At 43.1% G+C, this 144,179-nt stretch overlaps 2 protein-coding genes across 2 annotated transcripts; one reads left to right on the top strand and one right to left on the bottom strand.

Moving 5' to 3' along the window:
• The first annotated feature begins 27,921 nt into the window (after positions 1-27,921).
• ADCYAP1R1 (ADCYAP receptor type I) lies at positions 27,922-76,011 on the top strand. The gene is made up of 17 exons (XM_088150517.1): positions 27,922-27,954; positions 28,617-28,722; positions 35,632-35,739; positions 42,776-42,811; positions 43,960-43,998; positions 46,866-46,993; positions 47,477-47,574; positions 49,433-49,565; positions 51,041-51,194; positions 51,734-51,794; positions 52,223-52,292; positions 53,655-53,746; positions 61,649-61,690; positions 63,511-63,591; positions 71,008-71,137; positions 71,810-71,851; positions 75,682-76,011. The coding sequence occupies exons 1-17, from the start codon at positions 27,922-27,924 to the stop codon at positions 75,889-75,891; spliced, it is 1,563 nt and encodes a 520-aa protein (XP_088006643.1). The 3' UTR covers positions 75,892-76,011.
• A 7,607-nt stretch (positions 76,012-83,618) lies between these two features.
• Positions 83,619-122,098, bottom strand: LOC103048809 (vasoactive intestinal polypeptide receptor-like). The gene is made up of 14 exons (XM_088150516.1): positions 122,045-122,098; positions 121,272-121,352; positions 94,431-94,530; positions 93,642-93,749; positions 93,009-93,118; positions 91,955-92,052; positions 90,741-90,873; positions 90,221-90,374; positions 89,322-89,382; positions 87,334-87,406; positions 86,393-86,484; positions 85,054-85,183; positions 84,265-84,306; positions 83,619-83,798 (listed from the first exon to the last, which is right to left on the bottom strand). Exons 1-14 carry the CDS (start codon positions 122,096-122,098, stop codon positions 83,619-83,621), a joined length of 1,416 nt encoding a protein of 471 aa, XP_088006642.1.
• Between the last annotated feature and the right edge of the window lie 22,081 nt (positions 122,099-144,179).

Raw genomic sequence — 144,179 nt, 5'->3', positions numbered from 1 at the left:
TTTTTTTCAGCTCCAAAACAAGCTATCCAGCCACGCCACGGGAAACAACCAGTCAAGGTCAGGAGAAAAATGAAAGTAATTTTTCTCTCTGCATAAACACGTCAAAAGCTGAATAATGGATTAAGAATTAAAAGCTTGGTGGTTCTAAACCACCGATGTGTGGTTAGGGAAGTTCGAAATGAGCACTCTGTATGAATTGTCATAAAGTTAAAGAAATGGAGTGGTAATGGACGTCGCTCAGATTTCCCTCGCTGGATTTCTGATGTGTTGCATTCCAACACCCAGACGCATCGCAACTTCACCTCCCACCAGGAGAAATTTGGAGATCATGAGAGTGGTAGTCCAACAAATTGGAGAGCACCGATTTGGAGAAAGCGGGTTTGCTGAGGGCTGGGAATCCAGAGCCAAAACATTCCCAGCTGTTGTTCTTGGCCATCTACTTATTTTAATTGTGTTATTCACCCTACTTAAAACCCTCGCCCATCCCAGCAGAGTTATGAAAGAGCCTTCACAAAGAAAGAGCTCACCACTCAATTGGTTTCACTGCCAAATCCCCCCCAAATATTAGGCCCACTGGGTAAATTTGGATTTATTTATTCTATTAATATAGTCGCCCATCTCACCATAGCAACTCTGGGTGGCTTACAGCGTTTCAAAACAATTATTATGTGCCATCAAGTCCGTGGCAACACTTAGCAACCGCATAGATAGATTTTCTCCATGATGATCTGTCCCTAACTTGGTCCTTCAGATCTTCCACTCATTCACTGCTGTAACTGAGTCCATCCACCTCGCTGCTGGTCATCCTTTTCTTCTCTTTCCTTCCACCTTTCCCAGCATTTGTGAGGGAGTGAAATTGGGGTTGCTCTCTGTGCTTGGGAAAAGAAGCGGCAGCCAGGCAGAAACACTGCTCACCCCATTTCCCTAACTCAAACTTTACTCACAGGCATCCAAGGTCCAGCTGCCTGTGAGAACTGAGCCACACCCTGGCATTTTCAAGGACCTGCCCACGTCCAGAGGCAGCCTCACCCCACCCAGGCTCTTAGCTTAGAAAAGCAAATGCCAAGGCAGAGTGGGGCGGTGGGTGTAGAGGTGGAAAGGAGATAGGAAAATGGTGAGGAAGCAGGAGGTGACGTCTGGAGATTGGCTGCTATTACAAGCAGGCAAGAGGACGATCAGTCAACTGCCAGGACCTCAAGTTTTGGGGAGCAGCATATCTTGGTGGGATTCCTGCCTGGGGCTTTGATGGGAGCTTGGTAGCAACTAGAAGAAGAAGAACCACACTGAAGCAACACCTTGTCTCAACTAGAGTAAGAATGTTTGGGAAAAGGCAAAGGTTGTCTGCTACTTTATAGACTTTGAGACTTTTGTTTGAACTGAGTATTAAAGGACCGAGTAGTAAAGATATATTGATATGGCAACATCACCTTGCAAGTCCTAGATCGGTGGAGAGCAATAGTCCATTGTTGGGGAAGGGATGTGCTGCAATAAAGCATTGTGCACAGAGTTGCTACGCTGTGGTGGGCCCAGTCCTTGGAAAGTAAAGAACCCTTACAGCATTAAGGACTTCTCCAGAGAGTTAAGTCTTCACATTGAATGATTACGGGCCATCAAGTTGGGGATGGCTCTTAGCAACCACATAGACAGACCTTCTCTAGAATGATCTGTCCCAACCTGATCGTTCAGGTTTTCCAATGGTGCCCCCATCGCCACCATCCCCCTTGCTACTGATCATTCTTTTCTTATCTTTCCTTCCACCTTTTCCAGCGTTGTGGACCTCTCAAGAGAGCTGGGCGTTTGCATTGATTGACTGATTATCTGCCATCAATTTGGTGTCAGGTCTTAGTGACCACATAGATCTATCTTCTCTCCAGAAGGTCTGTCCTCATCCTAGTCCTTCAGGTCTTCCAACAATGCCCCCATCGCCGCTGTAACTGAGTCCATCCACCTTGCTGTGGGTCATCCTTTTCTCCTCTTTCCTTCCACCTTTCCCAGCATCAGAGCCTTCTCCAGAGAGCTGGGTCTTCGCAACATGTGTCCAAAGTAGGGTCATTTGAGCCTGGTCCTTTGGGCCTCGAGTGAGAATTCTGGGTTGATTTGTTCATGATCCATTGGTTTGTTTTCTTGGGCATTAAAAACAATACAGAAACATAATATAAAGCATAATCAACAGCTGAGGAGGCCTATCAATTTGGACAATTAATAAAGGCATCACAGACTCTGACTCCCATGTCTGGGAACACATCCACGTCTTAAAAGCCTTCTGAAAAGCTGGCAGAGTTGAGGCCAATTTAATCTCAGGAGGACGATGTTCCATCGGGCAGAGGCAGCCACAGAGAATAGATAATGATGTATGAATAAATGTAACAATAAATACTTATGGTGATATTTATTGATATAATTATATTAATCTAAAGCAGTGTTGTCCAAACTTGGCCACTTTAAGATGAGTGGACTTCATCTTAAAGCTGGGCCAGCTGGGGAATTCTGAGAGTTGAAGTCCACTCATCTTAAAGTGGCCAAGTTTGGACAACACTGATCTAAAGCATATAATTCTGTCTGTCTGTCTGTCTGTCTGTCTGTCTCTGTCTGTCTGTCTATCTATCTATCTATCTATCTATCTATCTATCTATCTATCTATCTATCTATCTATCTATCTATTATGTATTATATATATAGTGGGGCTACTTAACCACTCATGTATTTTTTAAATTAAATATTTGAGATCATAATACTGCTAGGCATGAGAACTGATTTTCTTCAATTCTCCCACCATCTTTGTGGGAACGCAGATGTGGTTTAGCCTTGACTAAAGAACGTGAACACCTTGAGCCTTGTGCCATCCTGTAATCGCATATCATGGTAGTTATGATTGTAACGTTTCTATCTGGCAAATTCACAGCCTCCTTTTCCCCAAGTCTTTTCCTACAGCAACACCATGAGGAGGTTGTCCTGAAAGAGAACAATTAGACCAGAATCAGCGAGTGAATGTCTGCAGCTGAGGGTGGACCCCTGTTCGAATCCAGCACCAACAAGGGGAATAGAAAGTGTGCCAATTCTATCTACAAGTAGTCCTCGACTTATGAACATTAGTTTAATGACCTTCAAAGTTACGACAGCACTGAAAAAAGTTACTTCTGACTGGTCCTTGCACTTACGACCATTGTAGCATCCCCGCAGTCATGTGATCAAAATTCAGCCCTTGGCAACTGGCATGTATTTACAATGGTTGCGGCATCCCAGGGTCACACGATCACCATTTACAACCTCCCCAGGGGGCTTCTGACAAGCAAAGTCAATGGGGGAAGCTGGATTCAGTTAACAAACATGGCAAGTCCTTGCTTAACAACCACAACTGGGACTAGCATTTAGGTCATTAAGTGATGCGGTAGTTAAGCAAATCATCACGTGACTGCACCTGATTTTTTGACCTTTTTGTGGTGGTTGTTAAGTGAATCACCACAGTCATTCAGTGAATCATGCGGTTCCACATTGATTTTGCTTGCCGGAAGCCGGCTGGGAAAAGCACAAATGGCGATCACATGACCTTGGGATGCTGTAACTGTTGTAAATATATGCCGGTTGCCAAACACCTGAATTTTGATCACATGACTGCAGGGTTGCTGTGACAGTCGTAAATGCGAGGACCAGTCGTAAGTCACTTTTTTCAGCACTGTTGTAACTTCGAATGGTTGTTAAACAAATGGTTGTTAAGTGAGGAATTCCTGTAAATCTTGTTTTTCCTGAATGAGCTAGCCTGGTGCTTAGAAAGCAGGACCGCCCCCCTTCTGACCTTTATCCTAGAGTCTGATGTGAAACTATGGAAATTTGGATTAAAAAATGCACTCACGGGAGTCTGCTTCCATCAGCTCAGTCAATCAGAAAGCCTGCTGAAGTATAGGCAATTAGTCTTCCCAAACACAAGAAGGTTTGTAAAGAAGCCTGTGATTCAGCTTATCTGCAGCTTCCATTGCCGAGCTGAGATTTTAGAGCGCTGCGTTCAAACCCTGTAATTAATTAAAACCACACCGTTCAGTGACTGCAAAAAAGCTTTGAATGTAATTCTGTTTTTTCCAGAGAGAATCCTGTACTTCCAGCTTCGCCCCGTGGCTTATTTGTTACGGTTTGCGGTTAGCGCAACGTTCGCGTTTAGAAGGACAGCTAAAAAACGAAATAAGTAAAGCAAGATTTTTGCAGGGGCACCCAGCTCAAAAGGAGATGTTTCAGAACGCAAGCTCTTTCACGAAAACGGAGCGTACGAAACCACGTTTCATCTGCCCCGTTCTGCCTGATCGATCGTGCAGCAATGCAACATCGTTCCTTCTCCGACTGAGACTATTACCGAAATTCGAGTCAACCAGCTTTTGCATTTTGACAAGACAGAATGCCAAATTTGATTTACTCCGATTCTGAAATGCATTGGTGTGTTTTCCAATCACCAATCCCGCTTGTGGTTGACCAGGCGTGTCTGCAGGGTATGGCCCAAAAAGTGAAGAGGCTGGCTGCGATCAGCGCTCTGCCTGTGTTTTGCGTGTCTGTGCGATTCCCCTAAAAGGCAGAACTTTTTCCGGTTTCGCACCACCGGAGCCGCCATTTTGACTTTTTGGACCACACCCTGCAGCCACCGCTGCGGCTGATCATCAGCAATGCAGTTCTTGTCTCAAAAAGGGCAGCAGAAAAAAATGAACGCAACGGGGAAAGGGTTTGAGTAAAAACCAAGAGTGGTTTGGCACTTTCAGAAGCTCACCAATTTAGGTTTAGAGGAGTTTTGTGCATCGAGCCCATTTTCATCAAGTCGGTAGGGCGAATCCGGTAGAATGAGTGGGATCCATAAAGGAGAAGGTAAAGCTAAATTTGTTCGGCCTGTAAGGAGCCAGACTGCTTACCGCTGGGAGATTTAGATGCAAATATATGAATAGATGTCTTTATGCATCATATTTATATAGCTGCCCATCTCACAAGATTTGTGACTCTGGGCGGCGTACGATAAAAAAGGAATCATAAAAAGTAACAATTCAACATCCAACAATTAAGACAGAAAGTTACTAATAATGGGGTAGCAGAGAGAGTTATTGTTATGGGCCCATCTCATTAATTCCCTAATATTAGGGAATGGTGCAGATGCATAACAGAGAATGCTTGTTTTTGGACTTCCACCTATTGTATCTCCCAGAAGATGGAGTTTTCTAAACTACGTCCTTAGTTAGACCGTATTGGGTAGGGAAATTCTACCTGCACTTGGAGGGTGCACTAGAGATGATAAACAGGACTTTATACTGGGTTTGGAAACATCAAAAAAGTCAAGATGGGGGTCACAGCCTCACCATGGAAGCTCCTCGCATTTTGCATGTCTGTCTGTCTCCCACAATTGTTGCTTATTTATTTTTATCATTTCCCCATTTTTCATTGTAAGCCCTCCGGAGTTGTTCTAGAAGGGGGGGGGGTGTCGCTAAACATCATGAATAAATAAAACCGGTCACAACCACCATCTTGACTTTGTTGACCTTTTCCCCCTCAGTGCTGCTCTAAAAACACCCGTCTTCCTTTTTGAAAACCAGGAAAACCGATCTGAGACATAGTGACTCCTTTAAGTTTGGCTACGATTTCAGGTTGCCTGTTATTTATTTACAGTATATAATAAATAATAATAATTCATCGTCATCATCATTTAGTAAATGTATATGCCACCTGACTCCCAGCAACTCTGAGTGGTTCTTAATTGGGTCTTTACTGTTTTTAAGGTTGGTTGGTTGGATTGCGTCAGCCTTGCGAGGTAGTCCAGACAGGAAGCATGGCCAGAGGAGCTGATTCTATTTTATTGGAAGGTTCCATTAACGGAACCTTGCAAGTCTGAAAGTCCATCTCCCCCTTCCTTGCCTTTACGGCCCAAGAGACTAGGGAGGGTCCCTTCTGAGACGCTTTCCACACTCCCATTCCTGCTCAGGGCTCAGCTGCCTCTTATCCAACTGTTCTCCTGGCTGTAGCTCTTCCCCATCTCCCAAGGTCATTCCCACATACCATTACATATATGTACTTCTCCCTTCTCTACTTCTCCTCACAACCACCCGTAAAGGAACTTGGGCTAAGAGAGAGTGACCAGTTCCCAGCTACCCAATGAGCTTCTGTGGCTGAAGGTGGACTAAGTGCTTCTTGTCTGGACTACCTCACAAGGCTGATATCAATCTTGCATGTCTAAAGTCCATTTCTTCCCAGTCCCCTTTCCAGCCCAAGAAACTAGGGAAAGTCCCTTCTGAGACGCTTTCCACACTTCCATTCCTTCTGTGGGCTCAGCTGCCTCTTATCCAAATGTCCCCCTGGCTGCGGCTCTTCCCCCTATCTCCCAAGGTCATTCCCACACACCATTACAGCTTGGGACAGCTTTCATTGACCAACAGCCATGGGATCTTCATGCTTGATCCAGACCTTGGGGAAATAAATCAGCCAAGGAACAAAATCTTTGCTTATTTGTCTGGATGACACAAACCTCCCACTTTGCGGCTTTGCCCTGCCCATGGCAAAGACAGAGCTGGAAATAAACTCCAATAAAATCAGCCATGCCCCCGTCAGCAAAAGAGGAGCCCATGGCTGAAAGAACAGCAGCTTTAAGGTTTTTAAAAAGTTGGGCTATGCCATTGCACGGCCCCCATGCTGTTGGAGGAACATCAGTTTTTCAAAATATGCATGGCAGGATCCTGCAAACGCCTGGCCTGATCCCAAAGATGGGGCTGAAATAGGGGCGAGATAAATAAATCAACCGTGAACCCACAGGGTGCGCGGTTAAAAAAAGAAGGAATAAATTAAGCGTGTTGCGGAAATGGCTTTCTTTTGAAAGAGCTTTCCGCGTTCCTTCTCTGGCTGCAAGAGATCAATGTAGGGGAGCCGGCGTGACTTATATTTATTTTATTTATGTATTCAATTTATATAGCCACCCATCTCAGACTAGTGACTCTGGGCGGCTAACAGCAATAAAAACAGTCAACACTTAAAACAGTAGAAAAAAGTAATTAATTAATTAATTAATTAATTAATTAATTAAATATTGATGAGGAAATGAAATCTCGGTATTATTCATCTTGAAGAATGGAGGAAAAATGGTTCAGAAAGTTTTGAGGACACTGTCCACCTAGCCGTCTTCCTCTCTGTGGCTCACCCCTCCTTTTTTTTACCCTCCCCACCCCATTCTTTATCTCAGGGTTTCCCAACCTTGGCAGCTTTAAGAGAAGTGGACTTCAACTCCCAGAATTCTCCAGCCAGCATATGCTGGCTGGAGAATTCTGGGAGTTGAAGTCCACATGTTTCATTCATTCCAGCGCTCTCAGTGGGCTGAATCCTGCCCTGTCATTTATGACATTAAATGAAGAAGGGACATCTCACCAATCGGTTATTCTTTCTTCAAGGGTCCCTGAGGATCCATCAACAGGCTGTGGTGATCAGGGACTGGGGATTGCTCTGGTCACTCTTCTGCAGGGAGGGGGCAAGTTGCAAAAATAGTAGGACCCTCCAGGATGTCCCGTTGATTGCTACTTGGAGGGAGAGAAGGTTTTCTGGTCTGTTTTATGGCCTGGGCTACCCTTTTCCATCCTTAAAATGGTCCTTGCCTTCAAGGGGTGATAGATGGTGGTCGAAGGCAGGCTGTGGGGTCACAAAGTTGGAGATCAGGGCGGCAGAGGGCCAAAGGGTGCAGACAGCCTATCTCTCTTAGGAAGGAGCATTTGTCCTGTAGCTCAATCTAGACCTCTGGATTCCTCGCCTCCTTCCTTCTTTCTGATTCATCTCTCTTCCCTTCCCTTCCTTCCCTTCCCTTCCTCATGCAAAACAAATGTAAAATCCACAGAGTCAGGCCATGCTTCAGATTCCAGATTTGAGTTGGTAAATAATGCCGGGGAGAATGTTAAAAGGCAAACAGCACAAAAACAAGCAAACCAATAAACTTACCTCTGAAGCCTATCTGGTTCCAGACTCGCCAGATTGATGTCAGCCTTACTAGGTAGACCAGACAGGAAACACGCCCAGATGAGCTAATTCTACTTTATTGTAAAGCTACATTAACAGAATTTTGCAAGTCTGAAAGTACAAGTCTCCCCCCATCTCCTTTACAGCCCCATAACTTAGGGAGGTTCTCTTCTGAGCCTCTTGCCCCACCCACTGTCTAGCTGTGGGCTCAGCTGCCTCTTATCTGACCGTTCCCTTGGCTGTGTCTCTTCCCCCTATCTCCCAAGGTCTTTCCCACATACTATTACATCCCCAAAGCAATAAAAGTCATAATTGGGGAGGGGTGCTGGCTGACACCATTTTTTTCCCTGTCCCTTATTGGAGAAAAATAGAGGCCTCTTGGGGAGGGGGTCAAGAAAGTCAAGATGGCAGCCATAACCAGATGACTAAAGGCCTCCTTTCTGAGTCCTGCGAGTGGCAACGTGAGAATTCTCGTGGGCAGTTCTGGGTCTGCTCCTGTGGGTGTGTTTGTGGGTGTGTGAAAACACTGCCAGTGTGGTAGTGCCCTTAGTTTCATAGACTAGCGTGTTGTGGGGTATTTTTTGTAGACAAAGTTACTCTTCTCACACGAGCTGAACCTTTTATCCTCATTCCTTCTATTACCCCTTTTGATTTCACTGTTCCAGAACCTGCTGCTTACATATTTTCTGTTTTTCCTTTCCTAGAGATCTGAAGACCTTGAAGCAGAAACCTCCGGCTATTTTGCATTCCACCGTTAAACCCTTTGAGCCTTTGATTTGATTGATCGCCAAGATGGCCTTCTGTTGGAAGGGATGGGTCTTCGCAGCAATCCTGCTTCCCGTGGTGAGCCATTCTGACAAGGTTGCGTTCGTTCTAGAATATATTCCTCCCATTGGCATTCTGCACAGGTAGATTATGGCACACGGTTGGCATTCTGCACAGTTGGTGATGTTTCTGAGGGCGACTGCAACGTCTCCCCCCCCCCCAAGTCACAGATCAAAGAAAGATGACCCTTTGAAGCAAAGAGCATTCAGTTGCACTGTTGAAAAGCATCCTTAGCTGAGTGAAAAGCCATTCAATATAGAATCATAGAAACACACAGAAGGGTCCCCACGTCGATGTTCAACCATGTCATCGTCTTCCAAGGTTGTCTTCATGTTACCTGCAGCCCGTGAGACAGGGTTAGGTCATCTTTAGCTGTACACTGTTAGCCTTTTCCCATTCTTCTAGCACCATCCGAGGACCACCTCTAAATCTATTAGGCCTTGTCTCCACACGCACACACACACGTGCACACACACACTCACACACACCCATTCTCTTGGAAGGAAACCAGGGCACTGGAAATGACTGTGTAGGATTATATGCACATGGATGTTTATTACGTTTTATTATTGTTGTTTGTTTAAAATCTGTACTAGTCAGTATGTCTATCTATCTTTTCCCTTTTGCAATCTGGTGATAATAGGTAGTTGTTTTTTATTTGCATGAATGGGTTGATTCTTTCTCCTAACACTGGCGGTGCAACAACTTTTTCTTCTTCTTTTTTCGCTACCTATTTTTTTAATATGTAAAGATGATTTTTTCCCCCCTTCCTACCAGTTGGGTTACTTATCCTAACTCTGATGTTGCTATGGTTTAAACATCTGTAAATATAAAAACTTACAGAGATTAGATAGATAGATAGATAGATAGATAGATAGATAGATAGATAGATAGATAGAAAAATAGATAAATGAATGGATGGATGGACGGACGGATAATGGATGGATGGATGGATGGATGGATGGATGGATGGATGGATAGATAGAAAAATAGAAAAATAGATAGATAAATGGATGGATGGACGGATGGATGGATAATAGATTGATAATAATAGGATAATAAAAGGATAATAGATTGATCCTAGAAGGGCCAGGTTATTCACAGCCTCAATTAAATGCTGTGGATCTGCCATCCAAATGAGCAATTTTCTGCCTGCTTAATTTCACCAATGTTTCCCCAGCCTACCAAGAAGGTCTCCATCTTCTCAACTTCCTCAACAAAATGCTCCGGCTCTTGTAAAGGAAAATCTCTTGGATGTCTTCCAAGGACGCTGTTGTCTCCGTTTAAAATAACATGAATGCTATTGACATTTAACAGAATTCAGTTACTTGAAACAGATTTCTTGGCTGGGCTGTGTTGCCTTCCCGTCCACCTAAATTATTCTTACAAAAAAAGGAAGGGCTGTTGAATCTACTAAGCCATTTGCCTGCAGGGAAGCCCCATTCAGAACCGCCGTCCATAAGAACGTAAGGAGGCGTTTGCTGAATCTCCTAAAGGCCGAACGGTGTGATAAATGTCATCTCCAACCTTTGCATGATTTTATAGCCCCCCAAAGAATCTCTTTTACAAATAAACTGTAGGAAGGGATGAACACACCAGTGATTCCTAAGCTACAGGCCACCTCTCACTGTTCTTTCCCTCCTAGCAGGGTCCAAAACAAAAGGGAAGGAGGTCAAAAAAGTCAAGATGGCAGCTGATGTTGTTTGGTAGTTGGGCTGTCTGGTGCAGAAGAGTGAAATCTTTCCCTGTTTCATTGGTGTCTGGATGGTCCTTTGTCCCCATCCCTTGGTGCATAATTTTGAGCGAAGTGAGGCTGTCTCTGCAGGAAATTGGGTTCAGGGACTCATTTAGGTAGACTGATAAAATCATACCACTCCATTGTTTCATCTTTGCTACATCTTTTTTTAAGGTTTTAATTTATTTTATTGAATATATTTTTGGTAACGAAACCATCTTTAATCTTAAAAAAGCCTTTAAAAACAAAAAATGCAAACTAAGAAGGAGAAGGAAAAACATCTATCTTATATTTTGGACTTTTCATTAGTCACTAGCCTACCAATGAATTCACTGCTGCAATATAAACAAGGCAAGTTATTATTATAAGATATCATAGAATCTCAGCCATAGTAACACATATTGCTGCAATCTTTCTTTTGGTAGAAAATATGGCCTTTTCCAAAACAGATAGATCACACATTTCTGGCAACCATTCCTTGACATCTGGAATAATTTCACTTTTTGATTTCTTAGTCATTCTCCCCCCCCCCCCCGCCCTCCATGCTCAGTAGAACCACAATTCCTGGTGAACAGTCAAATACCAAAGCTTTGGTATATAATTCAACACTACATTAAGCCTTTGCTACATCGTGGTTGGCTGAACATACCGCCCCAGCTGCTGACTGGGCAATTCAGTTGGGTGGTCAGATTATTGAGAAGATGGAGAATGAAACACAGGACCTCTTTGCTGAAGACCTCCAACAAATCTTGAGTTGCACACCAAGACGTTGGCTGGGGTATGGGTGGTGGGGTGAACTCAACTGAGTTTTAGGGCCGACGTCAACACAGGGGTTCTGGTCTCGCAAATAATTCAGTCTGGTGGATTACCACTTCTTTGTAGCTTGTCGAAGTTGACAGGCACAGGTAATGAATGGTTCCTTCTTGTCTGTGTTTAGGGTGATAACTAGGTTTTCAGAGAAGGTGCCAGCAAAGCCTTTGGCGGTAATAACAGGGTGGAAGAGTACATTGGGCGGGCCAGGGAGGTAAATATAGGCCTGGGAGAATCCAGCACGAAGTAGGGCAACAGCTCAGCCTATCATCAAGTTCGGTCCCCAACTTTTCCACCCCCAGCAGTAGGGGATGAGCAAATCTGTCAATTTCAGATTTGTTCCAGGCCTCATTTTATGACGCTGGAGTTCAAGTGTTTCTTCATGAGCTTGCAAAGCATAAGTGACCTCCTTCCCCATCAGAAATCCATGGGAAAATCCATGTGTGTTTTTATGCCCATTTCTTCTAATGTGTTCATTTCCATTAACTTGCAGCAAGGGAGTTTTTGCGGTTAGAGCAGAGTTTCCCAAACTTTTAGAGGTGTGAGGTTCAACTCCCAGAATTCCCCTGCCGGTGTAAATGAGAATACTGGGAGTTGAAGTCCATGCATTTGGAAGTTGCCGGGTTGGATAAAGAATACCAGAGTGTTTTTTTGTGTGTGCTTTCCCTATACCTGTGCATTTTCCCTGAAGGAACAGATGAATCTTTTGTATAGATTTTTTTGAATTGCCACTACGTTGTAACCTTTCAAGAGTGAATTTGAAAGCAGCGATGCATTCTACAGGTAGTTCTTGCTTAACAACGGTAATTGGGATGGGCAACTCTGTCGCTAAGCAATGCAGTCATAAAGTGTGACACCATGTGACCACACCAACTTACGATGGCAGTTGCGACAGTCCCAGTAGCCGTCGTTTGGTGAATCCCGTGTGGTCGCAGCATTCCACAGTCATGAGATCACCATTTGTGACTTCCTGCTGGTTTGAATTTGCTTGTTGGAAGCCAGCAGTGAAGGTCACGAATGCTGATCACATGACTGCAGGATGCTGCAACCATCGTAAGTGTGAGCCGGTCAGATCACAATCACCTGACTGTGGGGATGCTGTGACAGCCACAACTATGAGGAACAGTTGTAAGTCACCTCGTTCAGCACCATCGTACCTTCAAATGGTCACTGAACAAGTGGTTGTTCAACAAAGACTACCCGTAGTTCAAACAGAGATTTGGGATATGGGAACTGGATAAGCATCTGTAAAAATTTGGATCAAACTTCTTTTCCTGCCTTACTCAAGACAGCAAACCCTGAACAGTGGTTAGTTTCATGCAACACCCTGAGCCCTTAGCCCCAGTTAACAAACACCACTGCTGTGTTCATATCTCATGCTATCTCTACAACAGTAATATTTTGGCTTCACAGAATGATGTGCTTCACACAAAAGACAATGGCTGGCTTTCCTCCAGTCCGTTGAACCACCATTTATGTTAGCGTAGACTAGCACAATCCTTATTTTTAAATTTGTTTTGTAAACCCTCAAGAGACTCCAAAAGTCACATAACTAAATGTTGGTGAAAGAAACGCACCAGGAAGCAGAAACATGATTTCTTTGTGTTTTCTTTTTATGGAAAACACACCAACAAACACTGTATCAGAATATCTGAGTCTATAGGCCTCAGTTTCCCCTTCAAGAAGTGCACGAGGTCCTGGCTGGCCATCTCCTACCTTGATGTAGTTGTTTAGTTGTTCTGTTTATCTTCCACGGCACACCTCATGTGGCATCCTTTTTCTAACCCTAGTGTGTGAAAGAAATAAGGGTCACACCCTGTTCTGCCTTTTCTGGTGATTAAAAGATAAAAACGAGGGGAAAAAAGAAACAATCCCTATAATGCAATTTCTTGGTCTTGTAGCATAGAGGTGTGCGATTAAAGGTTTCGGCCCTTCCTGCTTTTGAGAGATCGACCAATCTTATAAGAGACAAACAAAATAAAGCTTCATGTTAAACAAAGAAATCAGAATATACTGTACACGGTCTTTACTTGAAAAGCAGTTTACAAAATGCATGCAGTGTTCTAGGTAAGCCACAAGATGGTGCTGGTCTGCTACAATTAACTCAGAAGAGTGTCTCCTTCTAGATCTGTTTCTCAGCCTTGACTACTTTAAAATGTGTGGACTTCAACTCCCAGAATGCTCCAGCCAGCATGGCTGGTGGGGGCATTCTGGGAGTTGAAGTCCAGATATCTTAAAGTGACCAAGGTTGGGAAACACTGTTCTAGATTATATTTCTTAAGCTCTGCTTAAGATGGGTTACGATGATGTGTTGGAAACAGTATTGTAATGATGTCTGGTGGGTGTCAAGCAGGAGTGTCCCCAAGGCATGGTCAAAAAGATGGCAACCACAACAATATGACCCAAGCTCTGTTTTTTATGTGTGGTGCATGTGCAACGCACATAAAAAGCAGACAAAGCTTGGATCACACCATTGCGGCCACCATCTTGACTTTTTTGACCACACCTGGTGGAACTGCGGGTGTCAAGTGTTCCTTCTTTGTCCAGTCCCTAACAAAATAGCTTACAAAAGCATAATGATAAGTAAAGGTCACGTCTCCTTTGAACTGAGCTCAGCTCATAGTGACTGTCTGGTCACCTGTTATGCATGAAAGCTGCTGATCATTTTTCAGCTTAGCTTTGCCCACAGCTCCGGGATTTCTGGTGGTCTCCCGTCCAAGTATTAATCAAGTCAGACCTTGCTGAACTTTTTACAGACAGCCACGGTTGGCTAGTTGCTGCCCCATAGAAATTATAATACCAAACCCGAAATGTTAAATCCTAGAATAAGAAACAATGAGCCAGAACTGCATTTCAAATTCCTATGTTTCAGCCCAAAGTCTTATACCCAAGAAGAGGATTTCAGCAGCTGTACAAAAATCTCTGCAGTTTTCTGAAAGCTGAGTGGACCGGTCCTCCTCTTTATTAGTGGTTTTTTTTTTAAAATTAAATACTTTAATCTTCTTTTTCTACTCCCTGTATGGAAAGGAGGTGCATTGCTGTTCGGTTCATAATTATGGAGCGTAATCATCTTCCCTCTAAAACATCTTCTCCCTAACACCAAAAACAACCCTCCAAGAATTAAAGACCAGAAAAGAATCACTGGATTTTTTTTTTTATAATAACTTAAGTTTTGAGAAAAATACAATAAAAACTAACAAGAACTAATATTAAGAAAAGGAAGAAAAAAAGAAAAGTTGAAAAGAGAGAAAGTAATAAAGATTAAAAATACAAAAGGGAAAAAGAAAGAACAAAAAGGAAGGAAGAATTGACTTCCGGCTCTTCTCACAACAGATATAAGCCACAATATACATCCAACTCTTACTCTAAGCTTAAAAAACAACTTCCATTATTTCTACTAATCCATATTATTTCTAATCTTCCAATCCGTGCAACAAAACTTCATTTTTTTCAATAACTTGCAAAAAGTTCAAAAAAGGTTTCCAGATAGCGTTAAAATTACATGATGTCTTATTACGAATCCGTGCTGTCAATTTCGCCATCTCTACTAACTCCATCAACTTCACCAACCGTCCTTCCACCGCAGGTAATATCTTGTCTTTCCACCTCTGTGCGTATAAAAGTCTTGCTGCTGTTATCATATAGAAAAATTAAGTTCTGTGAGTTTTTTCCAACTGTCTGTCCCTCAAACCTAAAAAAAAAGAGTCATTGGATTGAGTGATCCAAAAAGACCTCCTTTGGGCCACGTGGTCTTGATCAGCGATTTTAAGACCACACAGTAAAGATGGCGTCAGCCTTGTGAGGTAGTCTAGACCAGAAGCACACCCAGAGGCATTAGCTCTAATTTTATTGTAAAGTTACATTAATAGAGTCTTGCAAGACATCTCTCCCCTCATCTCTTTCACAGTCCAAGAAACTAGGGAGGGTCCCTTCTGAGAGGCTTTCCACACTCCCATTCCTGCTGAGGGCTCAGCTGCCTCTTATCTAACTCTTGCCTAGCCTGCGGCTCTCCCTCCTGTCTCCCAAGGTCATTCTCACACACCTTTATGGATGGCATGTCAGTGTAGTGGAAGGCTGAAGTGGGCTTCCTCATCTTTGCTTGAGGCTGGGCATTTTGGCAAGGGAGGTAGGAATTAAAAAAAGAAAAAAGAGGCCCAGGGGCAGATGATGGGGAGGAAACCCCATGGAGAAAATGCGCAGCCAGAGACCACTCCCCACTCCCGATGCCGTTTCAGATGCAACTATTAATCGAGAGGAGCAGGAAGAGAGGTTCTCCACGGCTGTCTTAAGCGTGGTGCTGCAACTCTGCTGCAGAGTCAGCAGGCTGGCAAACTGTACTGTCAGCTAGCAAAGACAATGTGACTAGAGGAGGAGGATACACAAATAGGATTATTTAGAAAATGTGGGTGGGCAACAGTTCTGCCCCTCTCCTCTCACTTATCTGCTCATTTCCTACCCATCTACCAGTTAACTGGCTGGATAAGCATCTGTTACCTGTTCCCCATTTGTCAGCTATCTTTGGAATGAGCTCTTGGAACACCCACGTTTCCAAGTTCTTCTCTCCCTCCTGGCCTGAAATGACTCCCAAGCTGCATCCTTGTGATACTTGGCGAATTAAAACGAGACGTCAGTAGCAAATGGATTCACGCCAGCCACTCTTGCGAGGCAAAGGGTTAATCAAAGTCAGATAAAACAGGGGATGGGCTTGGAATTAAGAGCTGCATTAGATTAGGGCCATATCAATGCTTCCTTGTTCTTTCTACATCTGTTTTCGGTTCACCGCAAAGGAGCTTTGCGTTCCAAGGAGGTTTGCAAGCTCCCTACTGAAATGATGCTCAAATAGTTCCTACAGATGTTGAAGCAATGGACGAGCTGCTTCAACTTTTCTCTTCTGCTTGCAGACCACAGAAGTGGAGGGTTTCACTTGGCGTTAGCACCAACAGGGTTCATTTAATTTTGGGGGAATGTTTGCAGGTAGTCCTCACTTACTGACTACCTTGTTTAGCGACTGTTCAAAGTTACAACGGTGTAAACAACCCAGCTTTACGACCAATCCTTACATTTATGAGTGTCACAGCATCCTGTGGTCATGTGATCACCATTCAGGCACTTTGTAACCAGCACGCATTTAGGACTATCGCAGCATCCCACAGTCGCTTGATCACCATTTGTGTGCTTCCCAACCAGCTTGCAACAAGCAGAGTTAATGGAGAATGTGGAAGTAAAATCACAAGTTATGGTCATGTGATATTTCCCTTAATGATCATGGTAACTCATTTAATGACTGAATGGGAAGTGACATCCTGTCATGATCACTTGATTTTCCACTTAGTAACCCTGGCACCTAGCAATGGAGTTGCCAGTCCCACTTGCAGCCACTAAGTGAGGACTACTTGTATTTACTCACTGCCAACAAGAGCGATCTGTATTGGCCAAAGGCAAAAGTAAACATATTTGAAATGAACTTGATTTCTCGCATAGGCATTTATGGGATAGTCAAGGGGAGCAAAGGATGAAACATTTGTTGTGAATCACTCCCTCTTGATTTATATACCATATATACAGGCAGTCCCCAGTTTAAGAACAAGTTCCGTTCCCAAGGTCTGTCCTTGAATTTGTACATAAGTTGGAACAGTATTATTGTATAACACTGTATGAGTAGTATCGGGTAATGAACCCAAACCATTATGTATTAAACGCAAATTATTGTATATTTAACTCAAATTTTGTTACAATAGACTCTGTTCTTAACTATGGATCATCTGTAACCTGGGCATTCTTAACCCGGGGACTACCTGTGCTCACAAATAAGTTGAGAATTTTAGGTGCCAAAATACACCCCAGAAATTGGGTTGGGCTTATCCGCCAGTATATACAGTAATACTTTTTAAAAGTATTCATATATCCTGTATATGCTTGTGGCTAAGTCCATCTGCAGATAAGATGACCCTTGAATTTTTAATCAAAATGCCACAAACAACGGATAATCCATGGACTACCCAGGGATAAACCAATTGTGAAAATTAAAACATACAAAAATTTTGAAGGTCATCTTATCTGCAGGTGGCACACTTTTCATGGTATTTTGATTTAAAAATTGAGGGTTGGCTTATCCACGGATGGGCTTATATGTGAGTATATATAGTAGTTGTGTCTAACAGCAGAATTTATTGTTAACATTTTAAAAGTTGCCCATCTCACAACACTGAGGCCAGCATCCAGAGGGTTAACTTCCCAAAACAATAGAATAATTTACCAAGTAAACATATCAGTACGATAATATAACCCATGCTGGGGTCTAAAAATCATTCAATTTCCAATTAATAAAGACAAAAACTACGTATATAACCCTACGTATATAAACCAACCAATAGAGCTGGCTTAATCCACCAGCCCAGATGCCTAAGGGAACAGAATGCAAGTACAAAAGAGTTGGGTTTGTGCTATGATATCTCAATGCGCATTTCATCATTTCTGCATCGTTGCTGTTATACTAATTATGAGTTCTAGTGACTCTGAGGGCATATTTGCACAGTTGATCTTGTGCTGTCAGTAAGCATAATCGACTAGGTTAGTAGCTGTCTAAGGTAAGCATGTTGTAGTGGAGATTCTGGGAAATACTATCGTCATGCATCTGGAAGAGGCAAGCATAAAGAAATCTTTGTTATGTCAAAGTTAGGTCACCTCTTTGTCAAGTGTTCCTTGACAAAGAGGTGACCACAGACAAAATCCACGTCACATGCCAAGCCTTGAGTTCTCTGCCCCAACAAGATAGTTTGTTGAACAAAGCTGGGGTCTGCTAGGTTTCAAGAACAACCTCCACCAGGCAACCATATCAGCCCAGGCTGACCTCCTCTTATATTGTCTGCTCTGGTGGCCACCTGAGTTTCTTGGAGCTCTTGATCACCCCAAGTTCTCCATCTCAGTGGAAGTTCTTCCCAGGGCACCATGGGTAGAGATAGTGACCCTAAGTAGGGCATATTTCATATCAGAATGATCAGCAGTGGTGGTCGTGATGATGAAGTGAGAAGTCACTATCGCAGTCCCATGCAGCTTTGGGTACTGCTCCTCCATGGTCTGAGTAAAGCTGATGGTGATGAGTGATGGAGGACTCTCAAATGGCTTGAAGTCATAGTGCACATCTATGGGAAGTATTTGAAGTTTGTACACTTAAACATGCTGCTCGCTGTTGAGATTAACCATGAAAATACAACAATTAGATTTTAAAGGCAGCTTTTGCTAAGGGGTGTCTGCAAGGTTTGTAGGTATCAAAAAAGTCAAGAGGGCAACAGTGACTGTACGATCGAAACTGCCCCATTTTTACGTGGAGTGTAGATGTCCCCCTTTGCCTGAAACATTAGTGCAGGTTTAGAAAAGTGGATTTTTTTTTCCAACAGTTTGGTCACGATGTTTAGTGGGGGATCAGACATTTAAATGCTTCCCTTCTTTTAGAGAAAGATTATTCTTTGCCCCTTCAAAATTAGAGTCATCTCCCTGACGTGCTTCTAAAGAATTTTGAGTCAGTTTGACTTTTATCCTTCAAAGCTTTAGGGGGAAGAAAAACATCAGTGTGAGATCCTCATTCAGGTGTTCTGATCTGCTTCTTTCATGCTGATCCACGATGCCAGACAAAGATCCAAGGTGTTGTCAACAGACCAGATTTCAGGGAATCTCATGGTTAGGGAAGTCTGCACAAACCTGTTAGGCCATTTAGGTGTATGAAATGTCTCAGAGAAACGGCAGCTCTTCCATTGAGTACCTCTGAGGGCTCACCTGAGGATGTTGGGAGAGAAGTGCCTGGTTCTTTTTGGATTTTCCTTTGAGGAACAAATTGAATTCAACTCCAGAGCACAGTTGTCGGCCATCTCATTTTAGATGCTGAGGAATCAAAAAAATGTCAACTCGTTCCATGCATTGAAGAACTAAGATCTGCTCTCTTCAACCAGGAGGGGAATTGTGATAGCCCCAGAATGGTTGAATGGGCTGTGTTATTTCAGCATCTTACTGCACAATCATATACTTGTTTGCAAATAGAAAGCTAGCTCATGGACTGGACTAGAACATAATTTCCTAATACAGCGATTTTCTGTTTCAAAGGAGGGTTGCTTTATATAGGTAGCTTTTAAAATTAGAACAAGCCATCTGCAACTATTAACCCAACTTGCGGTAAAGAAATCTTTCAGAAGAGTTATTTTTCCTTTCCTTTATTTATTTCATTGGATCTGGAGGACTCTAGGACTATCCTTCAGTGCTATCAGATTTTCTGCTCCTTTATAACAAGCTGGCAAGGAGAGTCTGCCTTGTTCTTAATACAACAGAACGTATATTATCCAGAAACATGACAGCAACTGCCAAGGTTAAATAAAGAGGCAAGGTTTTGGCTGGAAGCTGTTGAGAATTTGAGCCCTGCAGAACTGCAAGGTGATGCTGGTCTGTAGCTGAGAACTTGTACAGAAAGTGGTGGATTGACAAAAACCAGTGGGCATTTTCAAGTAAGGCTTCAAGGTCAGAGTTCATCCGAGCTCCCGACTGCATATAATTTGGAAGCTTTGGACTAGTGACCGCAGAAGATTTGTTGGGGAGTTGCGACTCTGGGTTGCATGCTGACCTGCACCCTTTCTTCCTTTTCTCCATCATCTTCTGGACTACCTTCATTCCTAGCGAGCAGTACCAATAGAAGCGAAGATGTGTAGCTCAGCGTTGAACTGTGGAGTCCCTGGAGTTCTCTGAGCTCGGCTGTTTTCTTGCAAACGTTTCATTACCCAGCTAGGTAACATCTTCAGTGCACCAGCCGGGTAATGAAACGTTTGCAAGAAAACAGCCGAGCTCAGAGAACTCCAGGGACTCCATAGTGAGCAGTAGTTTGCCTTTCTCTCTCAGTTGCACAAATCACAGCTTTTGCACACCACAGTTTGCTTCCTTGCACAGAATCTGAAAAGTTGAAGTCCGCAAATGCAGAGTTGCCCACATTGGTAAAGTCGGAGTAGACTGAAGGTGCTTTTCAGCCCTCCAAGGTAGGCCAGATCGAGAAATGCATATTGCAGGGAATATAGGAAATGCTTTGTTGAAAGGTATGTTATCAGCACCTTGAAAGCCTGCCCAAGTTTTTCTCAGTCCCAAATTACACTAAAGAAAATCAAGGTGGTGTTATTTTGACTCCTTCCTTCCTTCCTTCCTTCCTTCCTTCCTTCCTTCCTTCCTTCCTTCCTTCCTTCCTTCCTTCCTTCCTTCCTTCCTTCCTTCCTTCCTTCCTTCCTTCCTTCCTTCCTCTCAATTCATGCAAAATTGGAATGACAATCTTGTCTTGTGTCCGATGACAGCGATTTGGCCTGGAGTTAAATTCCTGAACAAAAAGTCCGGAAATGATTGTGGAGCCTTAAAAATGTTATGCCAAGTTTTCAGTCAGCCCTTTGAGGTAGGCCAGATCAGGAAAGAGACATCACAAGGATTCCAGGAATGCCTCCTTCTTGGAGTAGGGCATGATAACAGAAACTTGAAATCCTGCCAGAGTTTCTCTCTACCTCTTCTTATACCAACCAGAATCAAGGTGGGGTCGCTCTGAGTTTCTTTCTCACACCTTCCATTTTCCCAGGACTGAGTTGCAGTTTCTCCTCCCTTAGTGGTTCCTGCATTTCTTTGTCAAGCTTACCTCCACATTCCTCCACACAGTTTTCCTGATTTCCCCCCGATACTATTATCCGTATCTTCCACCTACCAGGCCAACTGCTCCTCCCTTTCCTCTCAGTCCCAAAGCACCATCTTTTTATGAAGTTTAATTCATTGGGCTGGCATTTGTCTTCTCCAGTCTTACAGGCTGCAAAGTAAATCTTTCCAGAGCAAGTTTGATCTGAATTTGCTCCCATTCCTTTGGGGAAGGAATACAGATCAATTATTGGGAGTTTATTGAGAAGGAAAGTATGCGGTCAACTTTGTTTTGGGCAGCAGCCTTTAATTACCCTGATAAAAGGATTTCAGCTTTGCCATATCATTTTGGCAAGTTAGTTCTTTTCCTCCTGGTTCTTGCTCTGAATGTTTTGAATGTTGTTTTTAAGAGCCCACACCAATCCTCTCCAAATCCATTTTTAGTCCACCCACTCCAGTAACTAATTTTGATTTTAAAAACTATCACTTTTAAGTGACCTCTGGGGAAAGAATTAGGAGGAGCTCTTTGCAGGACATCATTCCAGAGCCAAAAATGAAGGCTTTTTGAAGCCAAGAGCAGGAGAGTTTTAATTTAATTACCCAACCAGTTAAAGCTTTCTTCTTGGGTGGGTTTTGGCAGTGACCAGAGCACATTTTTACAATTGTTTTCCTTTTTGAAATTCATTTGGAGCTTCCAGAGAAAGCATCTTAAAGAGGAAAGCCCATCTCCATAATTGTAGAAATGTTCTGGAAATGAGATGAAGCAGATTTAGGTCCAGTGAAAACAGTCTTGATTTTTTTTGGATAATGTAACTCTTACGGCTGGAAGATTTTCATCAGTGGAATGCAAAGGGCTGTGATTTTCCTTCCCTTAGTCCTGTTTAGAGAAAATAACAAGGAGGAAGATGCTGAAAGAGAACATGTTAAGAATCACACTCCTTCCACCTTTGCTGATGGAAACTTCCCAAATCAGATTCCATTTCTGGGTGCTTAAAATATACTTTGTATGGCTTATCAGCAATTCTAAGAAGTGTGTCTGATAGGCCATTCTTCTAAAACCTGTATTGCAGCTGGGAGGTGAAGGCTAAAAGGTACCAAACACAGAAGTATCACCCGGGGGAAACCTAGCTAGGCAAGAATATGAGTAAGCAAGATCCCAGAAGAGTTTGGAATTATAAACTAAATATAAGACATCCGAGTGGTAGGGTTTCAAAGAAAGGCCCATACAATCTAAGCTTGCTTGCATTATCGGTTTTCCAATCTCAGGAAGCAGTAGTCCCACTTGATTTTTGCTTTGCTGCGACCATATCTTGAATATGGTGTCCAGTTGACACACCGCACTTTCAGAAGGATTCAGACAACCTGAAATAGATTCAGAGAAGAGCAATGAACAGGATTAGAAGTTAAGTCCTGTGGAGATAAACTGAAGGAGCTGGTGTAATGATATATGGGAAAGACCTTGGGAGACTGGACAAAGAGTTGCTGCCAAAGGAATGGTCAGATAAGAGGCAGCATAGCCCGTAGCTGGATAGTGGGCAGGGCAAGCAGCTCAGAAGGGACCCTGCCTAGTTTCTCGGGCTGTAAAGAGGACAGGAGGAGGGGAGAACTGTACTTTCAGACTTGCAAGATTCTGTAAATGTAGCTTTACAATAAAGTAGAATTAGTTCATCTGGTCATGTTTCCTGTCTGATCTACCTAGTAAGGCTGACATCAATCATGCAAGTCTGAAAGTACAATTCTTCCACCGTCCCCTTTATAGCCCAAGAAACTAGGGAGGGTCCCTTTTGAGCCTTTCTGCACCCACTATCCAACTGCAGGCTATGTAGTCTCTTATCTGATTGTTCCCTTGGCAGTGTCTCTTTGCCTGGCCTCCCAAGGTCATTCCCACATGCCATTACAGTTGGGTATGTTTATCTTTGAGTAAAGGGATATAATGCCTGAAAGGATCTAGCACGGAAGGAAGTCAAAGCCTTTTTCTATGTCAGTATTTCTCAATCTTGGCACCTTGAAGATGTGTGGACTTCAACTCCCAGAATTCCCCAGGCAGCATAAACTTAGGTTCTTATTAAAAGTGGATTGGATTAATTCATGAAGAACAGGCCTTTTGAGGGCCAATAGCCTTGAAGACTCTGTTATCTCTGGTTGGGGTGACCATGCCTCCAAAGACCAGATGCAGGGAAGCAATGATGGAGAAGATTACACCTCCATCTTTGTTGTTTCTTATTTCCTTTCCAAGTTGGCTTCTCCATCGAGCTCTCATCCTCTGTCCCACGTGCTAAAATGATATTTATTTATTTATTAAACCAATTTATACAGCTGCCCATCTCACCCCAGGCGACTCTGGGTGGCGTACAACAAATGTTCCTAAACGGATGACATTTGAACAGGAACCTAATCCCTTTTGGGATTTTTTTTTTTTTAAACCAATGGCATGAAGTGTGTGAAAATTATAATCATTTGTTCCCCAGTCAAGATGACAAACACAACCCTAATCAACCAGTCTTTGTGGCAGGAAAATAACCCAGTCGGTTGCTATTGTTCCGAATGCAGGTGGCACCTATTAGTTACGCCAAACCTTCTAATCAAACTCATTTTAGAAGCAGCTCCAGGTTTTAGTAGTTACAGATGAGCGGGGAAATAGTATTTTCTAGGTAGATCATCTGACGGCTTCAGCGGAATTCCATAGAAATCTTAAATGGTAGATCATTGTTGCTCTCATCTCACAGGACGGGTGGAAACTTACTGGAAAAGAATTAAAACTTGCCCCAAACTTGGTGACTTCGCCGACAGAGTGAGATTTGAACCCTGAGATTTCAGATTTGTTGTCCATATTCTTACTCTTGTTTTGTTGTGATGATACAAGAACGTCTCCACTAAAAAAAGATGTTTATTTATGGCTTTTAAAATTTTGTTATATAGTTTATGGTGAGATTAAGAAAGAATAAAAATAAACAGTGGTATATACATATACGTACACATGCATATCCCCCCCCCACCCACATACACAAATATAATGGTGATTAAATGAACTCAAACTGAAATAAAACTAAGAAAGAAAAAGGGGAAAATTAGACAGTATGAATATAAAATTAGCTTAATCCTTTAACATATTCCTGAATCTTGACAAGATAGAAATCTGCTTCTCCATCCTCTGATTTTTACAGGACAGACATTTCAAAAATGGATGAAGAACACCTATCTTGAATCCACTATTTAATGTCTGTTGATTTCTTTTCACCTCCATAGAACAATTCTTTTGGCCAAAAAACCAGAGTTCTTCATAAGATGTTTGGAATGTAACGTGGCATATGTTCGCATTTTTAACTCCTGTATTTTCTCCCAGGGCTGTATTACTTAGTGATAACTTAAAACCAAAAGAGAACCAGAACAGAACCAAATCACAGGAGTCAGAAAGCCCTCAAAGGTTGTAGAGGTCCAACACAAAACATCTGATATCCCTCTTCTTGAAAAAAACATTTTGGGGAGGGTCCAGGCATCGTGGAACAAAACTTTCAGATGAATGAACTTCATCCCTACATCATAAGAAGTATCTCTTCAATCTGGGTAGTTTTAATGTTCGTAGGATCGGTATTCCACCCTTGGACTTCACTAGCTCTTGGAGACACGAATGCTGAGGGTTCAAACAACCCAGCCTGATTCCTTGCACTCACTGGCCACTCAGTGATTTCCACTGAACCCTGAATTAGAGTTTTGCCCAGCTGGCTGATGCAACTGGAATGAATCCTGAGACCCTTAAACATAAGAAAGTACTGTTCCATTGCTTATGGAAACCCTTAGCTGAACTCTCTGCTACCTGTCTAGTTGCAAACATTGAACATTCCAACAGAAGAGAATCTCTGTAGCTCAGGACTGAACTGTGAAGTCCTCGAGGCTCTCTGATCTTGGTGGTTTTGTTGCAGACGTTTCATGACCCAACTAGGTAACATCATCAGCACACTTACCTAGTTGGGTAATGAAATGTCTGCAAGCAAACCACCAAGCTCAGAGAGCACCAAGGACTCCACAACTGAACATGTGGCCTGGCTGAGCTACAAGTCCTCAAAGGATCCATGTTGCTACAGTGCAGCCTATCACACTTTCTACAGTCAGCGTTCTTCTTGTATCCTGCTTGTGAACTCCCAAGACTACTTGGAAAAAAGCCCTCGCTGTTCCATCCTTCCCAATCCAGTGAACTCTTCACTTTACCTCTGTTCCGTGTTGTTCTTTGCTTTCTCTTTCTTCAGTTTTCCAGTGCAGCTTCCTCTTCTTCTTATCTCTTCTCCATCCTTCCTCCTCTTCGCATTTCTGCTTAAAAGAGGAATGGGTGCATGAGGGACGTGGTTCAGCATTTCTCTGGGTGAGAATTCTTGGAGAATGATTTATGAAGACTGGCATCCATTTTCTTTGTCAGGGACCTTATTTTGCAAAGCAAATATTTTAATGCGTTGTTACTGCTTCAGTGTTGTTGTTTGACCTTTTTCTTTAGCAGCATGTGCTTTCCAACCAGTGTGTATATGCAAATACATGCATGGGCGTGCTTGTAGCGTCATCTTTTCCAGTAAATGTTTAATATGTATTTTATACCCTTTAAATAATTACAGACATTTGCTCAGTCCTACTTTGCTTAAATTCTTACTCCCCATCCGTTTCCCTTCAAGAACTTCAGTTCTGATAAATGGTAAAGGCTCACTGGCAGAGAACATGCTTTGTATTCAGAAGTTTCCACTCTGAGCATTTCTACCTGGACAAATTCCCATCTGAATTTCTGGAGAACCAGTGCCAATTTAACGTTAACAGCACTGGGTTAGCCCAACCAACAGCCCAAGTTAGTGGAAGATATCTTCAGGTCCACCATTGTTTCAGGTACATGCCTAAATAATGTTGGTGAAAAATCTAGGAAGCTTATTTATCATATAGGTGACTTTTTTCATCTATGCCACAAGTCCTGTTTTGAGTCCTGGGTCCCATTCTGGATGCCAGTCTTTAAAAAGGATTCAGAGAAACTGGAATGGGTTCATAGAAGGACAACAAAGAAGCTAAGTCCTGTGAAGACAGGTTGAAGGAGATGTTCAACCTAGAGAAGACTGAGTGGGCTATGATGGGACTTTTCCAGTACCTGAAAGGATGTCATGTAGAACATGGCCAAAGCCTCTTTCCTCTCATTCCAGAAGAGAGAATGGGTTTAAGCTAGAGAAGATAGAGCAGATGGGTTGTTAGAAGAACCTTCCCAACAGGATGACCAGTTCTATAGTGGAAGCAGGGGTGAAGATAGGTCTCCGTTGGATGTCTTCAGACAGGGAGGATGCTTTAATCTGGATTCCTGTCCTGAGCAGGGATTGTCCTCCATGGTCTTGAAGACCCGCTTCTAATCCTGGGAGTGTAACCCAGTATTCCCTGGGTGTGTCACTCAGCAGCTGTTCAGGAGCAGCAGTTAAAATGTTTTCCCGTCACTGGCCACCTGCATGATTAGTGACTGAACCTAGACCTGCCAAGCTAGCTCCCAGCTGAGCAAGGTACCTTCTCCAGATGTTTGGAAATGTATGTATCTTCCAGTAGCTTTGTCAGAGAACTCTTGTGGCCTCCTTGGGTTTGTTGCTAGGTAATCTACGAAACGGAGTTTGTCTCCCCTAGCGCATAGAAAAGCATGTGTCATGAAAGTCTGTTACCTTGCTTATTTGTCTTCACAACCGCAGCATGAGAACTTTCCCTCTAGCCACCAGTTTTATCGGCTTCCCTGGCCCGCTTTGGTCTTTTCAGATCGAGACCGTCTGTTCTGGAGCACGCCGCTACTCCAAATGCTACGGAGCTCGGAGAACATCAGCTTGCCAAGTCCTTTTCCCCTTCTGATTAATTCAGCTTCAGTTGTTATGGATTCCTGTAATCAGTCCCTTGCATTTCTCATGCCCACAGCAAGCGAGTTGCTAATCCAAAATTTCCCAGGCTCCCGAGAGAGATTTGGAGAGTTTGATTTCAAGCATTGGCTTGATCTTCATCTTCATCTCCCTTGACGTTCATTGTCCTGCATTAGCTATCATCCTGTACCAGCTCTTGCCTAGCACTCTCGGGGGAATGGAAACGGATTCTCAGTTCAGTGCAAAAAGCAGTAAACACCCTGAAGGCAATTAAAGTAAAATCCGAACACTGTTGCCTAAAGAACCCCTCACAAAATCACTTTATGCCACAGGATGGTTGCGCGTTGGAAGTGGAAGCCGTGTGCCGCTCTGCAGGAAGAGTGATTGAGGAAGAGTTTAAAAGCGAGCAAGGAGGGAGCTTGTCATGTCTGTATGTACTTAGTAGTTTTCCTGCAGATGTGCATTCAAGCCGGGGGTGCGATGCAAAAGTGATATAGCAGCAAGACTCTTTGTGAAATCATATTATGGTTGCTATACTCAAAGGACGAACTGTTGGAGGGAACTTGGAAATGCAAGGAAAGAAATTCAGTTTTTCCTCGATGAGGCACTGGCCCTTATGTTCCCAAGAGAAGAAAGCGCTCTTCTGCTGGGTGGGGGGGCTGGGGGGTGCTGCTTCTCGTTTCAAAGCCTTGCTTTTGATGCCACTGAATCTGTTCTTCTCTCTCACCAGGCCTCCAAGTCATGAATGTAAGGTAGATATTGCCAGCAGGACCTGTTTCTTTATCTTCGTCAAGGGAGCTAAAAAAAATCCATTGCATCTATCTCTGTGTCTTCCATAAATTTCCATTCTTTCCAAATAATAATAATAATAATAATAATAATAATAATAATAATAATAATAATAATAATAACAACAACAACAACCCCAAGCCTTTCCCTTTTCATTGTTTCAGAACTTTTCAGAGATTTTATAGCAGTGCTAAAGATGCTGGAGATCATCCTATCATGCACTTTAAGGGAATTTAGCATCATGTTGCTAAATTCTCAATAGACATCCACATTGGGGACAAAGAAGTGGGGGCAAAGCAAGGAGGCTCACAGAGTATGGTCGAAAAAGTCAAGATGGAGGCCACAACGGTGCGTTTTTATGACACACATAAAAAACAGTTGGAGCTTTGATTGCTCCATCATGGCTATCTTCCTTCCTTCCTTCCTTCCTTCCTTCCTTCCTTCCTTCCTTCCTTCCTTCCTTCCTTCCTTCCTTCCTTCCTTCCTTCCTTCCTTCCTTCCTTCCTTCTCTCTTTCTTCTTCTTCTTCTTCTTCTTCTTCTTCTTCTTCTTCTTCTTCTTCTTCTTCTTCTTCTTCTTCTTCTCCTCCTCCTCCTCCTCCTCCTCCTCCTCCTCCTCCTCCTCCTCTTCCTCTGCCTCCCTCCCTCCCTCCCTCCCTCCCTTCTCTCTCTCTCTCTCTCTCTTTCTTTCTTCTTGAGAATGCAACACCGGGCAGCGAATAAAATTTAAAATCAATACAAACCACCCAAGATTTTTTTTTAAAAAAAACCCTAAGTGCAAAAATAGACCTAGTCTGGCAACCAAGGAAATCAGCAACTGAGCCATCTTTTTGTGACCATACCCTGCAGCTCCCGTGGGACAAAGGATGACACGGGTGTGATGACATCATTGCGCCAATGCTGCATTTATCTACCTGCTTCCCGCGCTGTCTCAAGGAGATTAGAACAGCATTTGCATAAGGATTTTGCTGCCTGGGATTGCCATCACGAGCCCCCTTTGTGTTTTCTGCAGGCTACGCCAATGCACTCCGATTGTTTCATCAGGAAGGAGCAAGAAGCTTGTTTAGAAAGCATCCAGAAACTGACCAGCAGTATGACCTTCAACAGATCATCCCCAGGTATGTGTTGGAACTCAACACAAATGCAATTCCTCTCCTCCCAGATCTCAAAATCAGGTAAGGAAAATACTATGGGGAGGTACTGTAATTGCAACAATGTAGATCAGTGTTTCTCAGCTTTGGCAAGTTTCAGATGGGTGGACTTCAACTCCCAGAATTCCCCAGCCAGCACCCATCTTAAACTTGCCAAGGTTGAGAAACACTGGTGTAGATTATGCACCCACTTTTTAGTAACATGCACAGTTAGGATTAAAGCTGACAATAGCAAGTCTTAGTAAGAAAGTTTTCCCTAGTTTGATATCTTCCATGGGTGTTGAGGCAACAATTCAGACTTCTCAGCCAGGGATGTCTAACTGAAGATCTGAAGAAGGTCTCACACAATGGAACCGTGAGTCTCTCTTGAAGGATTTAGAAGGGAGGAGCAATTAAGCAGGGCTGGATAGCTTAGCTGAAATGGATAGGACTGGATAAAATAAAATATTGATTGTGCTTGGTGGACTCTGTCTTATGGCCAAATAGATTGCAAGTCAGAGATGGGTTGAAAGATGAGAAGATCGAAGGGCCCGGGACTCTTGTTTTTTCACTGTTTAGTAATGGCATCTTCCTTGCTTAAAACCTGAAAATGGACTAAATTTCCAAACTCAGTAGCTAATATGGAAATATTTAGGCTGGTAACAGGGAATGACTAGAGTAGTTATTAGGTAGACAATGTCCATGTTCTATTACAGTGTCCAGGGCTGTAGGAAGTTCTGAATTGGACAAACTTTCTGAATTAAATCATCTCTTTTGATTAAACTGAATCAAGCTGGATAAAGCTTCAGAGTAGTTCAGAAATGCCTTTTTTCTGAACCAGTTAGGAAAAAAAATCATCCACTCAGGCCGAATTGATGACCTGAATCCACAGATCAAATCGGGGCTGATCCGCTAGCCTCCATCCTCGGCTTGAATAATTCTGGCCTTTTGTGATTAACTAGCAACTGAAGACTTCCTGAACATCCTTAAAATCCGGAGTTTGGTAGAAATGAAAGGATGATTTATGGATTTGAAGATGATAATGTGAGGCTGAAGTATAATATCTGAGGGAGGAATTACAATAAGGTTGTAATTATCTGTTGAAAAGAAGGTCAGAAGTCACTTATATATTCTTTAACTTTAGTTTTTCTTTTTCCCCCCTTTTTTGTTTTTTCTCGTTTCTTTCTTTTTGACTGGTCTTTTATCCTAGGGGGAAAAAAAGCTCTTCATAAATAGAAATAATTTTTTAAAAACCCCACCACTTATAATAGGCATAAAAGTAGCTTTAGCTCTACACGGTGTCTACCCGGTCTACCTTAGAGGGCTGACGCGGACATCACAGCCCACGTTCAGCAAAGCGGTGCCAACTGTTCGCTTCACGCAAGGTCAGGCGAAATGAGATCCAGCTGGAAGGCTTGGGGTGGGCAGGCCCTTGGTGAAGCATGGCGAGGAATGCGCCGAACGAGCGTTCCCTCCTGAGCATGGCACAGCTGTCAGGAGCATTTTCCAAAATGCACATCTGTGAAATTGTCTCTCCTACACAGCTTGGCAAAACCCGTCCTCATTTCCACCCACCTGCACCATCCTCCCCCCGGTTCCCATCTTGACTGCTTTTCTTACTCATTCCCCCGTTCTAACGGCCACAAAGCTCATTTGGCCGAATTGGCATCAAGAGGATTCCCGCCGCTGTGTTTCTGCACATCGCCACACTTTGAAAGCAAACGGGCGATGGGGAAAGGAAGCGGGAAAATGGCCTTTGGAGTCGTTGATATGGGCTGTGAAGAGGGGCGTTTTCTCTCATGCCCCCTTCGGGTCAGAATTGGGAAAATGCAGAATGATCTCTCTTTTTTAAAAAAAAAAGCCCTTTATTTAATTAAACCAAAAAGGGGGGAAACAATAGAAAAGCAGAGCAAAACGGCAGCAGGAAGGCAGAAGCGGGCTTACACTGAAATAGGGTCACTGTGTGTTGGAGCTGTTATGTAAAAGTGTGTTCGTAGTTACAGGTACACATTGAGAATGAACTTATGCAACTCACTGCCACAAGATGTAGAGATGGCTGCTGCTTCCTCCTCCCTCCTCCTCCTCCTTTCTCTTCCTCCTCCTCCTTTTTTCCCTCCCTGGCATTGAATCGATGCAACACCAAATTACATCCCACGGGCTGCATTTGCCCTTTATAAAAAACGGCGCGCTCGACCCATTTTTTTCCTAGCCCAGAGTGCTTTATTTATGTATTCCTACATGCTCACATACATCCATACCAAATTCCTGTTCTGCAATGCAGCAGCGGCAGTGCAAGGCACAGCTATGGGGAAGCTCAACCGAGCAACTGTTGTAACTCACAAAGAGAATAGTAAATGTTCCAAGAAGGGAGGAGAACAGGCTGCAGGGCCAGAGCGTGAGCTGCTCTGCTCTTATTTTCCTGATTTAAGCAGCAATGATTTGCAATTAAAGTTATCTTCCAGATATCCGTCATATCCTCCTCAGCTTCTCAGCCCCCAACGTCCCTCCACCACCTTCTCAGCCCCCAACGTCCCTCCACCACCTTCTCAGCCCCCAACGTCCCTCCACCACCTTCTCAGCCCCCAACGTCCCTCCACCATCTTCTTACCCCCAACGTCCCTCCACCATCTTCTCACCCCCCAACGTCCCTCCATCACTTCTGCAATCTCCATCTTTGCTACCTCTGTTATCCATCATGCTGAGACCAACCCATTAACCCCCTATTAAGGGGGATACATAATAGAAATCTTAGTTCTACAGATAGTAATGGGTTTCCACAATGTTGCCATTTCCTTTTTTAAGATCTCCACCACAAAACTCTTTCTTCAATGTCTTAAAAGTGCTTCAATAGATTTCTGCAATCTTTTCCAAACAAGGGGGAAAGTGCTCCAGCATGACCATGTATACATTTTATGGGACCTCCGAATTCAGACAGACCAACATCCAGAAGACAATATGCCAGACATTGCAGTAGTTGAAGAAAAGCAAGTCACTTATAGATATTGCAATGCCAAATGACAGTAAGAGTCGAATAGCTCAAGAGGAACTGGCAAAAAATTGTGAAAGATCAGGATTTAACCACCGAAATGGAGAGATTATGGAATAAAACAGCAAAATCCCCCCCCCCCCAGTTATTAAAGTGTCAGGAGTTTTAATAGAATTGTCAAAACAGCTGGGGAAAAAAAATGAATTATTCAACCTCACAGCATTCAGTTTGCAAAAAAACAGCTTTGCTTGGAACTCCATACATATTACAGGGGTATTTGGACAATTCTTAGGCGTTTGGCTAAAACTCGCATTAATCCTAAAGGCCCAGCATTTGCTGAATATTCTTCAGACGAGAATGCCTAATAATAACGCTTAAAGGTGTACAGTTGGGGGAAAAACACACACACACAACAGATATTCCCATGTTTTCCTGAGAAAAGAGTGTTACCGTGAGAAGCTGTGAAGGTGGGTCCTTCCTGTTGCTGCCCCCCATCTTTGGAAGAGGGTCCTCCCCCCACCCCCTCCCCAAGGATCAACTTAGCCCCAAACTTTTGGTGTTTGGAAAAACCCGGAAGACTTGCTTGCTCAAGGAAACCTTTGGGTCTGATTGCAAGCCACAGCCCCAACTGCAGAAAGGGATCGTTAACTGTTTTGGCTCAGCTTGACATGATTTGATGAATATATTGCTAGTTAGTTATATTTTGTCCCATGGATATACATTAAGATTGCTAAGAATCTCTAGCATAGTGTTTCTCAACCTTGGCAACTTTAAGATAGGTGGACTTCAACTCCCAGAATTCTCCAGCCAGCATGGCTGGCTGGGGAATTCTGGGAGTTGAAGTCCACCCATCTTAAAGTCGCAGAGGTTGAGAAACACTGAACTACAGAGAAGCATTTTCTTCTCCCTTTTCCCTTAAAAAAAAAAGGGGGGGGAATTAAAATGCTGGATTGCTTTGTTTTGTAACTTGATTGCACTCATTTTGTAATTATTCCCCTTGGCTAAACTGATACTTTCAAATGTGGACTCACAACAAAACAACTGTCAGCTGGTAAACTCTGAGATCTTATACACCAAAATAAGATTGGCTTGAAGGAAACCATGCAGTGGGTCTTCTGTAGGTCTTCAGGAGCTTCTGGGGTCTTCTTTTGTCTTCATTTACGGCAGTGTTGTCCAACCTTGGGCACTTTAAGATGAGTGGACTTGGCTGGGAAATTCTGGGTGGCTGGGGAATTCTGGGAGTTGAAGTCCACTCATCTTAAAGTGCCCAAGTTTGGACAACACTGATTTACGGCATAATCAGATCAGGTTTTTGAAAAACCCTTGTTGGGGATCCCCTTTTATCCCATTTTCAGTTGTGCCTGTCAGCCAGCAGCCATGTGCAAGGGGTGTGTGTGTGTGTGTGTGTCAAAACTGTCACAATGTCTGTTGCCACATCGCAATCCAAACCCCACCACTTTTGTGTGTGCACCAGCACTGTAGGCATGCCCAAAGAGGGCGAGCTTCTATCACAATGCCTTGGCTGCCATTTTGACTGTTTTGATACACACCCACCTCCTAGCAGATGCCACCCTCTTCCAGGCATCTATTCCTAGAGGATAATGAAGCAATGCTTACCTATATGGTGCCCACACACTAATATTGCAAAGGGGGCATCAATTGCCACGAAGGAGAAAGTGTTAGCTGTTTCCAGCTGGGACTGTGTGAATTCAAACTGGATGTATCAGATGGCAATCCAGAGGAAGGGGCAAGAACAGAGGTGGTAGGCGTACCATTTATTATTTTTTAGGCCATTTATTTTTTCCACTCCTTTTCCTAGCCTGAATGGGAGCTGAAATGCCTCTTTAAACATGTCAGATTTGTTGACTTCGTGAAGGGAATACAAAAGTCAGACAGATCTCCTCCAGCTTCTTGACGTGCATGGAAAGCATTGAACATTAAAGAAAACGAAAGAAAAATGTGCTTTTATTCCTACCTTTCATCTCCAGTTCTGCAAAGTGCTTGGTTTCTTCCACCAGCTTCACTTGCCACGAGAAATTGTTCAGCCCCAGGAGGGCTGTTTTCCACCCCAAAAGAGAAGCAAAAAGCTGGGGGATGGGGGGGGCATGTGTGGGTTTGAGACTTTGAAGCTTTCAATGCAAGTTCCTAAGTTTTCATTCTCTCGCCTTTCGACAAAGGATGGGAAGTGACATCTCCACAGATCTTGATGTGGTTGTTGGTTTCCATCTCTCAACCTCTCTCCACCTTAGTAAGGACATCTAAACTCACGTGGTTCCTTTCCACATGAGATGATCTTGAAGCTCCATAATGTTTGCCGGCTCAGCTGATGATCTAGGGCGACCCACATCAAGGGTGGTTGATCTCAATGGTTCCTGCCCCCAAGAGTTGATTTACCCTTGATCTTGAAAGTGAGGACACACGAGGGTCCTCTCTTGAGACCAAACATTGGTCCATCTCTACGACTCCTTCTGTAGGATACCCTTGTTATTTTCCTGGGTTAAAGATGGCATTTACTGGCATGGGATGATAGGACTGGAAGTCCTACACCAGGTTCCCACCTGGGGAAGACTGAACAAGGGAGCCAATTCCTCATTTCAAAACCATCCACTTTGTTGGAGTGAACAGCCTGTTTAGGAAATGTCAGCTGTTCTCCATTCAGACATTTTATGATTACTGCAATGCAGGGGTGCAGAAATTACATAATCATGTTTTGGCCATCAGAGCATCTCCCAAAGTTGCTATGGAAATTATAATTTTGGATGTGGCAGGAAGGGGAAGGGATGAACACACAGGGAATCCTCGCAAGACTTTCATTTGATTAATTTCAATCGAACCCCATTTAGTTTTTCTCCTGCCCTTGTCTAGTTTTGAAGAGTGTGGATCCTTGGCTCCCCCAAACCATTGTGTATTGCTTATTCACACTGCTCTAAAGCCTTAGAATTAGGGGTGTCTCTAAAACTTTTGTTTTTTAATCGATCAAGGGTCACATTTGTTCTTTGTGTAGCTCGCTAGCGCTGCAGTGTGAAAAGAAGAGTGAGCCGGCACCCAGACTGAATTTTGTTTAACTTAACATGCCACAACAGCGCATTGTTGCGAAGCTAAGTAGGGATCAATCTGGTTTGTGCTGTTTGGGAAACAGACAGGAAATTCCAGAATGTAGACTAAGTTGGGAAATGTGAAGAATACTTGTCAGAAAACCACAACAAACCAACCACATCTGTACGGTTGCTAGGAAAAAATACAGATGTGTTCATGAAATCATTTGGTAGCATTAGACTGAAGCTTTTTTATAGACAATAACTTTATTAAATGTGAAAAGAAACACTGTAAAAATGGACCAGAACTAATATTAAAGAGAAATTAAGAGAAAGAAAAAAAGGAAATATAAGAAAAAAGAGAGAGTAAAGATCTAAAGGGCAGAAAGCAAGAAAAAAAGAAAAGAAAAGGAAGACTTGACTTCTGACCCTCCTTGCAACAGATGTAAGTCACAAAATACATAAACTCTTGCTCTAAATTCAGAAATCGCTTCCATTATTTCTATTAACCCATATTCATTAGACCAGGGTTCCTCAACCTTGGCAACTTTAAGACGGGTAGACTTCAACTCCCAGAATTCCCCAGCTGGCTGGGGGATTCTGGGAGTTGAAGTCCACCCGTCTTAAAGTTGCCAAGGTTGAGGAACCCTGCATTAGACTGAAGCTTTGTATAATTCCCTTCCTCCTTCTGTTACGTTAAAAGTTGCGATTTGGTATCACGTTTCTGGAGTGACCTAAAACTTTCTGAAAACACGTGTTTTGGAAACTCCATCCTGTAGACTTACATGCACCCACCCCTCCCACCATAAATGAGACGTGGGAGGGTATGGCTAGATCTTCATTCTGACATTCATTTGACCGTCTTTCCTCCTACAGGTTGTGCCGGGATGTGGGATAACATTACGTGTTGGAAACCAGCTTTTGTGGGGGAAGTCGTCTTTGTCAAATGTCCAGCTCTCTTCACGGTGGTGAACTTAGATTACGGTAACGTTGTTGAACTCCTGAGTCCACTTATTCTGAACTGTAGGCCAAAAAAACCTTGGAATTACAGCAGGCCAAGACACGTAGATCAAAGGATATGCAGCACTGAACCGAGAAAAGAAAAAGAGAGAGAGAGGGAGAGAAAGAGAGGGGATAATTTTTTGCTCCCTAGCTGTTGAAATGTAATTTTATTTATTTTAAAATTAAATATTGTAACAACAACCCTGGTTGCACACAAAACAGTAATATGCATATGCCTATAAAATAAATAAATAAATAAATAAATACAACAGAACCCCCCAGCCATAAAATAAAAGTCAACAAAAACTCAACTCCATATTTATATAATTAGGAATAATGATATAATTAGGAATAATAGGTATTCCTAATGCATGGTCTTCTCTGTCTGGATGGGAGGAGACAGAGAAAATCTTAAGGAATAAGGAGAAAAGAATATTGTGGCCAGAACATTTCTGTTCCTCATTGTTCTAGCAGTTTTAAAATAGGTGGGTGGTATGAAACTTCACAAGTGGGAGCAGATGGGGTGTGCTGTTGGTGTGAATATTGGGGGTGGTTTCTCTCATAAGTCGTGCGTGCCCTGTAGCTTTAGCCCCAAATACCAACAAACCTTTTATTTCTTTCCTTGAATTTTCCCATTATTGTCAATATGGTCCAAAATCATGGAGACATCAAATTACAGGTAATCCTCAATTTACGACCACAATTGGGACCATAACTTCCATCATTAAGTGATGTGGATGTTAAGTTAGTTGCGCCCGACTTTATGACATTTTTTGCCATGGTCATTAAGAGAATCACATAGTCGTTATTTGAATCCAGCTTCCCCCATTGACTTTGCTTGTTGGAAGCCCCCTGGGAAGGTCACAAATGGCAATCACATGACCCTGGGTCACTGCCACTGTCATAAATACATGCCAGTTGCCAAGTGCCTGAATTTTGATCCTGTGACTGCAAGGACGCTGCAACGGACATATGTCACTTTTTTCAATGTCATTGTAACTTCAAATGATCGTTAAACAAATGGTCATAAGTTGAGGACTACCTCTGTTCTGTTCGGTTCTGTTCTGTTCTGTCCTGTTCTGTTCTTGCATGGACATAGACATCTAATAGACATCTGCCTAACAATGCAGGGTTTTTAGTGGCATCCCAAATGAAGTTCATATAGCCTTTCATTAAAAAAAGGGAGGGGGGAATCCGTGTCTTGGAGATTACAAATGAGAGCACCACACTTCAGCCAGTACCCCTGAGATTTTGGCATTGTTGCACAAAACTACATTGGATGAAATTTCACAAGCTAAGGTCCCCTGATAAAATGTTGGCCATTTTTTTTCAAATATACACATTCTTAATTTTTGCATCCTTGGAAGATTCCTGACCCTGAATGATCAAAATGGCTTTAGCACAGCATATCAGAAACCATCCAGTGGCTTTTCCTGCTGAGAGACATTGGGGATCATCCCTTTTATTTTTCTGCAAACCTACTGACTCTGATTGACCATGAAAAAGCGACGCAGGAGCAGAGCTGGTCAATACTTGGACAGGAGGCCATCAAGCGATCCCAGGGTTGTAGGCCAGAAGGCAATAGTAAATCCATTTTTTGCACTGTTGCCAAGAAAACTCCGTGGATGTACACCTTCCCTTTTTCACTGATTCAGCTATGGTTCTTCCCATATCAGCCATGACTAGCCAGACACTTGGCTATTCTACTTCCCACTAAAAATACAACTTTGAAAGCGGAGCTAGATCCCAAGCAATCCATCCTTACTTACCCAAGAGAAATTGGAAGGGGGGAATGCCCATCTCGAAGAAGGTAAAGTCAGAAACTAGTCCCTTGCCTCTGCCACCCACTAGTGCGTACATCACAGAATTAACTTCACAGGCACAAGGTTACAGAAAATATTTGAACTACATGATCTAGAGCATCGGTTGGCAACATAGTGCCAAGGGGCACATGCAATATTTCAGGAGGCAACCATGGACTCTTAAAATTAAATGTATATTGGACTTTCTAAAAAGAAAGACAGATCATCAAGAAGACTAGGCTACGTTTCATCTCCCTCTTATCAAAAGTTTTATTCATTGCAGATATTCTGCATTGGAGTTGGGGTGAACTGGATGAGTATTGAGGTTGTCTCTGGAATGATTAATCCACATGGTGGAGCATTCTTTGCTTACCTACTGTCTCAACTGATGATGACCTCATGTTGCTGTGCCTCACCATGTTCCTATGTTATCAATCCACTTTATCAACTAGGTTTTAAGTCAGAGCCAAGTTGACCTTGTCAAGGAGAAAGTCAGAAGCAGTGACCTCTTCAGAAGAACCACTCATAAAAGCTGAGCCCCAGGAGAAGACATCCTTTCCACAGCAATGCCTGGCTGGCAAAGCAGGGCTGATTCAAAAGATTAGAATCACCAATATCAGTTCCTTCTTGATAACCAGCAGTGGGGATGCAGTTTCCATAGCAACAGCTGGGAAAGGATGAGAAGAGACACCAGCCTGAAAGCTGGTGGCTTCTCTAACACCAGAAAAGGAAAAAATAAAGGAGAGGTTCCACTCACCCTCAGTGAGAACAAACTTGAAGGTCACCTAAGGAGAGGTTGGGGTCATCAAAATTCCATACGCAGAATGAAATAATGTTACCTTGGTCTTTTTGGGGCAGGAGACAATGACTTATGGCTGAAGAGAAAAAACTTATGACAAAAAGATTAACTCTGTGGCTGGTTGTAAGTGACCCAAACTGTGTAAGGACACCCAGATCATCAGATGTACAATATAGAGGATAGCTCACTTCTCCAAACTTGCCTTTAGGTGGTTGTCTAAGACCACTGGATGAAGAGTGGATGAAGAGTAGATTGAAAAGAAAATAAAGGTCTTGAACTTCTCCATTGGAGATATTCAGCATGTCAACTCTCCCATGATAATCTGTTTCCTTCCTCTTCTCTCAAAGATCTGTTGACTTCTTTCCAACAAAGCCATCTTGGTTGCCGCTGTGTGTAGCCTGGGATGATTTTTTAAACTGATTTATTTTTTTAACAATTTCTGTCCCACCTTCCTGCTCATGGCACACCCCAAGGTTCCCCAAGATTGCTGTGAGTTTCTTTCTTGTAGGTGGGACCCACACTCAGAGAATGAATTTTCTGTCTATACCATTCTATCTTAGATACTGATGTGATATCACCTAGAAATTCTGGGAATTATAATACCCACTCATCTGCAGGTCAAGGAAGACTGTTCCAGAAAACAGAGCAAGTTCCTGTTTGGACCTCACTGTTGCTCAGTCCAGTTGAGATCGAGGCCAGAACATTTGCCATTTGAGATGTACATCGAAGGAGAGCAGTTCAGGCTAGGCATGATGGCTTTCATCTGGTCCACCATTGGTGAACATCTTTCTTTGAAGAGAGCTTCATCACTTGCAAGGAATCACAGAGCTTTTTCCAGACGTCCCCTGACATCTACGGCATGGACATCCTGTGGGCTGTATGTAGCTCCCAAGATCCCAAGAATAATTTTTTAACAGTACATTTTTTCTTGTATTAATATACAGAGAAATTATTTTCATGGCCAACTATTCCCATTTCCATCCTTTAACGAAAAAAGGCAACCTTCCTGAAATTATGCCACTGAAATTTGGACATTTTGCTGAATTTTGGCAACGTGCTCAGATGATTGGGGAGTTGATAGAGATTTGGGGTGGCCTCTGGGAGGCTAACTCAACCCATTTCTATCTTGAACCTCCCTCCCCCATTGAAAAACTGAAAGAAAAAAAGGACTGAAAAATTAATCCCATTCCTTCACATCACCAGAAGGCCTTTTGCAGCTTAATTCAGGGGAGTAAATTGCAATGCCAATCCAGAGGAAAATGTCCAGTCCTGCTTCAAAATAAGGATGGATCAGAAATATGGAGACTTCCCACTTTTTGCCCCATAGATACTTTCAATTGCTCAAATATAACAACTTTGCAAACTTCCTGAAATTTTGCCGGACTGAGAACTCTTGCGCAACATCAGGCAAGAAGAACAACCTTTGGCGAGAACTTGGTGAAACCTCTCAAGATTTTGTTGGCCTCCTTTCCAAGATTTTGGCTATTTGGTGGTTTTATTTATGGGATCCTGGGCATTGCGTATCCAAAGTGCTTGGAATCTGGGAAAGGCCGCTGATCTATGGATTAAGCCAGGGAAGATGGGGCAGTAAAAATTAAACTTACTTAACTAATTTACTTAATTAAAATTAAGTAAAAAAGTAAAGGCCCCATAGAGGCCTTCTGCCTTCAGCCTCAGATTTTTCATCCTCTTGGTCTCTCCTTCTTCTTTTTAGTAATGTTTTTAATTAAGGTTTTATTTATTTATATATTTTATGTTTTTAATGTTTGTTGTGAATCGCCCAGAGTTCCCCCATTGGGGGGAGATGGGCGGTTGAAAAATTTAATTAATAAATAATAAATAAACAGGGTTTGCAGAAGAAGCTGAATGACAATCTGAATCCATTTCCAAGAGAAGATAGTGGAATTGGGAAATCGGAGTACCTTTTGGGACATGAGAGTTCCAGACAAATCTCAGCTACATTTGGGCTGTTTGCTCTGCAGAGAGATGGTCAAAAATTTGGAAGAATCTAGATGGCCATCTAGCGGCTAAATGAAACATTACAAACCAGTGTACTTACTGCTGTTTAGAACCGTATTCAACTGACGATTTCCTGGACATCTTTGATGGTGCAATTCAACTCAGCCTAAAGAGAGAGAACATCTTCTCCTTGGTTTCCTATCTCATGGAGAGCCCAAACCATGTGTAGAAACAGAGCCAGGTTTCTTGTTTGCTCAGCCACGATTGTACGGTGGATCAGTGTGTACATTTTCAGTCCACATAAGACTGAGACAGAGGAGGGGTTATAGCTTAATCATTCAAAAGTCTAATTCTCCATTCCAGGTCTAATCTTAGCATTCCTAGTTAAAATCTTAGAATGGATGGAGGCATTGAGGCCATCGGTATGCACGTTTAATGAATATTATTATGATGGTTGGCCCCACAGTCAGCCAGATGTTTAGACTGGATTTGGCATTTTTGTCTACCTATCAAGTCCTTCCCAAGGACCTGGGATAGGCAGATGGGGTTGTTTGATGGGGTTAAAGGTATTGTTGCAGGATGTAAGCTGTTCTTTGCAATTGAATGATGGTGATTTTTGTCAACACCGATGGTTGTTCCAGTGGTGCTCCAGATGTTTTGGGATGGCATCCAAGGCACCTATTACTACTGGTATTATCTTTGCTTTATTTTGCCAGTGTCATTCTATTTCTATTTGCAGCTCTTTGTATTTTGTGATTTTCTCCAGTTCTTTCTATTTTGCTGTCTCCAGATACTGCAATGTCCACTATCCAGACTTTTTTGTCTTTCTTATCAACAATTGTTAAGTCTGGAGTGTTACATGGCAGGTGCTTGTCTGTTTGAATTCTAAAGTCCCAGAGCACTTTAGCTTCTTAATTTTCTATTACTTTGTCTGTTTTATGGTCCTACCCATTCTGGCTTGCAGGCAAATGTTGTTGTCGTTGCTGCTGCTGCTGTTATTATCCAGTCCAACCCCAGCTCAGTCCACGAATCCTAATTGAAAAGAAAAGGGAATTAAGAAACAAAAGAAAACATGTACAAAGCAGCCCGAAACCAAACATAATGTTTTCCAAGCGAGATTCTCACGGAGTCCTCATTAGCATGCTCTATAGAGATAAAAGATGGGAAGAATTCTAAGAATTCCAGCAACTGAACTAGTTCCTCTTTAGAATCAAGGCATTCCCATTTATGTTAGGATGAACTCTCTGATTTTCTTTCTAGCTGCCTTCCTATGATCCTGCAAAGAGGCAGGCCTCTTTGCTGATATTGGGGGAGTTGGAGCTAGCTGTTTCCGTGAGTGTCTCTAGAACCTTCACCAAGCTGGATCAGATGGTCACCCTAAGCTTGTTTGTCATGGCTTTGCTTGTTCCACGAGCCTGCTTGAGTCCTCATGCATTGTCCTTCATGGCTCTTCCTTCAATTCCTGTGGAAGTGACCTTTTCGCTGGTCCATGCCCAACACAAGAGGACTTCCCCAATGCATTGATCTAGGTCAGTGTTGTCCAAACTTGGCCACTTTAAGATGAGTGGACTTCAACTCCCAGAATTCTCCAGCCAGCATGGAGTTGAAGTCCACTCATCTTAAAGTGGCCAAGTTTGGACAACACTGATCTAGGTCCTTCAATTTCACTCTTCTGCTCTTGCAAACTAGCTTGGTGCTAACTAAGTCCAAGAGGGGAAGGGGGTCCGGAAACAAATGAACCAGGAACGAGATGGCAAATGGTTCATCTGACCCCTTTCAGGATGGCCGTCCCCCTGATACAGAGAGGCAGGTAACCGCCTCAGCTCCTTTCGACCTTCCTGTAGGTAGAAGCTAGTCGGTGGGAAAAACCTTCCATCGGCAGGGAGACTTCAGGATCTGGCAAGGGATTTCAACTGAATGCATTCACGCAACGTGACGCCATTATGCAGAGGAGGCAAATTACATCATCTGCGTGGAGGTGCCACGATGCACGTGATCTCATCTGTCCACCAACCCAGGCATTTTCTTTACTCCCTTTTCCAAAAGTACCAGTGGCAAAAGCTTGCATTTTAAGGGAAGTGGCAAGGTTCAGATCGGGGGCCTGTAATTTCGTTCCATTTTAAATGGGTGTAAACTCCACATTCCACTCCTGTTGCTGTGTGTAGGCTCTCTATTTTGTCCAGTGTGTGTGTGTGTGGGGGGGGTTCCTTTATCCACCCTGTCCCACCAGAAAATATACATTCATGAAAGAAAGAAGCACATGAAATGCATGTACAGTAGATCTGCTTGTTTGCAAGAAAGCCCCTGAAGACCACAGAAAGGGGAGCTAGGACCAGTGTGAAAATTTCATGCAGGGCAGGAAGAGGGAAGGCAGTAGTGTACAATGAAAGAATGCATGTTTTTGTTTTAAGGGAGGATCCCGTTCTTTAACTATCTTTTCTTTTTCTGTGTTGCACAGGCTGGGATGTGAATAGCATGGCGTACGCACAGCCAGGTAAGGCCTAGTTCTGCTGTAGGGAAGGCACCATTTCGATAGGTCAGGAAGGACGATACCAGAGGGTTTCCAGCCTGGGTGTAGATCAGCAGCCATTTCAGCAGGCTAAAATCTCACCAGTGAGCTCTTAGATGGAAAAGTGAAAGTCATCCACGGGAGGTCGAATCCAGCCATGTTTTAATGCTCCAACAGCTGAACAGCATAATGTTGAAGACACTCCATTTCCAAGAGCAGTTTGTCATCCAAACCCTCTGGGGGAGATGGGCAGCATACAGCTTTAATAAATAAAATAAAATAAAATAAAATAAAATAAAATAAAATAAAATAAAATAAAATAAAATAAAATAAAATAAAATAAAATAAAATAAAATAAAATAAAATAAAATAATCCATCTGGACCAGTGTTTTTCAAACTTGGCAACTTGAAGATGGGGGGACTTCAACTCCCAGAATTCCCCAGCCAGCATGGGACTCATGCCCTGTACAAAATGGATTGAGACCCTCACTCATCTCATACCAAGGGTATCACAACCCACAATGACACACACACACCCAATATGAAAAATTAAGTAGTATCAAACCTGATGAGTACATCTGTAGGAGGCTGTGAGGAAATCCTAGGGGCATAGGTTAAATTGGACAGTAAAAAAAAAAAAGGTCCACAAAGAGCCGGGGATAACCCAGTTCTGTACTGTTGCCAAGAATATTAGATGGTTGCATCTGTGCTGTCATTAGAGTTTGAATTCAGATCAAAAGAAACATCACATGGATTTCTCAGGTGTCTGCCCTGCATTGTTGATTGGGGTGATCATTAGAAACATTTCAGGAGGTTTGTGTATCAAGAGGAGGTCCATAGCTTAGTGGTCAAGCCCCTGCTTTCCATGTAGACGGTCCTAGGTTCAGTCCCCAGCAACTCCAGTGGAAAAACTCCAGCTGCCAATCTTTTAATAGCCCTGGACCTCAGGAGCCAGCAGTCTGACTCCCTACGAGATAGCTTCCTACGTTCCTAAAAATTACAAGGCTCTTTGCCAGTTTTGCAGAAACAGACCAACACAGTTATGCCTTTAGAAGTTGTCCTACAAGGTTAGGTCTGAACCAAATCCCAGTTCTGTCCAGTGGATTTGCTCATCTGTCTTCTGTTTTTGTAGGGGAGTTTGAACTGCTGGACAATCCAGAACAACTTCTAGGTAAGAAATAGGGGTGGGAGGTGGTTCGCCCCATCCTTTCCCCTCTAGGATTTAGGAGAGGAGAGGAAGAATTTTCAGCTGGTGCTTTCCTAATAATTTCTAATGTTAATGGTTTCTTCTCAAACTATTACTTTGCACAGTCTTATGAAAATGTATTCTCAAATGAATCTAACAGGGATGTAATTCTCAACTGTACTTATTGTAGGAACTGATGGCTGTTGTAGAGAGTAAGGAAAATTACGTTGACAGAGATATGCAAGATCCGTTACTAGGGCAAAGAAGGGTGAAAAATATTTTAATTCCACACCAAACATAAGGACAGCCCTGCTAGATCAGGTTAAGTCCCCTCTTAATCCCGCATATTGTTCTTCATGGTGGCCATCCAAATGCCTCTGAGATGCTGGGAAGCAGCAAAGGGTGATACATATAGCTCCTTCTCTGATCATTGTTCCTCTGCATCTGCTACTAGGAAGTAGACTGTCCCCAACGTGGAGGTATCATGGAGTCTTCAGGCCTGAGGGACCTTGATAGACCTGTCCTTCATGAATTTAGCAGACATCCATGTTAGCAGCCATTACTGTGTCTGTGATAATAGATTACCCAATGCAGAATCCAACCCCCTTTGTGGGGAGCTTCCAGGGATCAGGGCTCCAAAACTCAAGAGTCAACCAATCAGTCATGGAGGCATGGTTTCTTGCTAAGTTTAACAAGAACCCCAAGGTCTGCAAACTTTTGGATTGGATTGGTATTATTTAAAAATGCTAAAACTACTCAGTACCAAACATGTCCCCTGTGTCTACCTTTGGCATGATGACATGATACCGTCATCCCATGGCACAATTCTTCACCACTCCCACCCAAATAATTTTAATATGTAATCTCTACAAATTCTTGCCTTTAATCCATATCGTCCAATGACGTTCAGCCAACTGCTGGTACGTGTTACAGACAAAATGTTTCTAAAAAAATTGACACAAGCAAGCACCTCTGTTGTCCATCCAGGTAGATGTGACCAGGTAGAGGTCATTAATCCCCAGACACACCGCACACTTTTTGCTTTCCTCAGTTAAAGGAAATGCTTTCAGATTCCATGTCATATAAGATGTTCTCCAAGCACTTCTGCCTTTGGGGCTCTTGAATGGTTTGCCAATCCAGAGGAAGCGATCTCTCTGGGATGCATCATGCACATCTCCACCCAACCAGATGTCCTGGGTTAACTAAGTGCACCCCCCTTTATGTCAACGAGACTTAAACTTTCTCCATGAAGGTCAAAACCATTGTGATATTGTATGTTCCTGACTCCAGTTTGTCTCTCAGGCAGTGAGAAATAGTTCAGCATCAATCATGTTGGCAACGCTGGAATTGAAAATTAAATGAGTTCAGAATGCATCTGCATCCAGGAGGAAGGAGCAACAACATGCTCAGAAATCAATTAATAGCCTGGCTAGCAAAGACATAGCAGTCCAAATGGCACGTTATGCACAGTTGCCTGTAACTTTCCTTTAAGTTTTTGTTTTTAATGAGAAGCAGTCTAGAGATATAAGCTATCTGACTTTCTGCGTCCACTGACAAATTGGTTATTTTTAATGTTGGGGTTCTTCTTGTTGTTAGCAACAATAGGAGGAGCTAGTGGATGTCCCCTTGAATGAATTCTTCATCTCCCTTGTAGTGGTGTGGGCGAATAACCTTGGGAGACAGGGGGAAGAGCCACAGCCAGGGGAACCGTTGGATAAGAGGCAGCTAAGCCCTCAACAGAAATGGGAGTGTGGAAAACATCTCAGAAGAGACCCTTCCTAGTTTCTGGGGCTGTAAAGGGGACAAGGGGAGGGGGGGAAGAGATGTTCCTTCAGCAGATTTGCAAGATTCTGTTAATGGAATCTGCCCATAAAGAAGAATTAGTTCATCTGGGCGTGCTTCCTGTCTGGACTACTTTGCTAGGCTGCCCCCCGTAAAGTAAAAGATACCGCACTCCCAAATTTCTCTGCTGCAGTATATGTATCTTTCTATGTATATGGTCTTTTTATATAGTTTGACTTTTTAACTAAATTAATGTGGATATTTATATTTTTAACTGTTTTGGGGTTTTATTTTAATTGTGAGCTGCCCAGAGTCACCCTCTGGGGAAGATGGGTGGCATATAAATTCAATAAATGAAATAAATTATATATATATATATATATATATATATATATATATATTCATTCATTCATTCATTCATTCATTCATTCATGGTTTGTGATTTGAGTTGAGGGAAAAATGACTGAAAGGGCAAATTCTATCAATGGTCATCTTTTCAAGACAACTCTCTTCATTTTAAAAAAGTTGCAGGGAGGTTAAAGTGAACAATGCTGGTTTTGCCCTGCAAAGGTCATATCCATGCAAGAGATAGCAATGAGCAAATCACTGGAGGGTTTAACAAGAACAGCAAAATAAGTTCAACTATTTGGATTAGCAGGCCCAATCCCTTTTACTGTCTGTTTCTGGATACCGATTGCCAGTCTGGTTTAATTCAAAATCCATAGGAAAAAATTGGCAGGTTGGATCCAGTGATGTAAAAAAGTTGGGCTCATTTCCTAAACTTTACAAAACAGCCAAGATTCTTCTGTTTTTAAACTTCTTAAAAGCCCAGAATGCTTTCTGCGATGTTGAGCTTTTTGAATAAGTGTTTTTCTCCAGCGCTTCTTGCACTGACCAAGTGATCACACTGGAGCAGAATCCATGTTAGGGGATCTTGCAAACGAGCTTCCGTTTGCCAAGCAAAGAAGGGCAGTTGTCTCTTGAAATTATGCTGTCTCCTTTGCTCCAGCTCCGTGACCTACTTCATTCCATTTTCTAAAAATATTCTATTTCATTTTCTTTTCAACCAGCGGGCGGATCTCTGGATTTAAAGGTTGTTGGCAGGAACTGCACCAAGGAAGGCTGGTCTGATCCTTTCCCACATTATTACGATGCCTGTGGATTTGATGAGAATGACACCATGGCAGATTATAACCAGGTAAGGTGGGCACGCAGATGTCTGAGCCATGACAGTTTCATAGGCTATTAGCGGAGTCTATTTTTATATAACGTTGGGCTGGAATATTTCGCCAGAACACAATGCTTTGTACACTCTGAATGCATGCATGATCCATCTGGTGTTGTAGATCAGATATACACCCTTGACATTCTTCTAGACCAGTGTTTCTCCAATGTGGCCACTTTAAGATGAGTGGACTTCAACTCCCAGAATTCCCCAGACAGCATGCTGGATGGGGAATTCTGGGAGTTGACATCCACACATCTTAAAGCTGGCCAAGTTGAGAAACACTGTTCTAATGGATTGCAGTTTTCTAATATGAAGTGTCCATTGACCTGAGTGTTTCAACTACACGTGTGAAAGGAGTGAATTTGGACTCTTGGGCAAACAAAGCAATCACCGTATCATTGAGCTTTAAATCCTTCCCCAAAGTAACCATCAGTTTGCTGTTTGTCTTCACAGGATTACTACTACCTCTCTGTCAAGGCTCTGTACACAGTGGGCTACAGCACTTCCCTTGTTTCGCTCACCACAGCCATGGTGATCTTGTGCCGTTTCAGGTGAGTTGCTGCAAACGCATGGCCCATTCCAGGTATCAGTTAATGAGAACCAGAATGAGCCATCGGCACCATGTCCTCTCTGCATCTAAACAGATAATTGGGTCAGAGATGTCAAGCTTTTTGTGTAAACTCTGAAAACAAGTTAATTGGTTTAGCCAGTTAATCCAAAACCAATTTATCTTAAAATCAGATCCAGTCTTGTTTTGCATTAAACCAGTGTTTCTCAGCCTTGACACCTTTAAGATGTGTGGACTTCAACTCCCAGAATTCCCCCAGCCACCATGGCTGGGGGAATTCTGGGAGTTGAAGTCCACTCATCTTAAAGGTGTCAAAGTTGAGAAACATTGGCTTAAACTAACTGTCCTCATCAGCTATTCTCCTTACATTGTATAAGCTCTTCTACTGGAGGGCTAATTATCATCTGTGAGCAAGGCAAAGTCCTAGAGAGGCCCATAAAAAGTTGGGGCTTCTCTAGGCCTTCTATCTCTGTAGCTGTGTCATTTTCTATCTCCAAGCAGCTCTATGGGGGGGGGGGGGGTAGAAAAGAGGTAGACATGGAGAATGAACCCAAATCTTATCCTTGGTTGTGCTTGCTCAAATTATGAAACTTTTCCCCTTCTTCAAGGGAAAAGAAAATTAAAATGACAAGAAGTGACAATCCGCCAGTTTCCTCTGTGGCAACTGGGAGGACTAAAAAAATGGCTGCCAGATGACCAGTCAAGCTGTTTGAGACTGAGTCATCTGAGTCATCAATACTGCACACAAGTCAACTGACTGGGAGTTGTTTGGGTTCAGTGACCAGGACCAGTCTCTACAATGATACTCTTCCCCAACCTGGGTGGACCCTAGTTGCATGTACTTCAACTCTCACAATTGTCAGAATATAATACTGGCTTGGGAATTCTGGAAGTGGAACTCTGCAAATTGGAAGAATGTCCATGTTGTGGAAGTTGCTATATCATTATGAGATGCAGGAAGCCCCTGAATACCCAATGGGTGTGTTTGCAAATTCACTTAATCATGAGTGGAACTGATGATCAAGAAGTCAAGCAGCTAAGTCTAATTAGTAATGGGTTAAGAAAGGTTTAGTTTATGACATAAGGCAGATTTGTTCTGACCATGTTAAGTTCTCTGGTCAGCTATGTCATGCAAGGCTGTAAGGGAAGACAGGGAATTTAGCCATTCTTTTCCAAAGCTGGCATGTAGGCAACTGCTTTGGAGGGAAAGAATAGTCTATAATTTCAATTTCAGTATTGATGATAAAATCTTTGTTGAAGATATTTAAGAATTTGAAGGGAAAGAATAGTCTATAATTTCAGTATTCAAGATATTGAACAATATCTTTGTTGAAGATAAAGATTGTTCAATCTTTATTGACAATTCTTTCTTGAAGATTCTTTATTGAAGAACTGAATAAAGAATCTTTACTGAACAAATATTGAAGATAATGAAGAATAGTCTATAATTTCAAGAATAGTCTATAATATCAATATTTCCTAGACTTTATGAGGTGAGTGAAGTCTTTTCTGTCTTTTTCAATTTTTTAAAAACATCTCAGGCCAGGTCCTTTGAACAGTAATATCTTCTGTCCTGGCATTTCTTGGACTGACAATGCAATCAAGGACTGTCCCTCTGGTATGTTTGGACTACGAGTCCCATCAACACAGCCCAGTCATTTTGGAGTCAAGCAGCCTTCTAGATCTACAAATTAATAAATAAGTGGTCAAGGACGTGCATGTTGAAAACCGTTATCCAGAAGGACTTAGACCTAGGAAAACAATATGGAGAATGATTTGCAAATGGGACGAGATCTTTCTTCACCATTTCTTAAAAACGGTTTCTTTTTGCTCTGTTTCAGGAAACTGCACTGCACCCGGAACTTTATTCACATGAACCTTTTCGTTTCGTTCATTCTGCGAGCCATATCGGTCTTCATTAAAGACGGGGTTTTGTATGCCGAACAAGACAGCAACCACTGTTTTATCTCAACGGTAAATCAGGCTGAGAGTCCAAGTCCGCTCTGTTTAGAGAAATATGGTGGCCGCGTTAGCTGAGAGAAAAAAAAATGGGTTTCAATGGTGAGAAGTGGAGAGGATACCATTTGGATCACTGGAAAGATTTTCGCCAAGCCAATAGCGGGAATGAATACACTGTTTTTCCTTCGGTGCAAAATGGGGACCCAGCTGTCCCCACATCTGGGTTAGAATCACAGGGAAAGGCAAATGATTATACCCTAGTCCACCACCCTATGGATCTTATCTAGATCTGGCCCTCTGTACTTGCAATTTCCTTTTAAGAGCTGTTTGCAGAATGCCAAGGGTGTGAACAGTGTCTCTCTGAAGTAATTCATCCCTGCATTCTTCATTTGGGGTGTTTGCAGGGGGAGGTCAAGGTAGCAGCCATGACTGTGGGAACCAGAATTCATCCCTGTTTGGTGTGTTGTGCACATTAAAAAAGGCCAGGTTTTCAGTCACATGGGCGCAGCCACCATCTTGACTTTTTTGATGCCCCTGCAGACCCCCAGGACATTGCCTGGCGGGTGAAACATCCAGTAGAGCAGCTTCTGTTCAGAGCAGACGGTCCCACAGCTACCAAGAACGACGATTTCCTAATGCACTAAATCATAGAGGACCCAATCCTGCCTAAGTCTAGCCTAGCACATTGTGTGAACTCGTCCATTGCAGGTTTTCTTTGGAGGAGAAACAAGATGCGGCTTATTCTCATTGTTTCATATTTCCCTATCAAGTGTGGCATTCTGTATACTGCGAAGACACAAAGGTGATCAGCTCATCTTGTGTCAGCCCTTCGAGATAGTCCAGACAGGAAACCAAAACCATTATGGATGGGTTGATTCTGGCTTGTTCTGGAAGATGCTTCAACAACAAGCTATAGAGCACTTTGTAGGTTAAAACCATTTCTTTAAATTGCACCCAGAAGCTTATTAGCAGACAGTGTATGGAAGTAGAAAGGTGATATTTTGAGACACATCTCACCCTTTGCAGAATAGCTGCTGCATTTTGTTGATTCCGAGTAATCTATTATTTTATTGTTGTTTAAGAATATCAATTATATATCTCAGTAGAGTTGCCTTCTCCAGCTGGCACCATCCAGATGGGTAGGGCTACAGCTTCCTCATCCCCAGGTAGCATGGCTTCTATCTGGGAACCATGGAAGATGTAGTTCAGTGTAGAAGACCACAATCTGGTCTAGTACAGGGGGCTGAAATCTTTGGCTGTCTTCTGCAGGTGGAAAGAAAGGTGGTGATGAATATTTCAAAGAACTTCAAGAAAATGTCATAACAGAGCCACCTTCCCAATCTGACATCTTCTTGATTGCTGGAATGATAGTTCCATCACCTCTAGTTTGCGTGGCTTCTGACCAGGAATGATAGAAGGGGTAGTCTTGTAGAGATGGAGGGAAAAGCTGCTCTGCTAAAAGGGGCTGAAATGGTGATTGTCCTCCGCAGGTGGAATGCAAGGCGGTGATGGTTTTTTTCCACTACTGTGTGATGTCCAACTATTTCTGGCTTTTCATTGAGGGGCTGTACCTTTTCACCTTACTTGTGGAAACCTTCTTTCCAGAGAGGAGGTATTTCTACTGGTACACCATCATCGGCTGGGGTAAGTGCTTCTCTTCCCTCTTCCTTTCCTTTATGGATGGTCCTTCTTTATGCACAGTGCATGCATATAAAAGTATCTCAGAACGTACACAGTTGCATGACCCATAAATGGTATGGATCACATAGGAGATCAATTCTGGGAGTTGAACTCCACACATCTTAAAGTTGCTGAGGTTGAGAAACCCTGATCTAGGATGCAGATTCAGCTTGATGTGTGCTGTGATCTAGAAGAAGGGTGGACATCCTGTGACTCCCACACTACAATGGGACCTTCCACCCTTGGAGCCTCCTTTATGACAGCTGGAAACTGAAGACCCATTGTCCTATCATTTTCAAGTGGGAAGCATGAAAGGTATAAAGTAAACCCCTAAATTGCTAGATGACAATTCTAAAAAGAAAGAAATCTGTGGAGTCCTTGGTGCTCTCAGAGCTTGGTTGTTTGCTTGCAGACATTTCATTAGCTGACTAGGTAACATCTAGTGAGACACATCTAGTTGTCACAGCCACCATCAAATGCCACCTTCTTCTTCTCTTCTTCAGGAACTCCCACTATTTGTGTCACTGTCTGGGCGGTCCTTAGGCTTCACTTTGATGATATTGGGTAGGTAGCATTGCGCACCCTTCCTTGGCCTTCATTGCGTGCAACCGCTGCCAAAGTCTTGCCCACTGTCATTCATGCTTTGGGACATCAAGATTGAATGACTTCCATCAATTTTGGTTAATCAAACGATTATGCTATTTTCATTGATCTGTTCACTGTGGTATGAACATTTGTGTGTGTGTGTGTGTACATAATGTGTAATCTGGACACTGGAGCTAAAAACCCTAGGATTATCTAACTAATTAAGGAAGCAGGGAACCAGATGCATAAAACACGTGCATAGGAGAAGAGTCTGTGTTTTCAGCTGAGTTTTAATTAAAATCAAACAATATTCAGGTTAGTCTTCCTTTAAGAAGAATTTGTTTTGGGTGGGCAATTTTAATATTTCTCTTTTATCCTCTTGACTTCCTTTCTTCTTTTCCCATCAGGTGTTGGGACATGAATGACAACACAGCCTTGTGGTGGGTGATCAAAGGTCCTGTAGTTGCATCAATAATGGTAAGTTTTGAAGAAAGGATGGTCCAACCATCAACCATAGCTAAACATGAATCCACATCTAAGTAAGCTTAAAGTCCATGCTGTGTCTGTCACTTTGGATCACAAGGTTTGCAAAGCAGTGGGGAGAACCACTGTAATCTTGTACATGGTTTCTAAACCTGCATTCAACTGATACCAGAACTGACTCCAATATGGAGGAATGGAGGAAATGCACCTCATAAATTTGATGTATCTGGAAACATGACTGGCCACATCCATGCACGGGATGAAAGACAAGCCTTTTTAACCTAAGATGAAAGCAAGAACAGTTGGAAGAATTAGACCATGGTTATGGAGTCCATGGGGTTCTCTGAGCTTGGTTGTTTTCTTGCAAATGTTTCATTACCCAGCTAGGTAACATCTTCAGTGCTAGAATGAAATGGGACAAATATATATATCGCAAAGGCGCCTAAGCTCCAGAGAACATCCCACAGGCACTGATCTATCTTACCATAACTGTGAATTTGGGAGCAGAGATTTTTTTTTCCCCCATTAGGAATGGTTAAAAACCCATTCAGTACACAATTCAGTGCAAAAATATCTCATTGCCCACATCCATGTGTGAATGGAGAGGCTGTGATCCTGTGTTTGCACTTTCTGAGTGTTTTAATTCTGCACTCCATTTTTTTTGTAAAGGGCTTATAAAATAAATACACTATTATTTTTATTTCATCAATTTATACACTGCTTCTCACATCATTATAATATATGGTGGAAAAGTCACCCGCATGCATTGATTTGTAAGAACGATGAAACCAAATACATTATATTTGTATGAAAACTGCTTAGGTACTTCAGGAAAATGTATCAGATGAAGAAATGAATGGAATGAATTGAAGATTTGAAAAAGAGAGGAAAGGAAAGAAGCCAGAAAGATGACTCTGTCAGATTTTCAAATTTTGGGCCTAAGATCAGTGTTGGTGGTCATGACTGCATGACCGAAGTATCTCCCCTCATTTACATGTGACACATGCTACATAAGACACATGTAAAAAGGCACGAGGCTTTGAGTCTTGCAGATTCAATCTTGACCTTTTCTGACCCGCCCAGATGCCCTTGGTCAAGATGTCAACCCCTACCTCCTTGTCTCTCCCCGTGATGAAATTCTATAGAACACCTTAAAAAATAATGATTATTTTGCACCATAAATAATGCTGTGGGTATTCTGACCTGGTATTATTTTATCAGATCTCAAAGCACGGATTGCAGGAAAGTTGAGTTTGCTGGATTGAGAATGACTTGCTCTTTTTAATTGGAAGGCACCATTGTGTGCATCATCTTTTCTTGTCACTGGCCGATCCATTTCTTTTCCCCTCTTCTCAGATCAACTTTTTGCTTTTCGTGGGCATCATCATCATCTTGGTTCAGAAGCTCCAGTCACCAGATATCGGGGGCAACGAATCCAGCATCTACTTGTAAGTATACCGAGAAAAGTTCAACACACCATAGTTAACGCTCTGATGTATCCATAGGGAAAAGTAAAGATTGAGTTCCAGCGTTTTCTTTAATCCATCAAGGAAGCAAAATGAGCAGCAACTGCAAATATCAATCATGCCATACATGGTTGATTTCCACAGCTTGTCTTTCCAAAGGCATGAGGAAAGGAAGGTTCCTCCTTTTTAACTCGCAAGAAATGACAGAGTTCGGGTGAGGGGGGAAGCAGTGTTGATTGAAAGAGCACCATTTGGAAAAGGGAAAATTAAGACCGCTGGCCCCGAATATATAAAATCTTCCTTTTCCTCTAGTCTGGCTGACAGCGGCCTTAGGGAGTACTTGATATCATCACTGTTGCTTGTTGGGAAGGTCATGGAAGAAGACTGACTAAGAGATTCGCCATCCATTCATGATCCATGTCAAAGAGCCAGAAGTATCTGCAGGAGGGGATATTTTAAGAAGTCATGATGGAAACTACCAAGCTGACTTTTTTGACTGCACCCCTACCTGCAGATGCCTCTGACGGGAGCTTCCCAATGCTTTATTCAAGTGTCAGAATCAGCCATTGCTGCTTCTATGCTGGTGGCCACAATTGTGGATGGAAGGCCCCCATCGATTCCTCTGTAGCTCTGTTTCAGAATGGCTTTGAGGGTTGGTTCCTTATTTGATTGATTAGATGCCATCAAGTCAGAATTGATTCTTAGCAACCACACAGATAGACTTTCTCCAGGAGGATCTGTTCACAACCTGGTCCTTCACGTCTTACAAGGGTGTCCCCATCGCCACTGTAACTGAGTCCATCCACCTTGCTGCTGGTCATCCTCTTCTCTTTCCTTCCACCTTTCCCAACATCATAGACTTCTCAAGTAAGATGAATCTTTGTGTTGATTCATTGATTGATTGAATTGTACCATCAAGTTGATGTCGACTCTTAGAAACCACATAGATTTTCTCCGTGACAATCTGTCCCCAACCTGGTCCTTCAAATCTCCCAATGGTGCACCCATCGCCACTGCTGCTGGTCATCCTCTTCTTCTCTTTCCTTCCACCTTTCCCAGCATCAGCACTTGCTCTGGAGAACTAGATTTTCATATAATGTGTCTAAAGTATGATAATTTGAGGCTGGTCATTTATGCCACAAGTAATTTGATTCCTTAACGAACACCGCCCCCCCCCCCAAAAGATGAGGCCTTAGTAGACACATAAAATATTTAAAATTTCATTGTAAGGCCAGTGATTTTTGAATAAAAATAGCTACCTCCTTCAGAGACTCTAGAAAAAGTCCATGCCAATCAGTTTAATGCTTTATCCAAAACTGTTTACCTGTTTCCTCAATTTTTATTCTACTGCAGTTAATTGACTCTGGGTATTTAATAAAAAAAATCATATAAGCAGTTATAAGTGAACATTCAATCCCTTGAACCATCAGAATAACAGAAGTGAAAAACAACTAGGTGGTAACCATAAACTCAGATCAAAGACCCACTTAAAAAGGGGTATCTTTGGGACTTTCTTGAATGCCGAATTAGTAACTACCACTGCATAAAATTATAAGAATTTATCATTTAAGATATTTCTGTTGAAGGCTCTATTTTTCTGCTGGGGGGGGGGCGGGTTGTAGTTTTAACTCAAATTGTAATTAAATATTTTATAAGCGTCCTTGGGTTTTGCCTTTCCTTTCCTTGCGATTTTGGTGGATGATTTCCAGTAGGGTGTGTTGCAAGCTCTGAGACTTATTTCCTCTTAATGTCAGGGTTAATGCTTCGCCATCAGCAGTCAAAACACTGAACAACAGCAAGAAAATAGGTGGAAAATTAACACCCTGGAACCTTGTTAATAGGGAAGCAGTTCTGTGAGCTTGGGGACATTTACATATTGATATATTTTATTAAACTTGTACGCTACTGAATCTTTGAGACTCCTGGTGGCTTACAACAACATACAAACACAGTAAGACGTGTGCAATGCAGTTTCACAAATCAGAACAGAATGGGACATAATACCAGGTAAAATAACTAGCTCATAAAATCCAGTTCTGGATGGTGGACAGTCATGCCCCAAAAGCTCTCCAGAAGAATTTGGTCTTCACCCTCTTCTGGAAGGACAACACTGAATGGACTAGCCTTGCTTCTTGGGGGAGACTGTTCCAGAATATTGATACCATGAGAGAAATGCAACATCTCACAATATGGGGTACCACCAGTTTTGAAGAAGATCCACATATTGACTTGGAGATCATGTATTTATTTATTTGTTTGTTTATTGTTAGGTTTGTATCCACCCCTCAAGAGCTTAAGGTGGCATAGAGACAACCCTGTGAGGTAGGCAGGTCTAAAAGAGAAGAACTGGCCCAAAGTCATCTAGGGCACTTCTATGGTTGAGAGTGAACATGAATCTGAGTCTCCTCCATGCCAGCCCTGTACTTTCACCACTATCCCATTCTCCAGGGTAATCAGCCTCCATGCCTACATCTCTATTTATATAGATTTCTGTATCAGTCCCTCTGCCTATTTTCCTCATAACAACCCTGTGACAGAATAGTCTCCAGTGAACTTTGATGGCTGAGGGTGGATTTGAACCTGATGTCCTCAGTCCTGGCCCTTCACTACAGCTTATTTAAATCAGGGAGGGACAATATATACCTCTGAGCCATTTTGCAGTTGCCAAATTCCTTCATCAAATTTCAGTAGTGCAGTTGCAGAAAATGGACCATATGATTCTTTGGGTTTTCTTTGGCGAAAAACCATTAAACCATTGTGTAAGCTTCAGAAGTTTACACAACCTTTCTCAGCATTATGGATTTTTCAATAAACCTGGGTCTTTGCATTGATTATGATCTATCAAGTCAGTTTCCACTCTTAGTGACCTTTTCTAGAATGATCTGTCCCCCAACCTGGTCCTTGAGATCTTCCAATGAAGCACCCATCACCACTGTAAATGAGTCCATCTACTTTGTTGCTGGTCATCCTCTTGTTCTCTTTCCTTCCACTTTCCCAGCCTTCTCCAGAGAGCTGGGTCTTCACATAATGTGTTAAAGTTGGATAATTTAAGTTTGGCCATTTGTGCCTGAGGAATTTTATATTAGACCACATTACACAAATTAGAAGGGAAAGAAAAACCCCTGTTAGTTGAGGGGTCCACAAATTTCCATTCAAGGTTCCTGTAGAAACATTTTTAGACTACTCCATATTTTCAGATTCCTAGTTGTATCATCCTTCTCTGTAATCATGAGGCCTGGGATCTTTGTTTAAACATCCTACTTGACTTGGGAGTAAAAACTGTTTTTCTACAAGCTTAAAGATTGTATGGCTGACAGCTATGGGATGGGTATGGTTTGAAAAGGGGCACAATTCAGTAGCAAAATATCTGTTTGCCTCCTAAAACTGGGTTTGCACAACAGTAGACCAGGATAAAGTAGGTTTGGGTAGTTTGTGGTTTATTGTGTTCTTGGAAACTAGCCTCAGGTTGGCATGTTGTGTGAAGCAAGTCATTATGTTACACCATTGTAAGCTTTGTTTGGGCATTGCAAGGTGTGTAAATACAAGAACTGAATTTTCTTAACCAGAAATAAGAGTTAAAGTGTTGTATGAACTCAGCCACCAGATCCCTCTTTCAGTCTCTCGGGTGCCCCTTGGAAAAGCCCCTCAATGGATCACCATAGTTTGGTGATGACACTTTTGAAGGTCCCAGATTATCCTTGGCTTCTCCAGTTATAATCTTTGGCAGAAAGCTGGGTCTTGGGCAAACTGTAGTGGCCCAGATGAACAAAATTCATTGGGTAACAGCACCCAGCCAACCCCAGATGATTTTGGAACAGCTAAGCCAGAGCGAACCTTTTCAACCTGGAAATGAATAAAAAACAAAAATCCCAAAGAAGCCAGTATTGCTGCCATGGAAACAACATGGATGTGTCCATCAAGTCACCTGGAACCAACCTGAACTTGAAGGAGACTTTACCTTATTATGGTGCAGCGTCAAAGATTCTTTGCTCATCTGTTGTGTATCTGTATCACATACACAGACTTCCATACAAATGGTTTCTGTTTGTGGGCTATTGCATGGTGTGCCTTCTTTACGGCCTACGGCCTACCTTCCTTTCTTTCTCTTTGCCGTGTCTTGCTATTAGATCCCAACCCAGTGGCCTCTTGTATTTGCAATTTTGCATTTTCACCAAGGACTTTGAAGTTGGGCCAAGCCCAGGAGAAACACGGTCCTAGGGTCAGTGTCCTTCCAATAATAATGATGTGGTGTTCCTCTTGGTGGTCTCTTCTTTAGAGGAAGATCTAGAGATGTTCATCTTGGAGCAGAAACGCAGCAAGGCAGAGCAGCAGGGGTTGCTGCTCCCTGGAGGGAGAACCCCAAGGGTTCTTCAAGCCACAAAAAATTCCCTTCTGGTTTTGAGTCCCAACTGGAGGTAGCCAGAACAGATTTCAGAGTTGACTGAAAGATGGGTGAAGACTTGCAATACTCCTCTTGGGGTGCTCCATTTATAAGCCTGTGCCTCTGTGTGAAACAAGCACCACAAATCTCTCTGGGCTAATCAGAAGTAAAGTTTTATTGGAAGCGTTTGCAAAGGCTGGTGAAACTCAAAAGCTGCAAGATGGAGTCCACACCGAAACACAGATCTCAGCAATTTTTAAACATCTCTACCCCCGGCCGTAACTCCCTTCTTGTTTCCTCATTGGCTGAAGTACTCCAAGTTACACTCTACACGACTGCCTACTTCCTATTACCCCCCTTCTACAGACCCCTACATACTACATACTACATACATTACATGTTCATGGTAAATAGGTGATTAGCTATGCGGGGTGTGGTTTTTGTTATGATAATGAAGGTTGGGATGGCAAGAGTTCACTCATTCCTAAAAGATCTCTGCTAAGTATCACTTCGGACAGGTCAAACTGCTCCAGATTGGTTTTATCACACCTTGACCCATCCCAGAGATATCTCCCCCTCCTCATTTCCTGTGCCCCTTGGGGCCACTTGGAGCCCCTTGGTAACCATGCCGATGTCTCCTAGTTTGAGGTAGTTTCAGAAACAAAGGCATGGGCAGCTAGGTATTTAGTATTGCAGCTACACTCTTCGCATGCTCAAGTTACTCTTTCTTTGTCAATAATAACAGATATTTTATCCATCTCTCACACCTCCTTGTGAACAAAACCCTAATGACTAATGGTTGAGCATTAGCAAATTGTTGTGAGTCCAGGAATAAAACCTTTCCATTCCAGACCGCTGCAGTATTGTATGTTCATCAGGGGTGGCCACCCAAAAAATCAATACGCGGTCACAGTTGTGGCCGCCATCTTGACTCTTTTTAACACACTGTGTGCATCAATGGCTTGCTTCTATTTTTTGTTCCATGACCCCATTTTCTGCTGCTGCAATACAGAATCAGCTGGGGAGGGAGAAAAGTTCAGTTTACTAAAAGAGCAGCTTCTCTCCTGCTGAGGACAAGAGCGCTTCCAGACAGAAGGGTTCCCAAAAGGCCATCGATTTTTTTAAAATTGTACTGAGCTTTATAAGGCTGCTACAACTGATGACCCATAGTATCTCACTTAAATTGTAATTCCGTTATTGGAAATGCCCAGTGTATAAAAGGAAGAATGCACGCCCAAGTAACTGAAAAAAAGGAAAAGAAGAAAAGGAAGGAAGAAAAAAAAAGAAAGAAAATGAAAGAACTAGAAAAAGCAAAACGAAACCAAGGTTTCAAGATTCTGCATGCTCTAGATTTAACTTTATATTTAAAATTTGAATAGTAAGTTTTTAACCAAGTGACATTACACATAAACACACACACAGACATATACGTTGCAACTGATAAAACATAGTAACTAACTTACATGTGAATTATGACATTACTCGTGAGCCACCCAGAACCGTTGGGAGTCGGGTGGCATACAAATATAATTAATTAATAATATTACTTATGATATGCATAAAAGGAAAAATCTAAGCAAAAGCAAAAGCAAAAGCAAAAGCAAAAGCAAAGAGAAAGAAAGAAAGAAAGAAAGAAAGAAAGAAAGAAAGAAAGAAAGAAAGAAAGAAAGAAAGAAAGAAAGAAAGAAAGAAAGAGGAAGGAGGGAGGGAGGGAGGGAGGGAGGGAGGGAGGAATTTGAAAAACACAAAAGAATCTAAGATTTTGAGATTTCATGAGGCCTAGATTGAACTCAGTATTTAAAATTTGAATTGCAATGATTTTTCCGTGGGTCATGATAATAGGAGTCCAGTTCTTTCAAACGGAGATCCTCAAGAAATACAAGAAAGGAGTTATTCAGATAGCTACCTCCCTGGATAAATGAATGTTTATATTTTAAAAAAGGATTGGCTTGCTTCCCCTGTTTACAAATGCAAGTTGGAAAGGGAGTAGCATAACCCATCGCTGCTGTCTGGGCCTTGACTGTAGTAAGGAGACTGTAACACCCCCCCCCCCCCACTGCCCTCCACACCAGCTTTAGGTACTTCACAGCATCGGAAACTCTTGAGTGCAGCTGTTTTTCCAGTTTTAAATTTGCTCTCTTCCATTTCCACATCATTTCCATGATAATAGGTTCAGAGACTTTGGCTCACTGCAAATCATTCTCTCTCCCACTCCCTGATATTTCAGTCCCCCCCAGCAAAGGAAGTGAAGGCTGATTTTTGTTTATAAGAGAGGTATTTAAATCTGGGCTGTAATACCTGGCATGTCCACCAGATGGCAGTGAAGAGATTCAGAAAAGTAGCTCTCATTTCCGCCCTCTAGTGGACATCACGATGTTTGCAGCTCAGATCTGGGAGCCGCATTGTAAGAAATTTTGCAATGTATCTGCTCAAACCACTGGACGGCGGCATGGTTTGTTTAAAAGACAGCCTTCAAATATCATCACCCCATAGGAAAACAGACCCCGCTCGCCTAGAAAGAGCCATTGGAAATTATTTTTATTATTAAATGATAATCATGATTAATAATGATTAAACTGGATCTTTTCAATCAGGGAGGGCCACGGGAATAGCTCTATTGTTCCAAAAGTCCTAATACCCATCCCGCATCACTGGGAGTTGGGAGGCGTATAAATGTAATAAATCGTTAAAAAGCCTTTGCAAAAGGAAAATTGCTTAAGGCAGTCTGTCATGGTTTCCTGCTTATCTGCCCCCAGACAGAAAAGGGTGATAAAAATGTCCCCCCCAGCTTTATCCACAGTGGCACCAACTCTAACCAGCCTATGATGTGTATGGGTTGTGGGGGGGCAGGACATCACCTTCTTCCGTCCTCCTTTGGAGCAGTTGGGAGGGTCGACTCTACTCTGGCAGGCCATGGGAATGAAAGAGTTAACTCTGAATGTATTTATTTGCAATATTTATTACCTGCCCCAGGTAGGCTTCTGTTGACTGCAGGTTGTGCTCAAAAGTCTGGCCACCGTCTTGGCCCAGAGAGTGATAAAAGGCAATACATAATATCAGTAATAAGTAAATATTCCTTAGGTAACCTTGCATTCAGGGATGTCCACATGGGGGAGGTCAAAAAAGTCAAGATGGCACCATGCCGGCATCTCACACATAAAAAAGGGCGGGGCTTCAATCCCACGGTTGCAGCAGTCATCTTGACTTTCCTAACCTCCCTCCCTGCAGGTGTCCCAATTGCCTTCTTTCTCTTACACCATGAGGACTAGAAACCTGAGTGCAGGCCACAAGGTTTGGAAACCTGCTCTCTGCGGGGCCATATTCTATTGCTTTCAGAGCTCTGCAAGCAGTAAGCCAATGTCTCCAAGCACTGTTTTGGCTTGATTCTGGGTTTGCTCGTCCCTTTTCATCTTTTGGGGTTTTTTTCTCTTAATTTTGTCATGCATGTTGAAGACACAAAGCATACATTAGCTAATGCAGGTGTACGTCATTCCTCCACATAGCTTCATGGTGGGAAGAAACGAGATACATGGCATATCCCATCGGTAGGTATCTTTTTACCTCTGGCCCAAATGAGGAAGCAAATGACAGAGACTTAAGTCAACTGCTTTGAAATGTCCTCAAGGAACTGCAAGTGTTTTCTAAGCATCGTTCCCTCGTATAATTTGTGCCAGTTAAGTGAGTTTACATGAGAGTGGCTTGGCATAATTTATTCTGCTTTTGCTGATTGTGGAGAAAGGAGGAATGCAAGCAAAGAAAAAAAAAGCTTCTTTCTGTTTGCTTTGCCTGCAACAAAGTGGTGATGCTGAAGAGACTAGCCACCGTTCAGCAAGCAGTGATGCTGAAGAGACCAGCCACACTTCAATTTTGAACAAGGCTTGTCTTTTCACAGCAAAACGACGTGAAGGAAATAGCCAAGTGGGCCTTGCCTTCCAGTGGATGTGTAGCTCCTTTAGAACCATAAGGCTATGCCTTATTGTTTATGGAGTCCAACATTCATGCATTAACTAGCAGGGGCACACCAGCAGAAGAGATAAGTTATTTCCACTACCTGCTAGCTCAGGTGAGGAGCCAGGGGCTGAAATGAATACATTTGAAGGCCAAACGTATGCTCTGTAAGAGGGCAGGGTCTCTCATTCTGCACACGCAGGTCTTTCACCTGGCTTTAAGGTAAGATTTCAAGATGAAATGAGCCCACTTTGTAGGGGAAGAATTGTTCTTCATGGTGTGATTGTATTTTTGGAGCACCCAACAGAAGCAGTTGCCGCAGACCAGCACCTCTGAGACGTGTGGACCATCTTAAAGTTGCTGAGGTTGAGAAACACTGCTGGCTGGGGGAATTCTGGGAGTTGAAGTCCCCACCTCAGTGTTGCTGAGGTTAAGAAACACTGCCATAGACTTTGCCATCAGCCCTTCCTCCTGGCTCTATCTGGCCACACTTGCAGAATGAAAGGAAGCATGTGGCTAAAACATGGCGAAGAATCAAGATTAGGAGCTTAGATTGCCAATCTCTGCCCATTTATCTGGGATTAAAGTCCCGCAGTCAGTAGCCACTGGAGAACATTTGTAATGGTGTGGGGGAATGACCTTGGGAGACAGAGGAAAAAGCTGCAGACTAGATAATGGTCAGATAAGAGGCAGCTGAGCCCTCAGCAGGAATGTGGACGGGGCAAACGTCTCAGAAGGGACCCTCCCTCGTTTCTTGGGCTGTAAAGGCGAGGGGAGAGAAATGGACTTTCAGGCTTGCAAGGTTCAGTTAATGTAACCTTACAGTAAAGTAGAGTTAGCTCATCTGGCCGTGCTTCCTGTCTGGTCTGCCTCGCAAGGCTGACATCATTGACACTGAGTCTAAATATCAGACTTTTCATGAACATTTAGGAATATTCCTACATCTGCGCCCACGTCAACCCTCGAGTGGGGATGCAATACAGTTGTGGCTTTTCCTTACTTGAAACTTCAGCACACTTCTCTCCAGTCCCTTCCTCCCATCAATGCATTGTTTTTTCACTGCTGTGACTTAACGCCAGGACTCCTCTAACCACCGCAGTCATTTTTGCTCCATCTGCTTACAGTCGTCTGCTCGTGTTGTAGCGCCGTGCAGCATCAAGGACTTGTTTCCTCGCTCCTCCTGCCTCGGTTAGCGTCCGGTCCATTCTGCCGACATGCCTTGCCCTCCCCCCACCCCCAATATCGATTGGTTGATTGGTTTGTTTTTGATGAAGTTGCGGCTCGTGACCCCGGATTCAAAACTGTCAGACTTTTTGGCCTTGTTCTGATGACGAAGAGGGGGGAGAAAAAAGCATCTTTTTTTTTTGTTTATTTTATGTTTTGTTTTGTTTTTTGCTAATCTCGTCACATTCAGCAGCTGCGTTCAGAAATGCTACTGTAAGTCCAACAGGGCTAGCCAGCATTCTTGCAGGATGGCTGAACTATCCACCATTACCCTGTAAGTGTATGCAATCCCGCGAGCGATATCTGTGTTTGACGCATGCCGCTAAAACGTCGACTGTGGCTTGTAAGCACCGGCTGAAGTAGCATCTGGGCACTGCATGTTGCCTTGCTGTGTTTTGTGGTGTGCTTTTTTGCTGACGGTGTCACGATGTAGGAGCTGAATGTCCTGTATCGAAATGTACCAGTCCGTTGAATTAAAATAATTTTTAAAAATCCATTGGCGGATCCAAAGTTTGGTGGGTTGTCACTGCCATGATCTGATGGAGCTTCCCTGAGTCAGCTCAGAAACAAATGATGGAGGTTGTAAGACAAGCATCCAGAGAGCCCAGGTGTAAATCTCATCTTATTTCAAACTGTCCTCTGATTTAGATTTGTGTCCAGGCTGTAAAATCATATCCAGTTTCTTTTCCTCGCCATCCTCTGTGGCATCATAGGCCTGCAGTAGAAGCCATGGTGACTTCATGTTTGCCATGACATCATTGTGCAAAAGATGTGACATCACTCCTTCACTTGTTTCCCCCATGGACTCCCATGACTGGTTTCCAAAGTGGTATCTCATCTTTTCTTTTACTTATCTCTAACCAGAAGGGACATCAGGAGTGACAGTAAGAGGGAAAAAATTGTGAAGTTGGAATTCTCTTCTTCTCCACTCCTTCCTGAAGATCATGATTCACCCTTCAGCATTAGGGCTGAAGGTTCAGCATCCCTTGAGTCATTAAGTCAACTTGAGAAGGCCACAATCATGGGGCCATTGCTCTTTCAGCCCTGGTGTCTTCTCACTTGTAGACTGAAAAAACAATGGAGATATGAAATGGTAGAGGTCTTTGTCTCTTGAACTCCTCAGATTGGTTCAGGAAAGGAACTGATTTCAAGATTCCTTTGGTTCATTTTCAGATCCATCCAAGGAAAATCTAGGGGTGTTCACTCTCTGAATGCCTTGCAATTTGGCCAACAGCTCATCTGTATTGATCCACCTGAAAATATTGACGAGGGGTTGAAACATTCACTTACTGACAAGAGCTTACCTTCCAAGGGATGAGAATTAGAATTAAAGTTGTCTTTTTTTCACTCGGCTAAAGGCTGCAGATGCCAAGTTTTTATTCTATCCACCCTTACCTTGAGGTTTCACTCCATATGTGGCCATCAGGTGGCATTTGAAGGCAGGTTTCGAAAGTCCTCCCAATTCTCTTTGGATTTTGGAGTTGCATGGTTTCAAAAGCTGAGACAAAGTATTTGTATGATTTTAACCAGGCTGCTCCATTGCTTCTTTTAAATAATTATCTGTTGACATTCTCTTTCCTTGGATTATTTTTTAATTTCTGTATATCCCATCCCTTTGCATTACCTACCCTGGACTTTCTGAAAAGGCAGAATAAAAATCTTTCAAGGAAATAAACTACAGAATCAGAATTTTGCATGCACCATTTCAAAAGAAAATGTAAATTTGGTACAGTGCATTGCAGAACCATACCATACTAAAGATTACAGGTGTTTTCATTCAGTTGCATCTTCCTCTTTCTGCAACCCACACCCACCTTAGCAACATGTATGCCCTGGAGGCAATTGGGGAGTCACCATACCACCATTACAAGAGGGTTCTTTTGGTGTGGAATTTTAGTAATAGACCTGCAAGTTTCTGTGCAACCGTGATAACGTTCTCATAAAACGTGAGGGCTCATTTCCGGTCTTCCTGGGGGAGGACCTTTGCCACGCGTTTAGAAGAATCTACTGACGTTCCTTCAGAAGAAGGCAGAGACCTGCTTGTTGACTTTTCTGCTCCAGATGGGGAGATTGGCACTGAGGAACTGGGAGTGTATGGAGGACGTAAGGAGAAACTGCTGTCCCATCGCTTTGCACGCACTTTGCACCTTCCTAGATTCAGGCAAAACCATCAAACAAGGTTCCTATCAATGAAAGACTACCACAAAGCAGACAGTTGATGCTTTCCATATGGGACTTCTGCCAGTTAAGGAGGAACAGTGCTGACAGGGTTCAAGTATCAAGGGAATCCCAGTAAATTGTGCCAAAAAGCACGCTTGGACCCATGATTGAAGTGTTACAGATAAGCCGTGCCCTCTATTGCTTTCGGTCAAATGGCGTCAGTCTCTTGAGAAAGTCCCACCTTCAGCAGGAAAAAGGCCTTTGCTCACCACCCTGTGTATTTGTTACTTTCCAGGCAACCCTGGAATTTGGAGAGCTGTTTTGTGTACAAGCCAACATGACTGTGTCTAGTTATGATCTTAAAGGCTTTTTCCTGCAGATACATGGATTTGGCAGGGGACTGACGGTCACAGAGGAGAGGTCCAGGTCAGAGGGTGGTCACCAGGGGGTCGAACTTACAGAAACGAATCTTGTTGCAAATTACATATTGTGGATATGTTTAAGTATGGCATGGATGAATTATTTTAATTAAAAAAAAAAAGAATTGATGGATTGAAACCATTTTCTTCAGGGCTGTTTTTTCGCTAACACTGGAAGTATAAAATACAGTGAAGAAGAACATCAGAAAAATAATTTAAAACGATGCATATAGAGAGGAAGACAGGCAGATATTTTAACCGACTGATGAGGGAAGGGGTGTCCATTATTTACAAATGCCTGTTAAATTGGAGCTCCCATCACTGCAGCAATTTACGTGATAACATGATCGCGCAAGCATGTCAGTTGTGCAATGGCTCAGTGTAAGTGGATGCAAATGATTGCATCATGAGGTCATGATGCAAATGGCATAACACTCTGTGGAAATTTGGTCCATTCCATGCAAAGTCCGCTACGTCATGGTCCAGTAAAATGAGGTTGTTCTCCTTGTGTTTATGTAGGTTCATGTGTAAAGACAGGATTTGTGGGAGTCATTGAAGTTTAGCAAGGCCAAGTAAAATACAGGTACTCCTTGCTTAACAACTGTTCGTTTAACAGCGATTTGAAGTTACGATGGCCTTGGAAAAAGTGCTTTATGAACTGTACTTGCACTTACAACCATCGCAAACCATCGCACCACCTCCTGTGATCACGTGATTGCAATTTGCGACCATTTTTATGGCAGTCATTAACCGAATCACATGGTCGTTAAGCGAATTCCAGCAAAAAAGTCCATCAGGGAAGCTGGATTTGATTAATGACCATGTGATTCGCTTAACAACCATCATAAGAATAGTCATAAAATCAGGTCCAGTCATGTGATGACTTGCTTAATGACTGCCCTGCTTAACAATCAATTTCCCGTTCTATTGTGGCCGTTAAGTGAGGGCTACCTGTAACTTGATTTGGAGGTCAGATTTCTTGACATGGAGTCAGAACATTTTTGTGGAGTTGACAGGCTGCCAAAGTGGGGAACTCAGGAAGAAAAACGTGTGGGGCAGAGAGAAGAAAGGAAAAATATAGAAATCCTACTCAACTAGATCTTTGACTCAATAGTATGGAGAGGAAGAAATTCTGAATCTTTCTCAACAGGAGAGATGTTGTTCCAGATTTTTGGGACAGAGGAAATTAATTCTTAGAAATTTATAAAGAAGTCCTAGAGAAGGACTTGGTTTTTCGTTCCAAGATGGTTTTGAATCAAAGCTGTGGTTTGGCTGAAGTTGGGCTTCTAAATCAATGGAGTCTTGATCCGGTTTAGGTTCTTGCTTCTTTTTCCTGGTGGGACATCTAATAATAAGGCACATACATTTTCTTCTTGTCTGGTTTTCAGATAAGGACCTTCATTGTCTCTAATCATGGGGTCCTAGAAGCAAAAATCATAGTTTTAAAGCTTGCAGAGAAGGTCAACACACCCACCGACTTTGTATCTTTCACCTGCCACCTCTGCTTCCCCAATTGTATCACCAATAAGATAGTCTTCTCTCCTTTTATCTTAACTTCATAGTTCTGGTTCCAGAAGAGAAAGAGTGGTGTGATCGTTAAGGTGTTGGTCAATGACTAGGCAATCCCAGGTTGAAGTCTATCCTCAGCCATGGAAGGTCACAGGATGACTTTGGGCTGGTCACTCTCTCCCAGCAAATGTCCCCACCCAATTACTGTTATGGCAGTAAAATAAAGGGAGTTCCCCATGGAAGATACTTGAGATCCTGGGAAGAAAGGCAGTATACAAGTTGAACAAGTATAAATAATAAAATATTTTTGAAAGCCGCTGTGCATGGTTAATGAGCTGCCTTTGATCCTGTGTCAGAGTTTATGACGTCTTATCTTCTGCTTTTACTTATGAGGAATATTTCCAGTAACCCAGCCTCCTTATTGATACCCCTGTTCAATCACTGCAGATCAAAATTCCTACCTTTGAGAACATTCCTTCTTGTGAAGTAGGTTGGGCTGATAGGGTGGGACTGGACCAACACCACCCAAGGAATTTCCATGGCCAGTTACATCAAGCCCTTAGCAGCTGCTTACAACTAAAAAGCAAGGATTCCAGAGAGTCATCTTTAACCAGATTTATTGAAAGGGAAGAAAGCACTGGGTCACAGAAAACTTAGTATCTGGACATATTTACCTTGGTATCCAATTTGACTCAACCTCTTTAGGGCGGATATTTCTTGATCTACTTGCTAACCATCTCTTGATGCACTGAGCAAGGGTCAACCTGTTTTCTGATAAAGCAACCATGTGCAAATATAGTTAAGTTACAGAAATCTTGGCAATCAAATATGTTTAGTTCAGCAGCCAATTTGTCTCCAACTTTGTTAGGGTGGAGCATTCTTGATCCTCTTGCTAACCTTCCACTGATGTACCTACCTCACTTTTCTGATAAAGAATGCTCTCCTTTTTCTGTGCTTATAATATTTTGCAAACCACCATTATTTTTCTCAGGCTGCCAGACCCCATTGCAGGGTGGGCTAGAACTAGGGTTGCCCATTCCTATTCCAACACTATTATAGCATCTTGCCTCTGTAGATTAGTTTAAACTCATGTTTTTGAATCTTTACTTCTTGGATTTCAACATTTAATGGTTAGCTGCCTTAAGTGCCCAGACCACCCAGGGTATCAATGAATCAAATGGATAAATATTTTAGCTTGCAGTTAAAAATACTCTCCCCAAGAGAGGATGACCTTCCTATCAACCCTGAAATGCAAGAGGAAGGAATACAAGAATGAATCTCTTCCAGGAGACACTTTTAGGATCACATGGAGACCTTGTACCAATAGAAAAGAATATATGTAGCTCAGGGTTGAACTGTGTAGTCCTTGATTTTCTCTGAGCTTGGTTGTTTTCTTTAGTTTCATTATCTGTGATGGAATGGAATTATGAAGGCCAGGCTCAGGGAGATAAGCGCGTTCTTAGTTCACCGCAAGAGTGTGGGAAGTGCAAGAGGATGAGGCTGGCACCTCCCTGAGGAATTCACAGTGTTGTGGCTGGCTGGCTTGGGAGCTGGGGTTCAGTCTGGGGAGATTCTTTCTAGAGGTTGTAGCTAATAAACATAGCAGAACTGAATTTGCATTGTCTCTTGGGGTTCTGACATCAGTCTCCCCAGACTCAACCCTAGCTCCCAAGCTAGCCAGTCACAACACCGTGAATTCCTCAGGGAGGTGCCAGCCTCTTCCTCTTGCACTTCCCACGCTCTTGCGGTGAACTGAGAACGCGCTTATCTCCCTGAGCCTGGCCTTCATAATTCATTCCATCACATTACCCGACTAGGTAACATCTTCAGTGCCAGCTGAACCCTAACACTAGCACTAAACCCAGTGCTAGCACTGAAGATGTTACCTAGTCAGGTAATGAAATGTCTCGAGAAAAACAACCAAGCTCAGAGAACACCAAGGACTCCACATGGGGATCTTGGTTTGGAAGGTAACTGGTGATCTTGACCTTTTGGGAAATCCCATCCATTGGACTTTTCAGGGATGTGGGGTTTGTAGAGCCTTTGCAAGGCGATGGATAAGAAAGAGTTTTTTTGTGGAATTGATTTGATGAGCAACGCCTACAGAAAGCAGTAGATAGACAATAAGAAACATGTGAATGCTGTGAGCTAGTCATAGAGCAGGACTTTGATCTTGAGATGTTAAAGATTGTCCAAAGGCAAAGATACTTTCAAAAGTCTCATTCAGGATTGCTCAGGAGATACTACCTGATGGACCAGCAGAAGCCCATTTTTGATTGATTTCAGCGGGATCCTTGCTTCGTTAAAAATCCACTGGAGCTTTGCTCTGAACTGGAAGAACAGGCTTGTTCTGCTCATGTTTAAGTTGTGTATTTTCAAGTTTGGCTTCCCACATTTAGCTTTGCTTTCTGTGAACTGTTGCGAACCATTGCCATCAAGAAAATACACCAGAGAACTTATACATTAGAGAAGAGAGAAGATCCAAAATGCAGAAGACGGAATGTTCCAAATATTGTCTTTGTCTAACTCGTTGACCACTTTAAGATGTGTGGACTTCAACTCCCAGAATTCCCCAGCCAGCATGGCTGGCTGGGGAATTCTGGGAGTTGAAGTCCACACATCTTAAAGGGGCCAAGTTTGAAAAACGCTGGTCTAAACCTGCTTGTAGGGGAAACTCAGAGCAGAGCATTAGCAGCTGATGATGGCAACACAAAGTTATACGGAAGCTTCATTCCTCAGTGATGGAACAGAAGCGGACGGAATCTTTCACCTCTGAAGCGCTGACTTCTTTTCCATTTCATTCCCATTGCCCTTCCGCGTCATCTTGCAAACGCCTTTCTAAAAAGTCTGCATGACTTCAGTGTATGTACGTGGACTCCTTTGTTGAAACCCGTAATTTTGTCTGATGTATGCATTTTTTTTGCAGAGACTCTTCCCTAATACGTGCTGTGGTCGTGCACATTGTTGTCGTGCGCACCTTTTACATGCTGTTTTCCCTGGAACTTGTGGTTTGAATGGGAAACGACATCACAAAATGCAGAATAGTCCAAAAGATCATTGCGTTCTGCATCGTAGATGAATCTGGAATTGAGAAGGAACCCAGTTCACATTCAAATGAGATGCTAATGAACTTTGCCCCATTCATTCTTTCTAGGCGTAAGAGTTATCACCCCAATTCTGGGTGCCTCTGCTTGAAGCAAACATTCTTGGCCTTGGATTTCCTGTTACTCATGGACTACAACTCTCATCATTCCCAACCAGTGGTCAGGGGTAATGGAAGTTGTAGTCCAGCAATATCTGGGGTTTCCCGATATCAAAATCAGGGAAACAGCTGGTTTAAAGTGGGGAGGGGCAAGAAAACAGCACCACCAGCGAGGGCTAATGAGATTGGTCCAAGCTGGATCCATAGAGGTGGATTCTATGCAAGGACTGGTCCTATGCAAAGACAAGAATGGGGCCAAAAGTTGATTATCATTATGGGGTGTCTGAGGTGAAATGGAGAACTTAAGCTAATTCTTTCCAGCATTTGATGACAGGAGGCTAGAAATAGTACACAGTGAGGACATCTAACTTCATAGAAGCTGTTTGGTTTATCTCAACAGGAGGTTGGCCAGATCCACCTTGTTACTCATCCCCCTCTTTGGGATCCACTACACAGTGTTTGCCTTTTATCCAGAGAACGTCAGCAAAAGAGAGCGCTTGGTGTTCGAACTGGGGCTGGGCTCCTTCCAGGTGGGTTATGAAGTTATAAAGAGCTTCTTTCTCTGTCTCCCTCTCTTTGCCCATTCATGCATCCCATGGGAGAATAGGTGGGGGATGCCCCACTAGAGCCTCAGATGATTGTCTAAGCCAGTGTTTCTCAACCTCAGCCACTTTAAGATGTGTGGACTTCAACTCCCAGAATTCCCCAGCCAGCCATGCTGGCTGGGGAATTCTGGGAGTTGAAGTCCACACATCTTAAAGTGGCTGAGGTTGAGAAACACTGGCCTAAGCCACCTGGTTTACTTTTCAGTTACCCAGTAGATTCTCCCATTCTTCACTGGTAGTTTTCAATGCCATCTTTCTGCCCATATCCTAGGAAAATATCATTGATCTCCTTGGAGCTCACCAACCTATGTCTTTAACCTTTCAGTATAAACCCTTGGTCCCTTGCATGCCTACATTATAAATCTAGGTCCCCCCACCCCACACTGCCCAGACATCTTCCTCAACAGATAATATTAATGTAGGTGAGGAAAACAACTGGCTGATTCTGAAAGAAATGGGCCAAATGCAGATCCTGGTTGCCGAAAATGAAACCAAGGATATTCCTACCACATCCATCTTGACTGTAGAGTTGACGTCAACTAATTGTGGCTGACAGTTTTCACTATCCCTGAAAAGTGTTTTTCTTTTCTATCTCAGGGTTTTGTTGTCGCTGTACTCTACTGCTTCTTGAATGGGGAGGTAAGTTTTTTTTTAAATGTTGGGGGGTTGAAATGTCAGGCTTACAGCTACATCTCTTCACCTTCATTCTGCTTTTCTATTTACACCTTACTGAGCCCAGGGCCAAAGGGTTTCTCCCCTTGCAAAAGAAGCTTTTGTTTTTTTTCCACCATTATCTTGGGATGCTTGAGAATTTCTTTTAAATTTCTCTTGACAGTTTCAAACAGACTTCATGGTTGGAGGGCTATCAATAGCAAGGGTGAGGTCTGTTGTGTGTTTTTCCCTCACTGGGGATAGCTCCCTGGCTGTCCGCACTTCCCTTGGGACATTCCTTCCTGCTGTTAATTTCCTTTGAATTTAATGGGAGGCCAGGGAGCCTGCAAACAGTGGGAGAGATGATTGTATGATAGAAAACAGAACACTTAAACCAGTGTTTTTCAAACTTGGCCACTTTAAGATGGGTGGACTTCAACTCCCAGAATTCCCCAGCCAGCATGGTTGGCTGGGGAATTCTGGGAGTTGAAGTCCACCCATCTTAAAGTGGCCAAGTTTGAAAAACACCCACTTAAACAATCCGCTTGGCTTCCTTATGCAGAAACAACATATTGCTCCCAAGAGAATTTCCAGAAATCTTCCTCTTTGCAAGAAATATCAAAAGCAAATTCTCTTCCACCAGGTGGAATAAGAATTGGCAATGAAACTTTCAAGAGAAATTTTTGCATAGTCTTTGCCTGGTCCGTTTCTCATAGGCAGGTACCCTTCTCTCCTAGAAACAGAGCATTTCATGAAGAGTCAAAGCCGATTGAATCCACAAGGTTTGTGGTGCATATATTTTGCACCGCCAGGCCCCGGTGCCTCCCTGGAAGACCTAGGAGTATTTGCAAGCGTCGTTCCTTCTACATCTGACCTACCTATTATAAAACGGAAAGGAGGCTCTTTCTGCGTCTCCGTTTCGGAATTGCTCTGGAAACAAAAGGCAGAGGGGTGGGGGGTTCATTTGGGGCATAGCATAGGGCAAGTTCCCCTCCCCCCACCCCAGCAGAGCCCCCTCCCCTTCTATGCTTCCCTTTTTCACACAGGAATAAAGAGGAATTAAGGACTAGTTGGGTTCCCATCCATTTTCCCCTTCTATGCTTCCCTTTTTCACACAGGAATAAAGAGGAATTAAGGACTAGTTGGGTTCCCATCAACCCATTCTCACATCAGTTTGCCAATGTTCAAAGCCCACACAGGCATTCGTAAACCAGCGTGCATAATGACATTTTTGTATGCACGTTCTCCCCAAGATGCAGGTGCTTTCTTCAAGTTACAAATCTTGGGCTACGAATCCTTTCAGTTTTACGGATTCGTTCAGATTTAGAGATTGGCTGGGTTCACATGGAAGTGCCAACACAATGTGTCCCCGATTCCCTTCCTCAACCACTAACATCTGAGCGTTCCTCTGTGCGTTGCCCCAGCCATTCATCTCCATCTCTTCATTGTGAGACTTGTGTCTGGTCTGATTGGACATAAGTGTTGGGGAATGATGGGAGACTATTGTGATATGTTGTGTAGGGGGGTCCTTCGCACAAGCATTGTGAATGTGTGGAATCCACAGGAAAGATTAGGCAGGCTGCACTGTTGAGTCCCACACCAGATTCATGTTCACAGTCCAAGATCTCCTGAATGTCCTTCACACATCCAGGAGTCACCTGCAACATTTGTGTGAAAAGAGAACGGCAGACCGGGCTAAGAGATCTCCCCCAAAGGAAAAGGATTGTGACTTTATACAATCTTTTTTGGAAAATCATAGACCCTCCCATTTTAGGGAGAAATCATTAGAAGAAAACTACACCTTCCATTCAGGGGAAAGCTGTAGGCCCGCTGTAGGCTTTGGGGAACAGGATTCTGATCTTGCAGCCTTGCATCCCGATTGTTGAAATGAAAATCCGTATAAAAATTTGGCAGGTCAGATTAGAAGTGGATAGAAGTTGCATTTCCTTTCAAAACACGCATGAGAGGGGCACTTCCTTTTGGTAACTGCTTCTAAAAAGGCTAGTGGGCTTGCAAAAAAACCCAACCTTATGGGGTTCTTTGAAAGAAAAGATTTCTATCCCTGAATTTTCTGCAAAGACCATAGAATCATAAAACATTGTAATTTCCTTTTACCACCATCACTTCCCTCCATCCAGAACAACAAACCCTAGACCAATGTTTTTCAAACTTGGCCACTTTAAGATGTGTGGACTTCAACTCCCAGAATTCCCCAGCCAGCAAGGCTGGCTGGGGAATTCTGGGAATTGAAGTCCACATATCTTAAAGTGGCCAAGTTTGAAAAACACTGCATTAGACAGATTCCAGTTCCAGCTAACATTTCTCCTACTATGAATATTAGCAGAAAACCCACATTGACCTGTAGCTGGATCCTGGGGAAATGCTTTTTTGCACCTTTGTGGGAGTTATATCCTGCATGAAAATGATGCATCAATTCTGTCCCCTCTTCCTATTTTTCCTTGCGGGAATCCTGAAAAGTAGAGAGAAGGGGACTGACCCAAATTGTGTAGATTAGGGTGCTGGGGTGGGAAGGGCACTCTGATTCTGCTCCTGACTCTTTCACACGTGATTCAACCCCAGAGTGTTTCTTGTGAAGGGGAACCATGGCCGGAACTAGAGTGTGCAAGCTGGAGGTTTCCTTTGGAAGCAATGCTGGGTTTGCCTTTCCACCAAGCCCCTGTTTTAAATCAGAGGCAAAGCACGTCCCATGCTAAAAGATACTGATGTATCTGAAGGCCCGCTTTAGAACTGAACCAAAATTTCATCCCTTTGCAACACTTGACTGATTTATTTCTTCGGTGGAGGAGCGTCTGTGCTGGTATGAAATAGTTGGGCTGAGAAGTACTTTGGATTCGAAGGCAAAAAAAAAAAGAGTGCATTGGTGCACACAGGGGCATGAGGGCAACCCTGGTCTACAACCATATGCTTTTCCCAGAATTGTGCTGCCATAGTGGGCAGTGAAGATGGGGCTGCTTTAAGGAGTTGCAGCGAGGGCTTCTATGAACGTCCCTGCGGTCCCTGAAGCCCCTGGTTGCCTTCCAATTCCACAAGTCTTGCACAGCCCTATTAAAGAGTAACCCCTGCTAGTCCTCTTCCTTGCTAGAGACTTACAGCATCTGCACAGTGTCCCCCAGCCATCCCTGAAGCCATCATAATGCAATGATGGTTGGGTGAGTCTATGGAGACGCCATAAATTGCTAGCATGGAGATGACTTCAGGTTTGCAGAAGGATCCAGAGGTGGTGGACTTTACGAGGCGGAGGGTCTGGGAGGACATAAGCTCCTTCTTGCCCTCCATTTGGCAAAACAATGGGAAGGAGAACCCCCACATTTTAGAAGATTTAGAGTTTCTCCACATGCAAGAGTCTCTTCGTTGGGCTACTTCTGGTGCATTGCTTAGATTAGCGCGTGTGTCTAGGGGTGTCCACAGGGTGCTCAAAATCTGCAAGGCGGCTGGTGTACATCGCAATCCAAACCCCATCCTTCTTTACATATTCCAGTGGGCCAGATTTAGATCACTTAATTGCACCCTCCATTTTTCAGATTTTGACCCACACCCCTGTGGACCCCACTGCAAGTGTGTGGAGACCCTTTAACCCTCCTTCCCCCAATCCTCTCCAGCTTGGGGGTATTTCGCAAGCCTGAGGAACTACCATCAGAGATGTTCCCCACCCAGATCCTTCTGCCAATCTGTCTTGGGTCAACCCCAACTCCTATTCAGCCTCTTCTTCTTATTGGGTGTAGTTGTGTTTTTAAAGATAGTGTGATCAGCATGTTCCCAAATGGCTGAGTACATTAAAAAAAAATGACCTTTTAAAGTTTCTCCCTAAAGGTGCAATCAGAAATAAAGAGAAAATGGAGGAGCTGGAAAGTCAACCGTTATTTTGCTGTGGATTTCAAACACCGTCATCCTTCACTCGCAAGCAGCGGCGTGAATGGGGGAACACAACTGTCCATTCTGAGCAAGAGCAGCTCACAGATTCGAATGTCGAGCATAAATGCGGAGAACCTGGCAACATGAGTGCATAAGACATGCTCTTCTCCCACCACGCCCTTCCAAAGCGAGAGAGAGAGAGAAAGAAATCTACTTTGAAAACAAAAAAAAAAAAGTCCTAAGTATGGTGGTGTGGGTTGTAACGTCCGTCTGCCTTTTTTTAAAGCCACCTCCCTTTTGTGAAAAAAGGTTCTGGAGTTCTGAAACCTGTAATCTCTGATAGGTGGAAAAGAAGGTGCCAGGGGGTATCCCAGCTAGAGGAACAAGATCATCCAGACCAAAACTAGTTCAACCCACCAACTGCCCCAAGAGCTAAAATCATCCCGTGTCTTGCATTTCTCATTCCTGCTGTACCATTGGGGAATCCTGGTTGCCAAGATGAGGTGTAGGAACTAACATCTCATGAAGTTGTGTTTCCCATTTCTCATTTCAAATGCTTTTGACCCTCCACCTTGGACTGTCTGGGTCCTCTTTCATGACCTAGAACATAACGCAGACACTGAGCCAGGAGCGGCCCCAACGATGTTGGGCATTGCAGGCGCTGAGATGGATCCCACCAGAAGCAGTTGAACCTGTTAGACCAGCATAACCACATCATTCCTCAGATGGAGGACCCACAACCATAGAAGTAGAGTCTCTCATTTTCCTTCTTCTGGGAATGTATCTGAAATTTTTCTGTTAAGCTGTGAATATTCTAAAACAGCCATCTGAGTACAATAGAGCTCTACTTTTTTTGAAACAGATGGTCTTTCTTTCTTTCTTTCTTTCTTTCTTTCTTTCTTTCTTTCTTTCTTTCTTTCTTTCTTTCTTTCTTTCCTTCCTTTTTTTTTGGAAAAAAAAAACAGAAGTAGTAGGGTGATATATCTATATTCCCCCACATTAAATTCTGATTAATCCCAGAGATATCTTTTCTTCCAAACGTCAAACACAACCCTTTCATTGCTACAGATCGACAGAAAATAGGGTATCACTGACGGAAGGGACTTCAAACGGCTGTTCTTGGTTGACTATCAGAAGATGTGTGGGGCTATTGTCAGGGCAAGGTTCACCCCAAAAGGACCGGGTGGATTACGTAGCTGAAGGAGGGGATCCATTTTGGTGGCTCTCCAAAGATCTACCTGCCATCCCCATCCTTCAGTGGTCCTATTTTATGCAGCTGGGCATTTTGTATGATTAGCCATTACTGCTGGGGGGAAAAAAGTGGGGAAAAAAATCATTCTTCTTGAGGTTTGGAGGAAGGCAGATCTTTTCTGACCCTCACCTTATTTTCAGAGCCACAACTAATACGTAGCTGCTCCAGCTGAATGAAAACAATGTCCATTTTTTTGGCGAGACTTTGTGCAACGCATGACGTCTCCAAAGGATTTTCGTGGTGTCTTGGGGGCTGTGTGAGTCTCTCCTCAATGTTTCACAATCCTCTTTAATCAATGTGACTCTGTGTGTGTGTGTGTGTGTGTGTGTGTGTGACTGTACCTGCAAGAGGATATATAATATTTTGTTAAATGCTAAGGAACACATGCTAGCTCACCACAGCTAAGAAAGTTGCAATGGAAGGACTAGTTTGTTCTTCTTGATTTAGATCAGTGTTGTCCAAACTTGGCCACTTTAAGATGAGTGGACTTCAACTCCCAGAATTCCCCAGCCAGCCTGGCTGGCTGGGGAATTCTGGGAGTTGAAGTCCACTCATCTTAAAGTGGCCAAGTTTGGACAACACTGATTTAGATGGAAGTTATTCTGTTTACTCAAAGGCTTGGGGAAGGGAAGAGGTAGAGCTTAAGATGGAGGAGTTGGTTCATACATGTAGAATAGCGTGAGCTTCTTTGCACCTACTCTTTCCACCGTCCACTTTTGGGATCCTTTCTACTATAAAGAAGGATGGGATGAAGCTGCATATAAAGATTCTAACATAACATCTCACATGTGAACCTAAAGCTTTCTCTTATTTCACTGTTGGAAGCTTGCGATCAAGCTCACCTGTGCATGTAGAACCTCCACCAAAAGTGGAGTTGAATGCTGGACAGGTTGGGTTCCAAATAGCCCAACTAATCCTTGGCAAAGCCATCAATACCAGTGCATCAATAGGCCGCCTTCCCCCCCTCCCTCTCTTCCCTTTCCTTCCTTCCTTCCTTCCTTCCTTCCTTCCTTCCTTCCTTCCTTCCTTCCTTCCTTCCTTCCTTCCTTCCTTCCTTCCCCTCTTTTGCATCCCCTTCCTTCCTCCCTCCCTTTTTCTCTCTTGTCTCTTCTTCCATCTTCCTTCCTTCCTTCCTTCCTTCCTTCCTTCCTTCCTTCCTTCCTTCCTTCCTTCCTTCCTTCCTTCCTTCCTTCCTTCCTTCCTTCCTTCCTTCCCCTCTTTTGCATCCCCTTCCTTCCTCCCTCCCTTTTTCTCTCTTGTCTCTTCTTCCATCTTCCTTCCTTCCTTCCTTCCTTCCTTCCTTCCTTCCTTCCTTCCTTCCTTCCTTCCTTCCTTCCTTCCTTCCTTCCTTCCTTCCTTCCTTCCTTCCTTCCTTCCTTCCTTCCCTTCCCTTCCCTTCCCTTCCTTCCTTCCTTCCTTCCTTCCTTCCTTCCTTCCTTCCTTCCTTCCTTCCTTCCTTCCTTCCCTCCTTCCTTCCTTCCTTCCTTCCTTCCCTCCTCCTCCTCTTCTTTCTTTCTTTCTTTCTTTCTTTCTTTCTTTCTTTCTTTCTTTCTTTCTTTCTTTCTTTCTTTCTTTCTTTCTTTCTTTCTTTCTTTCCTGCATTTCATTCTCTGGATTAAGCAGCTGTGCAACCCAGACCAATATGTAAGGGGGACAATTGTTGCTCATGACAGCATCTGGAGATCTGGTCCTGCCGTTGTCCCAGGTGTGAGCGTGATCTTTTCCTGATGAAGTTAAAGGAGCACCTCTAGGAGTAGCACTGAGCGGTCTTTGTGCATTCAAAGCCTCCTGGGGCTCCAGAAAAGGCACCTCTTCCTTCACAGGAGTTGACATATTGCCATGTGGTCCTCCTGATGGGAGGAGAGAGAATAGCTGCCAGTTGGTTCCCAGTTTGCCAGTACCCATTGGCCTCAAACTGTCAGGAGAGGATAGATAGGCAGCGCCTTCACACATGGAAATGCAGCCATTGCCTCTTGGAGTGGCCACTAGGTATGTGTCTGGCACAATCCACTGAGGATCCACAAGGTGGTGGTGAGACATTGCCACCGTGAGAAGAAAGCAAGGGAGTCCTTTCTCTTTCAAGTGGGCCATTGTGAACAAATGCTGTCTGCTTTTTCTAGTTTATTGTTATCTGTTCTGTTCTGTTTGAAATGTAGGATTGTTTTGAATGGGAAGAACCACAGCCACGTTACCAGTTAATGAGTGACTGATGCTGGAGTAGTTCTTCCCTCATGATCTGACTATTCCTATTTTCTTTTTCATTCTTTATTGAGATGGAGATAGTCCATGCAGAGATGGATCAGGCCTGAAGCGAGGGGGGAGTCAAGTAGAACATTTCCACAAGCCAATGGTAGAATGTACATGCTGTGTACATCGCACAGCAGCTCCGTTCCTTGGAATTTTCAGCTCCAAGGTTCTTAGAAGGTCTGGAAAAGAAATCTTACGATTCTGTGGAGTGTCACTAGGTCGTATCCAGATTTAATCAGACTTTGCATATGTGTGGTGGTTAAATCCATGGGATCTAAGCTAGTCATGAACAGTGGGGTCTTCAGGGAGAGATCCACAGTGGCAATATGGTGGGTGGAGCATCGGAATGGAAGCTCCGCCCCTTTTGAACATGCGAGGGATGTTGGCACGTGTGCCAAAGGGGTGGCCCTTGCATCGCAAAGCTCCATCCGCCATCTTGCCAATGTTGACCCAGCCCATTGGCCAGTCTGGTGAACTGAAATGCCGCTAATGTTAGGAGTCTCCTGGGCGTATGACTCCATCTGACTAAAATTCAGGCTGAGAAGCGCTTTGCTTCAAAGCTAATGGTGTGTTGTTGTTGTTGTTGTTGTTTAGTCGTTAAGTCGTGTCCGACTCTTCGTGACCCCATGAACCATATTGCGCCAGGCCTTCCTGTCCTTCACTGCCTCCCTGAGTTTGCTCAGTTTCATGCTCAGTTGTATGTGTGTAGCAAGGTTTATACGAACCCAGGGATCAACAAAATTGGTGGTTTAGATTTGGTAGTCCCTAACGTGCTAAAAATCTAACAAATCAGATCAACCATTCCATCTTCTCAGATGGATTTCTTTCCTTCTTCTTCTTTTTTTTTTTTCTGTTTGAGTTGGTCACTGAACAGGAATAAGCACATGTTGTTTTATATCCAACGTCACTATAATGCACGCATAGACTTTTCAGAGAAAGGATTCTGCAACCACCTATCTTTGCAGAAATGGCATTCTCTCCCCCTCCCCCCATTAAAGCGAAGTCTATACAAGCAAAGTTGCGTGCCTCTTCTTAGGGCTGGATGGACCATAATGTGAATTTAGATTTCTTTTTTCTGTGTGTGGGCAAGTTACCCTGCCTTACAATGGAGTACGAATTGCCAGATTTTCTGAGGGCCAAAAGACTCGCATTTCCAGAACTCCATCACTGCAAATGGTCAGTTGCCTACAGTACCCTTGAACCCCCAGATTCTAGAGGTCTCCAGCTGGAGATTGGCTTGGGCGCTCCTGCTTAAGAATGTGCCAGTCAAATTGCACTGGGGTTGGGGGGGGGGAAGGTTTTGCGTGCACGGAGTGTGCATCTGTGTGTCTGTGCCACATCTGGCCTTGAGAACAATGGAGGAAAACAGGCAAAATTCTGCAGCTGTCTGTGGCAACAGGAAACCAAATGCTGAAAGACAACAGAGCCAGGATTGAATCATGATCTGGAGCAGAGATGGTGATTCAGTGCTGTGCTTAGAGGCAGCAAAGAATATGGTTCCAATGATTTGCTTAAGAGGCTGGTGAATCCTGATAGGTGAGAAACGCCCAGTTCTGCCTGACTATTTCCCTGTGTGATTCCTTTAGCTCTCCCTCCAAGGAAGGATCAATGAACCTTTCATCTACAGCCTCATCTTTCTAGCCCTCCTAGGAATCAGGGAGCCCAACCCGTGATGGACTTCTGTTCTGCTGTTAATTCAACTGCTAATTCTTGCAGGGGTTGGGGGGTGAAACAATTGGAAAAGTGTTAACCCTAGGATATGACTTCATTTCAGGAGTGACTTACAGAACAAGACCCACCAGACTTTAGTGAGTTTCTAGAAGCCATCAGCCCACCCCACCGTGTTAGACCAAGCTAAGGAAATAGGTGGGGACAAAGAAAAAATTAACACAGTGAATTACATCCTAGGTTAAGTCATTTCCTCCTTCCCAAACATTTTACATTATTATTTGGTGGAGTTGCAACTCAACTTCCAAGATCAGAGCCCCGATCTGATTTCTCCTGTCCTCTTTGGTTTACTTCCAAAGGAATCAAGAATCCGCAAATGCCAGTTGCCCTTCATTTTCATTTGATGCACCCCACATAAGTAGGCGACAGATAAAACTGGGCTACAAACTCTGAACGGCCAAGCTGAGCTTAGCAAGGAAACATCTTTCCTTGGGTGGCCTTGGGGGAAAAAAATGTGGATCCTCTAAGTGACCAATCAAGCTCCAGCTAAGGAGCCATCTCCAGCTCATTGGCTGGGATTTGGAACCAATGACCCTTTTCTAATGTTTTTGTCCTTCTCCAGGTGGAAGAGATCTACCCACAAAAGGAGGATTGGGGTCATGGATTTCCTGATTACCTGGGCATCAATCTTTAAATTAAAAGAGTTGGGTGGGACAGCAAGAAGCTGATGACAATTTCTGGAGAGATGCTTCTTATGTGAAACCAAATCCTTCCCAATTTTGTGGTAGAATCCTCAGCTAGAATGTCTGCACAAAATTGGGCTTGTCTAGCAAGAAATGCATACCGAAATCATATTTTAGGGGAAATGCATACATTTTAATACACATCTTACAAATTAAAGGAAAATGGGCAAAACAGAACAGATCTGAAACTCATCTTGGACCAGGAGTAGACAAACCTGACTTGATCCACCCATTAAAAAGTCAACATGTTGCTAGAAAGACAGGAATTAACTTCTCTTTCCTAAAAGATCCATCTAATATTTGCCAAATGCCTTTTCAGAAAGTATGTGTATTCAATTACTCTTCATAAGATCCCTTAGAAAGCTAAATTAGAGCACACCCCAAACCATATTTACTCACAAGTGAAGTCCATTGGCCTTCAAAAGATCTTACTGGTAGACAATCGATGCAGGACTTCAGGCTGTTGATAATCCTGGGCCAGATGGCTGCAGAGTAAGGCCCATTGACCATGGAGGGATTTACTTTGGAGATGGCAGGCTGAAGATCCTATGGACTGAGGTCTTTGAATCACAGTTTTAGAACTTTTTGTGATTGTGGAAGAAGAAAGTCATTCCCCGTTGCTCCCCTGCATGGGATTATTTTGTTACGATCATTTTCTCTTGATCGTCGAACAAAATGAATGCCTATGGTGAATGAATGGGTGAAGCATCTTTTTCATTTGTCAGACAGTAGAAGCCCAGTGGCAGAGTTCTGCTTCTGAAGGTGATGTAAATATCTCTTTTGCGTTTGAACCGTGCGATGTTTCTTCTTCTTTTTCACTGTGAAATATATTTTGGAGTTTGAGGATCTATGTTATTAAAAAACAAAGTGTAATTATAACAATGATGGTAAGAATAAAACATTTGTTGTGACACAGTCTTTGGGTGATTTTTTTTTTCAAATGATTCTTAAAGCACATTTGAGAGAAGAGGTTCTTTTGAGCATCTTGACTGTATTTATAACCCACTTCGTCCAAAAAGTGGGATACTCCTTACTTACACAAAACAGCCCTGACCAGCCACCTTCACGTGACTTTGCAGACTGAAAATAGTTACTTGACAAGTGTGGTTCCTTAAAAAAAAAAAAGGTTATCTTATCCTGCTTAATGTGATGATGATACCAAAAAATTATCGCTCTTCCCTAATCTGATATCCTCCAGATGTGTGGGCCACACTACTCAACCAAGCACAATTGCTGAGAATTCTGGGATGGCTTTTCTAAGGTGCTCTATAAGTTGTGGTGAAGACAAAACCATCGAGTCAAACAGAAATTGTGCTATCTCCATGGAAACAATCAATTTTTATTTTTATTTTTTTCAATTTACAGTCTGGTTTACAATCCTGGGACTTCCTAGTGGTCTCTCATCCCATGACTAACCATGTTTGATCTTGCTTGGCTTCTGATCTGAGACAAATGCTAATAGTTGCCCCATCTAGTTTCTACCACCAGCCAAGATCCAGATATCCAGAACTTGAATTCTAACCCTTTAAGCTGACTAAATTCAACCAGTGCAGCTTGTTCTGATGTGAGAACCTGCTCAGATCAATGTGGCCAACCTGACCACATGACCTCTATTATAGTCATCTGAGCCAATCAGAAGCCAGCTCTAGGTCAGCTGACCTAGACTTGGCTTCACTGCTAGAAGACTTCTAGTTCTCCTGTTTTTGTAGATAGGCTGATAGGTTGTCATGGCACTGGAACAAGATCACCAATAGCTTCCCAGGAACCCCCGTGGTCAGATGGCACCAGGGTTGTCCATAGGGCATGGTCAAAAGAGTCAAGATGGCAGCCATGATGGTGTGATCCAAGCTCACCTGTTTTATACAACACTCATCAAAACAGGTAGAACTTTAATTATACTATCATAGGAGCCATCTTGATCTTTTTTTTTTAACCACAACATGTGGACACCCCTGGATGGCACTGAACCATTTCAAACAGAAGAGAGGTCATTGCAGTTGCTTCTTTGGGGACTGATTCTGTCCAGCAGAGATAATTGTGTGACATAATTAGTTGGGCTGTTATCTTGGGAGAAACTTGGGTGCTTCTGAGCAAAGCTGAGGTAATGTTGGTAGTACCACTTGTGGAGCTGTTTCTTGAACTCAGCCTGGACCTAAGAAGAAGAAAGCAAAGTGAGGAAAGAAGCAGAGGAGGAGGAGGAGGAAAGCCCTGATTCTGCAGCTTCATGCATGGCATGAAAAACAAATTAGAACCATCTCATTCATTGGTTCTCCTCCCCATTCCTTTCTTAGAAGGAAGAAGGAAGCTTTTGGTGTCTTCTCTGGGCACTGTGGTTGCCATGGGAGGGAGGAAGGAAGGGGAAGGGGAAGAGGAAGGGGAAGGGAGAGAAGGATGTTGTGAAAGAAGGCATGACCTCAGCAGATCACATGCAAATGGGCAGTGAGGATCTGACTTAGAAAACTGGTGGCTTCTGTGACCAGACCAATAGCAAGCCATGCAAAAGAGAAAGGAATGCCCTGCTTTTCTGAAGCAGATAAAGGTCTCCAGTCTCTCCAAGATGGAACCCCAGTAGATACCCTTACCTTGCAGAGGCTGGAAAGCTCCTCGTGTCCACCTACCTCTCCATTTAAGAAACAGTAGAGGAGGGCGACCATAAAACCCTTGGAAAAGAAGGAGATCATGAGAGAGAGGGGCAGACATGCACAAGCATTCATGCACCCCTCCAAATACACGTCAGATACCATCACCAGAAATTGGAATCTATTGGCAGGGGCCTTCCAGGGCCATCTAGTTCTCCCTTCATCAACATCTCTTGAGCCTCTAACTGAAAACCACCAATGGTTGCTAATCTTTATAAGCAAGTCTGGGAGTGTTTTTGTTAGTAAAGCAAAGTATAAAATGCTTTAAATAACAGTTGCTATAATTATTACACTAAATGCTGGCTGGAGAATTCTGGGAGTTGAAGTCCACACATCTTAAAGCTTCCAAGGCTGAGAAGCACTGCACTAGATGATGAAGATGACAATCATTCCAGAAGACAAGATATCTGCTGCCCCAACCCTTTTATCAGAATTGTACTATTTCTTTGGGACAGGATTCACACTTGGTCACGTTGCCCAGGGCTATCTGTACAGGGTGGTGAAAAAGTCAAAAAGGTGGCCAAACCTGCATGTGCACATAAAAAAAGAGCCATCATAGCCACCATCTTGATGTTTTTGACCCTCCCCTGCCGATGCCCTGGATGCACCCAAATATGCAGGAATTGAGCCACAATCAAAAACCATGTCTATAAATTCTGTTAGAATTAAATCCAATGAATTAAATGAAGTTGCATGCTACATTTTTATAACTTTCCACCTTTGGTGGCAACTTCTGGAGGACTTCAAGAAAGGTCATCTCTCCCTCACCTGGAAAGAGCCCAAGCCCAGCTCGACATACAATCTAGCGATTGTCCCAATGCTTTCTGGGAAAAAGGCAAAGACACTGTAGTGAACTCCAAAGAGTGGAATGAGGAGTAAGGTAGATTTCGCCAGTCTCCTGGAAGAAAGAAATGGTTGATGGCAACTCTGCTCAGAGCCTGGGACAGCCAGACGTGTCAGAAGGCCAGCTGGCTTCCATCAGTTAGGATTTTTGCACACCCCTGGAAGCAGCTGTGAAGCAAAGGAGTCATCACAGACCCATGGAACAGTGCATCCATGCAGCTGAAGAAGGGGTCAAGAGCCCCCGTATTGTTAACTAATCAAGAGTAAGGATAGGTTCTCCTCCTCCTCCATGCCCAAAGTTCCTTCAAATAGAAGTCCAATTAAAATCATCATTTGCCACAGTGACATTGTTGCCAGTCTCTTCCCATTCTTCTTCCCCAAGGTAACCTCCCTTTCATTACCCTAGAGAGGAACAAAGAGGGGAAAAGGAAAAGGAAACAGCAGCTGGATCAGATATCCAAGGAAACTGGCGTTTCACCTAGTCCAATATCACTCTCGCTGACTAGCAACAGCTCTCCAGAATTTTATATGGCAAGGTGTTTGCTTTTCTCCCAATCCCTATATATATAGGTGAAGGAAGTAGTGAATCAGAGATTTCATGCTAGCAACACAGATTTCCCACAGAATGATCATCCGACAAGCTCTTTGGCAGTTGCCTAAAGTAGCAAAAGATTATTTTCCAAGCAAGAATCTCACCAAGTTCTCTTCCCAGGATCTACTGAGATGAAAGCGATGGAGTTACAAGAATTCCAACAACTGAACTGTTCCAATTAGATAGCCACATGTGCATTTGGACATAGACTTTCTCTTTTCTAATAGCCTTCTTATGACCCAGCAAGGAGACAGGCCTCTTTGCTTGTCATAGAGAAGCTTGACAAGCACCTCCAGAGCTTCTGTCAGTTTGGAAAGTGTTACACGGTCCCTTCTTTCTACTCCCATTTTGCTAAAACAATATGAAGAAGAGTAATTCATGTTGCAAGCAACTCACTTTAAATTCTCCTCCTTCAGCAACCTCACCCCTCAATAATTGCCCTTTGGATAGGATCCTCAAGCTTCACCATCACCAACGCTGGTGGTGAAGACCTTTGGAATCCAGATCTTGGCCACCTTCCCCCTGTGCTGCTACTTAATAGCACAAAGCAAAGGGTTCCTGTTTGCCCAGCAATTTTTTTCACACTGTACAAAGACACAGACATGTGAACAACACTGAACAATTGGAAGCCAATAGCTCCTGCTTGTTAGGATGAGAAATTGGGTCACTTACACAAATTGCCTTGAATGCCTTCCACTAGTCTCTGAAGAGGTTAATTTTTGCACCAAAATTCGGATCACATTGAGAAAGATAACAGAATTCATCTGGAGACCCAAGACAGAATTTTAGCAGTCAGTCAGCATGTCTACCCCAAATACACTGAATGTAGCTCTGCATCACCATATTTTTAAAAAAGTAAGCACTTCTTGTGTAAAATGGGAAAAACTTCAATAATATACTTCAGTGTAGTTGCTGGGAAATTCTACATGCATTCATCTCTGCTTGGTTTTCTGCAGGACAGTGCCCTTGGTCAAAAAGTCTGTCTCTCTTCTACCTACCAATCAATCAGGCCAACCATTTGTCGTTTCTGCTTTCTGAAAACTAAGTTTTCCCAAACAATCAGAGATCCTTGTGGCTTTTCAACCATATCAAAAGGAACTAGGGAGATTCTAGAACCTTGTTAAACAAAAGCTTACTTAGCATCTATTGTTGGGTTTTAGATGTTTCTTATAATGGTATGTGAGAATGACCTTGGGAGACTCAGCCCAGAGACGCTGCCTAGAGAACAGTCAGATAAGAGGCAGCATAGCCTGCAGCTGGATAGCGGGTGGGGCAAGAGGGTCAGAAGGGACCCTCCCTAGTTTTTCAAGTGTAAAGGAGATGGGGGGGAGAATTTTACTGTCAGACTCGCAAGATTCTGCTAATGTAGCCTTACAATAAAGTAGAATTAGTTCATCTGGTCATGTTTCCTGTCTGATCTACCTGATAAGGCTGACATTTCTGCCCTGATTTCAACTGCACATCAGTAGTATTTTAATATCTGCCTGTCTTGGTTGATTATTCCAGGGACATGGAAGCTCAAATTTATGGACACACCAAATATTCCAAGGAGTTCAAGCATTGTAAGAATGTGTTCCATTCTTCAAATCAACCCAGATCAAAGGAAAACTCACTAAGACTGTGAACAGGATGGGTCCCTTGATGATCCACAGCGTCACCAAGCTCTCTTCGTCATCATCCCAACATCTAAGAAAATGAATGAATGAATGAATAAATAAATAAATAAATAGGAATGCATTTACCTTCATTTCCTCTTCCATCTTTGCTCAGATGACTATAATGCACTTCATTGGTTGATACTGAATTTTTCCAGAATTCAGCTCTTCTAAATATTTCTGGCTCGTCTGACTCAAGAACCCTTACAGGGCAGTCTTCTAAGAGGGCTAAGCTGGAAAAAGTCCAATTCCAAACCCAATTTCACCACTAGCATTGACTGCAGAGGTGAGCAAATCCGTCCTGGCTAAATGTTTATTTTATTTCCTTGTGTTGTGGTATTTAAATCCTTTCTTGCCCATCCATTACCCCGGATCTGGGACCAGGTTACAACCCATCAAAGCAAGATAAAATAATGAAACTGAGTAAAGGAAGTCATTGGCTAAAATAGACCCTGTTGAAACAGTAATAGACAGGGAACATTAGCAGAGATGGCCTTAAGACATAAAAGCAATATTTCAGGATAGATAGCATGAGAATTTCGGGACTATATATATATATATATATATTTGTGGGGGGTCGAGTTGTGGGGATAGGGTTTTCTAAAATTCAAAATATGTGTATTAAGCCTACTGCACATTTATAGTACTGGGAGATTCTAGTCCCATTCAAATTATTAGATAACTCTGGGTTGATCACCCTCTCCCAGCCCAGTCTACCTCCTAGGGTTGTTGTGGGGATAAATCAGGAAAAGCCCATGTAAGACATCTTGACCTCAGAGCAAGGCAAGAGAGAAATGTAAGAATAAATCTTATAAAACCAGCCTGAAAAATCACACCGTTGCAGAAACGGGGATATATTGTCAGATTTTAGCAGCTTGATTCTGGGGCCTCCAGGGACCACCCAAATTACCAGAGGCATCCATGGGGGGAGTCAGAACAGTCAACATGGCAGCCACAAGCATGTGATGGAAGCCCTGCCCCTCTGTGATGCATATAAAAAAGGGGGTGGGGCTTCACACAGCCGTGACTGCCATCTTGACCTTTTGGACACTCTTCCCCCATGGATGCCTCCCCTGTTTGCAGTCTACAGATTACTCATACAACTGTCCTCCCTGACCTTAGAAATCCACCACTTTTCAGCCTGTTACAAAACTGTCATCATACACAAACATACACAGACCCACAAATGGGACGGCCTCACAAATCCATCCATTCCCATCAATTCATGACAGAAGGATCTCCCAAACATTGCCCTATAAGGACTGAGAAGACCAAAGCAATTCTGTAAGGACCTCACAAATGATCTCCATGCATGAAAAATCCAAGCTGGCCATCAACGTTTATGTGGGATGGGCAAGGGGGCCAAAGGTTGATGCTTCCCTCATAAAACCATGATACAGACCATGCCCCTTTTGTATACACATCAAGATATCACAGATAAGGACTTAAAGAGTCGAGCTTGTGTTGTGATGTCATGACACACAATTTTGACAACATCCTGGCTCTCTCCAAGTTCCTCTGAACTAGCAGCTCCATCGTTTTCCAAATGCAAGAGATTAGATCAGTGTTGTCCAAACTTGGCCACTTTCAGATGAGTGGACCTCAACTCTCAGAATTCCCCAGCCGCCATGGCTGGCTGGGGAATTCTGGGAGTTGAAGTCCACTCATCTTAAAGTGGCCAAGTTTGGATAACACTGGATTAGATCAACTAGTCGAAGAGGAATAGATGCAATCAAAATGTCACTGAAAGGGCGAAAGAGTTAATATATTGGATTAGAAGTTATGTATATGTTCTGACTGCAACTTATGAAGTTTTGCCCAAGCAAGGATCAGGAGGGGTCTTATTTTGCCCAGAATCAGCATTCAAAATTTGTTAGGGTGCTTGAAAATGGGGAACTTCTTGCAAAACTAGTATGTGAAAGTGTAATTCTACTAGTAGTACTTACCCAGTGTTCTGTCTATAGATTCTAGTCAGAATCCATACCAACGTTACAGTTATGGGTGCTCCTAAACAGAAAAGATGGAAAGAAGATGTATTAGTGTCATCATCAACATCTCAGGGAGTTGACTGTGTCATTCTATTCAGGTCCATCTTTAAAGGTCTAACTTCTTTTGTTCTTTTCTGGCCCTTCTTTGTCCAAGAGGGAAATGCTTACACATTGTCAGCCTTGTGAGGTAATCCAGACGAGAAACACACCCAGAAGAACTAGCTCTACTTTATTGTGAGGTCACATTAACAAAATCTTGCAAGTCTGAAAGTACATCTCTCCCTCCTTGCCTTTACAGCCCAAGAAACTAGGGAGGGTCCCTTCTGAGCCTCTTGTCCTGTCCACATTCCTGTTCAGGGCTCAGCTGCCTCTGATCTGACATTGCCTAGTCTGCGACTCTTCCCCCTGTCTTCCAGGGTCATTCCCACACACCATTACACACACACACAGAGTGAAAATTCAGAGAAACCAGAGCTGCTCCAGCCAAGAGCAATAAGAAGGATCAGGGGACTAGAAGTCAAGTCCTGTGAAAGAGATGAGCTTGTTCAGCCTTGAGGAAAAACATCATAAGACCTGACCTGAGGTCACACAGAAGAACATCAAGATCTCTTTTCTTTCATTCCAGAAGAATGGGATTAACTTAGAGGAAAGCAGATTCAAAATGAATTTTAGTAAAAACATCTTAACCATAAGAGCAGTTCAACCGTGGAACCAAAGACCTAGAGAGCTGGTTGTGTCCCCTTGGCTGGATATCGTCAAGTAGAAGCTGGACAGCTCCCCGGATGAACAAAGGGTTGGTCTACATTTTCACGTCTACCTTTATGAGTGGAGGAAATCCAAAAAGGGTTTTGCCTTACCCCAACCAATCAGGATGAACCTCCTGGCATACAGTTTGTCAGGTATGAAGGCCAGTAGCAACAGGGTCTGCAGATGTAGCGCTTCTACTAACAGCCAAAAGAAGTTAGCCAGGATGCTAAACTGGAAAAATGCTAAAGTTGCTTTGCAGGTAACCTAAGGAATGAACATGAAATGAGACCATTATTTTCAAGCTAGGAGGCCTTCCTTTATCAAGGGGGCTCAGTACAATTTTATACAGACCAGACCATAAGCTTTGGCGAGCTGCCACCATGGCGTAAAATTCCTTTACCATATGGGAAGCCAAACCATTACAGCAAAACGAAAACAACCAAACAAACCCACATTCTGCACTTTCCCTTTGAAGATGAGATTTTGAAAATGTTAGCCTACATCCCAAAGACCATCCCATTCCACATTAATTACCCCCGGGAAACCTCAGTTTCTAGAGCTGCGATAAATAGATATAGATATACAAACGTAGAGAAATCGAATAACGGATATATAAAGAAAGATGCAGACAGATGACATCAGGCAGTGGTCCATGCTGTCGTCTGAGAACAGAACGGCATCTTTTGTGAACACCGCAGCCGCCCGCAGGATGAAGGAGGCGAATAAATGCATGTGGATGTAATTCCTCGTGCAGTGAAACTTCCTGAAATGGAGCAAGAAAATAAAAAGGTTGATCTGCAAAGGAAAGCTACAACGTGCAACTGAGTTTTGCTTTTAGCAAATGAAGTCCTGAAATCCACCATGTGCTTTCCCCCAAGTTTTCTTCCTCTGGGAAAGAGGCGTGTGGTTTCCTATCTTATACTCAGGGGTCTTGAGACTGGCTTTGGGGTTTCTTTGGGTGGTGAAAGGTGCAATTGTGAATGGTGTTGGGTTCTGGAGAACATCCTTCCATGTCTTTGAAGCCTCCTTGGCTGACCACACATCTCAGCCTGTATAACCCCCTGGAGGGATGGGGAGCCAGGAAGGATGCAGAGCTCTGGAGGGATGAGAGAGACGTGAAGCCAGGGAGGGAGCAGAGCCCTGGAGAGATGGGGAGCCAGGGAGGTTGAAGATTGTTGGAGAGAAGGAAAGGCAGTGAGGTTGCCAGCTACTGGGAAAATGGGAAGGTGCTGCAGAGCCCTGGAGGGATGGAAACTCAGAGAAGCTGCAGAGCCCCAGAGGAAGGTTAACACCATAAACTCTGTGAATTTGGCCTTCTCTTCTGAGATTTTACGGGCCTCTGGAGATCTGTTGCAAAATTAAATCTCACAATATCTGGCATTCTTCTGGCCCTTCAGGTGTTTTCCTTACTTCATTTTATTTAATTTTGTGGGTTTAGCGATACAAAAGGTGATGTGACTTCTGTCCTCCTCAAAATCTTGGCAAGTTTCATGTGCTCTAAAAGGTCTAGAATTGTCCCCCTCTGCCTTTTTTGAATGCTAGGGCCATCCTTTCTCTTGTTTCCAAATGACCTTGTCCAATCTCAGGACATCATATGACCATTTTACACAGGGGCTTCCTGAATATGAACCCCACCAGCCTACTCCCAAAGCAACTTGGGAACCATGGACCTGTGAAACACCCACAGAACAAACTAGGGTGAAAAGGATCATGAGAATGTCAAAAAGCCAATTGGCAGACAATGGTTTAATTACAAGGATGGAGAATGAATTACAAGGAATTACAAGGATGGAGAAGAACTGCAAGACGCAAGTACCATCACCCAAAGTCATCCTGGTATTTACCTGAAGAACGCAAAGATGAGAAGTGCAGTAATGAGAGACACTAAAGATATGGCATAACCAGCCGTGTAGATATACCAGAACGCCAAGTAGTATGATTTCTGTGCAGAGGAGGAAAGAAAATTCAGAAGCTGAAGCTTATGGGAGAACTTCACTCTCAGAGTCTTAAGCTGGCTTGCATTGAATACCGTTAATATGAAGAGGAGGAACTGATGTGGAAGCAGTATTGCACCTCATATTATTTTATTCATTTGATATATCATCATCATCATCATCATCATCATTATCATCATCATCATCATCATCATCATTATTATTATTATTATTATTACTATTATTATTATTATTATTTTGAATTTATTAGCTACCCAACTCCAGTGGACTACAGGAGCTGAAGACAGCCTACACAGAACTCCTACCTCCCTACAGCAACAACCCCATGAGTAGGTTGGGCTGAGAGAGTGGATTGGCCCACAGTCACCCCACCCCTTCTATGGCTGGGGTTGGATTTGACCCTGGGCTCCCAGTCCGACACCTTAACTACTACACCACATTGGTGCAGTTACACATGATGGAGACATTTTGGCTGGTTGTCTTAAAGGGCTGAAGATTGCCACTTAGGGATTCTTAAATTGCTATTCCCTTTTTCGGAATCCACAGCTGAGGCAATATCCCATTTATTTTCCTTGCATTAAATTGGAAAAGGAAGTTCTGCATCACACAAAGCAATGCAAATCTCTCTCTTTCGTAACTGTACTTTCTGGAACACACCGTGCAATGAAAGGTTCCAGCTATGGTTACCATTACCTACAGTATTTGATTAATCTAGGAAGAATAAGCCCTTATCCCTACTTCATTTGCCCCTAGAGAAGGACTCCTTGTATCATATTTGGTTGGAATGACATTGCAGGGCTATGGTGTGATCCCTGATTGGCTGGGATTTCCCCCATGAAGTTCATCCAGGAAGCCCAAAAGCAGCAGCTGTAGAAATAGAGGTGTTCATCAGTGCATTTTGGAGAACACCTTTTGCTTCATCCAAATGAGATGGAGTCCTGACCTGATCTTCTGGTCCCCTTGTTAAACCTTCTTCAAAGCCACAGGCCACTGAGTAGGATGGAAATGGTTCTGACCAGTAAACACCTGATGTACAATTTCGGTGCAGGAACCCTGTAAAGCATGAAATAGCATGAAACATGCTATTCGACAATACATAGCATGAAACACTTTGTTGGCCTTCAAATAATAATAAATATTAATGCATAAGGGTGGTGCAATGAATTGGGGGGGGGGGGTTGACATTGGCAAATTGAGAACTATGGAGTTGGCACAGCTGCAGGAGGAGAGACTGGTTGGCCTGGAGTTGGCCTCTCAACATTGATCTCTAATAGAAAGGAAAGAGAATCTGGAGTTAGACCATCAAAAAGGTTTCAAGTGATCTGGGAAGCTTACATAGGAACTTTGCTAGGTGGATTCAATAATCTACATAGAAGAGACGATGCTAAGCAGACTCTCTCATCCCCTCCATTGTCTTCCCATTCCAAAATCTGTCCATCAGCTTGTTGTTGACCAAGTCTTTGCATTCTATCCCTCCTGTTCTAGCAATTCATCACTAGCCTGTCTGGACACCATATTTGCCTCTGAGTCCCTGTCCAAAGTGATGTTAAGAGAGAGAGAAAGAGAGATTTCTTGCCATGAGTGCTGGTGATTTGTTCAAAAAATCCTGGGCATGGTTGGGTTACTGTTTCTCCAAACTCAGCTTCAGGCCAGCAGCTCAGTCCATCCCACTCTCCTGAACAACCTGAAAGAAAACAAGCAGGTAAAATTCAAAACTTCCATCCAAAGTCATGAAATAAAGGTGGAGGGGCTTTGACTGATGCCAGCCTTACTAGGTAGATCAGACAGGAGACATGACCAGATGAGCTAATTCTACTTATTGTAAGGCTACATTAACAGAAGCTTGCAAGTCTGAAAGTACAAGTCTTCTCCCCCCATCTCCTTTACAGCCCAATAACTTAGGGAGGGTCCCTCCTGAGCCTCTTGCTCCACCCACTACCCAGCTGTGGGCTATGTTGCCTCTTATCTGACCTTTCCTTGGCAGCATCTCTTTGCCCAGTCTCCCAAGGTCTTTCCCACCTACCATCCCACTTTGGGCCACTCACTCTCTCAGTACAATTCACCTCCCAGGGATGTTGTTTTGGGGGAAATAGGAGGCAGGCATATTAGGTATGTACCCTGCCTTAAATTCACCAAAAGTCAAGGCCAGATCAAAAAAATAGTAATAAATCAATAATTCTAGCAATAAAAAATCCAGCAAGATGGTGTCCACCATTTCCTAGTTGAGTGGTACCATCATAAATACATGGCCAGTGCACAGATGGACACCAATCTAATCCAATCTGTCCATTTGTCCCATAACATTCTAGTTGACGTATTTAGACATTTCCAGAAGCTTTGTAAAACCCAAGTCCATGTCCATCACCTTTAAAATCTAATCGTAGGGATTGGTTTTGGTCCAAACATTGAGCCTTATCTTTCACCACCTGTTGAAATATTGCACATTCCGGATGGATAGAAGCAGCCTAGTGAAAATGGAAAAAAAAAAGGAAAGGAAAAGTGATGTTATTTTAGAATTTAGTCCTTTTCATCCATGTTTCCTATGTGTTGCTGAATCTGCAATGCAACATTTGGACAAGTGGAACATCTCCGGGGAAAATTCTGGTCCACAGACTGCTTTGTAAAGGGCTGTCTGCATGAATTCCCATCTAAGGGAACCCTAAAACTTTTTCTTCCCCATCCTTCAAAATGCAAATTGTTTATTTGGAAGTGACAAGTTATGATAGTCTTGTGTACTGCAGTGATACAACTAAGATAGAAGAATCACAGACTGCTTAAGGTCAGGGTCACCACCCAGAGAGAGCTTTGGGACAGATGTCCAAGTTAAATAAAAAACAATTAAACCAGAACTGCCCTGTTTAAGGTTAATAAACCAGCCACACCAAATAGAATAATATCCTCAATTTTATTATCACAATAGGTAAGTTTGTTTGGCATATCATTTTTTATTCTAAAATTGGAAACCTCCTTTCTATAGCTTTTGGAACATTTCCAACGGAATCTTTAAAAAAAGAAAGAGCAGACTGAGAAAACTGAATTTTGCCCAGTGTCGGACCAAAATAATTCCTGACTATCAAGAGAAGAAACAATGTGATTACTCTGAAAAGTATTCATTACTCTGAGAAATAATCTGATTTGCATTTCAAAGGATCCCCATCAGGGCTTGGCTAGCAGATAATTGTTTCTCTCCCCCACCACATCCCCTTTAGTAATTTAAAGGACATTTCAATAGCAATTTTATGAAATTGTTGTGCTTTGGGGATAATTGCTAGTTGATTTTTCAAAAGAGCCAGGGGCAGAATTAAAACACAACATATTTATTTTTGTATTTTTTAACCTGGAATCTATTGTCTGAAACAACGCAGTTTCTACACCAGGGGCTGAACGGCGTTCTCAAATGTGAAGCGAAAAGCAAACTGAATTATCAGCTCTCTGGCTTAATTTAGGCTCCAAGGGGCTTGCCAGTGAACACCAGGAGAATGACGGTGGCGGGGAAGATCTGGGCACTGCTTCAGATTTGGAAGGGTGGAAGCTGCCAGAATAAATAAGAATGTTTATACCAGATTTTGAATTCTGAGATGCCTTTTATTTCTTTCAGCAGCTATGCAATCCCTTCCTTCCTTCCTTCCTTCCTTCCTTCCTTCCTTCCTTCCTTCCTTCCTTCCTTCCTTCCTTCCTTCCTTCCTTCCTCCCTCCCTCCCTCCCTCCCTCCCTCCCTCCTCTTTCTTTCTTTCTTTCTTTCTTTCTTTCTTTCTTTCTTTCTTTCTTTCTTTCTTTCTTTCCTTTCTTTCCCTCCCTCCCTCCCTCCCTCCCTCCCTTCCTTCCTACCTTCCTTCTCCTTCTCCTTTGCCTATCTTCTCCTTCTCTTGTCCTTCTCCTCCTTCTCCTCCTTTTCTTCTCCTTCTCCTCCTCCTTCTCCTTCTCCTTCTCCTTCTCCTTCTCCTTCTCCTTCTCCTTCTCCTTCTCCTTCTCCTTCTCCTTCTCTTGCTACTTTGTATCCAGTCAGCCACAATTTTAAATTTGCACCCATCTTTATTCTTAGAAATTACGTCCCAACGGGAGTACCTAAGCATGTTGATTTTAAAACTGGACAGAAAAAAAAAAGGTTTTGCAGTTGTGTGACCATCTTCCTTCTTGAGGAGTATTATTTCCAAGGGACCTGCATACTTCTTTCCCCTTGGAGGCAATGGCAAAAAGAAAATGAAAGAGCAGGAGAAATGTGAAGTGAAAATTGGACTCACAAATAAACGCTGAAATTGATTTGTTTGTTTCTGATTAAACTGGAAAGCAAGGACATCAAATGAGTTGCCGAGTCTGCGGACAAAATGAAAACAAAACGGAAGAGAACCAAATGGTTCATTCTTGGTTGCAGCAAGCAGTAAGCTGGGAGGTCCATCTGTCCATGTTCTGTTGGAACTCACTAGCTTTCATGGGACACACTCGGGTCACCCGGCTCTGGCTGTGGTTTCTATGGAGGGCCCCATACCCCGAATGGCAGGGCTCCAGAGTTTGGGATGCAGAGTGTGGACAGCGCATTGCAGACAGCGCAAGCCAAGAGGGAAAGTTCACCCAACGGGGTTCGGTCTCCACACGTAAAAGTTGGGTGGAGCTTTGGTGACATCATCACAGCTACCACCTTGGCTTATTTTTACTATATCCTGTGGGCACCCCAGGGCATTCACACGATGTAAAAGCTAGCCATGAGTAGATCTTTCCATGCTTAACCGCACTTGGTCACTGCCATCTTATCTGAACGGGCCCAGATGCATTTTTAGCTCTTCATTTCATAATAAGGATTTAATGTAAAGATGGGCTGAAGGTCCTACTTTCAAGGGGGGAAGAGGGGAAAAGGGTCACCCCCTCCTCTTTCATTTTCTTTCCCCATTTCCTCTGTTCCTCCCTCTGGATTGGTTGCCCTGGCTTCTAAACTCACATTGTATTCTATCCTTTTGGTTCACCAAGGAAATCCCCACGTGGAAGTCGGCTGTTTCAGACCTGTTCTTGTGGCTGCTAGGCCTGGGCCCCTTTGCTACATCAAACAGACTGTTTTGATAAAGTTGTCATATACATATTCGGCATTTATCACTTTGATCTTCTGTCATTCTGCCTGGTAAAGGAGATTTAAATAACCTCAAATTGAAGATGATTAACACCGTTGCCTAAAATATCATCCTTCCTGAAGATCAATGAAAGTTGCCATTCTGGAGATCAAAGGCTTACCGCTAAATAAAGACCACCTTTCTAAATCCGAGGGTTAATAATAGCCAAGTCACATCAAAAATAAATGCAGGATGAATGACGTGGCAGTTTGTTTTACTTAAAAATAAAATTAAACAGGTATCATTCTGATTTTCACTTAAAGATAAAACATAATGCCTCCCTCAAGTCAAACTCAACTCCTACAGATGGACGTATCATTGTAGTTTTCTCGGGAAGGGGCAAGGGGTTTTTGAGGGTGGGGGGGAGTCATGATGGCATCTGCAACTGCTTCTTCAAAGTGGTGGGTTTTTTTTGTATAGTTGCAAATTCCAACTTGACTTCTTTGATTCCCCCCTTCAGATGTTCCTGAATCAAACCAAAGTGTTTTACCATTGCATTCTTCCAAGAAGTTTTTTTTTCACCTTTCCAGGCCATTGTTCAGCTCTAGAATTTCCTGGTGGCCTATCCAGGTACTAACCAAGTTTAGTAGGTTTTAGTAGGTTTTCTGATTAGGTTTTTCCAGATCAGCCCAGGTTAACCAGGTGATGTCACTTAATTGGGCCAAGATTGTCTTGAGTCATGCTCAATTCCCGGGAACTCACAGGCCATGAAATATTCATAATTGCAATAAAGTTATTTTCCATTACTATTTTCCTTCCCCTCCTCCCCTGCTGCTGCTGCTGCTCCTCTCCCTTCCTCTAATCTGTTCCTCCTCCTCCTCTGATTTTAATCTTCCTCCTTTTCCTCTGATTATGATTCTCCTCCCCCTCCTCCCCTGCTTCCGCTGCTGCTGTTCCTCCTACTCCCCTTCCTCTGATCCTCCTCCTCCTCCTCCTCCTCCTCCTCTGATTCTGATTCTGATTCTGATCCTTCTCCTTCTCCTTCTCCTTCTCCTTCTCCTTCTCCTTCTCCTTCTCCTTCTCCTTCTCCTTCTCCTCCTCCTCCTTCCCTTACTCTGATCCTCCTCCTCCTCCTCTGATTCTGATTCTGATCCTTCTCCTCCTCCTCCTCCCCCCTTACTCTGATCCTCCTCCTCCTCCTCTGATTCTGATCCTCCTCCTCCTCCTCTTCCTCTGATCCTCCTCCTCCTCCTCCTCTGATTCTGATTCTGATTCTGATCCTGATCCTCCTCCTCCTCCTCCTCCTCCTCCTCCTTCCCTTACTCTGATCCTCCTCCTCCTCCTCTGATTCTGATCCTCCTCCTCCTCCTCTTCCTCTGATCCTCCTCCTCCTCCTCCTCTGATTCTGATTCTGATTCTGATCCTGATCCTCCTCCTCCTCCTCTTCCTCTGATCCTCCTCCTCCTCCTCTGATTCTGATTCTGATTCTGATTCTGATTCTGATTCTGATTCTGATTCTGATTCTGATTCTGATCCTGATCCTGATCCTGATCCTCCTCCTCCTCCTCCTCCTCCCCCCTTCCTCTGATCCTCCTCCCCCTCCTCCTCCCCCCTCTGATTCTGATTCTGCTCTCCTCCTTCCTAATCTAGTCCACTGCTATCATGCAACATCAAAAGAATTGCAGGGAAAGATAAAGCAGTGGACGAAGAGCTGTGCAGATTTACTGAAGCACATGCATTTTACGCTTGCTGAGTTTTACACCTGCACACATCCCAATAATCTAAATGGGAAGTGATTAAGGCATAATTCGCCGTCACACATGTTCGAAAAGCATTTTCCCATCTTTACATTTCCAAAGTGTATCTTGCTTTTATCAAGAATCTAGTTTGATTGCATTGACTTCATGTTCATAGAACGCTGAGGTCTGAGAAAGAGCGAGCCAGCAATCTGAACAAGTAGAGGTACCTCTTCCGGCTTCACGCCTCTTCTTGGAATGAATGTGAGTGTCAATCTCCCGTATGCCAACACAATTTGACAAACAATGTCCTGCGATTCTAATCTATTGTGCAGTTATGATATGGCAGGTTGGTGCATGCAAGTCATCCTGGAAATACCTAGGAGATTACAAACCAACTACCAGAAGCTTTCTGCAAGGAGCATCTGTGGATTCCTCCATAAATTCTACTGGAAACATTGACTTGGGGAGGGAAGGGGGTACTTTAAAATGTTGTGTGAGCTTTTGAGGAGATCAGATCTTACCAAGAATCAGCTTCTGGGGGGAGAAAGAAGCACACTCGGTCTTTGAGAAGCATGCCATGGGCCCTAAAGCAAAATGCAGCACAGGCGCCAGGTTCAAAACAAAACTTGATTTAGTTACACTTACTTAAAATTAAATATAGTTAACTGGGTTCCTCTCTAGTCGCATTAAAAATTGCAATTTGGTTATGACTTCTCTAGGACTGAATCCAAGTTTTTTCTAAGCCAGCATGGTCCCTGGGCCTCAGTTGATATCCCTCTGACCTAGGAGATCAAGAACAAGATAGTCTTCAGACGTGCTGGAATTACAACTACCAACACCCGCAACCAATCCTCAGCTGCCCCCATCTCTAAGGTCCACTGAATATCTCCTGCAGCGTTCACCTTGCCTAGAACCCAATAAGGTCCATCTTTAAAACTGGTCTTAGAACTGGTGATTTTGGAAGAAAAAAAAATCAAATGAAAAAAGGTGATACCATAGAGATGTTCAGGGTAGGAGTTCCAACGTCAGATGGGTTAAATCCTTTTGGGATGATCACTTTCTAGTGTTTGGGTCCATAACATGCAACTCCATAACCATAATCACTCTTCTGTCATGGCTTCCCAAGTCTTTGCTCCTATGTCCCTCCTGTTGGCCATGTTGCCAAGAGATGTCGCGTCTCCTTGATAATCCAGTCATGGTGCTCTTTTTATTCTGTTCTCTGCTCCTCCTCCCTCACTCCCAGGGAAAACTTCACTTCTGTGCTGTGTGCATGATATTTTGACATATTCCATGACTCTTTCTGTCATTCCAATTAAAAGTTAATAGCTGTCAAATGTATTCCCCGCACTTCAGTTAAAGAGTAATTACGGTGATCAAACCCACTTGTCAGAACTTCAAAAGCATCCAGTCGTGCCAAGACAACTCTTTCAGGAAGACAGAGAAGAAGAAAAAATAACCTCCAATAGATGGTAGGGATGGGTAATTTTGCAAGGAGGCAGGGATCACTCCTAACATGAGGGTGAAACAAAGAGTGGGCGGGATGTTAATGCAGAAAGGAACCCATTGCATCACATTGAAGGTGGATGTAGTATTCTTCTCCCCATGTTCCTTCCTTCATTTTTCTTAGATTACATAAAGCCAATATGATGGTTTATGCTGCTTTATGCTGTTTTCAGGTGTTTCCTATCTCAGAATATTAGGAAACCACTTTGCTGATTTATTCCCACAAAGATCAGAATCATGCAAGTCATGGTCTTCCCTGTGACCCTCTATGGAAGCAAAACTTGGACTTTGAAGAAGCAGGAGAGGAAAGTACGGGTGCTTTTGAACTTGGGTGTTGGAGAAGATTTCTGAGAATACCGTGGACAGTCAAGAAAACAAACAGATGGATCATTGAACAAATCAACCCAGAGTTCTCATTTGAGACCAAGCAAATGACCAAGCTTGAATTATCCTTCTTTGGACACATTATGCGAAGACCCAGCTCTCTGGAGAAGGCTGTAATGCTGGGAAAGGTGGGAAGAAAGAGGACAACCAGCAACAAGGTGGATGGACTCAGATACAGTGGTGATGAGTCCACTGTTGGAAGACCTGAAGGACCAGGCTGGGGACAGATTCTCCTGGAGAAAATCTATCTATGTGGTCGCTGGCACTCAGAAATGACTTGATGGCACATCATCATCAATCAATCAATCAACTCTTGCACCCCTGAATTTTAGAGAACTTCTCCTCCCAAAATTAATTATAAATTGTTGTTTATTCTTGTTATATCTCAGTTCTTGTACTGGGCAAACCGAAGCATAGGAAGACATAAGGACGCAAAACCCACCAACATCTTTTCATTGCCAGTCTCTCCATCTTGATGGTGGACAAGTTGGAGGAAACCCATATCAGCTATTGTTTGTTTGGAACTGCAGAACTTCATATGACTAGGATATAGCTGTCCTCCTAAGATCTTTCCAGATATTTGAAATATGTATGATAGATAGATAGATAGATAGATAGATAGATAGATAGATAGATAGATAGATAGATAGATAGATAGATAGATGTGTGTGTGAGAGAGAGATGATATAGAGGTAGATGGTGGATAGACAGATAGATATAGCTACAATAGAGAGACAGGATTCATAGATGGATGATTGATAGAGGTTAGATTACTAGATAGTAAATAATCAGATGTAAAAGAAAGAAGCAATGAACGGGGTAAATCCAGTGGCTCGCAGCACATGCAAAAATGTGCATCCTTCCACTCTGCCAGGGAATTTATCCAGGATCTTTAAAAACTTCTCATCCCACACTCATTCCAGGGTCTTTACAATCCTACCGTTGCCTTCCTTGTTAGCCCTGCAGCCTGGATCCTTTCTGCCGCACGGAGAAATGTCCAGTAAAAGAAAGTGTCCAGTGCAAGCTATTGAATTACCCCGGAATAAAACAAGCTGAGCGAAGGCGTTACGAGTCGTTTGCCGCAAGTGGTTATAAGTGCACACCCCCTGCTTCCCTCTCAAAGAAGCCGCATATTCCTATCCAAAAAGAAGCCTAATTTTTGCAAAGAGATCAATAGAGATACAGCACTTACCAGAGAGAAGAGTGACCAGCTGAAAGTTAGCAGCATCTTTGACAGCAGCAGGAGAGATTCTCTCTCGGTCTCTCTTCTTGCCTTCTGACTCATCCCAACTGTGCCACCTCTTGGCAACATTTCAGCACCACTCAAGAAGCTTTGCGCCCGACAAACTCCGGGGGGGGGGAGAAGCCCCCGTGGGCGATTCCAAAGGCTGAACCTGCTCTTCTGGTGGGGAAGGGCCCCCAGGAAAGGTGTAAAAATGGGAGGGAGGAGAGGAAGGAAGGGGAAGGGGAAGGGGAAGGGAAGGGGAAGGGGAAGGGGAAGGGGAAGGGGAAGGGGAAGGGAAGGGGAAGGGGAAGGGGAAGGGGAAGGGAGGAAGGAAGGAAGGAAAAAAGGAAAGAGAAAGAGAAGGAAATAGGGGAAGAGGGAGGGAGGGAGGGAGGGGAAGGGAGGGGAGGGAAGGGAATAGGAGAAAGAAACGGGAAGGGGAAGGGGAAGGGAAGGGAAGGGGAAGGGGAAGGGGAAGGGGAAGGGAGGGAGGGAGGGAGGGAGGGAGGGAGGGAGGAAGGAAGGAAGGAAGGAAGGAAGGAAGGAAGGAAGGAAGGAAGGAAGGAAGGAAGGAAGGAAGGAAACAGGGGAAGGAAAAGGGGGGAGGGAGGGAGGAGAAGAAAAGGGAAAGGAAGGGGTTGGAAGAGAAAGGAAATGAAAATAAATTCAAATACAAGAAAAATCAGCCAACCACTTAGAATTCACAACAAGTTCAGTCAGGAACCTCAGTGAAAGTTCTTCTGACCCCCTCAGGTTGACCAAGAAAACCAAAAGGCTTTGCAAGGGGATGTTTCCCATGCAAAGCACTCCAGAGAACATCAGAGCATGGAGAAAAGCTTTGGGAAGAAGGAATTCCCCATGACAGGCATCAGCCATGAATTCACACATTAATATCCCTCCTCACCTTTCTGTCAAGCAGGGGCAGGCGATCTTTTAATGATCAAAGGTCACACTTCATATGATTGAGGAGCCCAAAGTCTGTTATATGTTTGAGGGGTCGGCAGCCAAACATGTATGGGGACATAGCTAGGATTCTTCTGTTTTTCTCCGGTTTTAAGGGTATCTGTTGTTCTTTGTTTTAACAGTGCTATGCCTATTTTAGAGCTCGCACTGCTGAGAAAGAACAACTGGCCCAAAGTCACCCATAGAGCTTCTGTAGTTGAAGGTGGATTTGGGCTGACAGGCCCTTCATATTTAGCTGTGTTTAGCACACGTCCCCACATTGCCTCAAAACCCTCATCCTTTGCATCATCCTATCACACAGAGATAGAATAATACAGTTGAAGTATTCCTCAAAGTTATCAAATCAAAGTTCCCATCAGTCCTGCACATCTTCCTTGATAATGGCCCTTCAGCTCTTCTTTAACCATGGTTAAAATGGTAGATTTGGATCAGAGGCACCCTGGTTCAAGTTTATCCTCAGTCACAGAGGCTTCCAGGGTGATCTTGATCCAGTCGCTTCCTCTCATCTCACCTACCTTGCAGGTATTCCAACCTTGAACTCCAAGAAGAAAAGTAGGATGCAAATCCAAGGAAAAATCAATAATAAAGAAGATCTCAAAAAGTCCCAGCTATTTTCTGTTGAACAGCTGGCAACACCAGGAAATTATTGCATGATTGAGTCAAGACCCTTCCCTGTACAGTAATATAAATGTCACTTCTGTCCCTGTCTTTTTGAATGACAGTAAACAAATTCACCCCATCCTTTCAATGACAACCTTTCAACTCTTTGAACGTTACAATCATATGGCCTCATCTTTACTGTATCTTTACTCTGCAGAAAAAGAGGCTTTTGATTCAACCTTCTAATAACCTAATATTCCTAGCAGTTACAGTGCTGACTTTCTTTTATATTTATATATACATTTTATTAAATTTCTGAAAGATTAAACTACAACAAAGTCAAAAAGAAACGAAAAGAAACATCAGTAAAGAAAAAGCACAGAAAAAGAAAAGTAACTTTCTTTGGTACAGGTATAAATGTAAAAGATGTTCACCTCTTACTCTAGCTTCTGAAACTTTAAAGAGTAAAAACTAATTTTTAATCTAACATTCAAAAAGGTTCATAGAATCAATCTATTTTAACAATACACATGATTTGCACATGATATTTCTAGAGATATAAAATACATCAGTCATCACATCCCAAAATCAAAATTGCATTTTTTGAGTATCAAGCAAAAAATCCAAGAGTGGTTTCCAGTTAGAAACAAGACCATGTTGTCTCTTTAAGCAAAGTAGTCAGTTTCACCATCTTCTCCAGTTCCATTAATTTCAATATCCATTCTTCTGCTGTAGGTATTTGTAAGTCCTTCCATTTTGGCACATGTAAAAGTCTCACTGTCATTATCATATAGAGCTTCCGTACTGTCTCTCCATCTGTTTATCCATCATACCTAAAAGGAAGGTCTCTGGTTTCAATTGCAAACAGTGCTGACTTTCTTGAAGGTTTGTAACTGTGGTGGAGGAATATGCAGACGGACTTGAAGAAAATAGGTGGTTGCCATTGAAAGAGATGAATTTAGCCCCGGAAAACAGGAAGGGATGAGAAAGAAACTCAAGATTGCTCCACCTTGACTCTCTTTGATATAAAAGGGAGGGAAGGAGAAACATGGTCTGGTTTTCAAGATTCTGTTATCATACCCAGAGTGATGATGATTCTCCCTGGAATTATTGGCCAATTTTCTTTTATTGGCCAATTTTTTTTTATTGGCCAATTTTCTCTCTTCTTGGAATTTGTTTATTTTTAGGATTGTTTTGATGTTGTATTTTAATGGATTTTTATCTGGTTGTAAACTGCCCAGAGTTGTTTCATGAGATGGGAAGTGACAAATTTGATGTATAAATAAATAAATAAATAAACCTATAACAATGAAGTAGAGTTCTAGGCTTTCAGGTGAGATCTGTTCCTGGCCCAGCTTACCTCAAAGGGTTGACACCCACTAACCCATACAAAATTGTTCCCTAGATTGACATCAACCAATCCATCGATGAGACCAACTAATTTGTTCTTGGCAAGAAAAAAAGGCAGTTCTTTTTCCATAAATGTTGACCTACAGGCCACTGTGACCATTGCTGTTTCTGAAGTCCTCTAAAAGAACATCTGAGGGGTCTCAGGTACTTCACAAAACATCTCAGAAGACTGTCTTACTACCTTGAAATTAAGAGCGACAAGTTTCAGAGGTGTTTATTGGAATTGAGAGTCCGCTGCCATGAAATTGGGTGAAAATCTGTTAAAGAACCACCAAGTGCCGCATTCAAACATGGCCTGGAAGTTGATCCTTCAGAGATAACAGTCTTGGAATCTGGAACCCCTGAATTATAATTGGACTGTGAAAATGGTGCTATTTCCCCCACCCCAATCCATTTATCCATCTCTCATTCTCCTCCCCCTCTTTTCAAAACCAGGCAACTAGCTATTTATAGACGATCCAACAACGCTTTGTTCTTTCATGGCTGAAAAGCAGAGCATCCAGGAGAAAACAAAAACTTGAATCAAAGTGGTATAATTGTGATTCCGATGGGGCTGAAATTGAAAAATGGGATTTGAAAAGTTGGCATTAAATTGGATGATGACTGCAAGCATACACATGCACAATGAAATTCTTCTGGAAGGCAGGAACCAAAATCTATCATGTGATTTATTGCAGCTTATAATTTAAGAAGTGCCTCATGTACTTGCTGGTGGATCGAAACAAGAGAATTAAAACGGAGTACAGCAAAGTTCCTTGTTACAGGGGAAAAAGAGACTATGACCTAGCAGACAGAGAGGCATTGTAGAGTTGATCAAAACTTATTTTGCATTCAAACAATTGATTACAAGAGATCCCCTAAGCAGGCCTATGGCTTCATGTATCTGTAGGCAGCAAAAGAGTAACTTTTCCCCCCCTGAATCTTGACCAGCAATCCAGCCTAACAGCATCTCCAGGAGTTTGGCTTTGGCATCAAATCAACTCAAGGGCCATGAAGGATCTCAATGGAGAATGTCAAAGTTGGACGCTGGGATTTAACTGTACTCCTCCATCAACTGGAAGTCTTAAAGTCACTTGGTCATGGCTTGATACGAACGTGTCCAAGAGGAGTTGGTGGCATCCTACAATGGTCAACTCTTGGAAGTCAAAACTAGAAATCACAGGTTGGACCTTGAGGTATAGTTAAATAATACAACAGCAGAGGCACCACCTCACACTTCCAGTTTCATCTTGATATCAAACTCATTTGGCCAAATCCAGCTATAACTGCTTACAGCAACATAAAAAACAGAGGTATTTATACAAGAATATTTTATTTAATTACTCATATATACCATAAATGGTGTCCTTGCTAATCCTCCCTCCCTCTTTCTCTCCTTCCTTCCTTCCTTCCTTCCTTCCTTCCTTCCTTCCTTCCTTCCTTCCTTCCTTCCTTCCTTCCTTCCTTCCTTCCTTCCTTCCTTCCTTCCTCTATCTTCACACCACTCTGCTATTTTATGTTAGGCATATTTATATTAGCTATATATGCTATGTTCCATGATGCTTTGTTTTTAATATATTTTTACAACTGTTATGACGTTATCCTCAAAATCCAATTTACTAGTATTCTCTGTTTTTCTTTCTCCCTCCCTCTTACATTTTCCTTTGTGTCCGATGTGAAAACAAAAAACTCTTTAAACTTCATAGGTTTCCTTCCACCTCCAAGGCATTCAAGTCCTCTTATAAAGGCCACTGCAAGTTACAAGACTTGGATTTATGAGTTGGGCCAAAGAGCTGGCTGTCCAGGAAGGCCCACAGCAGGTACCAGGCCAAGGCAGCTGAGATAGCAATTCTGCTAGAACGGGGTGTTTTTCTCAGATGGATGAGAAATGGCTTGGCCAGTGATAGTGCAGTGTACACTCATTCCTGCAAGTCCTCAGGACTGAGGTTTTTTTCATCCATGAACATCCATCCATGAACACCAACTAGCCATCAGAAGACACGATGAATCTCACAACACATGAATAGACTCAACCATGGTTTTGACTAGGAAACTGTCAGCATCTTAAACAAAGCTAAATCCAAAAATGCAAGAGAATTCCTGGAAGCTTGGTATTCAGACAAGTCAGCCATCAACAGGCAAACAGAGATAAACAACATTTACAGACCATTCAAAAGAGACAATAAAAAGGAAACAGGAAGACTAGAACACCTCCTCGCCAGCAATCAGCACCCAGATAAGCAGGGATTAACACCAGACAAACAAGCAGTAAACATCAGCCCAATCTAGGAACTACCAAAAAAACCCAAAAAACAAAAAACATCCCTTCCAACACTGACAGGGCAAATGACTGTATATAAACAGAGAGCAAACCCCACTCCCTTCTACCTGAAGATAGCTGGGTAATGAAACATCTGCAAGAAAACATCCAAGCTCAGGGAACCCCAAGGACTCTGAGATTTTTTTAGAGAGTTGGTATTGGAAGAGTCCCCGGGAGCAATTGAAATGTTGTTGAACATTCCATGAAGGCACCACAGCTTCGCCAAAGAGTCTCTGCAGTAATTAACCTGCATGAAAAAAGGAAGAAGAATTATGTCTGCAAACTTCATCTCAGGGATGCAAAATCTGAGCATGTACCCTGTTGGGACTGCAACTCCCGATGGCCATACTGCTTGGGAATTGCAGGGGGGGGGGGGGGAGGGTGTATTCCTAAACCCCCTGGAAGGAAGCAGGTTAGGGACATCTGTCCTACTGGAAAAATCTGTTTTTCCACTATTCCCACTTTATATTTGCTTTTTTTCTTTTTTTTTTTTGCATTCACAGTGAAACCACAACTTTGAGGACAATGTTTGCACTCCCTCCTGAATTTATCTTTCTTGGTGTCCTTTGTGGGGAGGAAGAAAGTCACCCCATCGATGATAAAGGTTTTCTTTTGTCTCCAATGCTAAAAGTTGGCGCTTCCAAAAAGTCTGGCTCTAATTTGAACCCACAAGGTCTTATTATCCTTTTATACATCAGGTTCCAACCTCTTCTCTCCTCCCCCCCACCCTCCCATTTCTCACACACTTGCTTCTCCTTTAATTGTTCAACTTGCCACTGCAGAGAGCAATATGCTGTCAAGATAAAAATTATTATAATTAAAAAGGGCCATTTGGCAGGTCTGCAACAGGAAGCTGTTCTTGTGTATGGATGAGACAGAAAACAATTGGGCAGCTTGCAGAGGTGGGGAAAGGGCCGGTGGCTGAATTATGGCTTTCAGGAATGCTTCTGGCGAGGAGGAGGAGGAGGAGGAGGAGGAGGAGGAGGAGGAGGAGGAGGAGGAGGAGGAGGAGGAGTTGTTATTGTATAATAACTATACAATAAACAAAAAATCAATTGCAGCTCGTGATCTTTAAGTTGAGAGCACCCTCTGGCAACTATCTTCACTTTGGGGTCTGTATCCCATCAAGACAGAGAAGGCAAAGCGTGCTCCGTGATCCACAGCCCAGCCTCAAATCCTTCCAGAGATCCTCATTTTATTCAGTCCATTGCAACAGCCCACAGCATCATCTGTTTATTAAAATATTTCGGTTCGGTTCTAAAGGAATTGAGAGCTGACCTTGAGGAGGGCGTGCGCAAGCCGTTAAGGGGGCACTTGGAGAAGAGATGGCACAGTCTAAGGACAGAAGGAAGCCCAAGGAAGCAATATTGTCTAATTTTACTTAATGCTTTTAATAATTGATTTGTTTATTATGCAATGTATGGCTTTATTATGTGATTTATTACTGTCTTTTGGTTAAGTAATATTAGATAAAATAATATTCCCACAAGAGAGACCAGTCAATGCAACCACACCCAGAACCAATTCTGTCCCTCTCTCTGGTCCACCATCACTCTTGCAAGACCATCATCGGTGACCTCAAGAGGTCTTCTTCTCCTCCCTTTTGATTGTATTAGGTTCTATGCTATATTCTGCAGTAGACAGATGAGCCCAGACTCCATGTGAAAGAAGACATGGACGGAACTCAGACCTCACCATGGGCGATATTCAGAAACCAAGAGGAGAACGTTCCAATCTTCAGGACATTCTGCTGTTGATGTTACACTCACGGCTGTCTGCAGGACAGGTCTGAGCGTGTGTGTCAGTGACATTGCAATGACAGGCCCTACCAAGTCATTACAGCCCCACCCCTTTGTATATCCATTCAATGCATGCAACACACCTTAAAAAGTTTCAGGGCTTTGATAGCCCAGTAGACAGCCTGAAATTGAGGAGAATTGGAAAGGGAAACATTGGCCCAAAACAGCTGAACTAGCATTTACTGGCACGGTTCATGTAAAATGCTGGACTAGACTCAGATGAGATTCAACAGCTTGCAATTCTGCGTAAGAAATCCAGACAGTGCCATAGGTTTTTTGTGAGAGCCAAATCATCACGGGAAGCCCGAATATGGTTGACTGGGGCATAGCCTGCGATGGGCAGACAGGTTTTGTGCTCGGTTAACTAGTTTTACACTAAGTGTGTGATGCTATCACAGCCCTCAAGAAATCTGCTTCCACCACGTCAGATCTTGGGGGAGAACAATGTTGTCCTCACTAGGTATGAAGAAACAAAGCTAATAGGGCTGGTGTAGATAGGGTGACCAGATATCTGAACAGGCAAAGGAAGACCCAGACAATTGGAAAGGAGGACAAATGGAGGGGAAAGGAGGTCACATGGACTGTTCACTTTCTTGGCATCCATGACAAAAATTGCAGCAAAAAACTACCAAAAGAAAAAAGAAAAAGTATCTAGGCCTACATGTATATACAAAGTCCTTGACTTATGACCATTTGTTTCAAAGTTATGACAGCACTGAAAAGAGTGACTTATGGAAATCCACTTCTATTGTGAATCCAGTTTGATGTTGGTGTGTGTATACACACACCCACACCCACATGGTACAACATGGATCAATTAATTTCCAGGTTCGTTTTACCTTTGCTAACTACACTATTTACAGAATGGTCACTGCAAAGATTTTACATGCCACTATGCGCGGACAAACAGATTCTAGTTTCTGTTCTCTGTCTTTCTTTTCCTCTAATCTCCTTGCTAATTTTTTTTTCTTCCTTACCTGTGCGTATGCGTGCACATGCACGCACAATTCCAGATAAGGTTCCAGGCATTTAAAGAAGTAGCGAGTTCTGTTACAAGAAGTTTCACGCTATAACAAACCAGTTCACCGAAAGGCCCTGTGAGAATCTTTGGGGTACAGCGAAGACATCGTGTTCCCTATTTAAGTTTGCCACTAGAGAGAGCTGCACCACCACCGAATGTAGACTGGTTGCCACAATAGCTTACTTCCAGCAGAGGGTAGAAGCACCTTGCGAAAAAGAGAAGCAAAGATGCGAAGAAACCGTGGATGCAACCTTGTTCTTCAGAAAGACGTTCTTTGCTTAAGTTTATGTGATGGGGTCAGGCCAACAATGACCAGACTAAGAAACTGACACCACGTAAAAGTCACTTTTACTTTTTTGGTAAAGCTATAGTAACAGAATCTTGCAAGTCTGAAAGTGCTTCCCCTCCCCTCCCTTTATCTGTGTGTGAACTAGGCTTGTCTGAGACGTTTTCTCAAGTTACTTTCTTGGCCTGGGCTCAAGCCCCTCTTATCTGATCCTCGCCCTGGTAGTGGCTCTTCCTCCTGTCCTTCAAGGCCATTCCCTCTTCCCTCTGCATCTCACCTTTGTCAGACTAGCAAGAGCCAGTTGGGTCTAGTGGTGAAGGCCCCAGGCAAGAAAGCAGGAGTTGGTGAGTTCTAGTCCCACCTTAGGCATGAACGCTGACTTTGGGCCAGTCCCTCCCTCTCAGCCCAACTCACCTCACAGGGTTGTTGTTGTGGGGAAAAGAGGAGAATTATTTATAAAAATAAGAAAGGCAGGATTAAAAAATCTAAAAAAAAAAAATAGGGATCTATGAAAAGGCAATGAGTGACTACATACACGGTCACAGGAAAAATTATTTAAAAATGAGCTAAAAGTAATTTGGTCTAGTGGTTAAGGCACCAAGCTAGAAACCAGGGGACTGTGAGTTCTAGTTCCACCTTAGGTACAAAGCCAGCTGGGTGATTTTGGGCCAGTCTCTCTCTCTCAGCCCTAGGAAGGAGGCAAGGGCAAAGCACTTCTGAAAAACCTTGCCAAGAAAACTGCAGGGACTTGTCCAGGCAGTCGCCAGGAGTCAACCCTGACCCACACACAACACTAAAGTTGGCTAGGCCATAGGCATCCAGTACACGCCAGGAGGCTCATTGAACCATCACCTCAACCAGTGTGGAACCATGGGAACTCCCATGCACAGATAAACTCACAAGTATACACACTTCAAGAAATGAAGTGTTCCCCAAAGATGTGGCACACTCATAGCGGATTTGTGCCCTCTCATTAGGTAGCATGAGGAATAGAAACCATTGAAATAGCTCAACAACCATTCCAGTCTTAGGTTGCTGATTTTTTTAAAGAATATTACAAATGTGGGAAGGGTGTGTGTGTGTATGTATGCATAAGTACCCTTCTTAATATAGAAAACAGAAGAAAGATAGAAAAGTTAAGGTTTGCCTGATAAGATGGGGTAGCAACCTAATAAAATTGGCTAGACTATTAGGGAAGCTTAAGGACAGATGAAAATGCAGAGTTTCATGAGCATGAAATTTGAGAAGCTCATTTCCATGCCGTAGATTATTCCAGCTCTTGGTTTCTTCAGAATCCACTGCCTTTAAAGATACAAGACCTGCTCGAACTCATTCATTCATTCATTCATTCATTCCATTGATATATCCCCGATCCACCAAGGATTTCCAACAGGTCACAACACCCACAACCCAAGTAAAAGTGCTCAGTGAAAATGCCCACGACAACCCTTAAAATTAAACCTTAATCTTAATCCTGACCCAGCCATGATCATCATCCGCTCCAGCAAAAAATGAAATGAGTAAGAAAAATAGCTGAAGAGTTTGGGGGTTACCATCTGCTGGAACATCGTTAAAGAAGCCACAAGTCTAAAGCTTGCAGGGAGACCCCTCCAAAGGCCTGGGGCCATGATCCAAAACCAATATCTCCTGGTGGTATCTCCCCTCACTTCACAGAAGTGGGAATGGTCAACAACTTTGACCAGACAGTGGGAGGAGATGGGTTGATTCTGGTTTGGCGGTCCTGTACGGACCTAGGGGCCAAGCCATATTTCTAGCATAAACCCAGCACTTGAATTGCACCCAGAAACACACTGACAGCCTGTGCACCACCACCACCAATTCTGTGGTCATTAGAGTTTCAGAGTGGCCTTCAAGAACAGCTACACGTAGACAACCTGTGCACTAATTCAGATGAGTAACTGCGAGGACCCTTTTCCAAGATCCTTTGTGTCCAGCAGCATCTGTCAAGGGGATGAGGTCAAAAAATTCAAGATGGCCTCTGTGACTGTACAATTGAAGCTCCACCATTTTTTATGTCCATTGCTGTCACAACCCATGTAAAAAGGGGCAGGGCTTTGATCGCATGGTCATGGCTACCATTTTGACTTTTTTGACACCCTCCCCGTGGACACCCCTGGAAAATTCTGTAAGGAAACAGGGGCTGGGGGGGGGGGACCCACAAAAAGCAGCCAGGCAACTCTACAAATTCCCTTTTTTCCAGCTGACAATTGGGCAAAAAAGTCAATGAAGTATGCTCGATGGCCCTTTATCACTGAAAACAGAATAGATTTGTTTTCCCCTGCTATCTTCTGCACAGAGTTCACCCCCCCCGCCCCCCGGACCACTTTGCCCCATTTTCAGGCAGCACTTTGCCTAATTAAGAGATGACATCAGTGTGGGAGCAAATAATTGGCTCTTCTTGCAAATATATACCTTTGCTTTTATACATATTGGCTTTCATCAGCCTAGAAGGATTAATCTGCCGCAGCGTTTGCATAACTCGGTAACTGAACCATCCTTTGCTGAATTAATCCAATTGCCTGGATTTCTACGGCACAATAAACCATAATTGAATCACACGAGCTGAATGCATCTAGTCACACGCCAGCCAACCCCACTTAAAGTTAGTTACGGTGGCTTGTCGTAGGTTTAAGCATCGGATCGTTCGGAAACAGTCACGATGAATAAAAAATGTATTCCGTTGGCCTCTTGCTAAAAGCCTATAAAAGACACCCGTGTTTATCTAATCAGGATGGAAAGGATCTTTTAAAATGTGAATGTTGGGGCAGAAGAAAACTCGAACGCTTTGCTGAAACATGGCTCGTGATTTCTCAGTTGTATGCTCGGTTGGGAAAGAGGCTTCTGTTTTTCTACTTTATCCTCAGGAAGTTTGAGAATCTCTCTGCATTTCTCTCGCTGGCCTTTTTTGACTTTATTACTGGAGGTGGTAGAGGGTGTGCTCTTGGTGTCTTTTTTTAAAGGTGGCACATCTTTCCATCCTTCTGGAGCCTCCCTCAAAAGCAACTTTTCCCAAGGCCCACAGAAGGACTTTCCCTTGACATCTTCTGTTGACGTGGGGAGTCAAGAAACGGGCAGACCACTGGAGACGGGAGAGTTGTCGTGAGCTCTTTTCACGCTGATTCGAATTCGTGTTATTAAAACTGGGAAGCAGGATAAAGTGCCCTCCGTTTCCAAAAGGGACAATCTTCTAACACCTACAAAGAAATGGCGGAAAGAGACGGACAGAAGTAATTTGGCAGCAGTAATGGCCTTTATCGGTGTCTTCTCTGAAAATAAGATATTGGCTTATCTTCATCAGCGTGTTCATTCAGGCTCTGAGATTCTCATTCCTTGGATAAACTTTTTCCGGTCCACATAGCCTGGGCGAAGTTCGATAACTGCTGAATGAAAGACAGGACCTTCTCACGGGCTTGGCCACGAAATGTGCAAACCCAGGAGGATTTCCCTGATGTTCAATTTTCCTGGGGGGGAAAAAACCTTCCAAAAAAAATTCTCTTTTGTTTTAGCGTATGGAAGCACAGATGGAAAAGCAAAGGATGCTTCTGCACGGGAAGGGAGGAGGGGGAACAAGCCATCCCATTCATCTGGGCAGATGTATTGAGTAGGCCTGTCCTTCAGAAGAAGCACTTGGGAGTTCATGTGAATGGAAGCCCATCAGCTCCCTGCTACCCACCCTGATGTCTTCCAGTCTTCTCAACTTGGCTTAAACTGTATTATTTAGACCAGACTTTAGACCAGCCATTAACTAGTCTTCCTAAGTTTCTCCTTCCAGGATCCTTACACCAATGTTTCTCAGCCTTAGCAAATTTAAGATGCGTGGACTTCATCTCCCAGAATGAAGGAACGGGGTGTAGTGCTGAAGATGTTGGACTAGGAGTGGTGAAACCCAAGTTCAAGTCACCTTCAACTGTGGAGGCTTCCATGCTCAGTCTCAGCCAGGCTGGATCTCAGCCCGGCCCCTCCCAAAGCATTTCCCCCAAAATGCTGAGGGAAAGAAAGAGATGTCTGCCATCTTGAGCTCCAGAGGAAAGGAGGCATATATACCTAGCGAATCATTCATGAACAAATGTAAACTGAGAATTATGAGGCGGCCAAATCAGTTTCTAAAATTGGTAAGTAGAAATTTCCACCCCAGATAGTCTGAAACCAACTGGTGCCCAAGCCATCACTATCTAAACCAGTGTTTCTCAACCTTGGCAACTTTAAGACGTGTGGACTTCAATTCCCAGAATTCCCCAGCCAGCAAGGGGAATTGAAGTCCACACGTCTTAAAGTTGCCAAGGTTGAGAAACACTGATCTAAACTGTGCCATCCAGATGTTTTAGACTGTAGATCTGCACATGGCTGGTGACCAATCTTGCCGGCGCTCTGAGGCTAAAGAAGGTCAGGAAACTGGTTAACCCTGGTTGGAAGACCAAACTGAGAAGTTTAAAAAGCTTCCTGGAAAAAGGCAATTTCCATATTGGTGCCAAGAAAACCGTAGGTCCGTGAAAAAGGCAATTTCCAAGTTTCTTGGAAAAAGGCAACTTCCATACTGCTGCCAAGAAAACCAGAGGTCCGTGAACTCCACAGGAGCCAAGCTTCATCTAAGAGAGTCCTCTTTTATGTTTTTAATTTTTTTAATTTAAATTTATTTATTTATTTATTTATTTTTGCCTAGCTCAGCGGTAGCATGTAGCTGGCCTTGGCTGATCTTGAAGAGGCTAACCAAGATCTGACCCCGTGAATAGTTGGATGGGGGACCACCACAAAATCCTTGGGCTGTAAGCTAAGTTGGGAAGTCAAAAAAAACCCCACTGGGGGCAACAGGAAGTCACACTGGTATTGCTTCCATCCAAATGAAGTCACTAGGAACTGAGTCTACCAAGGTTTTATATTAAGCAGAATTGGGCCTGGGGAGGACTTGGATGGGAGACCACCAGGAGATTTCAGGTTTCTAGGCCAGAATGGGAAGTCACACAAATATTCCAGAAGAGGGCAAAGCAAATCACTTTGGAACGACAGACGAGAAAACCGTCTGGATATTTCTGTGTAGTCTTCATGGACTCAGGGGGTCATGTAATGGGAGGTTGGCCTGGTCTTGCCCACTTCAGTCCAATTTTTGCCTCCTTTTACAGGTAGACTGTGTTGATCAACGGTGATCTTCTCCTCTCTGTGAATGGTCTCTGGGCAGTCCAGAATCCAGATGGAAAGAAAAGTTCTTCCCATCCAAGTGGTAGAGAATGTGTATCCTTCTTAAAAATTGTCAATAATCCCCTGAGAATAGGACTGGCTTATCTTATCCGGAACTGCTGAAAGATTATAAAAGATTGGAAATCAATTTGGTATCTTATTAAGGACTGGGCCGAAAGTCTCGACCCGGAGGGATATTTGAAAATGCCTAGTAGATTAGGACCAAGTAGAGATGATTGTATTTTAGCGACAGTGTTTGACTTCAAATTATTCTTCTATAATAGAAAAGTTATTAGGAATTCAAGACGCCATCACTGTTATTCAGCTGACAAATGGAGTATGGATTACAGAAGGCACGGGGAGTATGGGGGTTATTTTTAACATGTTGGGCGGGGGGGGGTGACAAAAGTAGAAGATATAATAACAGTGTCTAACCAAAGAATTTTATGGTATTGAGAGCTGGGAACATGCCAGAATTCTCAGCCGTATGAAGTGGCAGGTTCTTCTCAGTAATTAAAAAAAAATAGATCTCTCTTTTTATATAGCTTTTTCCTTTCCGTATTCCTCAGTCTTGTTTCTTTTTTTATTCTTCTTTGGAATGGCTCTGACAACGAATTAATTTAGTCCCAAAGTCATTCGGCTACAGAAGGAAAAACATATTTCTTCCACAACAATTGCATTATTATTATTTTTTTCTCATGGCACTATTCCCTCTTGACCGGGTTAATTCTCGGGCAGATCATCAAAGTTACATTTTTTAAAAAATTAGGTAAGCAGTTTGAAAAGCCTGTGAAGTTCACATTTCACCAGGCTAAATTTCTGGGACAGTCAGATGAATGCTTTCTTATCTCACGGTTGGGTGAACCTACATTCTTGATCCCCCAAACTGGGTCAAACCATGGTATGTGACAAAACAGCCTTGCTTTCTATAGACGCCAAAAAGTGCCTGAAAGTTATCCAGGTAGGTGGTTGAGTTTTTTAATCCCACAACTCTTTAACCAAGGTAAAAGGGGTAGAGGCATAAAAAGGGGTGGAGCCTTGATTCCATGGTGGTGGCCACCACCTTGACTTTTTTGCCCCCCTTCCCCTGTAGACACCTCTACTTACAGTACATGGCTTCTTTTCTCAAACATTCTATTGCTTGGGTCTAAAAGAAGATGCCTTCGTCTGCATTTACTCACACCGAAATGGTATTTCCATGAATCATTTGGACACCATATACCAGCCCCTTGGGGAAAAAGGCCTTTTGGGACAACATTCTTGGACGGTGATGGATAACACCAACAGTTATCCTTCAGTTATGAGAAAATACATATGAAAAAAAATCCAGGGGGAGAAGTCTGAAACCATAGCTTCTTCCCCTCATCACAAACAATAAACACAGAAATGAAAAGGTCTCTTTCTGGCTCATGAATGTGGAACTGAACCCTACCAGCACTTAGAGTGATGATGGTTGCTGATAATGTTTCTAATAGACTGGTTGGGTTTATACAAACCATAGCTTGCTACAGAACTCCTGCCTTCGTGCATAATTCATTGACTCTTAAGCAGCCCAAGGATGGCTTCATCCAACCCTTGGCAGTGTGCAAGGAAACCAGTTTGACCGTCCATGCAAAGTAGCTGTCCAGCTTCTTCTTAAAAATTTCCAGAGGTGGAGAAACCACAGCCTCCAGAGGTAGATCATTTGATGGTTGTACACATCTTACTAGCAGGAAGTTTTTGCTTATGTTGAAATGAAATCTAGATAGCTGTAGTCTTTACAAGTGATTTTTGGTCTTAATAATGATTGTTGTTCAGTTGTTCCTGATTTTCATGACTGGATGACATCATGTCATCAAGGCTGTCTGTCAGTAATGGCTTCTTTCAGTTGTTGTATGTTCACTCATGACCATCAATGATAGTATCTAGCGTGATCTTCTGTTGTCTTTTTGGACGGGCTTTGATTTTTCCAAGGATCAAGGCTTTGTTGGCCTCACATCATGTCTGAAATAGTTAAATTTTAGCATTATTATGAGTTCAACCAGCTTTGATTTCAATTAGCAGCAAATGATTTGTTCTTCTTGTGCTCCAGGGTCTTCTCAATCACCTTCTCCAGCACCACAATTCAAAGGCATCAGTTGTTTTTTTTGTTCAGCTTTTCTGATGCTCCAGCTTTCACAACCCTAAACTACAATGGGAAAAGCAGGGCCTTCACAGTACGCAGCTTTGTTGACAATGGCTCATCACCCATACAGCAAAGCCATAAACAGGGATTTAAAAATCACAGTAGCTGGGCTGACAGATTTTGAAGGATGCTAGATCTTCAGCCACCAAGTTGAGGAAGAAGGCAAGGAACAAAGAGGTGGATCTTTTCTTTCTCGCTTGTTCTCTGGCTTTTAAAAGTGCCAGGCCCTTCTCAATTTTCTTGATTAGTGGAAAGAGTCTACCCTGGAAGAGCAGATGGAGGCAGATCATTAAATGAGCCCAAGGACGGTCCGGTCACATTCCTGCCCATCTTCAAGAGATGTTGCCAGCTTCTTCCAATTGGCATTCTCCAGCATGTGTTCCTTTGCTTAAATCAAGAAAACCTCACGTTGCCTTGGAGTGTCGGAAAAGATGCTTTTTTAGAGAACAACTCTACTTCCAACTTACTGAGCTCGGCAATTTTCTCCTGTAACTTTTCTTTTTTGGGGCCGGGGGGAGGGGGAGAGGAGGGAATTATTTAACATTTATTTTCAAGCATTTAAAGAGTGGGTACTTTTTCCACTTTCTTCTTCCTTTTTTTTTTTAAGTAGTTATTTATGTTGTTCCTGTGATTTTTCCAATGGCTGAAACTTGTTTACAGGCAGGAACTGCCCAGCATCAGCTTCCCTCTGCTGTGTGCACACACGAGTGTGCAAATGGCAAAGAACAAGGAGGCACAAATATTCGCAGATTGTAACTCAGAACATACATTCATCTGAGTATCCCCCTTGGCAATGTGTTTATCAGGGAACCAGGATGGAAAGAGGGAGGGAGGGAGGGAGGGAGGGAGGGAGGGAAGGAAGGAAGTAAGCAAGCAAGGAAGGAACGAACGAAGAAAGAAAGAAAGAAAGAAAGAAAGAAAGAAAGAAAGAAAGAAAGAAAGAAAGAAAGAAAGAAAAAGGAGGGAGGGAGGGAGGGAGGGAAGAGATAAAGGAAGGAAGGAAGGAAGGAAGGAAGGAAGGAAGGAAGGAAGGAAGGAAGGAAGGAAGGAAGAGAGAGGAGGGAGGGAGGGAGGAGAAAGAAAGAAAGAAAGAAAGAAAGAAAGAAAGAAAGAAAGAAAGAAAGAAAGAAAGAAAGAAAGAAAAAGGAGGGAGGGAGGACCAGAAACAGGAGAGGTGGTGAGTTTAAGTCCTGTTGCCCTCCATGCCAGAGTTTCATGCACATCTAGTGCTTTTTTGAAGTAGGAAATGTGGGAGGAATGGTAAAGCAACTTAAAGCAGAGGAATCTGCTGGGGATGAACACTGGGGCTTGCAAGAAAATGTTGCAGCTTGGAGCACTCTGGGTTAGAGGTTGCAACCAGCCAACTCTGCTGCCTTCCAGAATTCCCCGTCCCATCTCACCCCTCCCACCTTTCTCGCAGCTCCTCAGGGTTCTGGGTCATTCAGCTGGGCTGTGGGTGGGTGGGCAGAGTCGAAAGGACGGTAGGGGAGAGGGCACGGCCCCCTTGTCTTTCTTCCCAGAAGATTTGTTTGCGCTTGGAGCATTACTCCCCCCCTGCCCCCCAGGCATAGTGAGAGCCTTTGGAAATGAAATACCGTTTTTTAATTAGTTCTAACAAAAGGAAAACAAGCTCATAGTAAATGAAAATCAACACTAGAGTGAAATGTATTTTCCCCGGTGCTTGCCAATTCTCTGCATCTGTCGTAGGGAGCTGTTTCCATCCTTCCCACCTCCGTACACTTTCTTTGGTATCCTTAAAAAAAAAACTCTTCTGGATGAAAAAATTCTTGCCTACTCAAAAACCGATCAACTACAGGTAATCCTTGCTTAACAAACCTAATTGGGACCAGCAACTCCATTGCTAAGCAAAGGAGTTAGAAAGCGAGACATCACGTGTCTGCTGCACTTAGCGACGGCAGTTCCAGGAGTCCTGCTTGCTGTCATTAAGGGAATCCCATATGGTTGTTAGGCAAGGACCCACCCCAACCCACCCCATTCCTGATGGGACCCTTCCAGCCCTGAGCCTTGGTTCTTCCAAGCAATAGATGCTTTCAGGGGATCCCTGAGTGTAATGGTATATGGGAAAGACCTTGGGAGACTGGCTCCAGAAATGCTGCCAAGGGAATGGCCAGATAAGAGACAGCCTAGCCCTCAGCTAGAAGGGATCCTGCCTAGTTTCTCGGGCTGTAAAGGAGACAGCAGGAGATTTGTACTTTCAGACTTCATTAATGTAGCTTTACAATGAAGTAAAATTAGCTCACCTGGTTGTGTTTCCTGTCTGGTCTACCTGGTAAGGTTGACATCAATCTTGCAAGTCTAAAAGTACATCTCTCTCCCCATCTCCTTGCAAGATTGATGTCAGCCTTACTAGGTAGAGCAGATAGGAAACATGACCAGATGAGCTCATTCTACTTTATTGTAAAGCTACATTGACAGAATTTTGCAAGTTTGAAGCTACAAGCCTCCCCCCATCTCCTTTACAGCCCAATAACTTAGGGAGGGTCCCTCCTGAGCCTCTTGCCCCACCCACTATCCAGCTGTGGGCTATGCTGCCTCTTATCTGACCATTCCCTAGGCAGCATCTCTTGGCCCAGTCTCCCAAGGTCCTTCCCACCTACCATTACACTGAACCAAAAGAGGCTGACTTGCTTCTCCTACCCTGCGCGAACTGCCTCTGCTTCAACTCCCCCCATCTGCCATCTCGCCCCAATGTCTGCCCTCCCCACCCCCACCCCCCCACCCCCCCACCCCGCACACCATAGCCAAGACGAAGAGGCCACTTTATTCCACCACCACCTTATAATAACCCTATAATAAAAGTAGTATTAGCATGCCTAACTTTGGTTTCCTAGTCTGGTCTACCTTGAAAGGCTGATGTGCTCATTAATGTGCTCAAAAGAGGCTGCACAACCATGTCTCTGGGATGTGTTAATTCAGATTCCTGACTTAGCGGAGGATTGCACATGAAACTCTGCACGAACCCTTCCAATTCATCTATGATTCTGTGTAAACCAATGGCTTGAAATAGATCCACGGCTCCTATGATGCATCTGCTGATGTTGACTTCAAGTTGTGGGAGGAGATCCAGTGAAACTCTTATCTTCCACCTCACCAAAGTATATGGCCCTGCAGCATCATTACCCCAGAATGAAAATCCTCATGCTGTTATCACCTTCTTTCCTCGCTGGTAGGGCCAAGGAATGCCTGTTTTCAAAAAGATAATCTCAGGATATTGTCTCTTTTAGCTGGAGCAATATCTTGGGCTCCATCTGCCACCATGTAGAATTTCTTCCAGCTTAACTGAGTTGACCACAGAAGAAAATTTGGACAGAATTTTCAATCTTCTCCCTCCCACCCAGATGGGACATATTCAGTTTCAGCTACATTTCAGAGAACACAAATGCTTCAAGGTGGACTTTGCCACAGTCCTCACGGTTGATCTCAAGGTCCCTGAACCCACAGGGTTTGTGCAAGCCAGCTGGTGTTATTTGTGCAGCTATCCAGTGTTGTTTTTGCTGATGGAAACAATGTCCTACATAACTCTCCTGGGTTCTCAGTCGCTCAACTATACAACTGCTCACGGTGTTTGGGATGGTGGCTTGGCTGGCCAGCCCCATGCTGGAGAAGGTGGTGTCCTCTTTCAACGTCTGTTCCCAATTTTTCTACAAAAACCAAGAGCCAGGATTGGGCCAGGTGGGAAAGCAAAGAATTTGCCAGCAGTACCAAAACCAGTATCATTTTGCAACGCTGTATGATGTTGGCTTTTGGATTCCGGTTTGGTCAGCCTACACTCTGAATATTGAAAGTTGTCCATTCAACGCCAAGAGGAGAAACAAGTGGATGAGGGACCAGGATCTGGGTCCCCCTGCTTCTTCTCCTCGGCCACAGCATGGACATGCTGTGAGTTCTCTTGACCGCAACTCAGAAACTTGCCCTTGTTTTCTCAACGTCCCAATTGATCCTACTGCCAATTTCGGTCTGGTCCCCTACTCTTTGGAGTCTGGCCCTCCCTAGGATGCAGACAGGGGTGTCTGCAAAACACATAAAAATGGGCAGCGCTTTCATCACACCACGGGGTGGCCATCTTGATTTTTCTGACCACATCCTGCAGTCATCCCTGATTGCAGAAGGACTGCTTCACTCCTTCTGCAACAACAGCTGTCCTCCTGGCTTACCCAAAACTCACGCAACGTTGGCCACCCAACGGAAATGTCCCGCCAGTCACACCAGGGAAATCTGCAGGGGAGACGGGTTCAAAACAGTCAAGATGGCAGCCACAATTGTGCCATTGAAGCCTTGCGCCTTTTTACATGTATAAAATTTGGGAGGGGGGATGAACTTTTCTTTTTATTACCTGCAGACTGAGATTTCTCTCATCCGGGCGTGACATCACGCCTTGATCGTTCATGAACGTCTTCAGAGATACAGCCCTTCCCCAATCCAGAGAATTAATTTTTTCCCTAACAACCCGTATTTTTTTCCCTCAACAATGCGATGCACCAAACGGCTCTAACTTGTGTTTTTTTCCTACCCTGAATGTCATAATTTGTTTCACATATAATTCTCGGGGGATTTAATTTAACAGATTTAATTTAAGTTCATTTAATGAGCTTAATCGGGGGGTATTTATATTTTTATTGTTTTTATTGTCTTGCTTTTTAATTGTAAGCTGCCCAGAGTCACTCTCTGGGGGAGATGGCTGGCATGTAAATTTAATAATAAGTAAATAAAATTAAAAAACTCTATACAGGAAGGCTTTCCTACATGCTCTCCTACTGGATAATTTTTCTGTGGGATTTTATTGGTTTAGGCCTCATGTTAGAGGCCTCAAGACCACCTCCCCTTGAGGGGGACGTTTATATAGCTTTAGATATTATGCTCCTGGACCAAATTTAATTCAAATGCCCTTAAAGGGTGGAACAGAGAAGATCTAGTAGGGAGGATACCTATACCTGAAGTGCCCAGTAAAGACAAAATTGGTCATGTAGTGCCTCCTATAGGTCGGTAGCTAATATAACGCATGTTATTCTGTTTTCCCAGCTTGCTTCTCCCTACTTGTTCTCACACGAAATGAGAAATGAGAATCCTGGTGGATTATTTAAGGAGCGCCAGGCTCTCACTGTGGACTATGAAAATACGGCCTACGACCGAGGGCACCTGAACCCAAACTCATTCCACTGTGGAGTTGGACGAGAAGCGACTTTCACGTTGACCAACGCTGTGCCCGTTGACCCGTGCTTCAATCGGATCTGCTGGTACAGACTGGAGCAAGCCTTGAGGTTGCTCCCGTTCCAGGTCTGCATCAGGGCTTCACAGGGGACACCCTATCTGGGGACCGGGTCAGTTCCCAATCCCAACAAGAAGATTCCCAATCCTTCCTATGACGGAGAAGGGGACCCGACCCGGGAATTCAGCCGAGTCTCTGTTCCGAGCCACATCTGGACATCCTTTTTCTGTGACGTCCCCAACAATAAGAACTTCTGCTTCTCCTTTGGGTTCCTGGCCGAGGACAAGGAGCAATCGAGAGTTCAGATATTGCCTGTGGACAAGCTGGAAGGGAAACTCGGTGACCCTTCGTCTCCAGTGAAACTCTTTGCTGATGGATGCAACTCGCGTAGCGAGAGGTCAGCATAATATGCATCGGCCACGTACGCTCTCTGATGAATGTCATGCAAGGTCAGCTGGAAAACGAGTATTATTTGAATCCACCAGCATCTGACAGACGTCCGGAGCACCTGGTGCAGATGCCAGGTTCCGACAATTTCCCTACATCTCTTTCCCTCCAAGATTTCTTTCCGCTGGAAATGCAAAGCAATTTACTTTTAATACAGTGGCGCAGAACCGCTTAAGCAGAGGTGTGCAGATGTGTTCGAGAGGGGAAGGGAGTGCCAATGATGAAATGTGTATTGCAATGTCCAACATAAACAATGTGGCTTGAGGCCTTGAGTCCAATACTATTATTATTTTTAATACCGGTAGTCCTTGCTTACTGACCGCCTCATTTAGCGACCATTCAAAGTAACGATGGGGTTAAAAAAACAGCTTTGCAACCAATCCTCACATTTATAACTGTCGGAACATCCCACGGCCATGTGATCACCATTTGCATGGAGAACTCTCCAGAGTCAATGGAGAACACAGAAATGAAATCATAAGTCGCAGTCATTTGATGTCTTGCTTAATGAGAGAAGCAGAAGTGATGTCATAAGTCTGTCACTGTCATGTGATTTTCCACTTAGTGACTGTGGTGCTTAGCAACAGAGTTGCCAGTCCCAACTGTGGTCGCTAAGTGAGGACTACCTGTATATATTTTGGTCAACTCAAGGTAGTGAACGTACCTAATACTCCTGCCTTCTATTTTCCCTGTGAGGGAAACAACAACCCTGTGAGGTGGGTTGGGCTGAGAGAGAGAGTGACTGGCCTAATCAGGACACAAGTCTGAAAGGGTGGGGATTGTGTCAAGAGGGCATAATTGTTTGTTATTTCTGTTAGGTGCTGCCTTTATTGGTTTTAAATATTGTATACCCACAGAGCTGTTTTGAACTGGATGGCCTTACAGATCCAATAAATTGGATTAATTTAAAGTTTGCTTCAGTGTTGTTTGTACCTGATGACTATGCAATGGTGGGCAATCTTCCTCCTCCCTTCATTCACACATTGAACTGGTCTCTAAAATGATTTGATTGCTTCGGTTTCTCACATTGCCTAAATCCCAGCCAGTATGATTTTCAGACCATGACTGATGGCTTTGTGTTTTATGTGAACACATCCAGCACAGTATAGTGGTGAAAGTGTTGGATTAGAAGCAGGGAGACCCCATTTCTGGTCCCTCCTCAGCCATGGACACTCCGTGGGTGACTTGGGGCCATCCCTTCCTTTCAGCCCAAGAGCCAGGGGATTCTGGTCCTGCGAGGTAGTCCAGACAAGAAGCACAACCAGGGGTACTAGCTCTATCTTTATGGTAAGGTTGCATTAACAGCATCTTGCAAGTCTAAAAGTCCGTCTCTCCCCCTCGCCTTTACAGCCCAAGGAATTAGGGGGGGTCCCTTTTGAGATGCTTCCCATGCCTCTTTTTCTTCTGTGGGCTCAGCTGCCTCTTATCTGCCCATTGCCTAATCTGCGGCACTTCCCCCTGTCTCCCAATGTCATGCCCCCATACCTTTACAGGGAGGTCCAGTGGGGAAGGGGCTGGACTAGTTGCTGGGAGAAACATATCTTCTGTTCATGGACACAATTTAAGACACCTTTCAGTATTTATCTTTTTTTGAGCTGAGAATGGCATCACAACCTACAAAGAGGTACGAAATCTAGGGACCCTGAAATTCCCATCTGCACGTCAGCCTTGAAGTGTAGACCACGTCCAATCATATCAACAAATTCAATACTCAAATTATCTATGGCAGGAAAAAAAAAAGGCGAGGGATCAGAAGACAGGGTACAAATCAAAGTGGGTGGCAGGGCCCACCCAACCTTGTTTAGAATTTTAACGCTTGGAAGTCCCAGAGTTGTAAACTGGGCTGGCAACAGCAAACCATTTCCTTATTGTGGCTGGAGAAAATTGCAGGAAATGCTGTCTTCAGAAACTGTGCTTGATCACGTTTTGTTTCATCATCCGAGGAATGAAAGTAGAGAAGCGCAAGCTGGAGCCTTGAGAAGTTCCTGCAAGAGGAACAAATGATTAATCTGACTCAGACAGCTTTGTGTATCGATATTGTCCACTTGCTTTGCAGTCTCAGTGCTGGGGTGGAGGTGGAAGAATGCCAAAACCCACAAACCAGCTGGGCGTGAGAGTCAGCGCACGGTGGAAAGAGTCATTCTGCTGGAATCTGACAACAGAAACATCAGCAAAATGTGTGGCGGAGTGTTACGTTTCCCCCACCAGGCAGAACCGCCATTTAATCACAAAGATTTATAGCACAATCACCACAGAGGAGGCTGTTTGTTTGCTTCGTTCCTTTGGGACAAAAACAGGGGCTTGTTTTAATACTGAATTCACGAATTCCCTTTTCAGGGAAGGGAAGGGAAGGGAAGGGAAGGGAAGGGAAGGGAAGGGAAGGGAAGGGAAGGGAAGGGAAGGGAAGGGAAGGGAAGGGAAGGGAAGGGAAGGGAAGGGGGAAAGTAGGAAGGAAAAGGGGAAGGAAAAGGGGAAGGAAAAGGGAAGGGAAGGGAGAAGGGGAAAGGGGAAAGGGGAAAGGGGAAAGGGGAAAGGGGAAAGGGGAAAGGGGAAAGGGGAAAGGAGAAGGGGAAAGGGGAAAGGGGAAAGGGGAAAGGGGAAAGGGGAAAGGGGAAAGGGGAAAGGGGAAAGGGAAGGAGAAGGGAAGGGAAAGGGGAAAGGGGAAAGGGGAAAGGGGAAAGGGGAAAGGGGAAAGGGGAAAGGGGAAAGGGGAAAGGGGAAAGGGGAAAGGGGAAAGGGGAAAGGGGAAAGGGGAAAGGGGAAGGGAAGGGAAGGGAAGAGAAGAGAAGAGAAGAGAAGAGAAGAGAAGAGAAGAGAAGAGAAGAGAAGAGAAGAGAAGAGAAGAGAAGAGAAGAGAAGAGAAGAGAAGAGAAGAGAAGAGACATATATTCTCTTCCATATATAGATCTATATATGTATATAGAGTTTTACATAAAAGTTGCAGTAAAGGATAACCATATCTCATTAAAATCATCCATATCCAATTTACATCTGTAAGCAATTTGTTTGTAAGTCATGAATGACACCAGGTCTTCAGCTGATAAAGTAATTAGGGCCATAAATGTATCATTTGCAAGCTGAAGTACTGGTCTCTTAACCAGAAGAAGGTTACGGAGCCTCCCTTTCTGTTATCTGGTCACAATTTCCATGCAGTGGGAATGGAATTCAAAAGAAATCCAAACTTGTAAGGCCTCCAATTCATTATATTCTGGGAAGGAACAACACATATTAAAATATTCTATTGGAACATGTTAAAATAGTTGAGACAGATGTCAATTTCTTCTCTTAACTGAGGGATGGGAAAGAGAGAAGGCAGGTTTTAACAGATGGCTACTCCTATGGGAGAACCAGTTTTGTGTAGTGGTTAAGACATCTGGCTAGAAACCAGAAGACCTTGAGTTCTAGTCCCACCTTAGGCTTGAAGCCACCTGGGTGACCTTGGGCCAGTCCCTCTCTCTCAGCCCTAGGAAGAAGGAGGGCAGGGCAAGCCACTTCTGAAAAACCTTGCCAAGAAAACTGCAAGGACTTGTCCAGGCCGTCACCAGGAGTCAGTCCTGACTCAAAGGCATATACACAACGCAACACCTATGGGCGTAGCCATCCCTCAAAATTTGTCCCAGGCTTTACATAAGTTCCTGGAAGCTGATCCCCAAGGACAGGAGGAATAATAAGAGGCCCTAGCCAGCTCCTTCAGAGCTCTAAAGACTCCACCCCTTCAGATTAATCCATGGATAGATCAGCAGTTAAAGATGTGCTCCTCCTTCTACTACCACCCACTTCCAGAGGCAATAGAGGCAGGTTGGAAATGAGGACACTAAATGTCATGCTAGTCTGGTTTTCTGTCACCTTAAGGATTGGTGGAGAACATCATAATTTCATAAGGGGGAAAGGCCATCCCATTTGCACATCTCCGGGCTAACACATTTAGCCTACGTTTGTCGACTTTCTTGCTTTTTCTCCATCCCATGTTTTTGTTGCATCCCGTGTGATGAGGAATTCTGAGGAACGCACACACCTTTCTAGGCCTCTCTACTGCTTTGGTTGGCCCCAAACCAACAGTGTGGTTTTTCTTCAGGGCAAACCCCCCAAAAATTATTGGAAAGATGTGAAAAGAAATTCTGAGCTCCCCCAGACCTGTCACCGTAATGTAGGCCAGAGTTGCCATCTGTTTCTCCCTTTGATCCCAAACTGCAGAGCAGATGGTGAAGGAGGAGGATATTAGGAGCTCATCATGGTTCTGCTATAAATGGGCCATTGGAAATTGTCTTTGAGACAACTGAGTTACAGGAGGAAAAGATTTATAGGTTTAAGAATGTGTATTTGTTTAAGAGATTTACAGGCCCTGCTTTAAAATCACATTATCTTCTCTAGGCATAGATATAACAGAGTCCATTTCAGCATTAAAATATACCAAACAACCATGATCGAGGAAGGGGAATGCCACGTAATAAAATCATATATCGTGAAAGATGCTTGGTGGAAAGGAGGATACTGTTACAAGGGGCATTTGATCCATTTCTGCAATTTCACGGAGCAAATGACCCTGAGATGAAACTTTTGGCACCCTGAGCAAACCCCAGGGGCTGTCAGCTGTTCAGATGAACCAGGTGGCCGGAGCTACTGGGTTTAGCTCCCTTGGATCATCTCTGCCTGATCGCTCAGCCCTGTCGCACGTCGGATGGGAGCAAGAGCCTTTCCTCATTCAGCAGTGTTTTGCTCTTCTTCGGCTTCCGATTCACCCTTGTCACATCTGCCAGGACAGATGCTCCTTTGCTCACCTTCAGTGGCACCGGCCCGCTTCAGTGGCACCAAGCGTGGGACTACTGTCTATCACTGCACGGCACATTGCTCCATTCTCACTTCATCTCCTTGCCTACCAAATGCAGTGGAAATCTACACCCATCATATCACACCACAGCTTGGCCTTATTTGCAAAAGATGCTTTGCTGGGTTAAGGGAAGGCTTTTGGTTCAGGTGGCACATAGCTGGGTGGGAGGTAGAGGGACTTCAGGCTTATTCACACTGGCAATCGGTTGCCAGAACAGGCCAGCAACCACTTTTGGAGGTCAGAAACGGACGGCTTTGTGTTCATCCCTCTCTCATTACAAATACAACTTTGGAGCAATGTTTTCCTGCTGTAGTGGTCTCCCTTATGTTACCTTGCATGCTTCTGTCCATTCTGGCTGGTGCACATTATTTCATTACAGGCAGTTCCTTGGCTACTTTACTAAGGCAGGAACGACCCAAATAATTCCGTAGTTGCCATGGTGTCTAATATCTTCAAGAACTATATTTATCAATAGTGCTATAACAGCATAATGTTTAACATTTCCTTCATAAATAGAAGGTTGCTGGTGTGAAACCTGACTGAATTTTTAATTACTATTTTTCTTTCTCTGAGCTACTTATTTTCCCCTGGGCTTTTTTAAAATAAGTCCAGCAGTGCACTGTTTCATCATGTCTTCAGTCACTTGAGATAAAAAAGGTTTTATATATACCAATGTGTGTGTGTGTGTGTGTGTGTGTGATTTTTTTTAAAAAAACAAGCATTTAGTCCTTAAGGACGAGAAGTTAGTCTAGAAATGCCTGGTGGGATCTTGGATGTTGCTGCCAAAGCTGATCAGCAGAAAGTTAAATAATAAGGGTGGAAGGAAGGTTTGAAGAACTTTTTGGAAAATGACCTAAATAATGGATAAACAAATTCAGAGATGAATGAATATAAGAAATGTTGGTAACAATTACAAGGAAATTAGCTCAGCGGAAAGTCCAGGGCTATTGTCCTTAAAGTAAATTGTATTTATTGTAGGTTACAATCCAAGTAAGGGATTGTGATGTAAGCTCACAATTCTGGAAATGCTACCCTTACAACATCCACACTTATGTCTGTGAATAAAAGTCCTGAGCTAGCAGTTCTATTTATAGTAAAGATCTTAAAACCACCTATAAGCCTTACTCGTATCCAGCTGGAATCCAAGAAGCATGACCAGAATTTATTCACTGTACAGAAATGAACACCGAGAACATAACATCTCAGAAGTCTTGAGTTGATGTCTTCAGGGCTGCGTTGCCAAATCTGGCATCTGAAGTTTTCTTTCATCACACGCTTGTGACTCAGCCATAAAGAGACTTTTATTACCTACCAATGGAGTGTCACATCCCTGCCCATAATTTTAGTGGCTGTTTCCTTGCGCAAACACTTCATACCCACTGTTAAACTGTTATCTTCAGAGGTACAAGAGGTATAAATCTCTTTGGATGTTCCGCGGCTTTATTTACTTTAATTCACAAACTGCCCTATTGAATCATCCTTTCAAGAATGATTTGGCTCCAGCCCAAATTGCTTGATTTTCACTCAGGTTCAAAAAGATCAATGAAAAAAAAAGTTCTTTTGCATTTGACTGATGCACCCAGGAATCTGAAGGTCAGGGAAAATTCATGGTGGGGGGATCAGAAAGAATCTAATAGCATCTCCTGGATAATCATTCAACATATAAGTTGATAAAGTTTGGTCCTGGCAGTGATCTTGAATTTAAAAGCTAATGTCTTTTTACAAGCTGTTCCTGTCACTTTGTGAAACATTACAGAACTTGGTTGCTGAAATCATCTTGAATTAGAGCTCCATACAGTGTTCATACAACAGTATTCATACAATGGTCCAGCACATTTCTGGTAAATGGGAACTCCCCCTCCCCTCCATAATCCTAGAGAAGAACCTCAAAGGGATAAAAATGTCATTTCACAGAATCATGGAATTAAAGAATGGAAAAGGGTCTTGGAGATCACTTACTCCATCTCCCTGCCCAGTGTAAGAACCCACCCCAACAGATGGCTTTTGCCTAAACTCTTCCAATGAAGGAAGTCCACCACATCTTTCTCAAGGGAGCCACTTCCATTGTTTATCAGCTCTTACCATTAGGAAATGTTTCCTGGTTTCTACTGAAAAACAACTTTCTTGTCATTTAAAGCCATTGTTTTATGTCCTGTCTTCTAGAACGACACTAATCAAATCTGCTCCATCTTCTGCATCACACTATTGGGTCCTCTGCATCACACTATTGGGTCCTGCAGTCTTCTCTTCTCCTGGCTAAATATATCTAGCACTTCCAACAATTCCTCACCAGCTTTTCCAGATGCTTCCTCTGGACATGCTTCAATTTGTCCAGGGGTATGCTCAGGGTATGGTCAAAAAAGTGAAGGTGGAGGACATGTCAATGCAGGTAAAGCTCCATCTGTTTGTTTTATATGCAATGCACATAAAAATGAGTGAAGCTTTGGACACACCATCCTGGCCATAACCTTGATTTTGGTTTTACCATTCCCTGAGGATACCCCTGAGTTTATCAACGTCCTTCTTAAAATTAGGTGCCCAAAACTGGATTTGTATTCTAGACAACGTCTAACCTTTGCAGAATACAGAGGAACTATTTTACTTGATCTTCACACTACACGTCCGCTGATGGAATCTACAATTACATTTGATTATTTTTGCAGCTACATCGCACTTTGGTTAATGTGCAGCTCGTGATCCACCTTCCTTTTCACATGTACTGCTGTCCAGAACATCCCTCCACCCTGCTTTTACTCATGCTTTTGGGTTTTTTTCCCTATCCAGTGGTAGTTCTTTGTATTTGTTCTTGTAGAAATTCATTAAAAAAGACTTGCAATCAAAGTGTTTTATTGCAAGTTTTTTAAAAACAAAAACAAAAAAATCCTGACTTAGAAAAAACGCAAGAACAAATTATAAATAAAAACAAAAACAGAAGAATATAATAAATAACAAAGAGGAGAAATTATGAACCGTCTAGGCATGCCACCTGTATATCAAGTATTAGATAACATGTGAACATTTCAAGTTTAGAAAAAAATCTCTGTTCTTGTAAAATACCATGAACTCTGTGCCACAGGGATTAGTGGAAAAATGCCTTTTCCAAAAATGATAAATTATGCCTATCCATTATAGAAAAAGGCCATTTTCCACTAATCAAAAAAAATGGCAGAGATTCATCTTGCTAATTTCTGCCCATTGTTGTAACTTTTCAAGATCTTCCCAAAATTTAATTCTGTCCTCTAAAATGTTTCCTATCCCCCATATCTTGGTGTCATCTGCAATTCGATAATTGTATTTTTTAACCCTTCATTCAAGTCATTTATAAGTATGATGAAGAGCATAGGGTCTAGAATGGAGAGCGGCAGTATTCACCTTGACAGCCTCCTCCAATCTGATATAATAAGTGGGTTTAATTGGCCAACCTTCTCTTAATCCATTGCACAGCCCACATTTTGTGAACTCTCTACTAGGATCTCGAGGGAGACTTTGTTGAGTGCTTTGCTAAAGGTAAACTATGTCTACTGCATTCCCTTATTCAACTAAACTGGTTAGGCTGTGAAAAAGTTTGATTGGTTGGTGGGTTGGTTGGATAATTGACTGGTTGACTGATTATTTGCCACTGAGTCAGTGTCAACTCTTAGCAACCACTTCGATAGAACTTTTCCAGGGTAATTTGTCCTCAACCTGGTCTTTTAGGTCTTCCAGCGTAATTACCACTGTAATTAAGTCCCACCTCCTTGCTACTAGTTGTCTTCTTCTTCTTCTTCCTTCTATCTTTCTCAGCATTAGAGCCTTCTCCAGAGAGCTAGGTCTTCACATAATGTGTCCAAAATATGATGATTTGAGCCTGGTTATTTGGGCCTTGAGTGGGAACTCTGGGTTGATTTGTTTAATGATCAATTTGTTTGTTTTCTTGGCTGTCTGCAATATTGTCAGGAATCTTCCCCAACCCCAGGGTCCAAAAGCATCAATATTCTTTCTATCCTGTTTCTTCAGAGTCCAACAAAAAAGAAGAAAAGGTAAATTTGGCATGAATTGTTCTTGCACAATTTCACATCTAACCCTCTGGGAGCAGATTTACCGGCTTCACCCGCGGAACTCTTGTGGAATGAACCCCAGCCTAAAGTCAGGCTAGAATCTCACCTTTCCTGAATTAAAAGGTGGAGGGAAAGGAGTACTTATTGGATTATCAGCGTGATGAAATGATGTCATGGAACACAAGAACATTCCAGGAAACATGTTTAAAAAAAAAGGTGCGGGGGAGAGAAAATCCTCTGTTAAACAAAGTGACATAAAGTTGAAAGATGTCCCTTGATCACTTTGTAATATTTTTAAGTTAGATGAATCCAAACTAAAGATTTTTTTTTTTTTGCATTTTTTCAAGTCCTCAAGGAAAAAGCTGGACCCAAACATAACTGGTAGAATAAAGTGGTTTTTTGGAAAAGCAGCATTTTCTATTCAAATATTTCTATACCATGGTAAAAATAAAGGCCATGTTACAAAGGATGAGTTTCCCTCTCCCTTTGGGCCCTGAAGCCTTTTGCAGCTAAAAATCTGACTTGGTGAATGTTCAGATCACTGCACATTGACATATCAATGGCAAAGTGAAACAAGACATTTTGAAAAGACAACTGAAATATCTTAAGCCAGAAAGTCTATGGGCATCGCTCCAAAATCTATCCAAGCAATTTAGTATTTTAATTTTATTTTAACCTACTTCTATCTTAGAATTTTAGCTCTGTGCCGTGGTTTTGGACAAATAACATTCTGTTTCATAGTTCTGGAGACGTAGCTTACACTGGTAATAATAGTGACAATAATATTCTGAATTATTCCTTTAGCTTGTGTTTTATATATGGTCCTTCACCTCTTTTACTTTTAAACAGTTTGTTAATTGTTTCATTCTATACTGGTCTTTGACTGAAATAAACTTTTGACTTGACTAGTGCAGAAAGTCCTCAACTTACAACCGTTCATTTAGCAACTGTTCGAAGTTATGGTGGCACTGAAAATGTGACTTACGATCAGTCCTCATACTTACAACCATCACAGCATCCCCGTGGTCACGCAAGCGTGATTCAGGCACTTGGCAATCGGCATGTATTTATGATGGTTGCAACATCCTGAGGTCACGTGATCGCCATTTGCGACCTTCCCAGCCAGCTTCCGACAAGCAAAATCAATGGGAAACTGTGTGATTCACTTAATGACCACGTGATTCACTTAAGGGCCACTGCAAAAATGTTGTAAAATCGGGTGCAGTCACATGATGCCTTGCTTAACGACCACACCACTTAATGACAAATTTGTTGAAGTCCACACATCTTAAAGGGGCCAAGGTTGAGGAACCCTGGCCTACAACAATAAAGTAGCATTTCTGAAAACCCTGCAGTGTCTTTTTCTTGACTTTGAAGGGATGACAAGTAGCTGAAATTGTCTGTGTGCCTAAAAAATAGTTGATCAAACTACAGATGATCAGTTGAGGCGTTGTGGTTGCTCACCCTTTAAAGCAAGTTGTAAAGGGAGCTGTTGGTCCTAGTCAGCGTTGTCTAAACTTGGCCACTTTAAGATGAGTGGACTTCAACTCCCAGAATTCCCCAGCCAGCCATGCTGGCTGGGGAATTCTGGGAGTTGAAGTCCACTCATCTTAAAGTGGCCAAGTTTGGACAACACTGGTCCTAGTCTTTAAGAGGAAAACAAAGTTCAGTGCTCAAAAGAGGAGAGTATCGTGACCTTCGTAAAAGCAATTCATCTCTAGCCATTTGAATCAGGATTAAAAACGTTTCAAAGAATTCAGCTGGAAGCTCGACATTGCTGATGCTTCAAAGAAAAAGAATTAGCCAAAAATTTGAACGAGAAACCATTTTGCCTCTCAATTCCTTTGCAATAAATGCTGCTCATTTTAACCCTGCTGTGAATAATCCCTCGGGAAGAAGCGATGGCCTATTTTAAGAGAGGGCGATCAGTGATCAAAATTGTTATTTTAAAAGACGGTGATAAGTTACCAAATTGTTTGTACTTGTCATGATGAAGGGGGATGTCACTTCTTTACTTTTTTTCTTTTTCTTTCTTTTTCTATTACTTTTTATTTTTCCGCACTTTCTGTTTTCCTCTTTTATACTTACAGTTTTTGTCGTTTGTATTAGTTTCTATTTTTTGCCAACTGTAACCTTTAATTCAAATTATTTGAAAAAAAAAAAAGGAAGAAGTGATGAGCGTAGGGGGAGGAGCCTCCTTCCTTATGGCTCTGCCCACTGCTGGCAACAGCCATACCTAGCTTGCAATCACTGAATCCTGCCCCAGCTGTCTCTGGTGCCCCACGTCTACGGTCCTGCTGTTGAGTGGACCACTGCGAAAACAAGCAGCAAATTTAGATCTTATTCAATGGCATGCAATTTTTCTTTCTCTCTCTTTCTCTTCCCCAAACCTTCTCTTAACCCACCGCCTGCAAACTGGTTTCAGTTTTCACAGCTGGGGGCACAAGAATCTGTCACTAGCCGGTCATGAAGTCATCATGCAAAAGATGCAAATTGCATAAGTCGTATCTTTTGCGTGACGACATGCCGAGACCATGCCCGGGGATCTCTATTTACTCAGATCCGCTGGAACTCAGAAAGTCCAGATTCACAGATAAGACTATGTTCCCTAGCCAGATGCCCTCATGCTTGACCATTTCTATTTTCTAGCCAGCATAATAAAGGTCTAAAGAATGTGTGGAAGCAGCTCCATGACTTTGGATCCTAATGTATTTGTTTTTGAAAAGCATGCAATGCCATGATGGATGTCATAGTTAAAAAATAACGTTATAATCTATCTAAGTTCTGAAACAGGATCGTGAGTAAAATCCAAAAGCTGGACTATTGAAAGGGAGAAAAGTGCTGGGTCAGAACAGGAATTGCAATTAGAGGGGATGGAAATTGTTTCATTGTGATATTTCTGCAGTGATTCAAACCTAAGATACACAAAATTGCACTGGAGTTGCTGAAAGAAATAGATAATAGGGAATCATTGAATTCTGGAGTCACAGAAATACAGCAGTTCACTAGCAACAGATTGCGGGCCTGTCTGTGCTGTGGGTTTGTGATACATAGTTAACACTGTGAAACCATCTGGAGAAGAGAAGAAGAGCCCTGCTAGGTTAGATTCAAAGCCCATATGGTCAGCCAGATGTCCGCTCATCCTTCAGTTTCTCCAGTCTCCTGCCAGTGTCTCTGATGCTTATTCAAAAGAATTTGTCCTTTCAGCTCAGTGGCTCAATTCAATGGAGATGGGGTTCTCCACCTCTGAAGGTTTTGAAGATGAGGGTAGACCGCCATTGTTCATGGAGGGGTGAACTGGTTTTCCTATCCATTCCAGAGGATCAAACTAGATGATCCTTATGGTCCTTCCAACTCTATAATTCTATGATGCTATGACTCTATAATGCTATAATTCTACGATTTTTGAACAAAAAGCTCCAACAACATATTGCAGTTCAGGAAAATTCATGGTCCTTTTTCCCAGGCTACTTTATTCCCTCTTGGACTCTTCTTTCTGCCCCCTCCCCTTTTTTTCGCTTTGCTTTCCCTCCCACTCAGGGGTCTCCACAGGTAAAAAAAGTCGAAGTGGCAGTTATGATGTGCAACTGAAGTTATGTGCATCAGCCTTAAAAAGGGGCTTCATAGTACCATCTTGACTTTTTTTACCACATACCACAGACCCCCCTGCTCTCACTAATAGTCAAGCATGGCAACTTAGCATGTTTAAAGTGCTCCATCACCCATCTGTGGTTCGCTAGATTGGGACTACAACTCCTATCACCCCCAGTCAGCAGAATTAAGAGCCCTACCACACATATGGAGGCCACCAGGTTGGGAAAGAAAGAGAAAAGTGTCACCATCTCTCTTCCTCCTTGCTCAGGATCACCGCTGGAGATCCCAGCATGGATTATCTCAGCTGCTGAAGTCATGCCCTTGGACCATTTCCAGATGTGTGAAAATCCACTCCCAGAATTCTCAGCAGTGGGTGCACTAATGGCTGGAGAATCCTGGGAGATGAAGTCCACATATCAGAGGGAGCCCAACAGAGGCTTCCACAGAATCTGATGATTTCATCAAAATATTCAAATGAGCGACAGTGGTGCAATGCAAGCACCACCTCTTTTGGTCATGCACGCAATGTCACACTGTACATGCATTACAACGGCACAATACGCTTTCCCTCATGTGCCCCCTCTTGCACTCCCCCACAGAGACTCCTGATGCCCAGATTGGAACAAGCCAGGGCTGCTCTCAGGATTTGGGAAGCCCCACCCCCTTTTCCCAGGGATCAGCTGACAGGTAGGCAATAGACTTCTAGCTCCCTGTTGCCATTAAGGGTGTGCAGCTATGCTGATTGATTGAATGATTGATTGATTATGTTCCAACAAATTAGTGTTGACTCTTAGGAACCACAGAGATAGACTTTCTCCGTAACAATCTGTCCCTAACCTGGTCCTTCCGGTCTCCCAAGGGTACTCCAATTGCTACTGTAACCAAGTCCATTCACCTTGCAGCTGGTCATCCTCTTCTTCTCTTTCCTTCCACTTTTCCAAGCGTTATGGATTTTTCAAAGAACCTGGGTCTTTCAACTGATGGATCAGTTATGTTCTATCAAGTCAGTTTCAACTCTTAAAGACCATATAGATGGACCTTTTCCAGGATGATCTGTTCTCAACCTGATCTTTCAGGTCTTCCAGCAGTGCCCCCATCACTGCTGTTGTCCTCTTCTCTCTCCTTCCACTTTTCCCAGCATTAGAGCCCTCTCCAGAGAGCTGGGTCTTCGCATAATGTGTCTGAAGGAGGACAATTTGAGCCTGGTCATTTGTGCCTCGAGTGAGAACTCTGGGTTGATTTGTTCAATGATCCATCAGTTTGTTTTCTTGGCTGTCCACAGTATTCTCAGGAGTCTTCTCCAACCCCAAAGTCAAATGCGTCAATACTCTTCCTCTCCAACGTCTTCAAAGTCCAGCTTTCCCTTCTATAGAGGATCACAGGGAATGCCATGGCTAACTAAGCCGATAGGTCTGTGCTTTTGCTGGTCCCCCAGTCAGCTGACTGGCAGGGACCAAGGCCCTGTTCTGCTCATAGTAGAAGGAAATGCAGCATCTTCAGTGTGGTTTAAGGAGGGAGGGAGGGAGAGATGTGCAGATGGGAGATGGAAAGAGATGGTGCAAGTAGGAAGGACCCTAATGTATTAAAAAGGGATGGACTGCAGGTATGACCCTGAATTAGTCACCTCCATGGGCCATGGAGCTGGACAGGTGGGTCTCCACCCACAAGCTGCAAAGCTAAGGAACATTCCAGCCTTGCCTGAGGCCCAAAGACGCTTCAGTTCATTTATCATAAACTCTGCACCGAATCAATATCTGGTAATTAGGTTCGGTATGAAGTATGATGGGCCGAAAGAAAAGGAGGGCTTCATGGTTTTAATTAAGACTTGTCAAGGCCTGCTGATTAATTAAGGCCAGCCATGTTTCATTATTCATCTGTTTACTCCAACTTTCTGCTCTGCCTCTCTTGTTTGCCTCCGGCGAAACATTCAGGAGCTGTCTGGAACTCCCCACGGATTACAAAACTGTGATGGCAGATCAACACAAACTCAGCTGTGGCTCCTGGCTTGAATGGGGTTATGAGGAGACCACAAAGAATGACATGATAAAGACCACGTGGTGTAGTCTTAGAGCAGTGTTTCTCAACCTTGGCAACTCTAAGATGTGTGGACTTCAACTCCCAGAATTCCCCAGCCAGCATGCTGGCTGGGGAATTCTGGGAGTTGAAGTCCACACATCTTAGAGTTGCCAAGGTTGAGAAACACTGGCTTAGAGCCTTAGAATAATGTTTTGCAGAGGCATCTGGGGAGGGTGCAAAATCTTCAAGACAGCAGGCATGGAATCACGACCCAAGCCCCGTGTCTTTTCTACATGCGCTACAGGCCTGTGCCAAAGGGGCAATCTATGGATCATGATCCGGTCCCCTTGCACTGGTTAGCTCACACCCCTAATCAGTCGATGTCTCTGCTTTATCTCTTTTTCCTCCCTTGTTATTTTTATTTTTTAACTTTTTTATTGCATACGCTTCAACAGACGTTGCATGAGAATAACGATAGAAAAAGCAAAGGAGATCAAGAGCTACTAATAAAACCATAAGTTAAAAGATATATATATATATATATATATATATATATATATATATATATTTATACAAACACACACTTTTTATAACACATTCTCTTCTTCCATTTATCTCCCCGACTGCTAACCACTACCTAAATATTGCACCGTATTTTGAACCTTAAACACTGGAGATTATTGCTAATATCTGTTAAAGCCACTTCATCGATTGGGTTAAATTGGTCTCTTAACTCTTTCCCTAAAAACCGTATTCCCAATGCCTGAATTTGCTTTGCTGAGTAACGTGTTGCATAAAAAGGAGCAATGCCTGCTTGACTTTAGTTAAGCTTCTATCATGGATATACTGTGTACTGTCAGTTTTGCTATAGGTGTACATTCTCCCATGCTGGTCTCCCAATGTTGCATCGTTGGCAAAGCTTCCCTTTTCCAAGGTTGTGAGAAATTTGTTCTTGCAGCTGTCAAGGTGCATCTTTGTAAATTATGATACTGATGCCGCTGATTTCAAAGCATTCATCCCCACATTTCTGTTCCTTCAATCTCTGTCTCTAGATGAAGTCTGGCCCTACACAGATAAGTTCTTTATGAATATATAAAATATATACAGTAATATTCCGTTATATGTTAGTCTATAACTAAAGCTTGAAGGGCACATATAGGATGTTCAGATTTGGGGGCAACAATACAGGAGGGCTGATGGGGGTCTTCCGGGCTGTGTGGCCATGTTCTGGAAGTTCTGTTTCCTAACGTTTCGCCAGCACCTGTGACCAGCATCTTCAGAGGGCAGGAGCACAGGCAGGAGCAGTTCTCTCTGTGCCCAGGTGATGTGGCCCTTTTGTGGGTATTTATAGAGATCAGCGGGGGTGCCTGTGGGGGGGGGGGGTTGTGGGTTAATGAGTGGCTGCTTGTTTTGGTGATCGAGTATGTGTGTATCTTCCTGGGGGTTAGGCAGGGTTTTTTCTCTGCAAAAGCCTGCAAAAGGTCAACGAACTCAGCTCAACCACCAGGACCTGTGAACAGTTCACACAATGAACTTACTAATCAACCCCAGCAGCCCCTCGTTAACAATTCAATAGAAGAAAAAACCCTGCCTAATCCCCAGGAAGATACACACAGATCCTGACACCAAAACAAGCAGCCACTCAGTAACCCAACCCCACCCACACACCCCCAATCCCCCCTTTCCCCCCCCGCTGATCTCTATAAATACCCACTAGGGTCACATCATCCTGAGCACAGAGAGAGCTGCTCCTGCCTGTGCTCCTGTCCTCTGAAGATGCTGGTCACAGATGCTGGCGAAACGTTAGGAACCAAAACTTCCAGAACACGGCCACACAGCCCGGAAGACCCACATCAGCCATCGTATTCCGGCCGTGAAAGCCTTCGACAATACAGAAGGGCTGCCATTGTTTTCTTTTAGCTTGCAATTTCATTTTTCATACCTGGCCTTCAGCCCTGGAATTTTCTGAGGATCTCCATCACATTATTAACCAAGGCTGAATGATCTTGTTTAGTTTTTCCAAGGTCAATTAAGGTCAAGGACCAACAAGGGAAAGAGATATTGGGAGCCTAAATCTGGACTTGGTTATTGTAGAGACTGGGCTCCAAGGAGCTGACTGTCACCAAAATAGTGGAGGTGTCTGATTGACCCAGGGATTTTCATCTATGGGTGAGCCACCCAGGATATGTAGAGCTATGCCCAGCAAAGTAATTCCTGAGAACAAAGTAAATGGAACCTGAGAGTTCATGAATATAGACTTTGGCTATTAGAGGGGACTAAAGTTCCAGACTGGAAAAAGAAAAGTGAAATCTGGAAAAAGACAAAAGTATGACACTTGAGACATTTCAAAGGATTTTTGAAGAATTGGGAGAGGAACTTATAACTCATTGGACAGCAATAATTTCTGCACCTATAAATGTATTTTTTGAAGAAAGTTATTAAGAAGTGTACAATGTGGCAGATAATAATATGGAAGAATTTAGGGATAGACAGGAAGAAGAGGGGATGCAAATTCTAGATGATGGAGAAATATTGGAAAATAAAGAAATTGAGAATTATAAGGCGGAGATGACAGTCAGAGTGGAAATACAAATGACAAACCAAGAGGTGCAGAAGGATCTGGGCAAGGACGTATTTTTGGATTTACAAGAGAGGGTTTCTAAAAACCTTGAAGAAATCTTTGAGATGGGAGAAAGAAAGTCTGAATGGAGATTCAGTCCTATGACAGCAACTTGAGGTATTAAAGATTAAGACTGTTAGAAGCAAAAAAGAAAAAAGAATATAAAGTTGATTTGCTTGTTCAGGGCTAAAATAAGAAACACTTTTATAAAATTCTGGAAAATCTTTATGGACCTTTTGCTGATATTTGGACAGAAATGGGCAAAATGTTTTGTAAATGGATAAGGGGGCTTATGGGTAGAAGTGAACTATATATGTGTAATTTTATAGGGGGTGGGGAATTATTAATTTGACTGTACTTGTTGCAAGGAAGATCAGGAGTCACTTCTTTAAATATTCTCTTTTTCCATCTCTTTTCTCTTCTCTTCTCTTCTTTTTCTTTCTTCTTTTCCTTTTTTGCACTTCATATTTCTTTTCTTTATATTCTTTTCTTCTCTTTTCCTGATTTCTGTTTGTATTATCTTTTAGTATTGTAAAACTCTTTAATAAAATGTACTTTTTAAAAAAGGAAGACCGGAAGGATCAGTTTGGGGGCAGATCATGAAAAAGCCAATCTATTTCTGTGGTTGCTAAGAATCCATACCAGCTTGATGACCCCTAATCCATTAGAAAAAAGATGATACCAAAGTTCTACCTGTTGATGAGGACTATTGGGTGGTTTTTAAAATATAGTTATATGCATTAATTCAATGCTGTTAGAATAGGGAAATACTCAAGTCCTTAGGAAAAAGTCACTTGGTAGCCTGAAGGACTACATAGTCCAGAGGAGACATTTGGTGGGACAAGAGAGAGAGAAGCAACTATGGGACAGGAGGGAAAGAAGAGATGTTTGTGAGCAAAGGAAATTCTGCATCCTTAAACCTAGTACAAAAGAAATAGACTGAAATGGTTTGGACCTACCGAGAGAATGAAAGAGGTCAAACCATGAAACAAAAATATGAAAGACTGAATGGGTCAAGACCAACAAAAACCATAGGCCAATGCAGTTGATGAGTTCCTTCATCAAGTCCCAGATAACCAAGAAAATCAGAGTCCCACCTTTATTAACTGGATTTACTGAAAAGGGAAAAATAAGGTCAGGTTACAGAATCTCAGTAACTGGATATATATACTTGTGAAACCCATTTATCTGTAAATTTGTTGTGGATGGGGTTCTTTCATCGTCCCTTGAAGCAGGGGGGAGGTTGCTGCCCACTTCCTTGACGGAGGAGGAATGGGCAGATCTTCTGGCCCCTTAAGATTTTGCAAACCCCCTGCCTTCTTTCCCAGCCTCTGAGAAATCTAGGAGGAAAGAGAAAGAGAGAGAGAGATGAGAAATTTAAAGAACAAAATGCGACATGTGAAGCAGCGCACAGATCTAGTAGAAGCAAAGATGGTTTGCAAGAGTAGGAAGAGATGGAAGAGTACAATGAATTGTGTCAGGGTAAGCTAGGTTTCATGTGATTTCCTTTCCTTGTTTTCTTACTGTTTCTTCTTTTTCTCCACACTTTGCAAAATATGGCTCACCCCAAAATGTGAAACTATGGGGAAGGAAACCAGAGGAACAAGTCATCTGGAGAAGAAACATCTTGGGTACAGATTTGAAGAGATATGGCTATCATTCATTGGTGGATTTGTCAACAAAGGGAAAGGGAGGCATGCTTTTGAATAAATTCAGTGTATTTGTGGTTCAGATTGGACCACTTTGTCAGCATCTGTCTAGTTGCACAGAGAAAACAGTGTTTTTTCAGTTGTTTTGTCCTTACCTGAGAGCTTCCCAACTATGACCAGGTTGGCCACTGCAGGACCCAGAATGATGGATTCGATCAACTGTTGGCTCAGTCCAACAGAACAAGCTTTATTTGGAGAATGACTGTTGGACTACAGCTGTTCTCCCATCTTCATTCAACTCTCATCCACCAAGAAAGGTGAGCAGAATATTGTCTTCCACAATCACAGAATCCTAGATGTGTAGAATTAGAAGGAAGCAGAAAGATCATCTAGACCAACCCTCTGCAAAATGCAGGAGAACCAGTTAAAATATCCATGAGAGGTGGCTGTGAAGGCTCTTCTCAGAAACCTCCAGATATGGACCCCCAACAACCTCTGTAGACAAATTGTTCCATTGTCATACAGATCTAATTGTCAGGACATTGTCATTTTCCTGGGCAAGGAGGACTCTCTTTTTCAAAAGGTTGCTCTAGAGCCTTTATCTTCTTCACCTTTTTGAAAAATTATTTATTTCAGCAAGGTCAAGCCTTCTATTTTTTTCCCTGAACTATTTTGCTGCACCGTTCCACTAGGCTGCTGTTTGCCATTCTGTAGAGGGTTTTTTTAACTAGCAGGCAGCTGTTTGCAAAACAGGAGAAATGCAAAAGGAGAAGGAGGAGAGGAAGGGAAAAAGGAACGGACAAAAGGCAGAAAAAGAAAGAGAATAAAACATGTTCCATGCTTGTAATTTCTCTCATATTTTTCCTAAATAATATTCTTCCCTCTCCATTTTTAGGGAGAGTTCTCTCCCCACGCAGGTAATCAAGATCTTCAGCTGGCCAAGTTTATAGGTCAGCAATACTTTTCACATACAAACTCAACCTTCAAACACCAAGTTTACCAGCAGGTCAAATGTGGGTCATGATGAACAGTCCTGTGACACAGACTTCACTCATTCTTTTTTTGATGCGGTCTTTTTCTCCCCGCTCATCAATTTTGTCTCGGCAGATCAGGCAATTGACGGAGTAGCAGAGCCCTCGGCCCTTGACCTCCCCTGGCAAAATCATTATCTGCCACCCTGACCTTCGCTCAAGAGCAGAAAAGGAGATGATGTGGCACGGCTGCTCTTCCAGAAGGAGCTCAGAAGAAGTCCGTGGACGGTTGGCCAGGAGAGACCCTGGAAGGCATTTGTGGAACTTTCAGTAACTTATTCCACTTGATTGCAAGCCTTCCGGGCTTACGGGGGAAAAAAATACTTCTGGATAACCTCAGAGGTGATAGACAGAAAAATTAAACTAAGTTGAAACCCATTTCACTTGAAAGTGGATCCAGCAATATTTGAAACAGCAGCCCTGGTAGTTTCTCAACCTCAGCAACTTTAAGATGTATGGACTTCAACTCCCAGAATTCCCCAGCCAGCATGGCTGGCTGGGGAATTCTGGGAGTTGAAGTCCACACATCTTAAAGTTGCTGAGGTTGAGAAACACTGATCTACCATCCACACACTCACATGTACATACATACTAGAAGTCGGGTGGCATATAAATGTAATAAATTATTATTTATTATTATTATACGCACATGCACAACTCTTTCCTTTCTAGTCAACGTTGTCGGTTTCTAATCCTCTAAAATTGCCCGCGTTGTAAAATGTATAACCGGCTTTCTGTCTGGGAAACACAGCTGAAAGAGAAGTGTGGCAAATTTAGCAAGAACTCTTCTAATAGGCAGCCAGGCCTGAGTTCAAGAGCTGCCTCCAAACAGAGATCTCTTCCAGCTCTTAGAGAATTTATTCTTATCAAGCCTGGTATCAAATGTTCCACCAGCAGGGGGAGCTCTAAGGGGCAGTCAATAAGAAGAAGACCCTCCCATCTGAGAGGAGGGGCCAAGATGATGGTCACGCCTATCTGACTGAAGCCCCACCTCTTTTTAGCATGCTCCGTCGCGGTCTTAGCTTCCAACTCCTCTTGTG

Source organism: Python bivittatus, unplaced genomic scaffold (assembly GCF_059951505.1).
Source record: "Python bivittatus isolate LINGU-HERP-01145 unplaced genomic scaffold, Pbiv_v1 ctg000610_np1212, whole genome shotgun sequence".
Taxonomy (NCBI): Eukaryota; Metazoa; Chordata; class Lepidosauria; order Squamata; family Pythonidae; genus Python; species Python bivittatus.
This window is presented reverse-complemented; position numbering and strand designations above follow the sequence as displayed.

Bases quoted from the DNA above. Each gene is read 5' to 3' on its own strand.
- LOC103048809 (XM_088150516.1), bottom strand. From the start codon at position 122,098: ATGAACGATCAAGGCGTGATGTCACGCCCGGATGAGAGAAATCTCAGT. The intron at 93,750-94,430 runs GTGATGGACATG...GTTTTCTTTCAG, and splicing joins CCTACGATTAGATTTTAAAG to GTTGTTCAGGAGAGTGGGAT. The intron at 93,119-93,641 runs GCAAGAAATCTC...CATGCTTTACAG, and splicing joins ACAAATCACCAGCACTCATG to GGTTCCTGCACCGAAATTGT.
- ADCYAP1R1 (XM_088150517.1), top strand. From the start codon at position 27,922: ATGGTCGAAAAAGTCAAGATGGAGGCCACAACG. The intron at 27,955-28,616 runs GTGCGTTTTTAT...TGTTTTCTGCAG, and splicing joins TCAAGATGGAGGCCACAACG to GCTACGCCAATGCACTCCGA. The intron at 51,195-51,733 runs GTAAGTGCTTCT...TCTCTTCTTCAG, and splicing joins GTACACCATCATCGGCTGGG to GAACTCCCACTATTTGTGTC.